At 50.3% G+C, this 143,154-nt stretch overlaps 2 protein-coding genes across 2 annotated transcripts; both read left to right on the top strand.

The window, feature by feature from the left end:
* The first annotated feature begins 60,766 nt into the window (after positions 1-60,766).
* Positions 60,767-114,733, top strand: Fam20c (FAM20C golgi associated secretory pathway kinase). The gene is made up of 10 exons (XM_087903358.1): positions 60,767-61,851; positions 63,489-63,667; positions 72,829-72,907; positions 99,095-99,187; positions 101,777-101,892; positions 110,726-110,906; positions 111,756-111,865; positions 112,000-112,081; positions 112,613-112,672; positions 113,810-114,733. Exons 1-10 carry the CDS (start codon positions 61,259-61,261, stop codon positions 114,057-114,059), a joined length of 1,743 nt encoding a protein of 580 aa, XP_087759484.1. The 5' UTR covers positions 60,767-61,258; the 3' UTR covers positions 114,060-114,733.
* An 11,868-nt stretch (positions 114,734-126,601) lies between these two features.
* Foxl3 (forkhead box L3) lies at positions 126,602-129,885 on the top strand. The gene is made up of 3 exons (XM_048436713.3): positions 126,602-126,708; positions 127,342-127,510; positions 127,726-129,885. The coding sequence occupies exons 1-3, from the start codon at positions 126,602-126,604 to the stop codon at positions 128,101-128,103; spliced, it is 654 nt and encodes a 217-aa protein (XP_048292670.1). The 3' UTR covers positions 128,104-129,885.
* Positions 129,886-143,154: the final 13,269 nt, after the last annotated feature.

Raw genomic sequence — 143,154 nt, 5'->3', positions numbered from 1 at the left:
CAGGATGGTCATAGTCTTCCAGAAATGGTTCATATTGCTATGTGGGTGCTCAAACTCTGTTTAATGGTCTCTGGTTCCATGTAGATGAGCCACCCTGGCTTGTGAATGCCCTGTGGACCCTGTAGAAACCGATATGACAATCCACAGATCCTGTCTGGTCCTCTTCCTCTGTGGATGGTCCCCAGCGCCACACTGACAGCCCAGTATTCTACAGAGATTTGTTTTTCCTTTTTGGCATGTGGATGTATTCCCATATATGTGGATACACATAAACACGTGTGTGCATGCACATGGAAGCACATATCTGATGTTCAGGGTCTCTCAAGTGAATCCAGCGCTTGTTGATGTGTCCAGCTAGCCAGCTTGCTCCAAGGATCCTCTGCATCTGCCTCCCAGCACTGAAATTACTGTGAGACTCCACGCCATATGCGTGGCTGTAGATCTGAGAATCTGAACTCAGGTCCTCACACTGGTGCAGCAAGTGCCTTAGCCACCAAACCATCTTCCCAGCCCCCTGCAGAGATTTATCACACTGCTTCTTTGATGCCCTGTTCACCCTGGAGATGCTCACTCTTACCGCAGTCCACACAGATTGTGGCTACCCCACCTCCTGGGGGATGCTCCACACTGCTATGTGGTGGCCTGCTCAGGCCACTCAGCTCCGACACCCAGCTCTGTGACTCTCCCCACTCCTATTCAGATGGCCACCTTTCTCAGCCCCATACAACAGGGTTAGCTCTGAATTTCTAGGAAGAAAACACAAGAGGACAGCAGAGGTGGAACATTACGACACCCTCCATGAATGCCTAAAGGCTGACACATGTCCCACCACCACCCAAAGCATTAGAAAATGCCTCGCCATCTCTGCCACCCTCCCTCCTTAAAGGGGTCTTAAGGGCTGGGAATGTGGTTCTGTGGGCAGAGTGCTTGCCTAACATACATGAACCCCAGGGGGATTCCATTCCCAGCACATAAACCAGGTGTGGTGGTGCGTGTCTAGAACGCTAGCTCTCTGGAGGTGGAGCACAGAGAGTCAGAAGGGCAGGTAAACTACAGTTTGTTCAAGGCCAGCCTGGAATACACGAGACTGTCCTGAAAAACAAAATTCTTAAAGCTGTACTTTCTTGTTTATATTTGCTTTAGTCAACAACATACTGAACATTTTCTTTGTTTTAATGACATTTTTTTTTTTTGCTTTTTGTGCATTTTGCCCACTTCTCTGTAGAAATGAAAAACATTATTTCCAAGGAACTCTTACAGAGATGAGGATGCACTGTTGCGTTTTTTATAACTATGCCTCTCCTTTGTTTTTTTGTAACATGACGGGGCCGACTTGTTGGGGTTTCCGTCCTGCCCAGTACCCCACAGTTGGCAAGCCCAAAGAAAAATCACACACAGGACTTCATAAGGTTATAAACTGATTGGCCCATTAGGTCAGGCTTCTTGTTAACTCTTCTAACTTATGTTACCCCATTATCCTTATCTACATTAGCCACATGGCTCCGTACCTTTCTCAGCTGGGAAAGTTACATGCTGCCTCTTCAGTGGCAGGAGTGGCGGAAAGAGCTTCCTGTTTTCCCAGAATACTCCCAGTCTCTGCTCCACCCCTACTTCCTGTCTAGCTTTCCCGCCTATACTGCCTGCCTGGCCAATCAGCGTTTTATTAAAATATGATTGACAGAATACAGACAATTCTCCCGCATCATTTCCCTCTTTTTTTTTTAAACAAAGGAAAATACCCATAGTCCATTTGTTGGGAATGTGGGTGTAGTATTTCAGGCTACTTCCTGCTGGTTGGAGGCGCTGATGATCTTATGGGGACCTAAAGAAAATTTAGAGTTATAATCAAGTCCTGACTGGAGTATTCTGTGAGTCTTGATCATCTCAGGCAGCAGTCTTGAAATCTGTTCTGGATGTAGAACTCAGACATCCAGGTCATCTGTTCCTATCGGAGATTTCTCAGGTGGTCTTCCTTTATTGAACCTGATTTTTCTTAACTCAGAATGAATCCACAGCCTCTCATTTTCCGTGGAAACAAAAGCAAAATCTCTTCCCCAAAGTAACATACCTTTTGACTTCAGTTTTGAAGCCAAGGTATTTTCAAAATACCTATCTTGGGTTAGTTCAGCAGTATTTATAAACAACAGTCCTTTAGCAGCTGTTGCTCCTTCCTCAGCATTCAAACAATTCAAAGAGAGCATAATAGTATACAGTATCAAGATTCTCTGTACATTTTCCATCTTTATTTTAACCTCTATTTCTTTTATTGTTACTTTTACTTTTTGAGACAGGTTCTCTGTATATCTTTGTCCTGGAATAACTCTGTAGACCAGGCTGTCCTTGAACTCACAGAGATTCCTCTGTCTCTGCCTCCCCAGTGCTGGGCTCAAAGGTGTATGCTACCACACCTTGAACTCACGGAGATCTTTCTGCCTCCCAGGCATTGGGATTAAAGGCGTGTGCTACCACACCTTGAAGTCACAGAGGTCAATCTCTACCTCTGTCCCTTGAAGTCACAGAGGTCAATATGCCTCTGCCTCCCAGGCATTGGGATTAAAGGTGTGTACCACCACACCCTATATCTCCCTTTCTTTCTTTTTTATTTTTAATGACTTTAACCTTTTAGCCTGCATATATTTTTAACACACTGTAAACCATTTAGAGGTTTTCTTCGTCTTTGAATCTCTCTTTACTGTATATCTCTCTTTTTCTGATCACATGAGTCTTTAAGGAGAGGACTAAAACTGTGGCTTTTATGGCTGGAATTAGCCCATTCCCTAACTTTCCAGCCTCATGGCTGAGGTACCGACTGCAGCCATTTTTATTGCCACAACTCTATGGCGTTTCAAGGTCCTTGCCAGCAAGCAAGCTGCAACATTCTGCTCACAGACCACACTCAGTCGGACTGCCTGCCTGAAAGAGTCAGAGTTTGCCCTGGCAGGACAGCCCAGAAAATCGACTTTTTAAAACAGCACAGCTTTTTTCCTGTTATGGCTGAAAACTGAAAAGCATGCGTTCAGCTTTTCATCAACACCATTTAAGTGTTTCGTGGCAGGACGTTTTAAAAGAGGTACAAGGTTTTGCAGCTAAAGCTGAGTCAGGAAGCCTTTCTTAGATGAGAGCCTTGCTTGCCTCTAGCAAGCAAAGTAGACCCGAGAAATTGCTGCTACCAAGAAAACATGCTTTACTCTATACTTTCCCAAGCTTTCTGTGGATACAGTTATCCACGTGGGCGCCATATGTAACATGAGGGGCCAGCTTGTTGGGGTTTCTGTCCTGCCTGGCACCCCACAGCCAGCAATTCCCAAGGAAAAATCACACACAGGACTCCATAAGGTTATAAACTGATTGGCCCATTAGGTCAGGCTTCTTGTTAACTCTTATAACTTATGTTACCCCATTATCCTTATCTACATTAGCCACATGGCTCCATACCTTTCTCAGCTGGGAAAGTTACATGTTGCCTCTTCAGTGATCTGCGCAGGAGTGGCGGAAAGAGCTTCCTGTTTTCCCAGAATACTCCCAGTCTCTGCTCCACCCCTACTTCCTGTCTGGCTTTCCTGCCTATACTGCCTGCCTGGCCAATCAGCGTTTTATTAAAATATGATTGACAGAATACAGACAATTCTCCCGCATCATTTTTTAAATCTTAACTTACAATGTTAATATCAGCTCAAATCTGGTTTATCTTAGCATAATAAAATTATCAACTCAAATCTATTTTACTCTGTTTTCAACTCCCATATTTTTCTAAAAAGTCAATGGAGAACGTTGTCCTGTTTTATTTTCTAACCTTGCTGGGTGGGTGTGTGTGCATGTGTGCGTGTGTGTGTGTGTGTGCATGCATTTGTGTGTGTGTGTGTGTGCGTGTGTGGTTATGCTTGTGTATGTGCAGATGTGCTTCTCTGTGTGTGCACATGTGGAGGCCAGAAAACAACTCCAGATGTCTTTCTCATCACTTGCCACCTTTGTATTTTCTTTTGAGCCAGGGTTTCCCTTTGAACCTAGAGCCTGCTGTTTCAGCCAGAATATGTGGTCAATGAGTTCCCAGGATCCACCTGTCTTCACCCCAACCCACCCAACACTGGGGTTACAGGCACGTGCTGCCACATCTGACTTTATGTGTGTCCAAAGGATATGAACTTAGAAAGTGCTTCACCTCCTAAGTCATCTCCCTACCCTATCTTTCTCTTTGGGGGGGGGGGGGGGGCTTGATTTTATATTTGGAGACAGGGTTCATGTAGACCAGCTTGACCTCAAACTAATAGGTAGCCAAGGGTGGCTTCGAACTCCTGATCCTCCTGCTTCCACCTCTAGAGTGCCAGGGCAGGGAGTGGGGTTGGAGCGGGGGACAGACACAGGTGTGCACATGCTGTTACTTTCCAATCAAAACGACCTAGGATTCATCATGAGGGAAAGTGATTTCTGCAGTGTCTTGAGCCACTAATGGAATCAATCTCCATTAATTGACGTCAATACTCTCATAAATTAGAGGAGCCCATGAGACTATTGTGGCCTGTGCTTTTTCACTAATGTCACTGATGACTCTCACAGTGGCATCTCGTCACGTGGCGGCCTCGTGCCGCGGTCTCTGAGAAGAAACAGCTCTCCATGCCGTTCCCCAAAACAGCTTGTGGCTCTGTGTGGTCCATTGCAATGCAGCTATGAACCTTTAAACCCTGGCAGAGCTCACCCACTTCCTGCTGGGTCTCCACCTAGTCTAGGGCTCTCATTCTTCCCTCGGGAGGGTGTGGCTGTCTCCAAACAAAGGCTCAGCTTTTCCTGAGAGGCTCATTCCTGGGCCGTTGCTAGAAGCAGACCTGCATTTTCTCATCCTCAATGGCATGGGCACTGAAGGACACACAGAAAAACCCCACCCAGTGTTAGCCAAGAAGGTAACAGCTCCGTCAAGCAGAGGCAATAGCTGCTTAGTCTCCTGGGCTGTGTTGTCAGGAGGCCACATACCCAAGGCCCTAGCAGCTTTCAGCGCAGAGCAAGCTTGAACTGGGTAGATTCCCTGCAGTCGCAGGCACCTTCCCATCCTGGTAGGGTTGTGACCATGTGGCCTTGATGAAGACAGGCAGGGCCACTTCCAACCACAGCCACCTCTCTCCTTCTGTCCCTCTATATCCAAGAAGTCCTGGGAATCTGGACAAGCAAGGGTACAAGACTGGACTGGCCCGGGAGAGACACACCCAGACAGTGTCCCCAGGTGACCTGGTGCCTCTGCCGAGCAGGCAGGAAGTGTTGTTGCCCGGCCACCCAGCCACCCACGGCTATGGCCATCTGCTCAACTCCCTGGAAACACCCCTGTGGTCTCTGGGATTACTCAGCAGCTCCCCACTTCCTGTGTGGTGGGCTGGTTTGTGTCTCTTTTTGCTTTGTTTATTTGCTTTTTAAGTGTGTTTCTAAATTTCAAGTGCAGTGGAAAGGAATAGGAGGAAGAAAAGTGAGCATTACCGGCCAGTAAAGTGACCGTCCACCAAGGCTAGGGCTTCCTGTGGTGAGATTAACCCCAACTGTGAAACACACATCAGGAGGCAACTTAATCCCATTCTAGTGGTTAGAGATGGGGCCTTGGGAATTGAGTAAGGTTTAATGCTTGGGAGGAGACTCAGGCAGGAAGCCTCCTGGATTTAGAGGAACAGAAGGCATACACATGCAGGCACATCCACATGCACACTGTTTTGCACCACTTGACCACGGGCACCACTTGGGGACTCCATAATGACACCACAACATGCCACTCTCAATCTTGGAACAAAGCCAGGACCAAAATAAAACTATTTATTTACCGATTCATTCATCCATTTCTTTCTGAGACAGGGTCTCTTGTAAGCCAGGTGATCTCAAACCCAATCTATATGGAAGAACAGCCTCGAACTGCTGGTCTTCTAGTTTCTGCTTTCCGAATGTTGGGATTAACCACCACACCTAATTTACCTGATGCTGTGGATAGGAGCCAGGGTTGTGTACATTAGGCAAGCACTCAGCCAACAGAGCTGATACAGCCCAATACATCTGTTTTCATTTAAAACCTATTCAACCTGTGGGCATCAGAAATGGTACTCCTTCCTCAGCTGGGAACTTGCAGGGAGCCTAAAGAACAACTGAGCTGCCAACAGTGTCTCTGTGACCCATAACTTAGACCAGAAGCTGGCATTGACAACCTTACATCCTCTGAAAGCCATGCCTGTTCTCCACAGCAGGGTTGGATGCCATTCTGGGTCTGTCATGAACTGTCACCCCTCCCTCACCTCTGGGGATGAGAATGGCCCAGCTGTCCTTTGCCTCTGTTTTCTCCTTAATGGCCACAAAAGGACCCTGGCAAGACATTCCTCCTAGCCAGGGCAACAGGGTCCCAGGGCATTGCTGGACCCCAGGGATGTAGCTCCTTTTCTAGAGTGATCTCAACTAACTCTATTAATTCAATCTAGAAACTTCTTCACAAACATGCCCAGAGGTTTATCTTCTAGGTGATTCTAGATTCTGTCAAACTGGCATTCAATAATGTATTGGTCAAGGTTCTCTAGAGGGACAGAATGTGTGTGCATGTGTGTGTGTGTGTGTGTGTGTGTGTGTGTGTGTGTGTGTGTGTGTGAAGGAGGTTTATTAGAGTGGCTTACAGGCTGTGGTCCAGCTAGTCCAACAATGGCTCTCTACCAAGGGAAAGTTTAAGACTCCTGTAGTTGCTCAGCCCACAAGGCTGAATGCCTTGGCTGGTCTTTAGTATACTCTAGACTCCTGAAGAAGTAGGTTTTAACAGCAGCAAAGGAATGAATTTGCCAGCAAAAGTGAGGACAGAAGTCAAAGAGCAAAACCCTCCTTCTTTTGTGTCCTTTATTTTATATAGGCTGCCAGCAAAGACGTGTGGTCCAGATTTAAGGTGGATCTTCCCACCTCAAAAGATCCAGATTCGCTGGACCATGGTGGTGCATGTCTTTAATCCTAGCACTGGGAAAGGCAGAGGCAACGGATCTCTGTGAGTTCAAGGTCAGCCTGATCTACAGAGTAAGTTCCAAGACCCCCAAGGTTACATAGAGAAACCCTGTCTTGAAAAACAAACAATCAAAAAGATTCAGATTAAAGGTAGGTCTTCCTGCTTCAAATGATTTAATTAAGAAAAATTCCTCACAGATGTACCCAGCCACTTGGGTTTCAATTAATTCCAGGTATAGTCAGATTACAAACCAAGAGTAGGTATTGCAAGCAGCGGGCATCCTCTTCTCTGTGCAAAGGGGAAAATGTGGGTTGTCTTCGGTCCAGCAGCCACCTGCAATGGTCTGATGGCATCCAAGAAGCCGGGAGTCTTGACTACGCTGTAGAAAACAATTCTGGGACAGGTCGGCATGAAGCAGGTTGGGGTTTGTTAAGATTTTAATGCAGACTCAGCAAGGAAATAAACAGAAGAAAAGGATCTCCGTGAAGGGCTAAGACACACCCAAGAAAGTAACACTGATGTGTCCCTACAAAAATGTGGACAAGATTTCTGAGACTTTACAAAGAAAGTAAAAATTTTCTTTGAGAAAATATCTCAAAGAGCTGAAAAAGAAATTAAATAACATCAGATGGGGGGTTCCTGGTAGACTGGACAGGACTATACCTGGCAAGCTAAAACCCTAGGTAGCAAAGGGAAGCATTCATGGTTTTTTAGGGGTGTGTGTGTAGTCTGGAGATCAACTTTGTGTGTCATTCCTTGGTGAGTCATTTGCCTTGTTTCTTTTTAAGATTAGGAACGTCAAATATTGTTTTTAAAATAGTATTTCTTTTTGTATAATCAGAAAGTCAGTCAGATATTTTTTAAGATGACCATTCCTATTTATTTTTGGTGATTTGTATGCTCATTAGGAAAACAAATTTTTTTCAATGGTAAGTCAATATTTAAATTAAATCGTTACTATTTAAATTAAATCATTATATAGCATCAAAAAAATGACTCCTAATGATATACTGTTGTACTTATAGATCAGTACCTTTCCAGTCATCATCAGAGAAGCTTCCTCTGGCAGCAGATGGAAACAGATGCGGAGATTCACAGCCAGACATTATGTGGAGAGAGAGACAAAAGTCTAGGTTGCCTCTCAGCAAAGCCCAACAAGCCACTGCCTCTACTACCCACAGTTGCTGGACTGCAAGCCTGCAACACCATGCTTCACTTTTTAGCATGGGGTCTGAAGTCTGAACTCAGGTCCTCAGCACTTGGCCGATTGAGTCACATACATGCCCGCCACTCCTACCAAACCCAAGATCTTTTTATTAAAAGTAAAAACTTTTAGTCTTTGGTTTGGTTTTTCTGTACAACCCTGGCTGTCCCGGAACTCGCTCTGTAGATCAGGCTTGCCCTGAACTCAGAGATCCACCTACCTCATGCTGGACTTAAAGGCATGACCTACCACTCCTGGCTAGATTTCAGTCTTGTTCATGAAACTCCCAGAAAACTGCAGGGTCACACCCAGGGAAGGAGTATGGAGATACTCAAAGGTTGCATATAGTCAGGCCTCACGTACTGTTCACTGCTGTCTTAACATTTTTATTTGCAAATAGCTCTAACTGAAAGGAATCCTGTCTCTGTGTAGGCAACCTGCACAGCATATGGTGACTGCGCCCTGGGCTTGTGACTCCTAGCTGCTGAGAAACGTCTACTAGCCTCTTCCCTCTTCCTAGCCCTGCCCTATGAATTTTAGTTCTCTGCCTTTATTTTTCTTCAGCCTCACTGCCATTACAGAACATGTGAGCCCCGCTCAAACCCAACAGGCACTTCTACTGCTAAAGGGTCGCTAGGTTCTGACTTCCCCACACCTACCAACTTGACCAACACCGGGTCAGCGCAGAACTGCCAAGGCTTGCCACCCCTGAAATGAGGAAAACCAGGCTAAACCAAATGCCATGTGGGAAAACATAAAAGTGGCAACCCCTGAACAGCCAATGAAGTCAGTCTTCCATCTGGGCTGGCAGAGAAGCTTGTGCCTACTTCCGGCTTTTCCTAAGCCTGGGGAGACCCTCAGTTTCCATCCCCAATCACTCCTTCACATTTCTGTTATTTCCCCCGTATTTGTCTCACTGTACCGGAAATGCTACCATGGGTTCTTTTTATCATTTCTTGGGCTGCTTCCCTCAAAGACATGCATCTCTAGAAGGTGTTGGCAATCTGTGCTGTCCTTCCCACCCAAGGAAGCCGAACTGGCATGCCTATCCAGGGGAGCATGTGCCTCAGCATCCACCTGATGGTGTATGTGTTCACCCCACAATCACCCCAAAGAAGTTCATTCCCTTTTTCACAAAGGTTCAGTGGGAACCAGCAGGGGTAAGGATCATGGCTCAGTTGACACTAGCCCATGCTCAGTGCTCACTGCATGAGTGAAATCTTGATACCACAGGTGTAAGAGTTGGTGTGAGGCCTCATCCCTCTTCCTGAAACTAAACTTCGTTTTCTGTATTTGTCATCCCCTAAACCCACAGAAAGATTAAAAGATGACTTTGCCTAGACAGTCCCTAAGACATGGGTTTTACTGATTAAAGCATATTCACCTGTGTAACCTGGTGTTCGATGGGGGCAGGCTACTCAGCAAATCCAAATAAAACCAGAACATAGCTCAAAGGGAACACACTTCAAAGAGAATAAGGATTTAACTTGGAGCCAAATATGAGTGACTATGACCCAGAAATATGGGCTCAAGTTGCCCTAAATATCATGTTCCACCATGGAAACCGTTTCGTGAAAATTTTATAAGCATAGAACAGAAAGTCATAAATCAAGGCACTTTCAAATATATTGCTAGGAACATCAGACAGGCAGATCACAACAAAGCAGGGAAGGCTCTGCTGTAGGTCTCTGATGCTATCTGATGGTCTCCTAGCTTTGGGCTTGGCAGAAGCTAGTTAAGACGAGATATATATATATATATATATATATATATATATATATATATATATATATCCTGAATAGTTTCACCAACATTCACAGAAATACTGATCAGACACAGAAACAGGCAATGAACAGCTTCCCAGAACCCTAAAACTGTGGAGCATTAGAGTGTGGCAGACCCAGACCTAGCTATGGTTGGGGTGTGTGGAGGGGTGTCTTTTTAATCCCTTTGAAAGTCACTCAGCTGCCACCTCTGACTTAACATTCATGGCTATCAAAACTCTTTATATCTGGGCATGGTGGCACATGCCATTAATCTCAGCACTCAGGAGGCAGGGGCAGACAGATCTCTGAGAGTTTGAGGCCAGCCTGGTCTCTAGAACTAGTTCCAGGATAGCTAGAGCTACCCAGAGAAATTCTGTCTCAAAAAAATAAACAATACCAAAACAAAGACAACAACAACAGACCACTTTTACAACCTTAGCAGACCACTAGCTTCTACCAATCCAGAAGTCAAGAATGTCATCAGACAGCAGAAACCTACAGCAGAGATTTCCTACCTTGCTGTGACCTGCCTACCCGTGGTCTCTCCCAGAGTGCGTGATAAATGCCTTGCTTTATGACTCTTTGTTCTGCATCTAGTAGAATTCACACAAATACTGGCACAGTGGAATGAGTGTCTCCGATCAACCTGAACCCAAACCTGTGTTCCTTGGGCCACAATCATATACTAGGCTAGGTGATAATCTATCTATTATTTTCTTTGAGATGAGGGCTGGGTTTCCCATCGACATTCCTGGTTATAATCTCACCACAACTCTAAAAGGGGCATAGAAGCCTCAAGACAGCTGGAACGTACAAGCGTAAGCTCTGAGCTGAAGCACCCTCATCCCTTGGTGTTTAATTGCAAAAGCCATCACATACACAGGAAGACAGGGTTCTACACTGCATGCTCAAATAACTCCAAGGGAGGGCTGTAGAGCTACCAATGTGTTCCAGTCTGTAAAATCACTCACCCCAGGGAGGAATCTAATCCGGAGGGAAAGACAACACACTGACTGGACCCTGGGCTGCCACCCAGGAAATTAAAAGGCATTTAATCCAACACCTATTGAGACAGATAAAACCACCTGACGCTCCCCCAAGGGTATTTGTCTAAGAGCAGCATTAAATACTGTTAAAGCACTGTTAATTTACACTTGGCCTTTGCCAGTAGCTACCCTTTTAATGTTTATTTTGCCTTTAAATAAGACTGTCCCCCATGCCCCCCCCATGACTTAACTCCCTAATAAAGAGGTGTCAGCCTTTCTCTAGTGCTCCATTTGCCTGCAGCTGACAGGACTGTCCCCAGACCAGATTGACAGCTGTGAACACTTCACAGTCACCTCCAGATGCCTTTGATTGACCCCAAGGATGTGCAGGGATTGGTGGCAACACCCTGGCCTCATGCCCCCCCCCACTACTCTGGCTCTTCAGAACTTTCTAGAACCATTCACCTGGGCTGCAGTGTTAGGCCTGACAATGTTGTCTCTCCAGTGACCTTCCCTTACCTAGATTTTTGTTGTTGTTGTTGTTGTTGTTGTTTATTTTTTAGACAAGAGCTCATATAGCTCATGAGGGAATTGAATTCTTGATCCCCTTGCCTCCACTGCCCAAATGCTGACTCCGGCTCTCTTGATTACATGTGATCTTTATCATTATGAGTGCAGTGGGCTGAGCTGCTAACGTTAAGAAGCGGACAGCAGAACAAGAAGAGCTGGAGTCCGGGGGCGGGGGCGGGGGCTGGTCAGAACTGTAGGTGTAGCGGTAGCGGACACTGGACACTGCGAGCCGAGCGCCCAGCGTAGGAAATCTCAGGTAATTGCTGCCAAGGCTGCAGCAGCAAGTGGTTAAAGCCCAGAGCAGCGAACCCGCCACCTTTCTGGAGGTCGGGGCAATAGGCAACAGAACTTGTGGTCCACGGCCCTGCAGAAGGATGACCCGGTGAGCAGACAACACAAAGGCACTCGGAGGTCGCCCCTAGCCAGGCTGGCAGATCTGCCCCCTCCCTGCCCCCTGTGCGCCTGCGCAACGCCACCACCGCGCTGGGCCTGGCGCACGTGGGCGAGTGCCACCACCAACAGCCAGCAAATAGGAAAATAAATAAAACACCCTTCAGTTCGCTGAACCCGGGTTTGGGCCAGCCTCCCTCCCAGTGGCCGCTTGGCTTCCAGATTCTCCGGATGTCCCCACGTGGGTCGTGTGCTGTGCTCTGCGCCTGCGCCGGAGCCCCAGGGCTCCTTTGATCCGCTGGTGCATTGTACCTGTCCCAGCCAGCTTTTCCCTCCCCAACATCGCGGGAGCGCAAAGGCCTCTGACCAGGTGTTCCTGGTCCGGGATGCGAGTGGGGACACGGCCCAATCCCACTTGAAGGGCTTGTGGCTTGTTCCGAGCATACGGTTTTGCTCCGTTAAGATGGAAGTCATTCTCAAGCCTAGTTTCTCCTGGAGTCTGGTGTTCCTCAGACTGAATGGACCAAAGGATGGGCACAGCGCTGTGACCTATTTGTTTGTGGGAGTAGTCTGCATAACGAAAGTGTCTCTAATGTCTGGAGGGATAGGACTGCCCTGCGGTGGGCAGATGTCTGTTGATTAGGGTATCCTTAGTGTCTGATGGTGACCCGGGTGACCCGCTGTGCCCAGGATGGGGCTGAAGCCCTGAACAATTGTCAGTTTTCATTAGAACTGGCCAAGAAGGGTTCCTGCAAAATCTCTGGGCTGAGCAGGCCAAGATCATAGGAACTAGAGAACTCCCTGCCTTCATGGACACATGGCTGAAGGAGAGTGTCACTCCTGCCCTGGGCAGGACAAAAGCCTGAGTGGGCTGTTAGAACCCATTTGCCCTAGGCCCCTTCTGGCCCCACTCCCTCCCATTTACAAGAGCTAGCAGGGTTAGACCAAATAGGTTACAACTGGCCCACAAGGGCTGTTGGGAAGGACAACATAGTTTGTTTTTCAATTTTATTATCTGCTTTACCTAGCTCTCATCTTAAAGTGGAATAGATGGCCAATGAGTAAAGGCACTTACTTGCCTCACAAGCCTGGAAACCTGACTTCAGTCCTCAGAGCTCCCAAAATTAAGCCAAAGGAGAGAACTGAGTCCTGAAAGTTGTCCTCTGACCTCCACTCCCAGGCCATGGCCGGTGCGCATGAATACACAATAATCACACACAAACACGTTAATAATTTGTTTAATGGAATAGATGGTGTGTCCATGGCCGTATAGGTTCTGATTCAGCAAGGTGGCCATACACTAAATTTGATCGGCTGGTTAGTGGTGTTCTGGGCTTTCTGACAGTGTTGCAATACAGTTCCCACTGTGTTGCAGAGAGGGTGAAGTCACACTTGTGTGCCTCTGACGTCCTAACTGGCCTGCTGGCTATCTAAAACCCAGTAGGTCTGAGTCACTCACTGGTCCTGTGTAGGAGGCCTCCGGTCACAAGTGCAGCTTCCTCAGTTTTTGCCCCAGGAACCCCTCACGAGGTTCTAGGGAGCTGGCAAATGCTCATAGGTCAGAGAGAGTAAAGATGAGGCAACCTCAATGTGGCCTTCTCCATAAACCATCATGAGAGTGTTCACCCTGCGTCTAGGGGCCTCCACCCCAAACTCCTTCAGACCTGCTCTTGCTAAATCATGCAACATTTTCCTCCCTAGCTGGAAGACCTGCTCGGAGGTGAAATTACTTTTAATCCATCTACTTCGTTTGTTACTTTGCTTTTATCTTATTTGTCCACTTATGTATTGAGATAGGGGTGTCTTAATTACTTTTCTGTTGTAACGATAATCAATGTGATATATAAGTGAAAGCATTTAATTGGGGCCTTGCTTGCAGTTGCAGAGGATTAGATTCCATGGCCATCGTGGTGGGGAGCATAGCAGCAGGCAGGCATGACGTTGCAGCAGCAGCTGAGAGCTTACATCTGATCCACGGCTCGAGGCAGAGAGAGAACTAAGTGAGGATGATGCGGGATTTTTGAAAACTCACAGGCCCATCCCAGTGACATGCCTCCTCCACAAAGGTCATACTTCTCAACCTTTCCCAAACAGTTCCAAAAATTGGGGACCAAATACTAAAATATATGAGCCTATGGAGTCCAACTCTCATTTAAGCCAACACACAAGGTCTCACTATGTAGCTCTGACTGCCTGGATCTCACTAGGTAGACCAGGCTAACCTGGAGCTCACAAAGATGGATTGGCCGGCCTCTTGCCTCCCAAGTGTTGAGATCTGAGGTATACGCCACCTTTCTTTGATTGTTTCTTTGTTTCCAATCTATTCTTGATTGATTTCTGGGAGTACCCTCTAAAAGACGTAAGAAAATTACCATACCTGATGCAGGTCACAGAGTCCTGTGGCTGTGATCCACTATGACATAGAGGGTAAAATAAGGCATCTTTTAGGGGAAATTTCACTGGGAAACATTTTCTGTTTTATCTGTCGTCTCTGGTTTATTCTTTAAACCACTATTTCCAGCACTGGCTGAAAGCATTGGGATAAATGCATTTTAATAGAGAAAGGCTGTTCTGCAGCGTTCACCGTGGGAGGTAAATGAGAAGGGTAGAGAAACACAGCTACCAAGACAAAACAGGGCCATCATCACAAGACAGAGGCCACCAGATAGGGCAGACAGGGTCACCGTGACAAGACAGCCACCGGGGCAGATGGCCGCCGAGACAAGACAGCAATCACTAGAGCAGACAACATCACGACAAGATGACAGCCATCAAGGCAGAAGGGGCCAATCAGACAGAGCAGGGATTCCGGGGCCACAGTCACAGACAGAGGTGAGCAGACATCGCCACAAGCCAATACCAATGCTCCACCGAGATGAGAACCCGCTGTCCTCTGATGTTGGATGGGTGTGGGGCTGCTTTTCTTGGTAATGTTGGCGAGGTACCCTGAAAACTGCTTCTCCCATCCATTCTTGAATGTCTGGTGGTCCCTGCTCTCGCGACACCCCCTTCCCTCCCAAACCGTATCAAATGAGTACCTTTGTTTTGTACACTGCAGGCAATCTCAATGTTATATGTCCAGTGGCTGTAACTAAATGCCCCTTGTTCAACACTGATAGGAAGGGGGTACCACAGGCTTGCCACCTGCTGGGTCCAGTGTCTTACCAGTAACTGATCCTGTAACCCTCCTGGCATGTATAAAGACCGTCTAAGGCAGTGGTTCTCAACCTGTGGGTTTCGACCCCTTTGGAGGTCACGTATCAGATATCCTGCACATCAGATATTTACATAATGATTCATAACAATGGCAAAATTGAAGTTATGAGGTAGCGACGAAAATAACTTTATGGTTGGGGGTCACCACAACATAAAGAACTGTATTAAAGGATCACAGCGTTGGGAAGGTTGAGAACCCCTGCTCTAAAGAGACCCTTGTTCCTCTCTGTTGTGTGGCACTCTCCTCCAAGATAAAATCTTCCATCTTGGAGGGATGCTCACTAGGACACTGGATGTTCACAGGAAAAGTGGAATAGCAGTGTGTTCTAAGGGGAGACAAAGCATCCCATCCTCCGGGGAAACTCCTGAAGACAGGAAGCAAACGATTCTGAATAGCTTCGGGAAGTCCTTGAAACTGACCGGATTCACTAGGCCCCTCCCTCTCCAAACTGTATGCAAGCTGTAAAGACTTTTGTGAGCTCGTCACTCCCGGGCATGGCAAGCTGCAGCGTAGACTCCCAGACAGGCTGCTCTGCCTGGAAAAGGCTCGGACCTACTGAGCCCCTGGGAAAGGACACCCTCCAACCTGTGGGGCTGCCTGCAGGTTGTGCAGTGTGCTCCAAAGTATCCACCTTTATAAATTGTCTGTCACCTGTGGGTTTTGGTGATGCAGCCATCTTTGAGTCGTAGCCGCTCCGCTAAGTAACCCTTCACCTGTATCTTATAAATAACCGCAATAAAACTTGCGGTTCTTCCAACTGGCCTTTGGTGGCATTCGAACACTGGTCTGTTCTTAGTTCCCAAATGTGAGTAGACACTTGTTCCTGCCTCCCCAGGAGTAGTGTCACCCAAAACCCTCTCTTTGGTTATCAAGTCACCGAAACAATGGACCTCAAAAGTTGGAATTTCCCAGCCGGGTGGTGGTGGCACGTGCCTTTAATCCCAGCACTCGGGAGGCAGAAGCAGGCGGATCTCTGTGAGTTCAAGGTCTACAAGAGCTAGTTGCAGGACAGGCTCCAAAGCTACAGAGAAACCCTGTCTCCAAAAACCAAAAAAATAAAAAAATTTTTAAAAAAATCTAATAAGTTGGAATTTCCCAGGAACCTCATCCTAAGAGAAGGATGAAGGGACCAGAATTTGGCACAAGACACCCCAAGACCGAGTTCTCAGCACAAGGAGATTTATTTGTCCCAGAGGAGCAGAGGACAGGGAATAAGAGACAAAGACAGGAGACTGAGTACAAGGGAGAAGGGGAAGGGAACAAGGGAGAGGGGGAAGGGGTGTTTGTCCTGGAGGGACAAAGGACTGCCTCTGGAGAGAGGGGACAGACATGGTCCATAGGTAAATGGCAGTTTATAAAGGAAAAAGGGGAAAGTGTTAGAATGCGGTGTTTAATTTTAATTGGGTATATTAATTAGGGCAGCTGAAAGGGGGCTTTTGATTGCTGGACTTCAATATGTTGATAGCTGGACCTTGGTAGTCATCTCAGGAGGAAAAAGCGGCCCTTGAATGAATGAATAGCCCTTGGTGGGCAGTTTTAGGAATGCCATCCAACAGCTTTCAGCAAGACAGAGGGAACAGGGGACTATCTGAGGCTAAGAAAGTGTGGTCTGTGAGGCCAGACCAGGATGTAGATTCTAAGGAAACAGCTGGCCTGGCCCTGGAGTTGCTGGAGCAGTCTGTAGTTGATTTGAAATCTGTTGAGACAGATAGACTAGGGACAGAGGTAAAGTTAAGGAGTTTAGGAAAAAAAAATTATCTTGGACGTACATTTGAAATTGTTAGGTTCAAGGTCCTGGTAGTTGGGAAGAGGAATTCCAAGACCAGGGGAAGCGGGGAGATCCCAGGGAGAGGGAAGCGAGCCCACCCTTAACAATAGGGGATAGGCAGAAAAACTTAGGTTATCGGTTAGCCGGAGTACTTATCTGGAGTCTGTTTGAGAGTTCTTGAGAGGAGCCAGGAAAATTCAGATTGGCTGTATAGGGCTGATTGGGGGAGCATCTGGTATCTGAAAGCAGGGTCTGGTTGTGTTGGGGAAAGCATAATTTAAGAGACTTGTGTTATATCATCATAGTCTTTCCTGGGTGTTCGGGTGGGTTCTGAAAGTGGAAATAGTTCAAAGGATGAGTCTGAAGCCTGGTGTCAGAGAGGAAGAGCTTGTCTCCAGGGAACGGAATTCACACAGTTCTGACAGCTTGTCAGACCCCCCCTGTAAGGGAGACCGGAGCGGAGACGAGGATTGGTGAGACAAGACACCTCGACAAGACTGCTTGACTCTAGGTGCCTCTTGTCCTCTATTTAAATCTAACCCCCCTGTCAGAATCTAGAAGATGAACTTGGGAGCCGTGGGCTCTGTTTATTCCTTTCCCCCAGGGTAACCACATTGAGTAAACTCCTTCTTTTGCGCTTTCACTATGACTTATGTAGTTGGTCTACGGAGGACGGTGGCAGAGGCTGGCTGTTAGGACAGCCTAGGCTCTGACACAAACGGCTCTGGCAACAGTTCCAACAGGAGCACATGCTTTGCAGATGTTGGCAGATGTCACGGATCAAGCTGTGGCTTAGTGCTGTGTGGACTGGCTAGACTTATGTCAGCAATAGAGAAAATGTCAATGTTAAGTGAATCAGAACTGAAGCCTTCACACTGTGGGTAGCATCACCAATGCGTAGAGGAGGCAGCCCATTCGCAAACAATCCCCAGGGACTAAGGAAAAGACTCAGTGGGCAAAGTGATTGGCATGTGATCGTGAGGACCTGAGTTCAATCCCCAGCGCCCATGTAAAACTGATGCTGGTGGACATGTGTCTGTAATCCCAGCATTCCTATAGTGACACGGAAGATAGAGACAGGAGGATTCCTTGAAGCTGATGGACCAGCGAGCCTGGCGTTCTCAGTGGAGAGCAGAAGAGAGAGCCTGTGTCAAACAAGGTGGAAGGCGAGGGCTGACCCCCAGAGTTGGTCTCTGACCTCCACATATGTGGCAGGGCAAATACAAATTTCTCTAAAGACTGATTACATCTTTAATTATGTATATGTGTGTTTGAATGTTCACGCATTAGTACACATGCTCTGGGGGTTGCATTCTCCCCGACATGGGTGCTGGAAATCAAACCCTGCATATTTGAAAGATCAACAAGTGTTCTAAACTGCTGAGCCAACCATCCAGACCCTGGATATTTTTAAATTATATATAATAATAATATAATAATAAAATAAATGAATAAGGCCTAGAAGTGGTGGTGCATGCTTTTAATCCCAGCACTTGATAGGTAGAGGCAGGTAGATCTCTGTGAGTTCAAGTCCATCCTGGTCTACAAAGTGAGTTCTGGGACAGCCAGGACTGTACACAGAGAAACCCTGTCTCAAAAAACCAAAATTAATTAATTAACTAATAAATTGATTAATAATGTCTAATTAAGGAATTACTGGACAGCGAGAAACCTGTCTGATATCCCCAATTGTTTTGTCTCCATCTTACCTGTTTACTCAAATCAAAATGTCTCCCATCACATGTGTGTGGACCTCCTTCGTAAAGACCAGATATAGCCAGGGTTCCCTGCAGACTCAGCCTCAAACCCAAGAGCCAGCACAAGAGTTTTGTGAGGGCCACTGGACAGACAGCCATTATAGTATAGTCTCTTGAATCATTGATAGACTGTATACTTTGGGTGCTTGTTTTTTTGACACGGGGTTTCATCTAGCCTGGGCTGGCCTCAGATTTGCTATGTAATAGAGGATACCTGAACTTCTGCCTCTGCTTCCCAAGGGTTGAGATTACAAGCATGTCTTTTTGGCAGTGCTTGGGTCTCATGGCTGCTAGGTGAATACACTACCCCATTGAGTCATATTACTAGCTCTGCTTACTCTATGTCGTGAAAGTTTCTAGTCCACATATTCATATTCGTATTCATGTGTGTGTACCTCTCTGTCCCCAAGCTTGGCTATTAAGTGTTCTACCATTGCCCCACATTAAATCTTCATTCTCTATTCTGTCAATTCTCGCGGTTTTTGTATCTGTAAGTTATGAGCCGTTCTAGCATTATTTGCTCATTTGGTTGGCAGGATGGTTAATTAGACTAGATTTAGTAACAAGCAGGAGAAACCTCTGGGCCAGTCTGTGAGGGTGTTCACAGAGAGATTTAACAGACACAGGGAGACCTACACTGAGTGTGGGCAGCACCATTCCCTAGGCTGGGTCCTGGACTGCATAACAAGGAGAAAGTGAGCTGAGCACCAGCATCCATCTCTCTGCTTCCTGACTGTGGACAGCTTCTGTCATCATGCCTTCCCCACCATGATGGCCTGTGTGACCCAGAATAAGCCCTTCTTCCTTGACAGTGCTTTGGTCAAACATTCTGTCGCAGCAATGAGGAAAGTACTGAATAACTCTTGGTTTCTTAAGTCTGTTTAATGATGCGTCTGGAAAGATGTGACTTGGAAAGTTTTAGTGATGATATTTAGCTCTTTAAAATCATAGTGAGGTGCAACGATAACTATGAAGTTAAAAGCATTTGTTATTCTTCCAGAGAACCTGGGTTCAGTTCCCAGCACCCACAGGGTGACTCACAACCATCTGTAAATATAGTTCCAGGAGATCCAACACCCTCTTCTGGCACCAGGCATACAGGTGTTGCACAGACATACATGCATTATACAAATACAAATGTATTTTACAGACATACATGCAGACAAAATATACATACAATGATATAAATAATTTTTTAAAAGTATTTTAAGTTAGGACATGGTGACACTTGATTTTAATCCTTGCACTTGAGAGGTTTAGGCAGGCAGATCTCTATGAGTTCAAAGTCAATCTAGTCCAGGCTAGTTAATGACACATAGTGAGATTCTGTCTCAAAACAAAATAAAAACAAAACAGAAAACGTTCTTTAAAATTGTGATAAGGTCTGATGATGTGACTCACTTGGTAGAGTTTACCTAGCACACACACAGTCCAAGGTTTCACCACCAGTGCTGCCTCAACCAGGCTTAGTAGCAAGGTCATCTACAAAACAATCAGAAGTTCAAGGTCATCTCCAGCTACACAGTGAATTCAAGGTCAGCTGGAACTGCCTGAGACCCTGTCTCAAAGCAAAACAAAAAAGAGGACCCCATAGTATATGCTTTTACAACAAATGTGTCTGTGGGTTTTCCTGAGCTCTGAGACCCACAGAAGATGCCTCTGTGCAGGGCTTTTGGCCATTTGTAAGCAGATAGTAGGTTGCTGGGCTCTTGGCCTTGGCAGGTGACAGCCATGGCTTAGCCTGAACCTGGATTGAGCTCTCCCTTGTGGTGAACAAATGGGCAGAACATTTGTTCCTCGGGACTGCAGCTGTAACTGCCCGCTCTAGATCTCAGTGTATATAACTGAAGCCAGTTCTCACAGGTTAGGTGAGCAGGCTTAAAGCCAGATGCTTCATTGGGACCAGGATCCAGTGTAAATTGTTTAGTACTGGCAATCACCTTCATATTACCCAGCAAAACTGGGTCACAATCTGCTTTTGTTACTGTTCTGTTCCTGAGAGAAGATACCACAACCAAAACAACTTATAAAAGAAAGCATTTAATTAGAGGCTAGCTTAAAGTTTCAGAGGGTTACTTCATTATCATCATGGCAGGGAGCATGGCAACAGGCAAGCATGGTCCTGGAGAAGTAACTGAAAGCTCACATCTGTTCTGTAAGTTGCAGAAAGTAAGACTGGGTCTATCCTGGGCATTTGAAACCTCAAAGTCTTCCACCAGTGTCTCCTCCTCCGACAAGACCACACCCCCTATCCCTTTCCAAATAGTTCCACCAAGTGGGGACTAAGCATTTCAACATACGAGTCAATGGGGACCATTCTCATCCAAACCACCATAGTTTCCTTATTGCTGTGACAACATCATGACAAAAGCAAACTTTAAAAAGGACATATTTGTTCAGGCTGACAGTGCAAGAGTACAGTTCATCACAGTGCAAAGCCATGGTGCCAAGAGTGTGAGGCACTGGTCACACCAAATCCAGTCAGGAAGCAGAGAAAGATAGATGCTTGTGCCCACCTCACTTCCTTCTTATGGTTCCATCTCAGGCCCCAGCCTGTGGGATGACCCCACCTATGATTAAAGTGAGTCTCTCAGCTCAGTTCATCTCCTATAGAAACTCCTCATGGACCTGGCCAGGAGCTGATCTTTATGTGATTCTGTAACCTATTGAAGGTCAATATTAACTGTGATAGTTTGAAGGTAATTGGTCCCCATAAGGAGTGGCATTGTGTGAAGGTGTGGCCTTGTTAAAGGAAGTGTGTGACTGCAGGGGTGGGCTTTGAGGTCTCTTATGCTCAAGTTACGCTCAGTGTCACAGTCTACTTCCTGTCGCTTTCTGATCAAGACGTAGCCCCACCGTGTCTGCCTGAACACTGCCATGATGATAATGGATTGAACCTCTGAACTGGAAGCCACCACCTCAATTAAATGTTTTCCTTTATAAGAGTTGCTGTGTTCTTGGTGTCTCTTCATAGCAATAGCAATCCTAAGATATCAACTGCTGTGAGATAACTCTTCTGCATGCTGTATTCACATGTTCACATATTCATATGTTGCTCTTGTTGGTTGATAATAAAAGCTGCTTTGGCCTATAGCAAGGCAGAATATAGCTAGGTGGGAAAGTCATCCTAAATACAAGGAGAAAGAAGGACGGAGTTGAGGGAGATGCTAGAGGAACAAGATATATTAGAGCACAGGTAAAACTACGAGACATATGGCAAATAGAAATGGGTTAATTTAAAAGTAAGAGCTAGTTAGTAATAAGCCTGAGCCATTCAGCCAAGCATTTTGCAATTAATATTAAGCCTCTGAGTGATTATTTAAAGGCAGCTGTGGGAGGGACAGGAGAGAGAAACCTCTGATTACAATTAACCATCAAACATGCCCATACCAGAGGGTTGTCAACAGACATGGAGTAAGGAGGTGCTGCTGTGGATAACCTTCACAGACCTAGCCAGATGGCAGCTGCCCTGGGGCTCTTTAGGGCAAAAATTTCTTAAACTATGGGACATAACCCCACTAGAAGGAACAACTCAGTGTGGGGTTTTGAAAAAATGGCAATAGTAAAATAGTTCTGAACATAGAACAATCAAAAAGTACTTTCAAATCTGGACTGGAGAAATGACATAGTGGTTAAGAGCACTTGCTGATCTTGCAGAGTACCCAAGTTCAGTTCTCAGCACCTACATGTTAGATCACAAATATCTGTATCTGTAGCACCAATTCCAGGGAATCTAACCCCTTATTTAGATCTCCATATGCATTACATATGTGTGCTGCATATACATGTATACAGGCAAATACTCATACATAGAACGTAAAATTAATAAAACTGATGTCAGCATGGCAGTGCATGCCTTTAATTCCAGCAATCAGGAGGCAGAGTCAGGAGGATCTCTGTGAGTTTAAGGCCAGCCTGGTCTATATAGTAAGTTCCAAGGCAACCAGGGCTACATAGAGAGAACCTATCTCAAAAGAAAAAGAAGGAAGAAAGAAAGGAAGAAAGGAGGGATTTTTTAAAATAAATTAGTCAGGAAGAATTAAACACATTATGAGGGTTTAGAGATATCTAAAATGGATTGAGTGATAGCCTAGCTATGCACAAAGCCCCATCTGAGCATGGAGGCACATGTCTGTAATCTCAGTTCTGGGAGGTAGAGGCAAGAGGTTCAGAAGTTCAAGGTCATTCTTGGCTACATAGCAAGTTTAAGGCCAGCCCAGGCTTTATGTCACCTGTTTGGAAAAAAAGAATCACATGTGCTAGGAATTCAACATGTTTCTGGCAATGTTTACCCATGTTGCATCATGAGGCTTCACTGCCCTGGCACTGATAGACAACATGCATTGTGCACGCTCTTACACATACAGTACATGTTCTCACACATACAGTGCATGCTCTCACACATACAGTGCATGCTCTCACACACACAATGCATGCAACAAATGCTGCCTCAAACATCTTGGCTAGATTTCAGACTATTGTATGTTATGAATTGTAATGTTTTATTTTACTGTACATGCACAGAGTTTTCTACTCTTACAGAAATATATCAATTAAATTACACAAAATGAAGACTTTTTTATTTTCTTATCATCATTCCTTATCATGTAAGTATTACTATAAGCAGCATATTTTTTAATTGGATTGGATTTAACAAACAGGCATATCTGTTTTATTGGTATATAAATTTGGTTTTGTGTTTAGTAAATTGTAAGTTTATATATATACGAATTATTTTAAAGTCAATTTTTTATTATTTTATATCAGTAAATGTTTGATTTATGCACTTGTTTTATATACATATATACCTTTCTATCAAGGGTGTTGTCTACCTGTTTATTCTGTATTTTGAAACACTCCACCCTATAGCAATGGTTCTCAACTTGTGGGTCACAACCCCTTTGGGGAATCACACATCAGATATTGACATTACAATTCATAATAGTAGCATAATTTCCGTCATGAAGTAGCAACAAAATACCTTTATGATTGGGGTACAGTGTCATCATCTGTAAGGACTGTATTAAAGAGTCACAGCATTACTGTGAAGATTGAAAACTGCTGTCCTAGAGAGATGCTCATTAAGACCCAGGAAGCATCAACTCACAAGTTTCAGGAAGTTCCTGACACTTACTAGATGTGCAAGGTCCTCCTTGAAGTTTGTAAGCAATAAAGACTGCTGAGATGACTACTCGCCTGCTGAGTAGCTGCAAGAGCTGAGATAGCTGCCTTTGAGTGGTCCCTGACCCTGTCAGCATCCTCTCATTCACACTCCTGCCAGTAACCCAGCAAATTCATTGCTTCCCCAAGCTGGGCTTTAGAGGTCTTGTTACTTTGGACTGTCATTGGTTCCCTGTCTAAGGAGAATGGATGTATGCTCACATATCCCCCGGAGCACACAACATAGGGTTACATCTGGGGAGATGGAACAGTGTGGACAATGTTTGTTTGTATAAACAGGTGGGTCTGAACTACACAAAATCTGGGCATTCATAGTACAAATGTCTGTATTCCCAGCATTCCTACGGGAGGGCGGGAGGCAGAGAGAACCAAGAGAATCCCTGAAAGCCTGCAGACTAGCCATAGCCTGGATTTATGAGACAGAACATAAAAAATATATCTTGTCTCAAACAAGGTGATCTCCACACATGCACCAGGCATGTGTGCAATCACACTCACACAAAGTGTGAACACGTGCATGGATACATTGCATGCCTACACCTGAGTGTGTGTGCATGCATGCATGTGCACAAACACACACACACACACACACACACACACACACACACACACACACACACACGCGCGTGCGCTTTTCAGGTAAAAGGGGTCTCAAGTAGGAACAGTTAAAGAAGCTTTGTGTGGGCGTCACAGAGCCATCTGCCTGCCTCATTCTTTCTGTGGAAGAGGCAGTCTGGAAGGGCCAGAAAGAAACCAAAGGCAGGCCTGGAATCCTGACCTGGCACAGCCCACCATGGCTTCTGGACATGGACACCATTGGGTGCTGCCCGTGTTCTTATCTGGTTGATTTCTCTGAGAATGATGAAGTAAGAATGTTTTTTCCCCTTTAGGCTAATGGAGTTGGAAACACAAAAGAATTGAATCAAGCCATTGACTATGGGAATCCCAGTCCTTAAACTGATCCCCAAGCGTGGAAGGAAGGTTGCATGGGTAGTGGATGTGTGGGTCCTGAGAGCTGCCCCTGAGTGTGCCAGTGGGCAGGGACACTTTCAGATGCTCGGGCATAGCATCCTGGAGTTTGCGGGTCACTGTGCACCCTGGAGCTGGGGTGCGGTAGGGATGCTGGCAAGGGAGGGAAGGTGCTTTTCTGAGGAGAAACTGCACTGTCATACTGCACCTCGCCAGTGTCATTTGGTGGCCCTGTTATAGCTTCAGCTGCATAAACAAGCCCACAATAGCAAGGGCTAAAAGAAACAGTGTTTTGTCTCAGGCACAGGAAGCGCAGAGGGTGGTGTCACTGCTGGTGTGACACTCTCCAGGGCTCTTTCCATATCACCCCCTTGCTCATGGCTTCCACCTTCTCCTCTGAAGCAGCTGGTGGAGCTCTAGCTCCTGCACCTAACCTTTGGTGGCTCAGAAGAAGTTTCCAGAAACAGACTTGGAGAGATTCTAAATAATTCGTTTCATTTTTCTGTAGGCAGAGCTTTTGGCCCTGTCAGGTAGACCTGTCACCTCAAGAACTCTGGAGACTGATGAAGGAGGATTGAAAAGGAAAGGCCTACTGAGCTATAGAAAGTTCAAAACCAGCTTGGGCAATTTAGTGAGACTTTTTCACCAAATGAAAAGGTAAAAAGAGGACTGGAGTGTGATCAGTGGTAGAGCCCCTGCCTAGAATCCCCCAGTGAGGGGCTGGGGTGTGGCTCAGTGGTAGAGCCCCTGCCTAGAATCCCCCAGTGAGGGGCTGGGGTGTGGCTCAGTGGTAGAGCCCCTGCCTAGAATCCCCCAGTGAGGGGCTGGGGTGTGGCTCAGTGGGAGAGCCCCTGCCTAGAATCCCCCAGTGAGGGGTTGAGGTGTGGCTCAGTGGGAGAGCCCCTGCCTAGAATCCCCCAATGAGGGGCTGGGGTGTGGCTCAGTGGGAGAGCCCCTGCCTAGAATCTCCCAGTGAGGGGCTGGGGTGTGGCTCAGTAGCAGGGCTCTTACCTAGAATTTCCAATTGAGGAGTTGAGGATTTGGCTCCCTATAGGAGACCACGGCCAGATGTAGCTATGACCAGTGCCAAGGGCTCTACTCCTCTGCCTCCCTCTGCCAAACTCACGAATGTAGTATTTTAGATAGGATGATACCTGTGGGGTCATCTCCAGCCTTTGTAGAAACTTCACATGCATTTTACTCTGGGCAGATACTACCAGGGCATGCCCCATGGAGGGGGGGTGTGTGCCATGATCAGGGCATCTCCCCATCACTGTGAAGTTGGCAACAGGATGATAACCAGTTGCAGGAACATGTTATTCCTGTCATAATTCCAACAGGTGGATTATGCCCAAACGGACACTACCTCTGAAACCTGCAAGCCAAACTCCAAATCTTGTAGTCTCATACCAAATGTCAAAGGGTGTAGATGACTCTGCCCCTCCAGCTTTGTTGCCTACAAAATACATCTCTTTCTTGAGCTGGTTCCACTTTCTGTATTCAAATCTCCTTAACAAATAAGCCCCAGCTCTGGTGTCTCTAACACCTTCGTTTCTCTAACACAATTTAGGCTTCATTTTCATAGCTTCGCATAATGGTTTCCCAGCGTTTCTTGCCTTCAAGACTAACACAGAGGGACTGCCCTGCCACATATTGCCTGGCCCATTTACTCACAGATTCTTCATGACTGTAAAACCAGCATTACGTGGACAACACTGCCAAGTTTGGCTTGGGATAGATTCTGGTCTCCTTGAATGACATTAGCAATAGGTTTTATTTGGTGGCTGCTTCAGGGGAGCGGAAGACTTCTTGTGCCTTTTCCCTTTACTCCTTAGAAGCTTGGCTGGAGGGTCTTACTCTGAAGCCCCCCCCCCTTTATTCTGATGCAGATTCGGCCTCTCCTTAATGACACTAATTTCCTTAACAATGACAGCTTTTCCTTAGCCTTAGCTGCAACTTAATTTATTTTATTTTTAATCACTGGTGTGCTTCAGAGTGTGGGTATCCTTAGGGGCTACAGGCATCAGATAGCCTGGAACTGGACTTTCATGTGACTGTAAGCAGTCTGGTGTGGATGCTGGGAATCAAACTGGTGTCCTCTGGAAAAGCAGTATGAACACTTAGCAATTGAGCTGCCTCTGCAATCTGGCTATAACATTTAGCTTGGCAGTGTCCTCCTTTTCTTCTCCAAACTGCACATTTTGTGTTTCTTTCATCTCCACTTGCTCCTTCCCACTGTAGACCTGTGTAAGGGTGATAATTAATAACCATACAACAGAATCAATATAGGGCTGTCTTGGGGTCTCCCCCACCGAAAATTACATTCCATTAATTTTAAATTCAACCTCGAGCAAATTCTTAAGAATTTAAATTTAATTTCTGCCTCGGGGCAGAAAGCAGTCACACTTTTTGCCAACATACTACAGAACTGTCCCCAGCCCAGTTGCTAATATTGTTCCTCTATGAAACCTCATGAGCCTGGGCTCCAAAGTCCACCTAGCTTTCAGCACGGCTGTCCTCCAAGCTCCTAACCCTATGACCACTAAACTATGCTTACTGTGTTCAAGTGCTTTTCTGGTCCAAAGTCTTGAAGTCTTTCACAATACTCAAAACAAAACAAAACAGAGCAAAAGAAACACATGGTCAGGTCTGTCACAGCAATATCCCACTTCTGGTACTCACTTCTATATTGTGATATGGTCATGAGACTGTGGATAGTTTGAATCAGATGTCCCCCATAAGTCTCTGGCTTTTGGATATTTGGTCCCCAGTTGGCTGTTTGGGAAGGATTAGGAGGTGTGGCCTTGCTAGGGGAGGTGTGGCCTGGCTAGGGGAGGTGTGGCCTGGCTAGGGGAGGTGTGGCCTGGCTAGGGGAGGTGTGTCACTGGGGCAGAGACTCGTGGTTTCAAGTGAACTTTCTCTGATACGACCTCTCAGCTGTTGTTCCAGCCCGCTGTCTGCTACCTCGACTCCCCCATCACAGACTCTTATCTCTGGGACCATAGCCCTGGATAAGCTTTCTTCTATAAGCTGCCTCTGTCACAGTGTTTTATCACAGCAATAAAAGTGTAACAAGATATCACCCTCTGCAACTTCGGCAGAAAAGCATCAGATTGACTTGATGATAGATCCGGGGTCACCACAACACTTGGGCTTTAGAAAACACTTCTTCAGATCATGCCTAGGCTTTCTGTTTTGTTTTATATACATATATATGTATATATATATAGTGTGTGTGGAGGAGGGTGTATTCCCTATGTGTATATCTGTGTACTCATGTGTATAACTGGTACTCATGAAGATCAGAAGAGGGCATCAGATCCCTTGGAACTGGAGTTATAGATGGCTGTGAGCTACCATGGAGGGGCTGGGAACAAACCCGGGTCCTCTGGAAGATCAGCCAGTGCTCTTAACCTCTGAACCATCTCTGCAGCTCCAGTTTCTGTTTGGAGCTTTTCTTTCTTTCTCTTTCTTCTCTCTCTCCTTCCTTCCTTCTTTCCTCCCTTCTTCCTTCCTTCCTTCCTTTCTTTTTCTTCCTTCCTAACAGCTATCATGTATCCAAGACTCAGCATAAAATTCACTATGTAACCAAGGATGACCTTGAGCACCCAGTTCCCTATCTCCACCTCCAAGGTGATGGAATTACAGACATGTGCTGCCATGCCTGGTTTATATGATGCTGATGATCAAACCCCGGATGTGTACTTGTGGAAGCCAGATGACAACCCCTGGTGTCATTCATTCCTTGGGCATTCATTGCCTACCTTATTTTTTGAAACAGAGTCAGCCAGTCAGTAAACCTGGAGATCACCAATTTAGACTCAACCAGCTGGCCCGTGAGCCCCATGAGTCTCCATCCCCCCAGCACTGAGATTAGACACAGGTACCATCATGCCTTGATCTTTACGTGGAATCAGATCCTGGTACTTGCAAAACAAGTACTTTACGCACTGAGCTGTCTCCCCAGCCCCTTCCTTGTAATTCTGACATGGGCAGTGGTACATAGACCCTCGAATGATGTCTGCAATGGTTGTATGAAGTCGGGATCGGCATCAAGCAAAAGATGCAGTGGAGGTGGCTAGGTGCCATAGCTGGGAAGCATATGCCTGAGCTGGGGACTGAGAATGCTGCCTGGTGGGCCAGGACAAGTTAACCTTCTCCAGCTGGTCCTGTGTTGCATGTGATTCGTGAAGTCTTGGGAATCAAACAACGGCGGGGGAGCGGGGTCGACGGCCTGTAGAACTAACTCGCCCCCAGTCACGCAGTTTACCACCGCAGAGGGTACAGGCAGACATCCATGGCTGCTGGGCTGGCTAGCTACCTGTCACTCTGTAGCAGTGATTCTTCATGTTGGCAAAAGACCCTAGTCAGAGGGTGTCCTCCTCAGTTTCTAATTGGAAGAAAGAACTGCAGCTTACCATCTGGGCTGGCAGGCCATCCAAGGATACAATGGGACTCCCCAAGTCCAGGGTCCGAGAGAGCAATGGGGTCCATTATCGTGGAGGAATGTGTCAGCATAGGGCTGAGACACAATGAGGGAAGGCCTGAAGCCTCAGCACAGGCAGCTACCACTGCATTGCCATTCTGATGTTCAATTTCACTTACTCTGGGGTTCTACCTTATTTTAAACAAACAAACAAACAAAAAACTTTCTAAGGACTAAAATCAAGGGAATCTTTCCAGAGGGGAATGAACTGAGCTCGCCCGACCTAGGGAAGGCACTGAGAGGCACTGAACCAATGAAGCTGAGACCCTTAGGTCAGTTTTGCTGTCCCAGAGGGACACGGCCTCCGCCCCCTCCCCTCTCCGAGGAGTTTGCGGGGAGGTGGTGCCTCAGGCGGCTTCGGGTGTAGCCGATCTGCACAGTGTGGGCTCAGCCCTGCTTTTAATAGCACCACTCATTTCCAGGAGGAGGAAATGGGAGCACTTAGGCTGTGCGGAGAGAATTCCATTAATGTTCGCTCTGACCTTACTAACTCCAGTGTCATTAGCGATGTATACATTTTCAAAATCCCCTTAATGCCAAAAAGCAGTAATAGGTATCTGTTATGCTGGTTAATGAGCCGTAAAATGAACCAGCCCTGATTTGTTCTCCCCCCCTCTGCCCCCACCCGCTGTCAGCCCCCTGGTTAAGTAATGGCCAGGATGGGAGGAAGGCCGAGCTTCTCCCCAGACTCCAGCTAAGACATCAGGATTCTCTAATCACACTTGATTAGAAGATAAAAATATTTACACACACCTCATTCTCCATTATCTCAGCTTTTTTTTTTCTAAGTAATTAGTTTCTCCTACCTCTTTCTGGGAGGATGTTCACACCATTGATCTCGGTTGTTGTAATTAAGAGTGGCCTGGGTCAGAGGTTGAACGGAGTACAGGCTTCTCACCCTCAGGGCACCTCGGCTGCTTCTGCGTGGGCTCTAAACATGGCCTCCATCTGCTCTCACCTGCATCCAGCACAACCACTCTACTTATCCAGGTCCCAGACCACTGCCTGTCGAATGTTAGCAAGACTAGCTTGTCAAATTCGAAAATGGGGCACGATGTGGAGCATCTGTCTACTACTCAGGAAGCAGCAGTGTGAGGATGAGAAGTTCAAGGCCACCCTCAGCCACACAGCGAGTTCCGTAAGAAACCCTCCCTCCTGAGCAATCTTATTTTGAGACCCCCCACACCCCCACATCCGTTACACACGCACATTCTGTTGGTTGATCTTGAACTGATGTGGACGTGAATACACCTTTCTAAAATTTATGGTCAGCACTATTTCTTCAGAATCTAGGTCATTTTGGGAGACTACCCTTGTGAAGAATTACATCATGTTCTAATAATTTCTATAAGTCATCATCTACCTTTATACCCTCAAACACTGAAAACATAATTCTTTCCCACAGGAATATATTCAGCAACATCTTTAGGGATATAAGTTTCGTGTGTGTGTGTGTGTGTGTGTGTGTGTGTGTGTGTGTGTGTGTGGCCAGAAATCAAACTTGTGTTTTGTTCTTCCGACTTTTCAAGATTGTTCACCTTGGTTTTTGGGGTACTATTTCTCATTTGTGTGGGGCTTGCCAGTTCAGCTCAGCTATCTCCATGTCTCACCCCGACCCCGACTCCTTGCAGAGGGATTGAAAGCCTGCACCACCAGAGTCAGCTTTTTGTGTAGGCTGTGAGGATTGAATTCAGGCTCTCAGACTCTCAAAGAAAGCACTTCACCATCTGAGCCAGCTCCCAACCCAGGGCTGGGAGCTTCTCTGCCATTATGTCTCTGTGTGTTTCTCTGTCGTACAGCCTCTTCCCCTTGAGGGTGACAATAAACAGCTTCTGGGCATCCTAGCAGTTTCGATGCCTCAGGCACCTGCATAGGGTGGCTCTTTGTTGCTTTCCTCAGAAGCCCGTGGTATGATGGAGCCAGGGGAAAGAGGAGCACAGGGATGGATTCTGGACAGGATGCCTGAGCTATTCCTTCATCTTGTGGTCTCCCTTTGTTATCTGTCCCCTCACCCCCGAGATGACTCTGCCTTGATTTCCACCACCATAGACTGCTTTTTCCTGACGTAGTCTTTCTTATGGATGGAGCTGGTGGGAGCCTGGTTTTGTGTGTGTGTGAGTGTGTGTGTGTGTGTGTGTGTGTGTGAGAGAGAGAGAGAGAGAGACGCACGCTCGCGCGTGCGCGTGCTTGCGAGCATGTGTACGTGTATCTGTGTATATATGCAGGTTCACGTGTGTGTGTGTGTGTGTGTGTGTGTGTGTGTGTGTGTGTATGGTGTATTTGTAGAGTATGACCTTGAGTGTCTCTCCTCAGGTTCCATCTATCTTTTCCTTCCTTCCTTCCTTCCTTCCTTCCTTCCTTCTTTCTAAGTAGGAACACTCAGTAGCCTATAACTCACCAAGTAGGCTAAGTTGGCTGGCCAGTGAGTACCAGGAATTCACTGGTTTTGCTTCTCCAGCACTGGGATTACAAGCACACAACACCAAGTCCAGCTTTTTTAAAAATGTGATTTCTGAGGCTCCAACTCGGGTTTATGGGTTTGCACCATCAACTGAGCTACCTCCTAAGACCTTTTGTTTTTTGAGTCAGGGTCTCATATATTTTAGGCTAGACACTAAATTGCTACTTAGTCAAGGATGACCTTGAACTTCTCTGATCCTCCTACCTCTACCTCCCAAATGCTGGGATTATAGAGAGGCTACCATGCCTGGTTTATGAAGAACTAGGAACCCAATATTCTGCCAACTGGGATGTATGCCATTAGCCCCTGATAGGGGTGGTCTCAGTACCAGTTGCCACAGCAGCCTTGGGAGAAAGTAGTGGAGACAGGCTCTGGCAGGGGCCCTAGTGGCCCATCCTGGGCCCCTCTGCCACACTAGCCCCATCATGGGGATCAGGGGTACAACACAGGCAGTCAGAAATTTAGGAAGTTAGAAAAAAATATTCACCCACAGGAGTAGGTCATAGGCAAGCAGGACAACATCCAGGTCAACATCCATCTTAGGAGGGGTGCACAGAAGACAAGGGGTCCACCACCACCAATGCTGCAAGCAGCCCTTCTCTAAGGGCCCCAGGAGATAACAGAGTAATAGGCCAATGGTTAAGAAAACTTTCCTCCAGTTATGTTGGGCCGACCCTTCCTCCCAGGGTGAGAGACAGAGGATGAGCAGAGCAGATGGTACCAGAGTAGCTGTGTGAGGCTTAGGAGATGGATGTAAGAGGCTCAGGCCCTGCTGTGCACACAGGGCCCGGCCATGTGGTCATGGCTCTGCACCTGGGCACAAAGGGCCCACTCAGTGACCCTACACCATAGGTCCACAGGCTCAAGGCTAGATCTCAACCACCCCTCAGGCATAAGGGCCCACCCCTGAGCAGAAAGATCTTGGCTAGAGCCTCCTGAGGCATTTGGAGAAGCGTAGTGTTCTGGTTCTTGCTGCAAGAAGGTTACAGCTAATACCTACCTGCCTACTGGGGCATGGCCTCGTGGACTATTAACTGGATGCAGAAGCGCGTCTGGCCCCTTCCTTCCTCTCTCCAGCCCCCTGGGCCCTGTTTGGGCTGTTCGGTTTGCTTTGGATCTGATCTTCATCCATCGTTCAAGCAGAACATCCTGACTTTGTAAGTCTACCCCTTAATAAACACCGATCTGTTTTCTTAGTTCTGAGCTAGTGTGAGATTCCTATTTTGTTAAGCGTCTGATCATTCTGTCTTCATTTGGCACCCAGCATGGGGTTCTCTGACAGTGACTAGCACACTTGCAACACACACAAGTTTCCAAGCAAGCTTATGCAGGCACACGTCACAAGTGTTCCGCTCATGCAAATGTATGTGTGCCTGCATACATGTCTGTGCCTGAAGCAAAAGTGTGCCCAACAGACCCTTCAAGTGCCTCCTACATTCCTATCTGCCTTCCAGAAGATGTGGTAATTTCCTTGTGACAGAACCCTGACTGGTACCCAGTTTGGGGTAGGTGACGATGCACATCCAGAGGTTACCCAGAGGATATGCCACCAACACTGGGCAATTGCAGAACATAGACAGTGGCACCTTGTTCTTCTATCTCCTTTCTCTTGCCAGGCTCTCAGGACCCCACTGTCAATCACATTCTACAGCCAGGACTCATCCCTAGAGCCTTTACTCTGCATGACAGAATGGCCAGAGGTTCTACATTCTACCTCATGTGGTTGGCATATCTTCTGGGCAGCCTCAGGGGATGCATCCTCACCTACCCCACAACTGGGTACCAGTCAGGGTCCCATCACAAGGAAATTACCACATACTCTGGAAGGCTGATATGGAATGTAGAAGGCATTTGGAGGAGCGTCTGTTGGGCACACTTTTGTTCCAGGCATACACATGTGTGCAGGCAAACATGCATTTGCATGCGCTGGGCAGGGGCTTAACCCCTCAAATAGCCTTAAACACCCACTGCCCTCTCTGGCCTCAGTTTATCCACTTGCCATCTTTGGCCATGGATCAGAGTGACACTCATGGCCAGTTTTAGCTCAGTGGGAGGAGGACTCTGGCATTTGCTGAAGTCCTGGCCGCGTTTTCCCTGCATCCCGCGGTTTCCTGACAAAAGGGAACACGTTAGCTCTCCAAATGGTCTCACCTCTTGCTATTTTTGCAGAAGGCCTGAACGCAATTGTTAAAAATAGAAATAACGAGGGAAAGCAAGGCTTCTAACCTTGAGTCACAGGCCAGGACAGCTCCCAGCATCCTCTCTGGGCTGGATGATAAATGATCATCGTGCCGCATTTGTCCTTAGCTAATTTATCCTTGGCCTGGAGAGAAAGTTTCTGACTTTTTCTTTTCTTTATAAAGGAAAGCTGGAGAGGTGTTTGTGGCAGAACAGCTTTGCCTGGTTTGCCCTGTGCATCATGCCCTGGCAGGCAGCTATGTGCAGTCCAGTCTGGGTGCTTTGTAACCTAGCATGGCAGCTAGCTGGAAGCCAGCATAATGCACCGGTCTAGGGTGCAAGCCCCATGCAGTCCCATTCTAAGCTAACCACACCCCACCGAGGGGTGAGAAGACCCCTGGGAGACCAGGTACCTGGGACACTGGTCAACTCTGATAGTCCTACGTGCCTCAGGGTGGGGCTGAGTGAAGGTGTACAGGACCCCAGCTTTCTGGGAGCAGGAACTGCAATTCAGGATAGGGATGGAAGATGTGTCTGCATTGGGAAAGACCAGGTCTCCCAGATACCTCCTGCTCAGAGTTCAAGGGCAATGCACCTCCTTTTACTACCTTCACACCCACCATAGCCTGTGCTCCAACAGGAGTCTCAGTCCCTAGAGAGAGGACAGGCACCATCTATGGCCCCTGGGGCTGAGCTGAAACACCACCTTTGGTCCTAAAGTATACTCTCCAAGGATTTTGACTTTGACCTCTGCAAACACCAGGGCTCAGCCTAGACTCATAACCATGCCTCTGCCTTTAGGCGTGGTACACATAGAAGACTTTCCTCAACCCCAATTCTTAGGAAACACGTGAAAGGGTTTTGTCACAAGTGAGGCTGAGGACGGGAGCAGCACAGGACACTAACTCAGCTCAGTCTACAGTGGGGCAACTGCAAAGTCAGTCATGGAAGTGCCCAGAGACAAGACTTCTATATGTTAAATGTCTTATATATGGTACCCTCGCAGGCTCTGGATAGTCCCTGAGGCTGCCAGAGACACTACCAAACCTCCTTTTTAGCCTCTATGCACATTGATTCTTCTGGCTGTTGGGTATGAGTGGCTCCACATGTGTATATACAAGTACACATGCATGACTGTCTACACAGATGCATGTAAATGTATGTGCAGGGTTGTACACATATTTGGCTATGCACACACATGAGTGTTCATAGGTCACTTCTGTATGTATGCACGTATATTGAGTGTATTCCTTTGAACATACGTTCAGGTGTGTGTGTGTGTGTGTGTGTGTGTGTGTGTGTGTGTGTGTGTATACCTGATCAGACATCCCTCTCTATGGCTCCGGGAATGCATTCTTGCCTACCCCACAGCCCCTGAGCACCATTCAAAATTTCATCACAAGGGAGTGACCATCTTCTCTGTGGGAAGCAGATGGGATTACAGAAGACACTTGGAAGGGTCTCTCTTGGGCACATGCTTGCTCTAGGTAGGCATGCATTCACAGGTGGAACATGTGCGTGTTGCAGTGTGCTACCAAAAGCCTCTCCCTGAGATCCAAAATATCTACTTTCTCTTCACTAAATTCCCTGAAGGAGAAGTCTCTGAGCTACTCCTGAAAAGTCAGGGGGTCTAGACTGAGATGTCATTTTGTCATGAGATTGGTGCCTACCAAGACCTCTCAGGCCAGTCCTTGATGGTACATTCAACCATCATCGTGGAGAGGGGCGTGACCTCGTTGTGAAAGTTTGCAGCAATGAGAACAGGCTATGTGGGATTCTCAGAACTTTTCATGAAGCAGGGACACGAACTAAGGATGGACTGTGTGCTCAGACACCCAGGCCTGCACAGCTGTTCACAGTGCTCAAAATGCTTATATATTTTCTAAACAATTGATTAAAGTCCGCTTATTAAAATAGAGACATAGGCGTCTGTGATGGTGACTTTGGTTTCTGGCTGGCTCAGTACTGATGGAAGGCTTCTGCTTAGCCCCAGAAGGATTGTGCGAGTCACCAAATGGCTGTGATTCTCACCTAGAACAGGTCCTTCACCCCTGGGCAGTTTATCTTGTGGTGGTTCCCAGGGTGTTGGTCAGCATGACAACTGGCCCTTCTGCCTTCACGTTTTCTCCTTTGTCTCTCTGATCAAGCCAGTCAGCTTCACCTTAAGGTTGGTGAATGCAGTTCCAGTTTGGTGAACTGCCTCCCCAGGCTCCCGGGCATCTTTCCGGTATCTTTAGAAGCTGTGGCTGTGGCAGGAGGGAACAGCGGTGAGCCAGGACAGGCATGGAGGAAACAGTGCTCCTTCACACCCACAACGACATCTCAGAAAGCCGAGGTGCCTTTAAGGCAGCAGCAGGTAGAGCTGAAGAGATGACTCAGTCTCTAAAGTGCTTGCCCTGTTGGTTGAGGACCTGAGTTCGATCCCCAGCACCCACATACAAAACCAGGCAAGGAATGTTCACCTGGAATCTGAGCAAAGGGTGGATGTAGACAGAAAGATCCCTGGAGCTCCCTGACCAACCTGGGCTAATTCACAGGCCCCAGGTCCTAGAGAAACAAGGTAAAACTGTTGACTTGAGGGATAATACCAGAGGCTAATCCCTGGTCTCTATATGCATTGCACACATTGTACATACGCCCACTTCCATAAACATGTGCTCACATGCACACATACATGCAAGGTTGTTTCTCACTGTCCATGATGTCTGTTTAGGGAATCCTTCCCAGGGAAGAGTTAAAAAAAGCATTCAGCTCCCCCTTATAAACTCTCAAGGACAAACCAAGCCACAGTTTCACTAAAATTCACGCTAGGGAACTAGTGAGGTCATCGGGTTTACAGAGCATGGGTAAGGGGTTACTGGCTGGAGAGTCGATAATCCTCCAAAGCAGCTGCACTGCAAAGTCTTCACCCTGTGTCACCTTTCTAGTTCCATGGCAAAACACGATGACCAAAGGCCACTTAGAAACGAAAGCTTTTAATTTGGGGCTCACAGTTCCAGAGGGATAAGAGTTTGTGACCACTGTGGCAGGGAGTGCGAGAGCAGGCAGGCAGGCATGGTGCTAAAGGAGCAGCTGGGAGCTTACGTGTTGAGACAACAAGGGGGGGGGAGAGAGTTAACTGGGAATGGCAGCATGGGTTTTTGAAACCCCATTAACTGGAGACTAAGCAATCAAATCTATGAGCTTATACAGGTCATTTTCATTCAAACCACCACACTTCAAAGAACGGCTTTCCCGTAGCCACATAATGCAGCGCCCTTTTCAAATAACCTCCCTAGCTTATATACTGGAGGGCTGAACTACAGATAAAGGCCCAGGGACTCTTCCCATGTCCTTCTCCTATGAGGGAATGTCGACAGTCGACAGGCCAGACTGTATTAAACTCCAGAAGCAGAGACAGCTGAGCTGATGAAGATGGCGGCTGTTTTGCTCAGAGGACCCCATTCTACAACAGGTCCTCACTGTAAATCATGTCCAGTAAGGAGGGAAAGCCAGGTCACTAACTCTAGGAAAGATGGTTCAGGCAAAGCCCGGCATGACGCTCCCTGTACCAGGAGCTTTCCAGAATCCCAGGAAGCCACTCGTGCTGATGTTCAGGTGCTCTGGTCACTGCAGGCTCTAAGCTTGTGTTCCCAGGGGTGCACAAGCCCTGCTTTAAAACCAGTACCCGTTCAGCAGGGAGGCAGATGAGTGAGGTGGCCAGGCTACATGATACCTAGGGGCAGACGGCTGCCATCGTCACCCCAGTACTGACCCACGCAGTGTGTAAGCCAGAGCTGCAGTGTGTAAGCCAGAGCTGTACTGAGTCCCCCTTCCAGCTTTATGTAAGCCCTCTGAGCGAAAGGACAACTACTGAGAGACCTCATAAAAAGTCAGCTCGTCGCCACTGGCCAGGGGATAGAAAGAAACAGGAGGAGACTGTGGCCCTTGAGGATCTGTGGTCTGAGGTCTGTCGGCTGCAGATGCTCTGCAAGCTGATGTAGCCAACCCCCTCCACCAGTGCCCAGGACCCCGTGGGCACCTCCACCAGTGGGCAGACCCCACCACACGCCCTGAGTGACATTTCCAGCCTCCTGGGAACTCCACCCCCAGTGAAGACTCAACAACAGGAAGTGGCAGTGGGGTGGTTCCCTGTGGTCCTATTTGAATGGGACAAGAGGTCATTTCCCCAAACCACCCTTGTGGCTGGGCTGTGGGGATAGGAAGCAGTGTTGGCTGCTCGGCCTAGCTCCCGTGGACCAAAGGAGGGGCAGAGATGGGAGACAAGTGTGGATCCACAGTGGAAACCTTTACACAGAGGCTAGGGAGTCAGTCGGCCTGGGGGACAGAAGCAAAGGAAAAGTCGAGGTCCTCATTAACACCTCCCTGGCAGCCTTTGGTGGCAAAGCCAGCCAGGGCCTGAGGTCCCCTGGGGCCTCTCTCCTGTCCTCCAGTAGGTGTGCCCCTGTGCCTTATGAAGGTGGTAGCCCCTGCCCCTGTAAATCCTGAACATTCTGCCTTGCACTTTAGAGACAGTGTTCATTCCTGGGATGGGAAGCTAAGATTGGCCTGAGGGGAACTGGGTGTTGTGAGAATGTTTCCTAGGGAGATGCAAATGAGCATCTTCTTACCCTAGACAGGGTACCAATGGCAGACCAGCATGGGAGTCTACCAAAGTCCAACATGGTAAGCAATGAGTTTATTGGGCTTACTTTTTGAGCATGCGTGAGATGCTGCCCACAGGAGTGTGGGTGACCCCAAAGCAGCCATGTCACTGGAAAAAATCTCACCTCAGTATGGATTATGACGTCTGCATAGATGCATAAATGGAGTTCCTCCTTTTGCTAATCTTTCACCCTCTAAATACTCTAACACTCCCAAGACCACATATAGCTGGGGCAGAATTGCACTGAGCTGGGAAGTGGCTGCAGAAGGATGTAGCTGGAGTTGTAGGTGAGGTGTGAAGACCCCTCCTACCACCTCCCTCAGTGATGGAAGGCCAACAAGCCCGATCTTGAGAGTCTCTTGTACTTCCATCTGCTCTCATGGAGATGGCAGTGGCTGCTATGTTCAGCAAGAGGTGACGGTGGCTGTCATACATTCACTAGTGCTGGAACTGAAGCTGCTGCTTGGGGACAGAAGCCTCCAAGTCCCTTGGTCTTGATAAATGTCCCATGAGCACAAAGAAACACCTGGGCTGCAGATAGCAAGTGCAGGATGGTAGCTCCTCTTCTTTAAGGTCATGTCATTAATATGATCTCTGGAGTCCGGGTGCATCCACATAGGAATAGTGGGTAGGTGAGGAGAACCTTTCTCCAGGCTGGAAGTTCAGGGCCCTGAGTCTCCAAGTACAGGCAGAGCCAGAGACTTGGCAGCTCTGCGGTGGTTAATTTTGTTCACAAACATGATTGGATCCGAAATCAAGAGATACACCTTTGAGTGGGCTTGTGAGAGTATTTCCCAGAAGCATTAACTGAGCGGGGAAGACCATTCTGCAGAGAGGGCAGCACCCTCCACCAGTGGCCTAGATATAAAGAAGCAGCATTGTTTTTGACCTGCCCACTTTTGCTCTTGCTGGTGAGAACATCTACTGTGCTGCGGCTGCCACCATCCTTTGCTAACACCTGAAGAGACTGGATGTGTTCAAGGCAGCACAGCCATAGATCTCCACTGACATCAGAAACCAACTTCTTTGGGCTTCCAATGCGGACTGAAGGCCTGCTGCTCCCTGGGAATCTGTCCGGCTTTCGACATCAGATCAGGAGAACTACTAAAGCATCTAGACTCTTGAACTAAGCAGCTATGCAGACAGCCACGGTTGGCTACCCAGCCTGTATCACAAAAGCCATCTAGGAAGTCCCCAGTCTATTGTTCTTTTCCTCCGGAGAACCCTGAAGAATGCACAGCTCCAAACCCTGAGAACCTCGGGCTTACACCTCTAGGTGCTCCAGCTGGAAGTTCATTGCTCTGGGCTTTAATCACCAGCCACCCTGGCGCTAGGCAGCTTTTGTCATCCTCAGCTTCTAGCAGCAAAGTGAACAGCAGCCATAGGCAAGAGAAAGGGCAGCATACGTGGGTGTCACGGCTCCCAAAACAGCCTCAGGAGCTGGGACCCTCAGCCTTTGGCCCTGAAGACCCGATATCTCCCTGACATTCTCCCAGCCACTGTGGGTCTGCAGTTTCTCGTCTCTGGCTGTCCAGAGTCATCCATCTTTTCTCAGCCTCGGCTCCCTGCCCTCTCTCACTCTCTGTTCCCACCACCACTCATGGTGCTGCTGCCTTTGCTCTTTCAAGCCCCTTGGCCTCTCTCGCGCGGCTTCCACCGTTGTCTCTCCTCCATGCTATCAGCTCAGGCCACGCCACTAGTGATAAAAATTGAAAGCCCATCAGAAAAGACCACCGACCTAATGTTACAATACTACAGGGGAGTCCAGGAGGGTGTCTCGTGGTTGACTTGAAAAGTGAGCCCACCGCCTGCTTATAGAGCCAGAAAAAAAGGGGTGTGGCTACTTGCACCAATCACAGTCCTACATGCAAATGAAGTGTTATGTTTGCCCTAAGCACAGCCTTTGACAGGACACCAGGGGACATGCCCCTCCTCCGCCGTGGATGAAAATGGCTGCCTGGGGACCAGGGAGGCTTGTAAAAACAAAAGGCTGGGTGTAAGCTGTTTGAACAGCATCATCTGGAGCTGGAGCTGTGCTTCAGCAGCAAGCAGCTGTGGTTGCACTGCAGCTTCACCAAGGTGCCTGTGAAGGGGTCAATCAGCTCGAAGGCAGCTGGGCACTGGGGATGGATTAAACACCTTTCAAACGGGAATCAAGTTGCCTTTGGCCTAATATTTTAGCTTACTTAAGGGAAAATAATAAGAATAATAATTAACGTGCTTACAATAGAGACTTGTCATTAACATTAACAGTATGGAGGCTGCTTTAACCCCTGTGGGGAATGGCTCATTTGATGTGTCTCAGCAAGGCCTGGGCAGCTGGGAAGTGGACCGGATAGGACATAAACAAGGGGCTCCATAAACTGCCTGGATGCCCCAGGAGTGACCTAGGAGTTTTCTTTCTTATCAGAGCTTCCTCTAGGAAGCCCCTTTGGGTTTCCTCACCTGAGAAGAGCTCAGGATTTATTTTTTTGCTTGTTTGTTTTTTGCTTTTTGTTTGTTGTCTGTCAGTTGACATAGGATCTCATGCAGCCCAGGCTACCTCAAACCTACTAAGTTGCTGAGGGTGACCTTGAATGTCTGATCCTCCTTCCTGTAGCTTCTGAGTGTTGAGATCAAAGGCTTGAGCCACCACAGCCGGTTGAGAAAGGAACCTAAAGGCCTTGTGAGTGCCAAGGAGTCCCTCTACCAACTAAGCTACACCTCCAGCCCCTGGACCCCTTGCTTATCTCTATATAGGGAAAGAGGGCAGGACAGGGCTTCTCAGGAAGGTCACTTTCTCTTCTATCTACCACTGGATTGCAGTCTTGGGGATGGGATGAGAGTGGTATGTTCTCTCTACTTTTTCTTCATTTCTAGAGGGGGATGTCTTGAGGCAGGGGCTTGCTAAGTAGCCCAGGTCGACCTTGAACTCTCAATCTTCCGACCTCAGCTCCAAGTGCTAGAATCAGGTGTGTAGCACCATACCTGACACCTGCAGCTCTTCACACCATCCCCATGGTATGATCCCATGGCAAATGGACCATGGAGCACACGCCCTTGGCCAAGAGAGGCAGGCAGTAAGAGGCGCAGCTGCTTGAGGCTGAGCCAAGGGCCCCGGGTGGTAGGACAGTGCGGTGTCCGGGGTCATCAGGACAGCTCCACTTCCTCCACATTCACTGATTTCAGAAAATAGCTTTTGCCTTCAGATCCAGCTGGCTCCACAGGCATCTAAAATAAACCCCGGCCACAGTCCACATTCTTGCTTTGTTCTCAAGTAGAAACACTTCTAAGGTTGAGGGGTTTACTCTGGCTCCAGGCTCTGTTACACAGCTTGGTTCCTCCATCTCCAGAGTCCCCGTGGCCGAAGGACAACACTGAGAGCCAGTGTTAGGACCATGGGAGGGGTGGAGGCTATGTAAACCGCATGTTTTGGGGTCAGTTCACTGGGGTTCGGGAGCGAGTACCCCTACCAGTAATATTTGGTCCTTGGCTGTCTGGCTGAGACAGCTCAGCCAACCCAAGCCCTTTCCAGATTTGGCGAAGGGAAGCATTTCAGATCTTTGCTGTACCCAGGACAAACAGCAGCTTTATTATGGGATGCTGAGCTCCTTGTTGCTGCGGGGTCAGACATAGGCCAGAGGGTTGGAATCTGAGGATGTGGGATCGTTTGGAAAGTGTGTGTCACCTGGCAACACTTCGGGCACCCAAGTCACTCCTGTCCTCAGGTTCCTGTTTCTCATTATGCAGTATTTACAGTCTAGACTATGACCTCTCTGGATGCTATTTAAATCTTTGCACCTGCAGTTTGATGTGCCAGGCCATGGGGGTGTGGGTGTTTGTGGGTAAGGATGGCCCAGCAGTGAGGACAGAAGTTGAGCCTAGTGGTCTGGTAGAGTAGGCTGGGAGGGGTCCCTTGAGGTTCTGACACTGGAGCACTATTGGCCTGGTGGAGCCTGGGCTGCCCCTACTGGGTCTTGGTCCCTGAAAGTGGTCCTCATACCGCTATCTCTGCTTGACCCATTTGTACTCAGGTTCTGATTCCTTTACAAAGAGTACTGCTATTGGCCGGCTGGTCCCAAGCTCATCCTTGGGTCCAAGACATGGCAGGAATGCAGCAGCCTATAGGGAGTTAGAGTCTGGGGTGGACACTTGTGCCCCTGCCTGTGGCTACCAGACTCTTGAAACAATGGGCCCAAGAAATTAGCATTTCCCCAGGAGTCTCACCCTGGGCAAAACAGTGAGGTTGAAGACCTAGTGGCAACCATGGGGTGGGGGTGGGGGGTGGCATCTTATCTCTAGGAAAGAGATTTCACACGGTTCAGAAAACTAATCAGACCCCCTTAGAGGTGAGCCTAGAGCTAGACAGTGGTGACCAGGACTGTTTATCTACACATACTTTTGCTCGAGAGGGGCTATCACTGGACCCGTGTGTTCCTCTTCCCAATATGGCCACATTGAATTAATTTCCTCTGTCTGTGTTTTGCTATTAACTGTGTCCTTAATTGCCCTATTGGGGACTTGTGGCCAAGCCTGATTTGTTAGAGAGCTTGAGGTGACTCTAGTAACTATGATAACAGACAACTTCACTAGTCTCCTGTACCAAGATTTCTCTTTTGGCCCATCAACCAGCTCCCAAATTATGACATAGAGATTTCTGATTAGTGATGGATGCTCGGCCTGGCTTAGGCTCATTTCTGGCTAACACTTTTAACTTAAATTAACATGTTTCTCTTTATCTACCATTTGCCTCGGAACTTTTTACTTTTCTTTCCTTCTGTATATCTTGCTTTTGCTGCTCCTCCTGTCTGGCTGACTGGTGGCTGCCTGGTTTCTGGCCCCAGACACATCCCTCTCTTTCCCCCTCATTTTCTTCCCTTGTTCCCTTCTCTATTTTCTCTTATTCCTTTCCAGAGCCTATATTTCTCCTCCTAGTTATTCTCCCTACCTGGCAGCCTCACCTATCCCTCTTCTGCCTAGCTATTGGCCGTTCAGTGTTTTTTAGACCAATCAGGTGCCTTAGGCAGGCAAGGTGCAACCAATGCAACACATCTTTACATAATTAAACACACACATCCTTACATCATTAAACAAATGCAGCATAAACAAAAGTAACACACCTTTACATAAAATAACATTCTGCAGCATAAACAAATGTAATACATCTTTAAATAGTTAAAGTAATTTCCACAACCAGCCTCCTTCTTAGGGGTCTCTCAGTTGGAACACCATTCTCAACCTGTGGAGGACGATCCTGGCTGTCTCCTCAGCAACCCCACCAAGCCCAGTAAACTGCTGGAAGAAAACATGCTCATCCCCAGCTCCCCGGGGTTTCTTGGGTCCAGAGAGAGCGGGTTGTTGCCCTCTGTGCTGCAACTGCTCGTTTTACTGGGCCCAGGAGACTACAGTGCATCCTACTGCAGAGGTACAACCATTCTCCATCCCCACAGCTTCCTGAAGTAGCAGAGCAGCTGGGCTACAAGCAGCCAGAGCCTTTGTTTGGAAAAGGACCTGATGTGAGTCACAGGCCTGAGCAAATCTGTAAGAAAACACTTTGCAGCTCATGGGAGCCCCACTTAGGGGCAATTGGACATCCAAGGCACGCATTACTCTGTGGAATAGGATACACCCAGCCAGCATCTGTAGCAGAACTTCAAGAATGGGCATGTGGGGTCCTAGAACATTTTAGGAAGTGGCTTCATAAGTGCACACAGCCAGAGGGGTTGGGGATGAAGCCCAGCTGCCTGACTGCTCGCCTAGCATGCCATTCTGGCACCACATAAATGCAACACAATTGCACACGCCTGTAATACCAGCATTTGGGATGTGAAGGAAAGAGGACGGAGTTCAAGGTCACCCTTGGCTAGACAGTTTAATGCTAGCCTGGACAACAAAGGACCAGGCTTTAAACACAAACAAAACAAACTCCAGCTGTGGTGGCCCCATCCCTGGGCAGGTGGTCCTGGGTGCTATAAGAAAACAGGTTGAGTAAGCCATAGAGAGCAAGCCAGGAGGCAGCGTTCCTATATGGCCTCTTCTACAGTCCTACCTTCAGGTTCCTGCTTGAGTTCCTGCCATTACTTCTCCCCTTGATGAACTATAAACTATAAGCTGAAATAAACCCTTTGCTCCTCACGTTTCAAGGTCATGATGTTTTATCAAAGCAATAGAAACCTAACTAAGGCACTCCAGTACTCGGAAGTCTCGGGTGGGAGGATGGCCACAAGTTTGAAGCCAGCTAGCTACAGAGTAAAACCCTGCCTCAAAAACAAAACAAAAACAAAACAAAAAAACAAACAAGCAAAAACCAGGCGTGGGATGACTCCATTGGTAAAATGCTCTCTGCACAACTATCCTTGTGAGTTTGGTCCCCAGCACCCACTTAAAGGCAGGCATGAAAGCATGCAACTTAATTCTAGGACTGGGAGGTGGAGACAGGGGGATCCCTGGTATTTGCTGACCAGTCAGTCTAGTCTAATCAGTGAGTTTCAGGTTCAGTGATAGGACCTCCCAAAAATTATAAGGTAGAGAGTAATAAAGGATGATATTTGATATTGACTTCTGGCCTTCAGCAGACACACACACATGCACACACACACACACATGCACAAGCACACACACACACACACATGCATGTGCATGAGTGCATCTATGTTAATAAAGTAATTAAAAAACCCAAAACACTGAGGTGTACTTTCCTCCTGCAAGGAGCCAAGCTCGAGAGCTTCCTGAAACAGTCCTCAGGCCATTCGGGGGTAAGATGGTTTCATTTAGTCTTAAGAGAAATAAAAACGGCACAGAGTCTCACGTAGCCCAGGCTGGCCTCAAAACTCTGACCCTTCTCTCCATATTCCCAGTTCTGGGGTTATAAGCATAAAAACTACCGTGTGATTTATACAGTGCTAAGGATGGAACCTGGGACGTCCTGCAAGCTAGGTAAACATTTACCAACTGAGCTACAGCACTAGAGAAAAATGGACGTTTAAATTTGGGGGGTGGGGTTGGCTAGGCCTCTTATGTAGAAACTTGAACACTGTCAGATGGATCCCTGCTGCAGAGCCAGGGCAGAAGGGGGATAGAACGGAGTACCCCCACCACTACCACCAGCCTCCCTGTTCACTCAAGCCTGAAGAAGGTTCTTTTGTTCTGCAAGCCCTGCCCTGACCCTATTCAATGATCCTGGGTGGAACCACCTCATCTTCCTCCTCCTTCTTCTCTGTCTTTACATGGGAAGTTTCCACACAGGAAGCCATGTCTTCTTCAGAGTTAAAAATCCAAATATAAACCTATGCCCAAAGACCCTCTGCCCCGCTGCCCTCCCCCACCTGACATGATTCTGTCCATCCCTTGCTCCTTCCTGGTATACTCTACGAGACATGGCTTGGCAGCAGCAGTCTCCTGGTCATATGGACCTTGGATGGTCATATGGATCCTCTGTCCTGTCCCTTCCACCCAGTGCCAAGTTGCATAGCAGCTGCTGTGGACGCCTGGAATCCCAGATCCCTGCAGTGGGCTGTCATCCCTCACATCCATCCCCTGTCACCAGATGGGGGTCCCCAGAACAGGGCCACATAGCACCAGCACAACAGCCAGTGCCTAGCGATCATAGGCAAAGACTCTTCAAAGGGAGCGGGAATGCCACGCAGCAAGGCTGGATCAGTTAAAGACAGACAAAGCCTCCTCCTAGTGGAACCCTCTTGGTCCCCAGCCCCTCCGAGTCCTGCTCCAGTGTCTTGTCTCTGTGTTGTGACTCTCTTTCCCAGTGTGCCTCTGGGCAGAGTCCTCCAGAACACACCAGACTGGGACACAGCTCCTGTACTAGTTACCTCCACGGCGGTGACGAACACCCGAGAAAGGCAACTTTGGGAAGGGTTTACCGGGGCTCACAATCAGTCAATGTAGAGGGCGTGGCTGCAGGAGGCGGCTGGTCCTGCGGCATCCGCGGTCGGGAAGCAGAGAGAGATGGATGCTGGTGCTCTCTCGTTTTTATTCAGTCCAGTGCCCCTGCTCATGGAACAGTGCCACCGACATCCAGGGCAGGCCATCCACCTCAATTTACCCAGCCTAGAAACTTCCTCTGTGACCTACCCAGAGATTGTTTCCATAGTGATTCTAAATTCCCACCAAAATGACAATCGAGACCAACTCTCCCTATTTCCCTCCTGAGTTTCAGGGTGCCGCTCGACTCTGGGTGTTCTGTCCTTGTTCGATTTACTTCTCTGATGCTGTAAAAAAGCACTGGTCAGAAAGTAACGAGGTAGGGGAAAGGTTTACTTCAGCTTAGGGGTCACAGTCCATCACTGAGGGAAATCAGGACAGGAACACGACACAGACCTGAAAATGAGACCCTGGAGAAACCTTGCTTACTGGCTTGTTTCACTGCCCTCCTGATATAACCCAGGATCTTCTGCCCAGGGATGGCAACACCCAAAATGTACCAGGTTCTCTCCCATCAGTCAGCAATCCACAAAATGCCTCACAAGCCATATGAAGAAGGCAGTTCCTCATCCAAGGTTCCCTCTTCCCAGACATACCTAGGTTTGTGTCAAAATGACAAAAATTAACCAGTGTGTCTTCCTCCCTAAGCATCCAACACATCTAAGGAGCAATCTCTGAGGAGATTCAGCCTGCAGCCTCTAACAAAGCAAGCTGTCTGCCTGGGTCCTGGCATAATGTGAGGACCCAGATGCCCTGCTGCATGACCACGTGCCCCCCACAAATCTCAGCCAGTCCCCCAGAGTACATAGATCCACCCACCTGGATATCATCATTGGAGCTGTAGGTAGAAAATGATGCCCTTGGGGAGGGGACCAGAGAGACACTCAGAGCTGGAGGAAGGAACTGCATTTCCTGGTGAGAACCCAAGCAACCCTCCATCCCTGTGGCAACGGCAGAAGCTCTGGATATTTCAGATCATCTACATGACAGCAAGGGTATTTTCTAAAGAGCACCTGACATTCCACAATCTTGGGGTCCCCCAGGTTTACTGATGAAATTAAATCACCCATAGTGCTTCAGTGGGAGGAAGCCATTGACCTTGAAAAGAGTGTGGATGATTCAGATCATCTCAGAGGACAGCAGCCTAGAGCCGCACCACCTAGAGGCACAAGGAGAGAGGTTCCCATGTGTGCAGCTTAAAGGAAGCTTTAGGGGCTCTCAGGAGTCCTGGGCTCTGTGAGGTATGGACCCCAAGATTCAGTGATGGAGTCAAGAGTGAGTCACATGTCCCTGGTCCTTCTGAGCATGTGATCTGTCATACTTTCTTTTTTTAAAATTTAAGATTTACTTATGTCATTTGTCTGAGTGTTTTGCCTGCATGTATGTATGTACACCACACGTGTGTTTGATGCCCATAGAGGTCAGACTACAGGGTGGGCTTCCATAGAACTGGAGTTATGGATGGTTGTGAACTACCTTGTAGGTGTTGGAAACCAGATCTATGATCTCTGCAAAAGCAATAAGCACACTTAACTGATGACTCATCTCTCCAGCCTGCTCTTATTTATTTACTTATTTGCTTATTTGAGAAATGGTCTCACGTTTCCCAGGATGGCTCCAATTCATTACACACCTGAGGATGACCTTGAACTTCTGATCCCAACCCCATCTCCACGTCTTCCTCCATTCACCCATCTGCTTGGCTTAAGCAATGCTTGGGATGGGACCCAGGGTTTTGTGCAAGCTAGGCACATGCTCTACCAACAGAAGCCCAGCCCCAGCTTCCCACACCATATTTCCTTGAGCCTATGGCACAGAGGAGCAACAAGGAGCTGCCAGCTTTCAGTGGTTTAGCTGAAAACCAGTTTAAAAGTCAGTTTAAGCTGTTTGAGCCAAGCAAATTGAACCTGCTTTCCTAATTCTGTTGGGATATCTGCAAAGCTGTACCAGGCAGATCTGAGCAGCTGTCATCCTGAACCCAGAGGAGGACTGTTCAACCTGCATCCTGCCAGACTGAGGCAACAGAAGGGACCGTGAACTTTACTGCTCCATGCGGCCTGGGTGGTTGACCTTTGTCAAGGAGAGTAAGGCCTGAACAAGGAAGTCATACAGGTGCCTTAAAGCCAAAGAGATGAGGCAAGAAAGCCAGCTCCGAGACACAGTCTAGACTGGCCTTCGCCAGGGCTGAGAAAGCCTAAGGCACAGTGACAAGGTTGTGACTGTGACTCACTCAGCCAGTGGGACAGCTGAAGCAAGTGCAGAGTCCCTTCTCTGGCTAGTGCAGCTCTGCCCATGGGCACCCACTCAGGTCCCACCTGCAGGGTGCCCCCAGCCCCATCCCCATGAACAATCATGCAAGGTGTGATAAACGCCATCTGTCACTCATAAAGTGCGATGTTGCCTTTCTACAAAGCCGTAAGCAGCCCTGGGGCTGAGCCAAGCAATGGCCTATAAAACCCTGGATAATGACCTCGAGCACACTTTCCAACATAAATGCTATTGCAGGCAGCTGTTTGCAGAATTTATCTGCGTGCAATAATTTCACACCCAGCACTGTTCCAGCGACAGTGCCTGGTCCCCTCTTTGGCACTAAAGCATCTGTGTCATGCTGATCAGTTGTGGGACTTGCTCTCTGAAGTTGAATACCAGAATTGTGCTCACCCAGGCCTCTGCTATCAGATACATTCAGGTGGCTAGACGCTGTGTCTGCCTCCTGATCCTCTAGGATCCTGGAAAGAAGAATTGTTTCAAGTTCATGATTACTTGTTTTCTCAGGGGTGGGTGGTTTTGGAAAAAGCTGGTTCTCCTAGTGGGATGTATGACCCTAACTTGGAGCCTTCTGGTCCTGTCCCCCTCACTGGAGGGGAATTTTCAGGGTTGGTAGGGGAGGAAAGCAGGAATGGGTGGCTGGAGACTGACTGTGGGGCGTGCAGCTGGACAACCTCTCCCCACACCTGGCATCACATTCACCCCATGAGGGGCGCTCCTAGTAAGTGTAGAGCCCCACTGTCTGCACACCAGATGCCTGTGCCAGCTCCAGGTCCGACGCCGAGGGCACCAGTGAGGTTCCCTGTGATTTACTCGCCCACTTGAATTTTACATTTGCTTCTAAATATTCAATCTCATTTGTCTGATATTTGCATTTTCCTGCTCTAATCATCGAACTTTCAGATTGCATTCATGCATAAAATAATATGCAGCGAATGTCTTTTAATTTTACCGAATGCCTCCTTCTGGGGTGATGCTGGTGCCTGGGGCAGGGAAGGAATGACATTGTGAGCAACTTGAGATAAAGTGTCCTACAAGTCTGAATCCACTTTGCTTTCCCAGGCCAGGAGAGATTGTAAAATGATTGAATCTACCTGTTAAGGAAGCCAGCAACCTACCTGATATCTTGCGTCCTTGGGTCTCCATCTACACACTCTGACCCCCTGTGCTGTGGGGCTACAACTTCTGGAAGATTCAGCAACAGTCCCCTTCCAATACTCTTCACACATCTCTCTATTTGGTTTTGGAGCTGCCTCCTAGCATGATTACAGGCTGCTGATGTCGCCTGGGAATTCGGGTTCCCTTTGGGGTTCTTAGTCTCTTTAATGAAATAATTTAGAATCAGGAATCTCCAGGACAACTTTAGTGGAGTTTGCGAGAAAAAACAGGGAAGCAAAATGCAAACCCTGCAGTTTGCTAAGAGGAGAAACAAGGGTGAGAGCCTTTTTAAGTCAGGCACTAAGGTCAGAGTCAGCCACGAGAAAGGCCAGGCCGTCGGGGAAAGCTTGCTTAGGCTTTTAGCCAATGTCTGAAGAAAAAAAAAGAGAGAGAGAGAAAGAGAAGAAAAAATATACTTAATGTCTGGCTGATTGAGTCCAGAAGGCACATGATTCCAGGCTCTTAAATCCCAGGACAAAGGATAATACCAGAGGCTCGGGGTTAGAAATAGAGAAAAAACACTTCATAAGAAAGGGGAAGTGCTCCCTAAAGTAGAGCTAGTGAGCGGAGGGGAAATCCTCAAAAGCCATAGGCTGTGAGACACACGATCCTTGATAGGTTATGTTAGCGGTGTCTGCCTGTTACTGACCACAGTGGGTTCGTCTCACAGAGGCTTTGTTCATTCACGAAGCCCAGGCGATGAAGGCCTTCTAGTCTTCCTTTGCAAACTGGCCTGGAGCATGCTCTCTGTGTGGGAAGCCCAAATGCAGAAGGGCTTCCAGTCTTTCTCTGAAAACTGGCTACAATCTGCAGTCCCTACTCCCTGCCACACCAGACCCACAGTGAGGCTGAAACAGCCCCAGAAGCCTCAGCAGCCGGGCAAAGAGTCAGTAAGAACCGCTGAACCAACCCGAGGGTGTCCACCTGTTCTTCAGAGGTGCCATTGTTCTGATCCAGGCTGAGGACACATTCATCCTCTGCTGGGTCTCTCCACCCTCGAGGCTTACCCCTCATGCAGCTCCCCTCCCCTCCTGTACTTCCAGCTTAGTGTTTGCTGGCTGGGAAGTCTCGGGGCAGAAGCAGCACATAGAATAACCTAAGGCCAGAAACTGGCGCTTGGCTGATGTTGGCAAATGTGCCTTTGAGGGAGTGGAGCAGTCTGTGGGCTCCACTCCATGAGAAGCAGATTGCAGTTCCCAGGAACGCACCGGGCACACCTGGTCCCTCAGAGCTGGGGGGTTCACGTTGTGGTGGACAGTGACCCAACAGCCTTGGGGCGTGAGAGCACAAGCCCCGCTGTCCCATGGGAAACTGGGTACAGGGAAGCCCGATGGAGCCTACCATGAATGCTGCAATCTCACCAGTGGAGGTTTTCTAAAGAGACACATCTGTCCATCGCTTTGGTTATCTGACTATTGAAACAATGGCTACCAAGGTACTGGAATTTCCCCCCAGGAGTTACATACTGGGAGAAGGAAAAGGCTGAAGCCAGGGTCAGACAGTGGGAAATCTGTCTCCTAGAAGGAGATTTCATGCCATTCTAACAAGTTACCAGATTACCTTGCAGGGGGACTGGAGCAGAGACAATGATGATGGACAGGACCCCACCTTGGCCAGCCCTCTTTGGCCATGTATACCTCTTTGCCTCTATTTAAAACTGACCACCATCCTAGGATCCCAATGATGGACTTGGGGCATCACTGGATCTCTTGGTTCATCTTGAATGTGACCACTTTGAAGAAATCTCCTCAGCTCTAACATATTGACTCTAGGAACAGGGTGAGGGGTGTGTACGGTTGTGATCTTGGGGTATCCATCTTCAGCCCTGATCTAGGTCCCAGTGTGGGACCAGGCAGAGGACCCTGAGTTTCCCCGTGAACAGCCAGGTAACAGTCGTGCCTCAGTCTACACCATGGCATGGAAGGACTTTCTTTCCTAGGATGAAATGCCGAAACCAAGAGATCCTAGGCCCCTACACTCAATATCACTTACGGGAGACAAAATTTGTCCCCCAGGTGCCATGTTCCTCAGCTAGCCAGAGCCTTGCCCAACCTTCCCTGATACCAGAATCTGAAGGATTTTATTCATCTTCATTCCCTTCCTCCCTCACCTGCACCTCCCGCATGTGAGTGAGAAGAGCAAAGCCTATCCCAGAAGGAAGCAGAGCCTAAAAAACAAGTGGTGTCCTGTGTGTGGGCTGACCCAGGCAAGACCTTCCCGGCAAAGCTGGGTTTCAGGGCTATGGCCCTCCTCCTGCCAGGGTCTGCCCACCTTCCCATCTTTCATGGTAATTTGAGGCCACGGAGCTCATCTGCCTTGCTCTGCCTCGCTCCATTCAGCTCTGGCCAGAGTGTCTCAGAAGCACGGAGGTTCTAGCAAGACAAGGGAAGGGCCCTTAGAGGTCAGAGTGAAGCCTGTTGTGTGGGCCTCACAGGAGGCAGAGCTAAGGCACCAGAGTTGCTGTGGTCACTGGCCTCCCCACCTGCCAGCCGAGGCAGTTTTAATAAGAAATAAGAAAGGGGCTGAGTCAGTTAAGTACTGACTTTGCAAGCATGAAGACTTGGGGTCAACACCCGGATGTTTTTTAAATGTGGTGTGATAAGACATGCTCCCAGGGCTACGGCTGAGAAGGCAGAAACAGGCAGATGTCTGGGGCAACCTTGTCTTACAAAGTGATGGTACCTGAGGTTGACCTCTGGCCTTGACATGCACACATGTCATGTACACATCCCCTGCTCTCTTGTACCTGCATGCATGTGTGCATATGCAAAGCACACACACACACACACACACACACACACATACACACACAGAGAGAGAGACCACACAGTGGAGGGGGGAGGGGGCGGCGCGGGGGCGCATAGTAGTTAAGTAGAAACCAACCAGTCTCCTGGTTTCTGACCGCTCAGTCCTTGCACCCTCTGCCTCAGCACACAACACACATCCTAGAATCTGAGCCCCCCTTTCCCCTTCCATCAAGGCTAAACCAAGAACCTGTAATCTCACATACGACCAGACATTACCCGGTACTCACTAACAAAGGTCATGTATTTCTAGAATCCTGAGAACTCTTGACTCTGCTCTTCCGAAGGGACTGGAGCAATGTAACATGGGAGCCAGAGTACCCACCCTGCCCACCAACAGACACCAACCTCCAGAACCCGGGTAGCTGCTGCAGCTCATTGAAAGCAAGCAGACCATCATCAAGTCGGTCCCCAAGGAGCCGATCTGTGTCCTCTGTAGGGTGGACAGTGGGGTCAGGGGGCTCGCAGCCTCTCTCCAACTCCCACCCTTGCAGGCACAACATAGATAAACATGAGCCACCACATGGGTACATGTGAATGTGTAAATGAAGACACAGATCACATAAACGTTTCAAGGACTGGTGAAGCCTGATAAGGGACAAAGAGGGTGGGTAGGGTGGAAGAGAAGACCCTTTTGGTAAAATGTGGTATTTCTATGAAGACGTGTGTAAAAGCGAGGGAGCTTGCAGCTGTTGTGTGCAGAAAACCTGCTTCAGGCAGAACAACAGCCATGCAAAGGTTCTGGGGTAGGAACCTGTCTGTCCAGTAAGTAGGAAAGACAGATAGTTTGGAAAGGTAGGGTGTTCCAGGAGTCACGACCAAGGACCTCACTCCAAGAAGGAAGCGAAGTGCAGAGCTCAGAGTAGAGCATCTGCCTGGGCAATTCATCTCGGTGAGATTATCAGCTGTGTGGGTGCAGGGGTGATGGTCCTGGGGTCCTGGTTGGGACCAGATGGGAACCCGGGAGGCTGATTCAGTGACTGCTGTCACTGACCGAGAGAGAGGCTGCACACACTGGAGTTGGTACAGAGCGCTGGCTTGTTGTGGAAATTGAGTTCACAGGGCTTTCATCAAGCATGGCTTTGTGCCTTGGTAATCGTAGGCTAAGTAAATGGTGGACGAGGAGAGCATGGGAGCTGCAGTGCTGGGGAGACTCGGCCGTGGATGTGTGGAGGCTCTTTCAGTGTTGAGCACTGATCAGAGTGACCAAGCGTGACACAAATTTGGGAGGACCGCGGGAGTAACCACAGCCAGCTCATCCAGGGCAGGAACAAAGATGGAAGCCTGCCAAGAAACCTAAAAAGCAAAAGTAGTCTTGGGGGCTGGACATAGTGACCCGCACCTGCCATCCCAGTACTCTGGAGGCTGAAGCAGCAGGGTGCTTGCAAGTTCCAAGCCAGTCTGGAGGACATAAAAAGATCTTGTCTCAAAACAGATTTTTAAAAAATGGTTAAGGGTGTAGCTCAGTGATGCTGTGTTTGCTTAGGGGGCATGAGGCACCAGGTCCCACTCAGGAGAGAGAGCAGAAGGTACAGTCAAGGTCACTGTCAGAGGTGGTCCCGGGAAATGCCCCAGGAAAGTTCCGAGGAATGAAGGCATGCGTGACATGTGTTCCCATGGCCCTTCCCCAAGAAGCAAGCACCCCGCAGATGCCTTAGCCACAGTAAGGTGACCCTGCTGTTCCGATTTGCTGAAGCTCAACGGTGGTGAGCATTGGGTGCAAGCAAGAGTTCTTCAGGCTTTATTGAGTATCAGGTGTTCTGTTCACTCTGGGAAGCAGATGAGCCATCCATCTGGGCTGGGCACAGAATCCTGGCGTGGTGGCTCCCTGTTCCCACTACTCTGCTCTTTTTATTTGACCAGAGCTAGCTTCCAATTCACTATGTATCCAAGAATGACTTTGAACTCTTAATTCTCCCAATTCCGCCTCTGGGTGCTGGGATTACAGGTGTGTACTACCATGCCTGAGTGGCCTTCACTTAAAATTAATTACATTTAAAAAGAAAAGTGTGTGCACACACATAAACTCTCACAATGCAGCATGTATGGAGGTTAAAGGACAAGTCGAAAAAGCTGACTCTTTCCCTTTACCACACGGGTCCCAGGCTTGGCAGCAAGTGCCCTTACTCACAGAGCCATTTTGCCAACCCCTGGGCATTCACTTTTTTTATGTGTTGGTCGTGAGCCTAACCTTTACCAGCTGAGTTATTTCTCCAACCCTGGCCTTCACTTTTCTAACCAACCCCACCACTATTTCTTTTCATTTGAGTTCATGTCCATCTGTTCTGCGTAAATCCATCCCTTCTTTGGAGGCAGATTTTACTGCTCTTTTTCTACTTTCTTGGGCTGAAAGATCAATCCATCCATTTTGAGTCATTATCACTTCTAATAAACAAAACCCCCCTCTGGCTTTCCTCCGAGTCCCTCTGCAGCGGCTTCTTACAGATTTTAATAGGCTTTGCTCCTGTCTGTGTGCATTTTTAAATAGTCTCTAATTTCTCTTTCAGATTCTTTTATCGCCTAGAAATTGTGTTTTTATTTGTGATACCAATTTCCAGGTGGAAATATTTCTAAAGGTTAGCGTCCACGCTATTACAGTGCCTTAGGGTTCTGAGAGTCACACGACCCTGCTAGACATGTATGTACACCTGTGCAGCACATCCTAGCATGCACATACACGTGTCCACCTGCCCAAGACTTATTCAGCATGCATGTGTACACTGAAGATGCTCCTGGCAGGTGCATATATGCCAAGAGCATCTTTAGTGCACACATGTGTACACATAATGTTCACATACCTTCCAAATGCATACCTGCACAGCTCAATGAATGCATGGAACTTTATCAGCCCTTTGGAATTCCTTAACATTTTTATTATAATCCAAAGATGGTCAGTTTTTATAACTACTTCCTGTATGATCGGGGGGAGTAAACCCTGTATTCAAAGCATACAAAATGTATAAAATGTATAAAGTTGAGCTTTTTAGTTGTTATATTTGTGTGGTTTCAGGTTGTTTTTTGATGATGTTTTCTTGAGCAAAGTTTTCCTTGATATCTTAGTGGCTCAGGCTGTACTGGAACCTCTTCTTGCCTCAGCCTCCCCAGTGCTCCCACTGGCCTTGCATACCCATCCTAAGAGCTGTCAGTCATGCCCGAATCCTCCCCCACTAGCCCCTCAGACTCAGCCCAGAGGATGCAGATCCCACTGAGGTCTTTTCTCCCCCTGAGAACTTTGACTTGATTTTCAAGGTAAATCCAATACCAGGGCCTGGTTTCCCAATAGCTGCGAGATTTGTGAGTAAGACAAACAAGCCTCAAGGAGAGAGACACCAGAGTCCTGTGAGTGCAGGACTGTGTGACCCAATGCCCCCCTCTCTACTGCCAGCTGAGCAGTTCCAAGCCCTCCCAAGGGGGGCGTCCAGGGGGCAGAACAGCTCTCCGATTATGCTTCTCCTCATCTCCAGGAAGGGGCCCTGTCCTGGATCTATCCAGACTGCCCTCTATCTGTCTGGTAGGAATGTTTGGCATCCCACAACTGCAATCAGTGAGCCTGGAAGAACCTGGGGTCCCTCTGCACACGGACAGTGGCATCCTACTGGCCAACGCACCTAGGTGGGCCAGCTCCAGCCCACTGTACACTGAAACTTCCTAGCCCAAGACTCTTCCCTTTGCTATGGTGCCATCCATGCTTGGATAAGCACTGCCTGGATGTTTTTCAACCATGTTCCATCATTCTAAGCTACCATGCACACTCAGCTTCTTTCTTTATCACACGGAGGTGGCTGCTCACTGGACCTGTGCTTCTGTGCCACCTACAAGCAGCCTTGCTACTAAGACCGGTCATAGGCTCCCCAGACAGGCCAGCCAAGGTATTTCAGGGCACACAACATCTCTGATTTCAGGAGTCTCAAGAGCAATGAAGAACTGGGAGCAGAAGTGGAGAGACCGCATCTCAGCCTGCTGTCCTCAGCTGTCCCTAGTGATAGAGCTCCGCTCTAATTTTGTATATAGTCCATCTCTACCCATAGGACCCTGCCCCCAGCTCACTGGAATCCCCAAAGTGCCTGCTGTCCCTTCACGATTCTTCTGGAGATCCTCACTGGCCCTGAGCCCCACCCCTGTGCCCAGCAGCCTTCCTGAGCCCCACCCCTGTGCCCAGCCACCTTCCTGAGTGCGAAGGCAGGTACTGACTCAGGCAACCCAGGTCTTCACGGGCAGATCTGCTTGAGATAAGCTGGTGGAGCGATGGGTGACGGTGAGAGGTGCTCATTAACGTGTATTCAGAGAACTCCATGAACTCCCGAGTCAAGGGCAGACCCCAAGTTCCCTCAACCTCCCAGCAACAGAAAGGATATGCTACCAGCATCCCAGACTCGACCCCACTTCTCTGCTCTCTCTCACATGTCAAAGTCAGAATAAGGCGGCAGATATGTCTATGAGACAGAGGATAAGACCCCCATATGACTGTAGGAGGTCCAGGATATGCCCCCATATGAGTGTAGGACCAGGGTGTGGACCCATGAGTGCAAGGGACAGGGATATATCTTCATATGACTGCAAGGAATCAAGATGTCCCTATGTGTACAGGGGTATGTATGTACATGCGGATATGCCTCTATATGACTGCATGAGGTCAGAATATGCCTTAATCATCCCTCTTCAGCATATCGGTTATTTTGAGCTGTTTTGATACACGATGGGCTCCTGGGAAGCTCTGGAAACAAGAGGAGTCTCTTTCTGTGGGAGGAATTTTCTGTGGACTAAAAACTCTCTCTCTCTCTGCACCTGGAAGAGACCAGATGTTTTTAGATCCCCTCAGTGAATGCAGGTTCAGCTTTGTGTGCTGCCCTGCCTGACCTTCCCACGCCCTTGGTCTTGTGTGGGGTATAACAATACTCCCTTCTTCAGGCTCTGTTCCCCTCTATTCCATCTTTCTGCTGTTCATAATGGCCTGGACTCCTTGACTTTTGGGAGATGCTTTGGAACCCTAGGATTTCTTACTTGGAGTTGTTCTAACTGCATTCCCTACAGGGCCCTGTCCCTCCTGGCCCCAGCCCTGTTCTAAGATCTCTAGTTTTCTCTACTGGGTTGGTTCCTGGAACCAAGCCTGCCTAGAGCAAGCGGAAATGCCCAATCCATCCCGGGCTCCAGGCCCATCTGTGCCTCCAGGGGTGGCAACTCAATCCCAGGGCTCTGGTAGCCTCCCTCTGGTCACCCTATAACTCTTTCCCCTTTTCAGAACCATCTCCATCTCTACCCTGCTGTGTAGCCAAGCCACTAACACAACAGCTAGGCACAAGACTCCATTCTAGTCCTGTCCCTATCTTCCCACGGCCTACCTCACTTAAGACATTGTTTGGCAGTCACTGTGGGCCTCCCAAGTGGCCACCTTAGCCCCCAACACTGTCACTGCCTCAATTTCCCTCTTCCCCTCACTCACACCCCTCACCCAGCTCCAGCTCTGTGAGTCTCCTTGTTCTGGTGTGCCCCAGGGCCTTTGCACTGGAATCCTTGCATGTGTACCATGTGCAGACTGCTAAGAGGGGCATTCTTCTTGTACAATTTTGTATTAAGTGTGCTGTCCCAGGGGCTTCCCTGGCCACCCTAATAAAGTAACCGTCTCCTTATAGCTATGCCCCCCCTCTGCTGCGCCTGTACACTCTTGACATGTTTCACAATGGCTTACTAGAGCTTCAGCTTGGAAGCACAAATGCTCAAGAGCCATCTCCTGGGTTCTGACAGGGACTATAAACCATCATCAGGGTCCTCCTTGGGCAGCCTCACCTAGCTGGGTGGGGTATCTGCCCAGACAGTCATAAGGTAGAGGCCTAATGAGGCTCAGTTTCCTTTAGTGTGTGTGTATGTGTGTGTGTGTGTGTGTGTGTGTGTGTACGTGCGACGCACACATTTCTAGGTGTATTTCCACAGCAGTGTTTGTGTGTCACCTGTGTTTGTATGCCTCTGTCTGTGTATGTCTATGTATGTGCACCTGTGTGTCTGTGTCACTGTTTTTCTTTGTGTCTCCCCATATGTGCCACCTGTGTATGTGTATGTGTACACCTGTGTCTGAGTCAGTATGTCTATGTGCATCTGTGTGTGTATCTTTGTCACTGTTTTTCCTTGTGTTTCCTCACGTGTCATCTGTGTGTGTGTGCGCGTGTGTGTTAAATTACTGTTCAATTTGGAGTAGCTGGGGCACACAGTGTGTCACGCCTTCCTCTGCGGGAAGGTTGTGTCTTCAGAGACCTTTTCTGCATGAGTCACCTTGGCCTTCCTGGGGCCTCTGGGTGGAGCCCTGAGAGTTCCAGCTCTGTCTCTCCTGAGATCTCCAAGAGAGCATGCATCCTGGGAGAGGAAGGGCAGAGAGTAGCTAAAGAGAAGCCTGTTAGCAGACAGCAACAGGTGTTGCTGCAAAAGAAAAAAAAAAACAGCAGGCAGGCCCATGGCACACACTGGCCACTACACCCTGTCTCCCTACGGTAGGAGCCAGAGAGCCAGGAATTCCCCAAGGGAGCTATAGTGAATGGAGTGGAGTGTCCCGGGTACCAGGAAACAACAAGGAGCCCCAGGCAAGCTCACATACTGCTTCTGCCCTGAGGATATTCATCTAATCCCAGAGGTCCTAGGCCCTAGGTACTTCCTTCCTACTCCCACCTCAGGACCACCATCTCCTGGACCGTTCTGGAATCGGTCTACACACCAACTCATGGTCTGCGTGAGTGGGAGGAAGGATGAATGCAGTGTCTCAGTTTCCTCGGTGTAATGCTTCCTGGGGGTGCACTTCTCTTTAGGCCCCACCCACTGCACTCTTGGGTTTCCCCGACACGGTCCAACACAGGCATCAGCTCCTGTTACAGCTGTATGGAACGCCACCCCTCTCTCCCTTCCTAGCGGCCTAGGAGGCACCTTTGCTAACCAGCTAACTATCTGCGACCCTCCTCTTCCCTAACAAGCAGCTAGTGGCCATCTACTGGATGTCGGCTATCATAGACTCATCGTTGAATCTTCAGAAATAACATATGCTGCACGCTCCATTCACAGAGAACTCAGGCTCGCTGAGAGCATTAGAGGGCCTGGGAGCACAGCCAGGAGAGCATGACAAAGAGGGGCTCCTTAGCGCACAGGCTCCGCCCCTCGGTCTCCTACGCCGGCAGCTGGGTTGGGCTGCTGTGGAAACATGCAGGTGCTTTAAGCCCGGAGGTCTGCTCAGCCTGTGGATCTGTGTGTGACCCTCTCTCCCTTACCTTCCCAGAATTTTAGGCGGAAATTCCCATGGATTCCTATTTCCTACTGAGGTTGGGGACCCAGAAGCCGGGTGGCCACAGATGAGGCCACGTGGTAGAAGCAGATCTCCCTTAAGTGTGCACCCCGATTTAGCATCCCAGAGGGCAAGCAGTGAGACGCGCCCCGCCCACCGCCCGCGCATCCGAGTCACTCAGCCAAGCCAGGCGCGGCGCTGCCAGGGTTAAGGCGCAGGCGTGTCCCCTGGGGTGGGGTGGGCCCGGCAGCCTTGCCGCGATTCTGGCGTCCCCTCGGATTGGGGCCCGACGCACTCCCCCGCCGTTTTCTCCGCCGCGTGGCAACGTTGCCGCTTCGTCCTCCACTTAGCGGGCTGCGGGGACCGAGGTGCCAGGACACCGCCCGGAGGGGAGCTCATCCGGCCGCGCAGACGCCCCGCGGGCTCCGGGGAGGGACTTGGCCTGCTTTCTGGCCTCCACTCGCCGGGGAGGAGCCGCGCGGCTGCAGCTGGCGGCGCGCGGAGCTTCAGGGACGCAGGCGACCAGGCCGAGAGCCGCGCGCGCGGAGCCGGAGCCCGCGCTGCCTGCGGGTTCACGGCCGGGCCTCTCGGGCTCCCGGCTCAGTGCGGAGGAGGCGCGGCGACACCGCGGGGCGCGGCCGAGGGGAGGAGAGAGCGGAGCGCGGGCGAGCGCCGGGACGGCCGGGCCTCGCGGGGCCGCTGCTCCGCCAATCTGCGGGCGCTGACGCGGGGGGCGGCTCCACGGCGCTCGGATATCAGCTGGCCTGGCGCGGGGCGCCTGGAGCTCCGCCGTGCGGGCGCTGCGCTCCGGGTCGGCCCGCTGCACCTGCCAGATCGCAGCTTCGCCCCGCGCGCCCCCTCGCGCTCCCCTTCTCGTCCCAGTCTTTCCAGCCCGGCCTTCTAGCCGCAACCTGACAACGCGGAGAAGTAGCCTTGTCACCCGCCCAACACCCGGAGTGGCCCAGCGGGAGCTTTGCACTCTGGATCGGACCCGCCGCGCCCGGCCAGGATGAACAGCCGCGCCTTTTGCCTGCACGCCCAATGAGTGTGGTAGCCGTCCCGGAGACCCTCGTCCGCTGTTGTGTTCCCTGTCACTACTGCCACCAGGTCCACCGACAAAGGCCACTGGCTGCCCCCCAAGATGGCCTGGAGAGCTGGTGCTTTGGTGGCGGGTGTCCTCCACGACGTCCGAGTCTGGAGACAGCCCCTGAGCTGGTAGCTACTCGTGCGCTGAATGGACCTTGACCCGCGAGTCGTTGCCGGCTTGGTGCCAAGCTGAGGGGTGCCGGTGTAGCGCGCGTCCGGAACCCCCTGAGCACGCTGGCCTGCGCGGCCATGAAGATGATCCTGGTGCGCAGGTTTCGCGTGCTCATCCTGGTGGTGTTCCTACTGGCTTGCGCTTTGCACATTGCTGTTGACCTGCTACCCAAGCTGGACCGGCGCGCTGCGCGATCCACGGGGGAGCCCGGCTGCTCCTGCGCTCAGCCGGCGGCAGAGGCAGCTGGCCCAGGATGGGCCCAGGCGAGGAGTCGCCCGGGGGAGTCCGCCGGTGGCGATGCAGGCTGGCCCAACAAGCACACACTGCGCATCCTGCAAGACTTCAGCTCAGATCCAGCCTCCAACCTAACCTCCCACTCCTTGGAGAAGCTGCCTCCTGCAGCAGAGCCGGTTGATCACGCCCCACGGGGCCAGGAGCCGGGCTCCCCGCCACTCCGTGACCGTGCACACCGCCCGCTGCTAAGAGACCCTGGGCCTCGGCCGCGGGTGCCGCCCCCTGACCCCAGCGGGGACGGATCGCTCTTAGCCAAGTTGTTTGAGCACCCACTCTACCAGGGTGCTGTGCCTCCTCTGACAGAGGACGACGTCCTGTTTAATGTGAACAGCGACATCAGGTTTAACCCCAAGGCAGCGGCAGAAAATCCAGACTGGTGAGCAAAGAATGAGAGGCTGGGGTGGGACTGTTACGGCGGACCCTTCCCGGAATAAAGACACCCCCTAGAATGCTATTTCACAGGCCAAGCATTTTGTGTACCGTTAGGAACCCTTAGAGGAGGCTGGGTAGGGACGCCTGGTGGGCGGGGCAGATGCGCCTCTTGCTCTGGGCCCTGCCTTTGTCTTCACAATGATTTCCTAAGGAGAAGGGCTGATGGGGTTTAGGAGGCCCCCAGTACCCTGGTGTGGGAAGCTGGCAGCCCACCAGGAGCCAGGGGAGCCCAGTGCTCCACCTACAAGGAAGCATGCTGGCCAGCCCTGGCGATGGCTGAGGAAGCAGATGAATGAATATGTTGGGAGAGTCAGCCAGGGAGAGCGGGAGCCGCCTTCCCCTGGGAGGGGTTGGGCTGCTGGCTCTGAGATCGCTGGGTGAGCTGTTCGGGGTGGACCCCTCCAGAAAGCCTAAATGTACCTAATAAGTCTTTTAAGTCCGGTCACTGGGGACAAAAGCAGCTGAGAAGTGATGTTGGCAGTGTGGAGACCTCCTGGCAAAGATGTGAACCGGGCCACTCTGACTGGCGGCGGGGAGGAAGACGAGCCATCCTGGAGCTATCTTCCAAGCTGCCCAGCTTTGTGTCCACCCCCTCCCCCACAGCTGCACAGATCCAAATAAGCCAGGCAGAGTGAAATATTAACCACCAGCTGGCTAGAGCAAATAACCTGCAAAGGTTCCCGGGCCGCCTGTTCAAAACAGCCTTAGAAATCCTTTCTCACCCTGGAATGTGACCAGGCCCTGTGCCTTGGGCCTGCACATGGGAGCTGTTTGGTGGCTTCTGGGCTGTGCTGGCCAGAAACTATCCAGCAGAGGCAGCTGAGAGAGTGGTCAGGGTGTGTCTTCTTGGAGGACCCCAGCCTCTCCTTTTGCTTCTAGTGCAGGACAGACTGGGAGTTGAAGGATTCTCACCTGTCAATCAAGCAGAGCTAAAGCGGCCCCTCTTCCCCTCCAGCCTAGCAAACTCCCAGAGGGTCTGCTCTTCCTCCAGACAAACCCATGGCCAGAGAAGGCAGGCAGCAGATCTTCTTCTGAACCCGGGCTGGAGTGACAGATTCCGTAGTCCAGCACCCCCCACTTATGGCTGCACTCGTTAAAATCAAATTTAGCCCCTTGCATCATCCTGCCCCTGGCCTTTGGAACAAAGGCAGCAAGCTGGGGAGGTTTCTGGCTGGCTGGGTGTGCCTACGACTTTCAGGCTGTCTGGTCCCAAGAAAAGCTGACAGTCCCTTCCCATACACTCCCAGCTGACATCATTCTTATGGGGGCACTTTTGGTGACCCCAGGACAGAGGCGTTGGGATAGCGCTGACACTCTGGGTCTAGGCTAGTGATAGTTAGGGTTGTCTGTGGCGTCTCTAGAGGGTAAATAGGAATTACAGGCCTCCAGGTGTGTTATTAGGCAGTGGAACCGCAGCCGGCGAGGAAAGTGCAGACACGGCAGTGTGCAGGCAGCTTTTAGTGAACCTGTACTTTGAGCCCAGAGTCGCAAGCCCTGACCCTCAGGACCAGCTCCCCAGCATTCCTCGGCCTCTTGCCTCTCTGTTGACACTTGACTGTAGTCTGTCTTTGTTCCGTGTAGGCCACAGGAAGGTGCTGAAGGAGCAGAATTCTTGCCTACTGGCGAAGCAGCCGTGGACCTCTATCCTAACTGGCTCAAATTCCACATCGGCATCAACCGGTATGAGCTGTACTCCAGGCAGAACCCGGCCATCGACGCCTTGTTGCAGGACCTCGGCTCTCAGAAGATCACCAGTGTCGGTAGGTAGCCACCTGCTTACCCTTGGCGCAAGTGCACCTTGGTGTGGGCACACCAGGGCTGTGCGGAGCTGGCTTCCTAGGCAGGTTACTGGCAAAGGAGCTGCTCTTTTGGGGTTGTCTAGGTAGTCACCTTGATGATCCAGGAGCCAGATGGATGCTTCGAGGTTCATTGCTGGCAAGTGAGGGTCATCACTTTGACCCCTGATAGGGTTATATGCAGACATATAGGCCCTCCCTCCCCTGTAAAAGAATACCCTGGTGACCCACAGTGGCTGCAGCACCTCCTGCCAGCACCTATGCGTGGGCCACCTTTGTTCCTCCTGCAGGGGCAGCTAGATTGCATGGCTCAGCTAGGGTGGATGTTCTGCACCTGCTCCCTTCAAAACTCAGTAGGGGTTCAGGGATCTCACCAGGTCAGGGAGAGGCAACGCTGGAGCCTGGGTATCCTAGATGGAGCGGTTTTAAAGGAACATCTCCAGGTTTTTGTGAAATCCAGTTTTCAGTTGCAGGAAATATTGGGGGCAGCATATTGGGGGCAGTTTCTGAGCAGGTTTTTGACTGCTTTCAGGTTGTGAGTGGTTGATAGTCCCTGTGGCTTGAGAGGTGGCATAGGACAGGCTGAGGGCTGGGGCTGTGCAGGGGTGGCCCTGGTGTGCCCAGCTGCACGTGTTTGGGTAGCCTGCCATGTGTCTTGAAAGCAGATCTGCTAACAGGCTCCCTCCGGTTATGGGCTTTGGGCCAATTGCTGACATGGAGCAGTTAGAAGCTGCCTGCCTGCAGCAACCACCTCTTTAGAGGTGTCTGGGGCTCTGCTGGTCAGCGTGCTGGGCTCTTGCCTGGTCAAAAAAGCCAGGACCAACCGTTTCCCCAGGGTTTGGTCAATTCACTTAGTAAAAAGGATTAAGCTAATGGTCTTCCACCCTCCCTTCTTCCACCAGAGAGATCCGAGTGTGCCCCCACCTGACCCTGCCATGCCCCATGTGGAATCCAGAGGCTTCGGGATGTGTGAGGAATAGTCTTTGTTGGCACAGGGACTTTGTTTTAAAAGAGCCACAATCCATGCCCTTTTCTCTTTGGAGTATAATATAACTGTTAAAGAAATACCCAAGCTGGGCATGAAAGGGAAACTTGTCATCTAGCTATGCAGGAGGCTGAGACAGGAAAATTGAAAGTCCAAGGTCAGCCTGGGTAACTTAACAAGACTCTTTCTTAAAACAGAAACAAAAAAGAGGCCTGGGAATGTAGCTTAGTAATAGAATTCACAGTGAGGGGCTGGGGCCGTGGCTCAGGTGTAGAGCACCTGCCTAGAATGCCCCAGTGAGGGGCTGGGGTGTGGCTCAGTGGTAGAGCACTTGTCTAGAATCTCCCAGTGAGGAGCTGGGGTGTTGCTCAGTGGTAGAGCACATGCCTAGAATCCCCCAGTGAGGGGCTGGAGTGTGGCTCAGTGGTAGAGCACATGCCTAGAACTCTCCAATGAGGGTCTGGGGGCGTGGCTCAGTGGTAGAGCCCCTGCCTAGACTCACCCAATGAGGGGTTGGGGTGTACCTCAGTGGGAGAGCAATTTCCTAGCACGTGGAAAGACCTAGTGGTGAGACCAGCTTCCAGAAGTACTGCTGCCTCTGTGAACCGTTCAGCTGAGGAGTAAGGAACGTGTACTACAGTGACCTTGAAGAGGGTGACTTTCTTAGGCACCTGCAGGAGGAAGCCTAGGATGCTTGAGTGCTATGATCCCCACAGCCAGCCAGCTGTTGTGGGGGCTTCAGTTGTCATTCCCTATCCTCACTGATACCTGTTCTATGCAAAGGGGAGGGGATCTATCCCAGGATCTCAGATCAGGACAGACTGGGGTTCCAGGGCCTCACCAGAAACTGTGCTCACCCCAAGGAACTTTATCTTCATGTACTTAACTTTGAGACGACCCCCCCACCACTTTGGTCTGATTTACTTGGGAAGGATGATGGTGCTAGGACCCTGACTTCACAGTAGGATGAACAGCTCTGTTGCTGATGAGGAGGCAGCCTAGACTTGACCTGTGCCTTGGTCTGGTGGGGCGTCCTGGAGTCAGCCAATATCCTTCTTGGTCACGGGATGCTTGAGTGGATGCTACACTGATGTGCTAAACACAATGACTGGCGTGGTTTTCATCCATTCCCAACCTGGACATGCTGGGTCCTTCATTCTGCAGGTACCCAGCAGCTATCAGAAGGTAATCAGTAGAAATGGCCATCACCTAGGCAGACAAAAGACACTGCCTCTCCCCCCTCCCAGAGTGCTGAGGGATCCCAGCTGTACCAATCACTAGCTACAAAATGTGATCCAACCTGAATGCATCTGGAGGTTGATCATGAGTTTGAGATCATTGTAAAAGCTGCCCTTTTCTCCCAAGGTGAGGTCATGCCTGCTTCGCGGCTGGGAGTGTTGGTTGTGAGGTTCTGACCCCCTAGTATTGGGGATCACTGCTAGCAGGGTATACGTCACTGGAATGCTTCCTTTCCGGGTCCACCAGTTCTGCTGCCCAGAAGGTTCAAAGATGTGACACCTGCCCCACAAATAGAGAAGGCTTCGGGGTGTAAATAGGAGTCAGGGGCAAGAGCAGAACTGGACTGCCCCTGCCTGGTGGATCTCCGTGTGGCAACCATGTTTCAAGACACACAGGCCTAGGGACCTGGAGTCAAAACATGTGCCTGTATCTTCTCAGGGCTGCGGAGTTTACACCTGCAGAAGTGGACCAGACAGCTTGCTCCATAGGGAGCAGCCTGAAATGACTGGCCATGCCACAGCACAATGCCCTGCATGGGGATTGCACACTGTCCTGGAGGCTGCCTGTTGGAGGCAACTCCCTGCCACCCTGGCTAACCTGACTCATCCTGAGCTGCCGCAAAGGTTGTCGTGGGTGTAAAAGTCCAGCCAAAGTTTTGAGCACACATCTGGCTCCTTGACACATAGTCTCTCCTGGGCATTCATCGTAGCGTAGCCACTGGGTAGGTGACAAGCTGGGTGCCTATAGACAGGATTTGCTTCTGCCCAGGGCCTGGTGCTACCATGACCTGGAGTCAAGTGAAACCTTCAAAAGCCAGTCCTGCCTTCCAACTTCCTTCCACAACTAGGGAAACTGAGGCTACAGAGAAGGAAGATTTGCTGATGGGTAGTATTCCCTTGATTCTGATGCAAGCTTCCCTGGGGCCGACCAGGGATGACTTTATTTTTTATATTTTTAATTTTGTGTGTGTCTAGGTGAGGATGTATGGGTAGCTGTGTTGTGTTTATTAGTGTCTGTGCACGTGTGCATAGGTGTGTGCGCGTGTCTGCAGCTGTTTATGTGCCCATGGTGTGAAGGTCTGAAGCTGGCGTTCGTGCTTCAATTCTTTTTTCATTTTTAACTTGTTGAGTCGGGGTCACTCACTGAATCTGGAGCATTCCGGCTCCCACTAGCCTAGCTAGCCAGCTTGCTCGGAGATTCCCTGTCTGCCTCATTAGGGCTGGGATTGCAGGCGGCCCACCACATCTGTACGGCTTTCACTTGGGTTCTGGGGTTCCAAACTCTGGTCTGTATGCTTGCACAGCTAGCACATTATCCACCGAGCCATCTCCCCAACCCCAGAAGTGATGGCTTTAATCTTCGGGTTTTTCATCTTACTATGAAATATGGAGCCGGGAAATAACTCTTGGGATGGAAACTGGTGCGGCGGGGGTGGGGGTGGGGGGTGTTCCACGCCCTCTTGGAACGGTTCCATCAAGTCTTGCCTGTTTAGAACCTCTTGCTCCTTTTTTTGTGAGGCTCTGTGTGGCCCACAGTGCAGCTAGCCAAGGCCAATAGAGATTTATTTATAGCCAGGCTCCAGGCTGCCTGGTAACGGGCCACTGCTACCTTTAAAGACACTACACACATCCACCTCTGCTCAGCAGGAAGTGGCCCGCCATGCCTTTGGCTGGGACCGGTGGTAATCAAATCCCTACCATGTACAATCATGGATGCAAACGCTCTACACTTGAAATTACTCGGGGGAGAAGTTCTCCCTGGAAGCAGAGGGTGAGGCAGCCTCTGGCCTGAGCAGAGATCTCTTAAGGTGGCTCCATCTAGGTCAGATCAAGGCCCGTGGTATGGAGAACAAGGCAGAACAAAAGAAAATGACTCCACAGGACTGAAGTCCTTGTCACTAATTGATCTGCCGGAGGGAAAGAATGGATGGAGATGGAATCGGGGAGAAATGGCCTTGAGCTTCAAGGAACAAAGGGCCCATGACTGGGGTGCCCCGGAAATACAGCCTATGAAGGGGGGAGGGTGCGGGGACTTCTCATTCCTGTCTGATGAGACAGAGCTAGTATAGTTCTCGAGAGGCAGTACCGGCCACAGCAGGGTTACATGTCCCTGCCTCTGACTCAGGGCATGCATGTAGGGTGGGGGAAGAGGGTGACTGCGGTCACAGACCTCAGCGGTAGAGGGACCCCCTGAAATAACAAGGATCCCAAGATCAAGTGCACCAAGTAAATGGCTGTTGCCTGCTCAGTGCCAAGGTCAGGAGCCAAGGGTAGTCTCCAGTGCGGATTTGGGTTGCCCCATCCCACCCCACCCCTGCCTGTTTTCTCCTTGTGCAGCCAGGAAGCTGCAGGGATTGAGCCCAGCTCCCACTCACCGCCTTGGCTTTCTGCAAGCCAAGCTCCATCGGTATATGTCTGGGCTTTCTTGTGACTGCCACTCTCAAAATAAAAGTGAGCTGCCTGAGAGGCGGCATGACATAGTAACACCAGGCTGCAGGCCACTAGGGCAGAAGGTGCCCCACGTGTGCCTGGTCTGAGCCAGGGACGGCCCCAAAGCCGGAAAGCCTCTCAATGGGCCAGAAGCTTGGAGACCTGGCTGCAGCCACCGTCAACGCCTGCTCGCTCAGCTTGTCCAGCCCCTCGTGTCAGGGTGGGTGGCTGCAAGGCCAGGGTCAGCGAATCTGCCTCTGGCCGCCACATAAAGGTGCCCCATGCCCATTTCCTCATGTCGAAGATTGGCAGGTGGAAGGGGACTGTGGGTGCCCGGCATCTGAGCAGTTCAGTGACATGTGAGACAAGCCAGGAAAGGCTGAGCGACATTTTCTCTGAATGTGAGTCTTCCCTAGGGAGGCCTTCACTTACAATGCAAACACCTGCCTCCATTAATCTTCTAGAACAGTCCCTTAAAAGGCAGCAAGGGGTGTGTGGGTGTGAAAATAATCAAGCTACTGCCTGACTGACCCCAAACAGAATCACCGGTCCCCTCGCCTGGATGAGACGACCAAGGTCAAGCCCAGCAGTGGTGATGGTCCCCAAGGGCCACCAGTCAGTATCTCAGGTGTGGCCCACTGGTCTTTGTTGGTGGCTTTTAAGATAGAATCTTCTGTATCCCAGGGTGACCTCAAACTTGCTGGGAAGTACAGGATGGCCTTGAACTCCCAATCCTCCTGCCTTTGCCTCCCCAGTGCTCAGGATAGAACCTGGGACAGGCTAGGCAAGTGCCTTACCAACTAACCTACACCCTTTGCCTCTAATAGGTCTTTAAAAGCATCAAATTAGTTTATATAAAGTGTGGTCTCCATCCACTGGAAACCACAGCACGGCATGTTAAGAGGTGCCCGGCGGCTCTCAAGCCTCAAGCTTGGGCCTCAGCTTCCCACAGAGTCACCTCTCTGCTCCAGTCAGAAGGAGGAGCTTTCCTCTAGACATGACTTCCCATCTATCTCTATGAGGAAGATCCATGCTGTGTACTAGCCCTGCCAGCTGTTGACTCCGCCACCCTGACCACCCATTTCTGACGTATTTCCTTAGCCCAGTGGGGACAGCCTAGTACAGACGCTGGTGGGTGTTCGCGTCCACCTAGACAGACGCCCGGAGCCTTTGCTGTAACGCAAAGCAGTCTGTGTCAGATGTGTGGGGTCTGGGCTCTGAGCAGAGAATACCCCCAGCCAGCTTCAGACAGCTTGCAGGGCTAAGGGTGGGCTGAGTCAGGACAGAGCCTTACAGTTTGTACCTCAGTCACCTCAGAGTTCTGTGTTCTAGAGCTCCTGGTTCTAGCCTCCTTGGGAGGAACTGGCCATGTACGGCGTCAGGGCAACAGGGAGGCAGATGGGGACCCCCCCCCCCGAGAAAAAGACTGACTAGACTGGGAGGTAGCCCAGTGGGCAGCGTGCTTGACTAGCATGCCCAAAGACCTGGGCTGTACCCAGCACTGCATAGACAGCATTGAGGATGCAGAGGCGAGAGGGTCACGAGTTCAAGGTCATCCTCAGCTAGATAGCCAGTTTTCAGTTATGTGAGAGCCTATTCAAAGCAAGAAAAGCAGGTGGCGGGGGAGGAGCGGGGACAGACCAAGCTGACCAGATTAACACAATATTTTGCTATCTGAAAGCCCGGATTACAAACTTTAAAAAGAGCCTGGCCCAGGAAGGAACCATTAAACCCAGGAGTCTCTGTGATTAAGCGAAAATGGGTCGTATACCGAGACTTGATGGTGCCACCAACTTTTTAATCACTTCCTTCTTTTCCGCTTTACCAGAAACGCGGTGGATGTTCCTTGTGCAAATTTAGAAAGCACAGATAAGGAAAAACAGAAAATTAAAATCCCCTGCCAGGCTCCCAAGGGAGAGGTGCAGGCTCGCTGCTGGTCTGTGTATCAGGGCTGAAAAACCCATGTGTCCCTGTCTTCAGGGGGAAAATGAGCTTCCTAGAGCATGAATGTTTCATAAGCTGCTCGCTCAATAGTCAAACCGTAAGCACTTTGCTGTGTCACTCAGAAGGAAGGCAGGGTGGTAGTCACACCTGCCCTCACTGCTGTGGTTGCATCCCGAGTTTGAAAGGAGCATGGCGTGTGTGGTGGCCCAAGGAGGACACGATCTCGTGCCAGCCACTCTGCTCTGGTGGAGCCCAAACTCAATATAAGTCTCTAGTGAAGCCCGTCATACACAGCCAACAGCCAGGGCCCTACTAATACCAGCCGGGGGACTGTCCCCACTGTACAGGTGAGTCCAGGTCACTGCTGTTCTTTGAGCCTGATTTCTCTCCACAGCCTTGTGAAGGAGTATCATGTGACTTTCCCTGAGGGATGTGCTTATATCAACTAGGAGGAGGGGCCCTCGTGATTCTTGCAAGTTTCAGGAACTTCCTAAGCCTTTTAAGTTTCTTTTACTTCCTAAATCTTTTTTTAAAGATTTATTTATTTATTATATACACAGTGTTATGCCTGCATGACAGAAGAGGGCACCAGATCTCATTATAGGTGGTCGTGAGCCACTATGTGTTTGCTGGGAATTGAACTCATGGCCTCTGTAAGAGCGGCCAGTGCTCTTAACCTCTGAGCCATCTCTCCAGCCCTGCTTCCTAAATCTTAATGAGCCTCCCACCAGAAGTAATATTTTTATTTGTTTAAGTTTTTTGACACAGGGCCCCACTAGCCTTTGCTGTCCTGGAACTCACTGTGTAAACCAGACTGGCTTCAAACTCAGAGAGATCCACCTACCTCTGCCTCAGCCTCCCAAGTGCTGGAATTTAAAGCACGTGCAACCACACCCAGTCAAGAGGAAATGTTTTAATTTGAAGGAAATATCTGCACAATGATAAGTAAGCATCTATGGCCCATTTTATAGAAGGGAAAAACTGAGGCTGGAAAAGTAAATATTTCTTCTAGGATGCTCAGCCTGGGGAAGCTAAGCAGACTTTAGTGTCTAGATCAGAGTGGACCACCATGATCTTTCTTCCACTGAACTTTTTTTTTTTGAGGCAAGGTCTTACTATGTAACTCTGCGTAGGCTTGAATTCACTATGCAGACCAGGCTGGCCTGGAACTCATAGAGATCTACCTGTCTCTGACTCTGAAGTACTCAGATTAAAGATGTGTGCCACTATGCCCAACTCCACCAAACCTTCAAACTTACTGTTCTGGGGCGCGCGCGCACACACACACACACACACACAGCCTCCCCTGACCCTGGTACCAACAGCCACATCCTGGGACCCAAATGGCAAGAGCATTGCCATGACTGTCAGCCCCACTTGTTTTCAGATTCTAGAGACTCCTCTGCAACCTTTCTGTCCTTTGCCTTCCTCACCACAACCCCCCAGGACCTATGTCTGCTCTCTCCCCCAGGAGTGGTTCTCACAATGACCTCAGGCTGCAGCCTGCATTGCCTCCTACACCAAGGAGTCTAACGCTATTTCGCCCTTTGTAACTTCCTATCTACCCGCGTGTCCAGTGTAGGCTCTGACTCTGTTACGTCTGTGACGTTATCACTTGCTCTGAGCCTGCCAAGGGTACGGAATGCCTCTGTATACATCAGGCGAGCTCCCATGTAGACGGGCTTGGCTACATTGTGCAGTCTGGTGCCTTCATGTCCTTGTGCCTTGAACAACCTTGGGGCCTTTGTCACAGCTGACTTGGGACAGAAAAGCCCGCGTGGCTTTCCTTTCCTCTCTTTCATCAACAAAAGGGAAAGCCAAGGTTGGGGGGGGGGCGGGGGAGAAAGGTCGTCTTGGGAATCCAAGATGTGGTGAGGTGCCATACCAATGTGTCTTCTGGAACCTTCTGAAGCTGTCATATCCTTCCATGTCCTAATGATGTAGGAGCTTCTAACCTATAGGTATTTGGGGATCTTCTCAGAGTGATCACTCAGACCTTCACTAAATTCTGGTAGCTTGCCTGTACCTAGGCAAGCAGTGGTGTGTGTGTGTGTGTGTGTGTGTGTGTGTGTGTGTGTGTGTGTGTAGATGCAGGTGGGTATTGAGGGTATGTAAGTAAGGGGATGCTTATGTAGGAGTAGGGGTGTGGGGTATTTGTGGGGTATGGAGGTCATCGTGGGAGCATAGGGTGTGTGTAGATGCAAGCATGTGTTTGTGTAAAGGTATGCATATGTGTGGCTGCACTCCTGGAGTGGCAGGCAAGTGCACCTGCCCATCCCCTGGGCCCTTGGTGGGCTCACACTGGAGTTTGCTTAGACCCGACTGCTGTATCAGAAGGGGCTCCAGCTAGCTGGGGTGCATCATTGCTGCAAACCCTAACTTCTCAGACGCAATGGGAGGCCCTCGCCACATGAAGAAGAGCCAGCTGGCTAGGGGCTAGAGCCTTTGTCTGATTCTGCTGCCTGGGGGCAATTGGGGGCCTAAGGCAGCCACTGAGCCACCTGTTTGTTCTTCTTTCCCTCCTGCAGCCATGAAGTCAGGGGGCACACAGCTGAAGCTCATCATGACCTTCCAGAACTACGGGCAGGCGCTATTCAAACCCATGAAGTAAGTGCCTGACACTAGGGTGGGCATGAGGCCGGGCTGCCATGTGCATGCGTAAGGCCAGGCTGGGGAAGCAACATTTATCTGGAGTGAAATGCAGTGACGGCTAAGTGAGTTGTCTGAACCCTCCTGGTCCCTCTCCAGTCTGATCATTACACACCTGGGGACGGTTGTCCATCTTGTTCTGGGAGGGTGAATGTTGTTCCACAAGGGGCTGGAAGTGTGGGCATGTAATGGACCCCTGGAGGGGAGACTGCATTTTTCTAACAGGCTGAGAGACTGGAGGGCCAGAGTTGCCATCTAGAGCTGTGAAGGTGGTATGGTCTTATTTCTCGGCCTGCTCCCCAGTCCAGGTGATCAGTGGGGAGCCTATGCATCCTAAAACTCCATCCTGAGTTTGATCTGTAGCGCACATGTAAAAAGCCAGGCATGGTATTGCACGCCTGTAGTTCCAGTGCTGTGGCAGAGACAGGAGGATGCCTGGCACTCACTGGCCAGTCAGTCTAACTGAATTGGTGAGCTTCAGGTTAAGTGATAGACCCTACCTCAAAATACAAGGTGGAGAGCATGCATGTGCACATATGCAACTTCATCCTAACACAAAGTAGTGCTAGAGTGGGCTCGCTACCCCACAGAATGTCACAGAAAAGGTAGAAATCTCATCACCAGTACCAGTGAGGGAGCATTATGCATCATGTGACCACCCAGGACTCTCAGGAGTTACTAAAGCATGTATCTCATTGTCACAGACCCTGCTTGGCCCAAGAGTTTGCATTTTGCCGCAGCCAGGCTATTATGTTGCTCTTTAAAGCATGGTTTGCAGTCGCAAAAGCTAAGGAGAATGTGCAAGTCCTGGGAGTGAGGCTGCCGGGTGCAGGTCCCCAGGGATGGCCCAGCTGTGTTGACTGACCAGGTCTCCTCTTTCTGCCCTGATTTTTCTGCAAATCCAGCTTTCCTTCCTGTTTAACCCTCAAATTTAAAATAAATGCTAAGTACTTCGGAAGCAGGGAAGGCGCTTTGCTCTTCCTGTTTGTCCTGTGTCCCCAGGAAGACCAGCATGAGATCAGGGAAGAAAAGTGGGCCTCCCTGGCTTCCCAAGGAGAACAGTGAGCCTGTTTATATGCAGGTCTTCAGGAGTCCAGACCTGAGCACCACCTACTCCCACAGGCAAAGGAAAACCTGGTCCTAGGGTTTAAGCCAGGAAGCAGTGAGCCCTCTGTCGCTGCCTGTGAGGTGGCATGGTCAGGGGTGCCGCATGACCGCATGACTGAGCGCAGCGTTTCTTCCCCTCTTCATGCAAGCAAGTGGTGTCCTGCAAGCATCTGTCCTATGCAGGGAGTGATGTCAGCTTGGCATGAGAAGAGTCGTGGGCTGGATGCCACCACTCGGAAGTAGTGTATGCAGTCAAGCATTGGGTGTCTCTGCCCTGTAGGAACAAGCACAGGGTCTCCAGATAGCCCGTAGCCTGTGTGGTCATCCCAGGATGTCCTAGAGGACCAGATGCCAAGGAGAAGGACGTGGCTTCCTGTGGCTTCTTAAGGGGGCTTTAGTGGGGACAGAATTTCACTGTATCCCAGACTGGTCTCCAAGTCAGCAATGCTCCTGCCTCAGGGTGCTGATGTTACAGATGTGTACCTCCACATGTCGTGTGAAGGAGACTTGCTCCCTCCCCAATCTCTCCCTCTCTCCTTCCTCCCTCCTCCCCTCTTCCCGTTCTTGCTCTCTTTCTTCGGGTAAATAGTTTTATGGCCTCAGATGTGCTCTATAGCCGAGGATAATCCTGAACTTCTGATCCTCCTTCTCCACATCCATAGCTCTGGGATTGCAGGCATGTGCCACCACACCCCGTATATGCAGTGCTGAGGATGGAAGGAACCCAGGGCGTTGTGCACGCTAAGCGAGCGCTCTACCGACCGAGCCACATTCTCGCGCCATTTTAAGGCCTCTGGTTTTCACAAGGATAGTGCCATGAGAACCTGCCTGTATAAGACCAGGGCCAAGCCGGGTGACAAATGGATCAGGACAGCCTGCTGCTGGCCAAGATCTGGGGACAATAAATGAAAATGACATCTCCTTTTCAGCCAAGTTCTGCGGGCATGGGCTCCGTGAGGCAGGTGTGTGCTTCCCGTCTGAGAAGTGTGTCTTCAAGCCTGGCAGAAATCTACAGACAAGTCCAGAGCTGTCCAGAGAGGCTCCCCATGGCCCAGAGTTTCGGGACAGCAAACCCTGGGGATCCAGATGGCCTCCTCAGTGGAGATGGGGGTGGTTCTGGATTCTGGCTTGTGTCCTGACTCGGCGAGTAGCTGGAGGGGAAGGTATGTCCAGCTGTGGACAGCTGCAACCACAACTGTTCCCCGGAGCTTGAGTAGCCTCTGTCCCATGAAGAGGGAGGGGAATGGGTCTCTGCACTCAGGGTTTTGGTGTTTGGTTTCATCCCCACAGTAGAGTCTAAAGACAGGCTGTTTATAACTACATACAAACAAGGAACCTGGGGTGCTGAGGGGTGGCGTGGGTCCAGAGCCCTATAAGGAGCCCCCAACCTGGTGGACACCATCATATCTTTGAGTGGTCACCTAAGGAGCTGGGTGGAAGTCCCTTGGGAATCCTACCTCTCCAGTTTATCCAAGGCCTTGGAGAGAGGGCTTTCAGGGCTATGATTGGAGCAGAAAAAAAAAAAATAGTGTGTGGCCTGGATAGGGTGGGAGGTACCAGTCAGGTCAGGGTGTTGCTGGGGAAACAGGTTAAGGAAACCAAGGCTCAGAAAGGGAAGGATATGTCTAAGACTAACCAAAGACAGAACCTGAGGCCAGCCTGAATTTTTCTTTTCAAAATGGGCAGGGGGGTGGGGGTTGTGGGTGGGGTTCCGATGCCGGCAGGTGGCATAGTTTGTTGTAAACTTCCCACACTATCTGTCTGGGTCATTTTACTGTTCCTGCATGGACCAGGTCCAGAAATTTCTGGGCACCTGAGACTCATTGACTCCAGTTATCTTGCCAGAAACTGATAACCCTAATGACCTTGGGCAGGGCCCAGGACCTGACACGACTGCCCGTTTTGTCCTTGCTCCTCTGAGACTATGGAATGATGTAGTTATGGTTCTTGACAATGGCCTTAAAAGGTCAAAACCCATGATAGGGAATGGGGAGAGAGCTCAGTCAGTAAGGTGCTCACTGCACAAGTAAGAGGATCTAAGTCGTATCTCTAGAAGCCACGTAAGAAAGTCAGGTGGTGCATGCCTGTCATCCAGCACTGGGGAAGTAGAGACAGGAGGATCTCCAGGACTCGCTGTCAGGCAGTGTTCGGAGAACGTGTGTTAGTAGACACTAAAAGACACACGCCCCTCAGGCATGGCGGCTCACGGCTGTGATCCCAGAACTTTGAAAGCTGAAGCCGGAGGATTGACATGAGTTTCGAGGCTAGTCTGGGATGTAGAGTGAGTCTCTGTTGGAAGAGGGGGAGAAAAGGTAAGGGGAGAGAAGGAAGGAAGAAGGGAGGGACCTGGAGGAGGAGGAGGAGGAGGAGGAGGAGGAGGAGGAGGAGGAGGAGGGAGCGAGGGAGGAGAACACACAACAGGCCCTGCAGCCCTTGAGCTCTTGAGGAGAGGGTGGGGCTGACTTGCTTTTAAAGCAGCGGTTCTCAGCCTTCCTAATACTCCAACCCTTTAATACAGTTCCTCATGTGGTGGTGACCCCAGCCAGAAAATTATTTTCATTGCTGATTTATAACTGTAATCTTGCTAATGTTATAGATCATAATGTAAATATCTGTGTTCTCTGATAGTCGTAGGCAACCCCTTGTGAAAGGGTCATTCGACTCCTTCCCCCCACCTGAGGCACCATGGCCCACAGTTTGAGAACTCTTGCTTTAAAGTATTTAAGGGTTTTTTTTATTATTATTTGTATTAGTTAGAAAGTGGCTTTCCTGACACCAGAGGCACACCATCTTCCAAAACCACTCACTCAAGTGACTGACCAGCACCATGAGCTTTCTAAGTTCTAAGAGGAAACTGCCCCTCCCCACCCCTGCCCCAGCACCCGACAACCACTAATCTCCTGTCTCGCTGTGTGAATTTGCTTATTCTGGGTTTTCACAGGCCTAAGATCGTGTGGTGCGTGGCACTTTCTGTCCGGCCTACAGTGATGATGTCCTTTCTAAGTTCATCCATGCTGGAGCGTGTGATAATGCTTCCCTTTTTATCGATGAGTGATAGTCCATTGTGTGGATGAATCGCGCCCTATTTACCCATCCATCTGCTGAGGAGCGTGGATTGTTCTCATGGTCTGTAATGAAAAGTGCTGCTTTGAACCTTTAGATGCATGGACATATTTTAGGGGTTCCTGCGGGGGATACATGTGTGTTGTGAGAACAGTTTCCCTGGAGAGAGGCAAATAGTATAGACCGTGACTTTTCCATAGAGTCACAGATGGATCACTCCTCTTCAGGTAACCTCCCCCATCCTATAGACAGTGGTTCTCAACCTGTGGGTCATGGCCCCTTTGGGGGTCACACATCACATATCCTGCACATCAGATAATTTACACTGTGACTCATAACAGCAGCCACATTACAGTTACAAAGTAGCAATGAAAATAATTCTATGGTTGGGGGAATCTCCACAACATAAAGAACTGTATTAAAGGGTCACAGCATTAGGAAGGTTCAGAACCACTGCACCTCACAGGCCCCAACTGTTGCATGCAATTAGGGCAGAATTCATAAAATGCATAGGAGGAGCATTTGGAATCTCAGCTGAGGTCCCATGACCTTCCAAACCCACTCCTTCTCCAAGGGAATATCAGTAGGTCTGCTCATAACGGGCTCTTGCAGCAGACAGTGCTGATCCGGTGGAAAATATTATTCGTTTGCTCAGAGAACCCCATTTTATAATAAGCATAGTGCATGTGCATTGGACAGAGGACAACCTTGGGTGTGGTCTTCAGAAACACCATCAGCCTCCTTTGAGACAGGGTCTCTTGCTGACCTAGAACTTACTAGGAGTACCGGCCAGAAAACCCAAGAGATCTGTCTGCCTCCACCTTCCAAGCACTGGAATTACCATCATAGGCCACCAAACCTGACATTTTCCCACGGGTTCTGGGCGCCAGACTCAATTCTTTATGCTTGCAGAGCAATTGCTTTACCACCTTGGCCATGTTTTGTGTCTCTTAGGCACAAGCCTTGGAGGGCTGCTGGAGCTCTTAACGTTCTCATTTGTTTCCATGGTAGCTGTGCCGTTTTATCCCACCTGCACAGCCCAGGGGGTCTGCTTCCCCAGTCTTTGCCAGCACCTCTTGTCATCTGTCTTTGATGGTAACTGTCCTCCTGAGTGTGAGGTGGGATTTCACAGTGGCTTTGACATGCATTCCCCGGATGGCCAAGGACACCAGAGTCTTCTCACGAGCTTGTTGATCATCTGTTTGTCTTCTTTGGAGCTGCACCAGGGCAGCGCTCCTGCCATTCTTTAGGCTGGTTATTTGTCTCTGCTATTAAAGGGTTAAATGACTCTTATCACATAGATGGTAGTGTATAGGCTGTGAGGTTTTAGGGTGTCCATTTTATTCATTTTTGTTATTTGTGCTTTTGGTGAATTATTTAAACTTGAATATATATATATATATATATATATATATTGTGTGTGTGTGTGTGTGTGTGAGAGAGAGAGAGAGAGAGAGAGAGAGAGAGAGAGAGAGAGAGAGAGAGAGAAACCATGAGGCCTCACTGAGACTCAGTTTATCATCTGGTCACAAAGCCTAGGGTATGCCTACTCCCAATGCTGCCCCAGAAGCAGCTTACAGGAGCAGAGCTCAGCAGGGTGGGGTCAACTGCAGGCCTCAACAATACAAATATCAAGTTGTTTCTGGGAAAAAAAACCTCCCAGGCATGCCCGAGGCTGCCTCTGATGCAACAGAACCGTCTCATGGCAGAAATACTCATCTAGCAGCGGCTGGTACTTCCAGAGCTCCTGGGTTGGGCCTGGCACAGACATGATTCAAGGTCCAAGCTTGTGGGAAAGCCACAGGGCTGCGACCTCTGGACGTGGGTCACTGGGATGCTGAGTAGGGGATGAGGTAATGCGTGTGTGTCTGGCCCTTCACGGCAGCTACGGTTGCTGCTTATGCAGCCATTCATAGAATACATGGGAGAGAAAGCACCTGTGGGGCAGGCAGATGGACCGGCAGGCTTCCCTCAGGAGGGTAGGGAGGGTCAGGGCTGGAAGGAAAAGACTGCCTTGCAAGAACACTCAGCTGGAAGCAGCCATCCGGGAGGCCATGGTGAGTGTGAAGGTCAAGTAAAGGTCAGATAGGTTCAGGCCACAGGAGGAGTTGTGTGCACAGTCCAAGAGGTTGGCTGGCACCGTCAGGATCAGGTGCCTACAAGGTTTCAGCTGCTCTGTCTGAAGCCCAGGCTTTGGTGCAGGAGGAACTAGACACAGCTGTCCCCAGTGAGCTTCAGCTCCTTCCCCTCCGGCTGCTTACCGAGTGCTCGGGGCTGCATGCTGATAGGGTGCCATGCCGGAAGACATGGGCCACATATTCCTGCAGGGTCCGGTGGGAAAGTCCAGGGTCCAAGCATAGACTGAGCAGAGTGAGGCTGGGCAGCAGCCTGCTCTGAGGACATCTATGGCATGGACATTGGCCCGTGGCTCAGATCAGTATTTGGGGTGTCGGAGTGCACAGTTCCTGCCTCAGTACGGAATGGGTGTGCTGGGGAGACAGGAAGGAGGCTGTGGGGAGAGAGTGGATGAGGAAGAGGGTACCCACAGAGGCTGGGCAGTGTGATGGAGGAGGAGGCCTAGGAAACTGTCCTAGTCAGTTCTTTGTTGCGGGGATGAAACACTAACAGAAAGCAACTAAGATAGTAGAGGGTTTAACCTGGAGTCAGGAACTAAATGCAGACACCATGGTGGAACACTGCTCGTTGGCTTCACACCTTGGCTTGCTCAGCTTGCCTTTTTATACAGTCCAGGACCACCTGGCCAACGGTGACACCACCCACAGTGACCTGTACCCTCTCGCATCAATTATTAATGCTTCATAGACAATCCCAAAGGCTGATCTGGTAGAGGCGATTGCTCAGTTAAGATTCCTCTGCCAAAGTGACTCGAGTTTATGTTGAGTTGGCCAAGACTTGCCAGTACAAGCCCCTCCCTGGGCACAGTGGTGGGACATGGGAGCAATCGAAGAAGAGAAAGCTTCTGGCCTTGTGGCTGATGACATTTGGGGACCCACTTGGGACATCCAGGTAGAGGCATGTAGCACCTGGAGCACAGAGAAACACCAAGGTTAAGTCCTAGCCACAAAACTTAGCGTGTGGCCCACCCCTCCAGACTGATCCCTTTGCTTGCACAGCTGGAGCATAAGGTCCAGGACCCCTCCTCCCAAAAGACTCATCTTTAGGGGGGAGGCTGCTCCACAAGGCAGGGGGACAGTGATTCCATCCTACATGTCAACCTGGGCTTGGCCCATTTGATTCCTGGCTGCATTTGCTTTTATTTCCCAAGGGACCGGAAAGAACACAGCACATTGCTGAGGAGCTCTCAGGAAGCATCCACCTTGAGTGAGCCAGGGGTGGCTTGTGGAGGCTGATCTGAGCCTGGGAAGCACCTCAGTCTCTGGCCAGTGTGACAGCACAGCCTATGGACTACCTGGTTCCCAACTAGCAAACTGAGTACTTGTAGATCACTTGAAAGCCTATAGTTGGTGTGTGATGGTGTAGCTGGGTGGTTTTGTACCTCTAGGCAACTGTGTGATTGGATGAGCTGTGCCTGTGTGTGATGATTCTGTGCCTGGGTGGTTGTGTGACTAGGCGAGGTTCTGTGACTGGGTGGTTTGTATGGCTGTGGCAGCTGGGTGGCTGTGGCTAGCTAGGCTGCTGTGTATCTATGTCACCTCTCTAGCATACAACACATTCTTTGACCTCCCCAGATATCGCATGTGTGTTATTTGTGATGGGCTCTTCTTAATTAATAGTGGAAGAACAAAGCTTTAACAAGCCTTGGGTAGGTGGAAGTAAACAAGGAATAGGCCACAGACCAGGGTATGAGGCTTAGGTGCCAGGCCCTTGGGGCACTACTGCTTGTAGGAAAGGCTGCCTGAACCTGGATCCAGACATTGTCTGGTAAAGGGGCATAACAACTCCAGCCCACGCTGGCCTGGGACCTACTCTGTATCTCAGGTTGGCCTTGAACTTGCAGTGATCCTCCTGCATCAGTCTCCTGAGTGTTAAAGTTGTAGGTATATGTGACCATGTCCAGTCCCTCTGGGGCTTTTTCCGGTGTTGTACAGTATACTGGTGACCTCAGTGGTCTACACTGGGCCCAGCAGTGTGTCCCTTTGACTCTATAATGTGACTCGCTGTCTCAGTGAGATCACAGCGGGAATCTCATACCCCAGACTGAGACTATGTAGTCCTTGTGGCAGACTGAAGATTGAGGGTGGCATCCCATGCTTTCTATATGGATCATGTCCTTGACCTGGCTCAGCCCCAGCCTAGTTGGAAAGTGGGAGGCGGCAGCTGACAGTCTGGAGACCTACAGCTTAGGCTGGTCCAACCTAAACCCAGATGGGCGAAAGGCATGACTTGCTCAGAAACCTCTGAGGTCCTTAAGGGGCCCAGCTGAGACTTAGAGTGAGAGTCTCATCCTAACAGGCCAGGCACAGAGTTCCTGCCTTTAGACACCTTCGCGGGAGGTGGATGTGGCACTAGGGGCTTTTTTTCTCTGTGTGTTTCTTTTCCTGGTGACAGGAAGCCTGGTCACCAGTAAGGAGGAGTTGGGGAGGAGCTCACAGAAGGAGGATAAGGAAGGGCGGAATGGAGATGTTGTCCTTGTCACAGATGCATGATGCTAATGCTTGGGTTTGGCCCAAAGCGCGGTGTATAAGCAAAGGGAGGAAATTAGCACACCAGAGACTGGGCTGGAGAGGTGACTCCACAGTTAAGAGAATTGATTGCTCTTGTCCAGGCCTCAGCACCCACATGGCAGATCACAACCATCTGTGACTCCGGTCCCCTCTTCTGACCTCCTTGGGCATCAGGCATAGACATGGTGCACTTAAATACATGCAAGCCAAACATTCATACATGTAAAATAATAACGTAGATCTGGGGAAAAGAGGAGTAGCTGAGACAGGAGAAATGTCTCAGGCAGAGAACTCTGCCTTGGGAAATTCACTCTGAGAAGGGCAGGACCCTGTGATCAAGGTTGTTCAGTGCTAGGAAGGACAGAGGATACTAGGAGGGAGGGAAGGAAGTTTCAGACACTGAGCCACCCAGGCAGGAGGCCTTAGTGTGATCCTAGGCTGAGGAGGGGACCACAAAGAAGTTCTCCAGTCTGGAAGGAGTGTAGCATGTTTCTGGGGTGATCAGGGAATCTCAGTGTTTTCCTGGGGTGATCAGAGAACCTCAGTGTGTTCCTGGGGTGAGCAGGGGACCTCAGTGTGTTCCTGGGGTGTGCAGAGCACCTCAGCATGGTCCTGGGGTGAGCAGGGGACCTCAGTGTGCTCCTAGAGTAAACAGGGGACCTCAACATGCTCCTGGGGTAGGCCGGGGACCTCAGTGAGTGCTGTCTGACAGACTAAGCAGAACTTCATACAGGGATGACCATGGCAAGACTCAGGGACACTCATGTTTGCAGCCCAGCAAGCAGAGTTAGAGATTTTCTAAGGATCTTCTGGCCTACTAGTGAACAAGGCATGCTTTCGTTGCTCTGTGCCTCGACCAGGCCCCAAAAACAAACAGATTGCCCAATCCTGGTCACTGGTGTGGAGCCAGCAGAGGCCTAGGCCTGACCAGAAGTAGACAAGGACTCTTTTGTATCTCCCGTCCGCTCATACTGGCCTCCCAGCCTGTGCCCGTCCTTGAACGTACTGTGGCCTGGCCTTCTGGCTTTCTGAGGCTTCCATGTGCGTCTCAGTGGGGATTTCAGGTCAGAACTTTAGACCTTCACTCTTTCATCCAGGGGCCTCCTGGACCCCTTCATATCATCTGGACTGCTCTGTGACTCGCCACGCTGACCTCAAGAAATTTGTCTGAAAGGTGCCCTTCCTAAAGCTGAATACAGAGTCCACGGGGAAGGCCCATTTCATGTTCCATATGGCCACATCCCTCACCTGACGTGCACAGTGGGCTTTCCCTCTGAGTGTCTGCTGAGGCACCATGAGGAAGACACACTTTGCTGCCCTGTGAGACAGTCCACACCAAAGAGTGAAGGGGCGCTGCAGAGGAAGTAGATTCTTCTGTGAGTGGAGCACACCAGGCAGAGGAACATAGAGCGTGGTACTGGAGGGCCTAGGGACTGGCAGGGCGACCCCGCCACCAGCTCTGCACACCGTATATGCAAAGCCTCTCATGAGCAGGCAGGTTCTGAGGAGAGCACCTCAAAATAGGACTGGAGATAGAGGTTGGCCACAGACAGAATGTGTGACTGCACAGGAGGCTTTAACGGTGCCTGAATGGCATCGGGTGGGAACATGGGCTAGGACACTCTTCTCTGACACTGCTGGGGCCACACTAGCCAGCAAGAGCAGGGGATGGCATCAGAGGCAAAGCTGCAGACACAGGGCCAAGAGCTGGGACCAGGTGGGCAGTTCTGTGACCCTGCAGGAGGAATTAGATACCGGAGACCCTGAAGTAGCAAGGATATAAGCATCGAGAACAGTGGGTGGCTTAGGAATGGGACAGTCCTAGAGGCCACTCAAAGACTTGAGAGCCAGAGGGATATACACCAGTCTGCATTTGTGCTATGATATGATCTGCTGGTGAGAGAGTCCCTCAACTGAACACGGGCAGTTGGTGGGGCGGGGGGCGGGGTTGTCATGAAAAGATCCCATGAGTGATGGGGCAGGCCCCACCAGGGCACTGACGTGAGGATGGAGGGAACCAGGGTTCACAGTAGCCCAGCACCTCTGGACGTCTTCGCCTCTGATTCCTCAAGCTTCTCACTGAGGCTTGTGGTCTGATTTCCCAGGCATTGCTGCAGAGAGCAGGTGGCTGGTGGGAAAAATCTTGCACCCCCACGGGCTTGGGTGGTGGAAAAGAGGTTACCACTGGGGTTTGCTGAGGGCTTGGAGATCTAAGGTCTGAGCAAGGCAGAGGGGAGAGGCCCAGTGGAGCTAACTGAGACATGAGGATACCTGTGTGAGGGTACACAGCATATGTGGATCATGCATGCATGGGTTTTTACATGCTGGATGAGAGTGCACAGCTGTGATATAGACATATGTGTGCTTCTGTATATGAGTATGTATTCCATGCATGTTCAAGTGTTCACATATTTCATGCCCATGTTCTTGTATGAGTAAATTTGCACATGTGTGGATATGTATTATATGTGTTTCTTATATGGGTATGCTATATACATATGTTATGTATATATACTCATGTGCATATTGCATGTATATGCTTCTCTGTGTGGGTATGTGTTGTATGTGCTCATGTTTACTATATGTGTGTGCTTGTGTGGGGGGTGTTTATTTTGTATTCTTCTGTGTGTGGTTGTATATTGCATTTTTCCTATCTGATACATGTGTGTTTGTGCATGTTGCATGTGCATTCTTGTATGTGAACATGTGCACATTTATCTGGGTTAGAGTCGAAGTGGTAACTACAGAGTGACAGCTGGGACCTGGGCTTGTGAGGCAGATGCTGGGGGGGGGGCGGGGGGTGGACTTGTCCTTGCAGTGACTTTGCAGAGGGAGCTGTTGGAGCACTCTCTCTGGAGCACTCCGTGTGACCTTCCTGCCTTGTATAGTGTCACACTGTCTCAGGTGTAGACAACTGGGTCATTTCCAGATCTGGGGATTATGTTTGCAGTCATAAGAACATGATCTGTATTAATTTGAAAAACTAGCGAGCAGTAGCCCTGACAGAGCCAGCCTAGAGATAGATCCAGGAAGCAATGATCTGGGACACAGCAGGGGTGCAGGGGCCTCAGAGGCCTGTGCGCGGCCCCCAACAGGGAACCTGTCCTCAGCTAAGCCTGAGCTCAGCTCCTAGCCAGCCTGCCTCTCACAGCTGCTAGCTGCTGAGGTCTATTGTCAACAGAACAAGCAAAGCTAATGAGGTCCAGGCATCTGCCGATAGATGATCTTTGTGAAAGGCAGGGGTGGAGCTGGCCAATCAGAGTGCCATGTGGGACCACTGGAAAAGAGTCTCCCTGGCCATCCCGGCTTTATTCAGCCAGAACAAAACCTTGTGACCTTTCTCCTGTCTAAGGGTCCCCACGTCCAACTGTGCAGGGCACAGCTACCACCTCTATCCCCCATGAGCCTCTGGAAAAGACTAGCCAGGAACTAACTAACCCATGCTGACTTCAGTTCAGTGAAGAGGTCTCAGCCAGTCTCACAAGAGCCACCATGTCCCCATGCATTCACAGACAAGGACCCTGAGCACAGGAAGGAAATGCTCTCTGACGATGTGTCTGCAGAGCTGGGACTCACCGTAGCCTTCTCTCCACAGTCTATCTGGTCGGCACAGGTCTTCCAGCTGTTCCTATCACTCTTTCTCCTTTTCCTTTTATGAGACAAGTCTCATGTCAGACTGCCTTCAAACTCACTATGTAGCTGAGGGTGGCCCTGAACCTGTGATCTCCTGACTTGACGTTTTAAGGCGGTATGTGCCATCACTTTTCTGGGCTTTTGTGTTTGTTTGTTTGTTTGTTTGTTTAGCTGGTTGGTTGGTTGGTTTGACTTGGCTTGGTTTTAATACTAGGGACTGAACCCAGGGCCTTGTGTGTGACAGGCAAGTACCCTACTGACTGAGCCACATCTCCAGCCATGTCCCCATCTTAGTGCCTGAGATAAGGTCCTCTGGCTTCTAAGGCCCCACTAACTCCCTCCCCCAGCACCCAAAGGTTCCCAGATGGCCAGAACGGTGTTGCCTGAGGCTGACCTCAGCAGTTAGCTGACTCCTGTTCTCACTCAACAGCTGGCAGGCCATTTACTTCATGCCATAAAAAAAAAAGGAATTATTAACAAATTGCATAGCAATGCTAGGAAACAGGCAGGGACAAGAATGAATTACAAAACACAGGGAAGCCAGCTCAGGGCAAAGCCACAGGCTGCACCTGCTGGGCCCTTATGCCCTTGGTGACCTCCTAGGGACCAGGGCACCATTCATGCTGGGACTTCTCTCCAGAGCCTCCAGTGAAAGTGTCTCCTCGTCCCCCCCCCCACACACACACATTTTTGAAAAACCCAGCAAGTCACTTCCTCCAAAGTTGTTCCTAACTGCCTCCCAGAAAGTGTCATCGGTCTCTTTTCCGTGGCTATGACGGTCACTAGGGAGCCCACAGTGTCGAGGTGGGGGCAGAAGATTAAAAGGAGGGTAGGAAATACCGTCTTCATTTTCCTCGTTCCGTTCCAGGGGAAGAAAATGAAAGTCGGGGGGGGGGGTGGTTTCCGTGCCAAAGCAGTCTGATTAGATCTGCTTGTTTGGGGGCTTCTGTTTTGCTGTGTTGTGTTTAACAGCCCCCAAAGGAAATTCTAGATTTAAGGCCTTCCTTAAGCCAGAGAACGGTCTGAGATGTGAGCTCCTGGCTCTGGGCTCGGCTTGTTTCCCATATTGATATTTTCTAAGCATTGAGGGCTCCTTGGAGGGAAAACAAGATGATAGCAGCAACTTGTGCTAAATATTTAATCCCCAGCTTCATCGTTACTGGCATCTCGCTTTTTCTTTTTTTTTTACATCACCTTTAAATAAATCAACGGAGGTACACAGAAGAGGGGTCTGTGTTCCAGGAGCCGGGAGAGCACCATTTCATTCTGCTTTGCTCCCCTCCGAGCTGAGTTGCAGACAGCTTCAAAATTATGAGTGAGAGACCTCTTACCTCAGACAAGTCTGCGCTATGCCATTTTATTTTATTCTATTTATTTGGGGTATGCAAGCGCATGTGTGTGCATATTCACAAAGGTGTGTGCAGGTCCCCATACACACGCATGTGCACACATACAGAGGCCAGAGGTAGGTGTAGATCTCCACCTCATATATTGAGGCCGTTGAACCCAGAGTTTGAAGATTTGGTTAGTGTAGAATGGCAGCTTATAGCTGGGGTTCCCTACCTCAGTCTCCTGAGGTTGGGATCACAGTGGGTCACCATGCCCTCTTGGTATTCACATGCATGCTGGAGATTTGAATTTGGGTCCTTACACTTGCACAGTAAGCCTGTCCCCAACCCTTATTCTGTTGTTTTGAGAGAATGTTCATGTGTATGCACACGCTTGTGCATGAGCGCTCATGTATGTAGAGTCCAGAGGTCAATTCTCTATCACTGTCCACATTATTTTTGGAGATGGGGGTCTCTCACCGAATCTGGATCTCGCCATCCCACTAGGCTGGTAGTCAGCGAGCCCCAAGCATCCTTCTGTCTTCACCTCCCCAGTGCTAGGATTACAGGTGCGTGTGACTGTACTGTATTTTTTTTATTTGGATGCTGGGGATTTGAACTCAGGTCCTTGGACTTGTGCAGCAACACTTTACCTGTTGAGTTATCTCTCCAGCTCGCCCCTGTGTTTTTCCCATCTGTCTGCCCCTTGATGGTCATCTTTGCATGGCTTCAGATTTTTCCAGGTCACAAACCTTTGAGTCATTATTGATTTTCATTGACTTGACCATAGCAAGAAGGCTCTGCTCCAGCCCTTCCTCAACCATCAAAGAGGCCAGCAGTTTTTACCCCCTACGCCCCACTGTGAAGAGCTGGCTGTACAAGGAATTTGAAGGGTCTTGATTATCTGAATACCAGTCTTTCCCCCGTTTGGTTGTGAAGCTCTGGCTGGACAAGCAGACTATCAGAGCAAGTGGAGAAGCAGAATCACCAGACAACAGAGGAGTGGGAGGGAGACCTTCTGCCCTTTGTGTTCCTTGTGAACCCCAAAACAAGGAAGGTTCCCAAGCAAACAAGTCAATCACCCAGGCCTAGTGGCACAGGCCTGTCATCTGAACTACTTGGGGGGCTTAGATAGGAGAATTGTAAGTTCAAGGCCAGCCTGGGTAATTTTGTGAGACCTGACCTTAAATTTTTAAAGTAAAAAGAAGACTAAGGGAGAGTTCAGTGGTAGAGCACCTGCCTAGAATCCCCTAGTGAGGGGCTGGGGTGTGGTTCAGTGGTAGAGCCCCTGCTTAGTATCCCCCAGTGAGGGGCTGGGGTGTGGCTCAGTGGTAGAGCACCTGCCTAGAATCCCCCAGTGAGGGGTTGGGGTGTGACTCAGTGGTAGAGGACCTGACTAGAATCCCCCAGTGAGGGGCTGGGGTGTGGCTCAGTGGTAGAGCACCTGCCTAGAATCTCCCAGTGAGGGGCTGGGGTGTGGCTCAGTGATAGAGCACCTGCCTAGAATCCCCCAGTGAGGGGCTGGAATGTGGCTCAGTGGTAGAGCACCTGCCTAGAATCCCCCAGTGAGGGGCTGGGGTGTGGCTCAGTGGTAGAGCACCTGACTAGAATCCCCCAGTGAGGGGCTGGGGTGTGGCTCAGTGGTAGAGCCCCTGCTTAGTATCCCCCAGTGAGGGGCTGAGGTGTGGCTCAGTGGTAGAGCACCTGCCTAGAATCCCCCAGTGAGGGGCTGGGGTGTGGCTCAGTGGTAGAGCCCCTGCCTAGAATCCCCCAGTGAAGAACTGGGGTGTGTTCTAGTGGTAGAGCATCTGCCAAGCATGTATGAAGCCCTGGGTGTAATCCCTAGCCCCATAATAGAACAGTCAACACAAAGAAACAGGACAGGGGTGTCATGGTACCTCTGGGTCTCTGGGCTCTGGAGAACAGATTCTCCATAGAGACCAAGGGATTATCCAGTTTGCAGAGTCATTGGGAACCTGCACTGTGACAGTTTTGAGCACTATAAGCTCAGGTCCCACTGCTGATTTAGAAACCCCTAAACTGTTTAGGAGACTGGCTCAAGACAGTCCTGATTCAGTGGGGCATGGAGTCTGGCCTAAGTACAAACCTGTAGGCGAAGGCAGGCAATAGGTGTCATCTGAGGGCTGCTGTCCTTACAGAGCTGTGGTGTAATGTTACCCCAGGTAGAAGCAAAGACACCATCTGGCCATTGCTTGAGCAGCTTCTTTGGGTTGTCAGCCTTTCTGTCCCCCACTTATCCATTTTTCTCTGCAGTGGTAGCCTCATAAACAGCCACTACTCAGCATTAGAACAGTTGACGTGTGCTGGCATGTGATGGCCTCCATGTGTTAAAGCCGACCATGCTGGCCAAGCCCCTATTTGAAGGTACCACACCTGGGAAAGCTCACCTCCCTCGGCCTTGGAGCTTCACTAGAGATTGAGAGGTCTTAGGATACTCAAGTCATCTGGACAAGAAGCAATGCAGGCACATAGACAGGCTTCCCATGACCTTCAAGGATCCTCCAGAGGCAGCCAGCAGCAATTATCCTACCAAAGAGACCCTCCTCCCCACCTCCAGCACACAGGGAATTGGCTCATTTCAAAGGTGGAGCACACAGAGTCACATCTCCCCTCACTGTGAGGGCTTTGCTTTCTGGGGACACTTGGTACATGTTCCTGCCAGTGTACAAATAGCTGTGACACATCGCTGCCACCACCCACCCACCCAGTCCTCTGGGGCTCCCTGCTGTTGGCTCTCACCCACAGCCAGTAGAAAGACCAGGAAAGAGTGGGACCGCAGACGTGGTTCACTCCAGCTTAGACATGGCCCATAGGTGAGGAGAGAGAGAGGGGGAGAGGGAGAGAGAGAGAGAGAGAGAGAGAGAGAGAGAGAGAGAGAGAGAGGAATGTGTAAACACAGTGCCCGAGGCTCTAAACAAGACCGGTAGACAATGGCACCCACGGGTTTGAAATAGGAAAGGCCATATTTAGCATGAAGCATCTCTGAACACTCCAGGACTGAAGGTCACACTGATCTTCTGCCAGGGAGAAGCCCCCTCACCTTCCAGAACATTCACTTGCAGAAAGCCTGGTATTAAATAGCTTAATATATCTCCCTAATGACAAGGGGGCTGTTTTCTGCTGTGTGAGTGACGGGAAGATTACTGGAGGCAGAAGGGCTGGTTTCTGCCTCCACGCCTTCATTTGGTGAGTCAGGGACCCACTGTGCACTTAGCAGGAAAGGGGGAGTCTTGTCTTTCTTGAGGTTTTGTGTCCTTGACATCAGACATGGGATAGGGAATGCCCCAAGACATCAGCTCCTAATCGCCAGCCAGAACCTATAAATGCCCTCTTATCTTTTTATTCGTGTGTGTGTGTGTGTGTGTGTGTGTGTGTGTGTGTGTGTGTGTAGACCCCAGGAGCCATCCTCATCTTTTGAAATAGAATTTCTTCACTGACCTGGGACTAGCCAATTAACCTAAGAGTTATTTTCAAATGGGTTGTGTGGAAATTGAACTCAGGTCCCTGTACCCTAAAGGTAAGCACTTTCTCTACTAATGCATCCAGCCAGCCAGCCACAGCCCCACACCCTTATTCTGCAGTAGAGACATGAAGAGGTGCATTAAGTAGGGATTTTATAGCACTCCTCTTAGAATTACCTATTTTTGTGCATGGGAGCTGACAGGGAAGATGAGGTGCTGGATCACAGAAGAGAAACCCCGTGAAGACAGAGGCAGGGATGGAGTGATGAAGCCTTGAGCCGAGGGATGTCTGACACCTCTGGAGGGAGCTGCCTTGCCCAGCCTTGATCCTGAACTTGATCCTCCATCACCCAGACAGGCTAAGGTCCTTTTAGTTTAAGTCAACAGCAAGTACCCTCCACAACCTTCCTAATAATGCAACTCTCGTGTTGTGGTGACCCCCAACCATAAAATTATTTTCGTGGCTGCTTCATAACTGCAATTTTCCTACTACTATGAATTGTAATGTAATTATCTGTGTTTTCCGATGGTCGAAGGTAACCCCTGTGAAAGGGTCATCGACCCCCAAGGGGTTGCAACCCACAGGTTGAGGACCACTGATGTAGATGGTCAGGTTCACATGGATGGCTCGGGTGGATGGAGGTCAGTGACTGTGCAGACAGCCTCTCTTAGGCTTTCCAGCCTCCCAGTTGGTGTCCTCTGGCACCTTCACCGAGATCCAGATGTCTGAGTTCCATCTTCTGGCATCTTCTGTGAGTTCCATCCATGGAATGGGCTTCTGACAACACTGCTCACAGACCTGTGAAGAGCAAATGAGGCAGCACACTTGGTGCCCTGAGGACAGAGCCCAACACCTAGAAGGTTCTCTATGGGTATTCACGGCTCTCACCAGCAAGCTGATTGCCACGCATATTGTGAGTGACTGAAGAGGTTCGTAGAAGCTTGCTGGCACTATAGCCAGGCGGGAGCAGGCTGGTCCCAGCTGGTTCTCTGACTACTAGCCAGGCATCAGTGCTGCCTCCGTTGGCCCCAGAAAGGGTGTGGGCAGTCAGCCCCAGGCCCAGATCTGAGCTGTAACCCGTCCAACTTTGTGGCTCAGTGCCAGGACTTGGGGTGTCAGCCCGTTCTGCTACAAAATTTGGCTTCACATCTTCGGAGCCTGGGGCAGGTTATTTCCTAACTCTGCCTTGATTTGCTTAGCTGTACCACGAGGAAAATGATGCCAAGTTCCCAAGTAGTGTTTGCTGTGTTCCTCCTCCCCTGAGAGGAGCTGTGTGCTCAGATCCTGGGAGATTCCGATGTGGACATCATAGTGGGATTGTTAGTCAGCGCTTGACTGTGTTTTCATTAGAGCTCAGAGAAGCTGTTCTAAAGGAGTCTTAGGTGTTTTCAGCCCCAGGGTCAAGGGAAAAAGGATGTGGAATGTTGTAGGCACCTTGGTGCCTGCCTTTCTCGTGGCCTTTGGGGACCAGTTGGAGCTGTGTGGTGCTGCTTAAACATCCCTGTAGAATGTTCAAGGCCTGTTCAAGCACTTGGCTTGGGATTTCCTGGGTTCCCTCTCTCCTTGCCCAAGGTGATTATAGTGCAGAGTACCCTGCTTGAAGCCACCACCACAAAGCCTGGCTCATGACCCTCCTCTCCAGCCCTATCTGGTGGTTTCAAAAGCCAGCTCTGCAACTTCCTGCAGCTGATGGCCTCAGGATGAAGGCCAGGTGTAGCCATCTGGAACTGATTTTGACCTTAGAGGCCAAGATGGGGGCCGTCCCCATGACTAACAGATCCTTGTTAGGGGAAGTGTGCCCACTGGCCACCTAGTCCTTGGGTCTCCCTAGGTCTTGGCTACAGGTGGGGCTGGCTCTAGTGTGCTGAGGGGAGGGGCTGTCCCGATGCCCCGTGTCTCCTCCAGCACTTCGCTGGTACCCTTCCCCACACAGTGTTACCTTGTGTGCACTTGAGTGAGTGACCTACATAGACCAAAAGGCAAGTCTTCAAGTCTTCCACAGGCCCTTCCTACTCTGACCTGTCGGTCCAGAGCCTCTAGGAGGACATAGAGGGGACAGGACAGCCCAGCTCCCTTACCACTGTGAGGCTGTGGCACCCGACCATGCTGCCAGGGCACAGAGACCATGGACTTTGTTTTGAAGCCCCCTCAGGCACGCTGCCGGTGCCCGCTGCAGTCCACTGGGAAAGCATTTCATGGGCCACTTATATCTCACAGGTTCCGGGAAGGTTGAAATGAGGACAGTGTCACAAGACCTCAGCACAAGCTGCGAACATCCATGCTCATAAGCACAGTTCCCCAACTCCAGCTCTTTCTATAAAGGGAGGGTGTGACACTTTGCTATACTGTCATCCACAGTCCTGGGGACACATGTGTGGGTTGTGATGACCACACACAAAGTCCCTCCCCAGGTGATTCCAAGTAGAGAATTCTTTTATTTCATATACACATCAGGTAACTCTTTGAGGGGAGTAGATTTTACTTACTCTGTAGCCCCACCTGACCTGAACTCTCGCTTTGCAGGCCAGGAACTTAGGGCCACTCTTTCCCTCTGCCTCCTGAGTACCGGGTTACAGGGTGTACCACCATATATGGCTGGCTACTAATTTATTCACACTTTTTCCTGTGAACTTAAAATCTTGCTTATTCCCCCCCTGCTCCCACCCTCAGAAAGCACAGTCAGCCTGCCCATGCTAAGCCTGTCGGGCGAGCATATTTCCCACTTGCTGAGATGGCTATGTTGCTCCAGCTGGTGGCAGCTTGCCCAGTCACAGTGAGGCCATCTGGCTGGGTCTAACCTACAGGGAGCTATGGGTGGCCAACCTGGGTCCTGGGTTAGCAGCTTACTCAGAGACCCCTCCTGTTCCAGTAAACACACATCCGCATAGCCCTATCCCTCCCCGGGCAGTTCCTTGTTCTGGGTACCTAGCCAACGGAGTGTGTGATACCATCTTCCCCTCCTGGAAGGGAAGGCCGACCCTTGCACCTGCCCGCCATACCTGAGTGCTCTTGGGACTGGTGCAACTGGGTTCACCAAATGTGTTCTCTGCTCGGGGGAACAGTGGGTCTAGTACTTTTCCAAAGCACCACCCTGAAGTTGGCCAGAGGCAGATCTTCTGTCTCTGCTGAGCAAAGGCAGCCAGGGTCTGCCAGTCAGAGGTGAGAGTGGCCAGGGGTGCTGGGCAGTAGGCCTCTGAAGGGGCACGAGGGGCATCCAGGTCTCGTAGCAACACTGACTGTAGTGGCTCCAGAGATGTCTCTGCACGTCACTGTTCAGTGGCCTGGGCTTTGTCCCTGGCAGCATTTGGCTCTGAAACCTGGCAGCCCACTGGGAATTCTGCTAGGTGCCAGGCAGATGGTGGTGTTCTGTGCACTTTTCAAGGACCCAAGGAAGGTCCTCTGTTGCCACCCTGATCTTGGTGCAGACCCGACACAGTAGCCCCAGAGGGATCCACCTTGTCAGCATCTTCCCAAAGGCCCAGCTCCTCTCATTCTTGCCTCTTCTGAGCCTACATCTCCTAGGAAACTGTCCTACTGACCTCCAGAGCCTGAGGTAATTCTGTTCTGAGGCACAGACCGGTCACTGCTTTGAAGGTCACAGCCTCAGAAGGGTGGGAAGCAGTTACCAGGAACAGCATGATGTGGAAGAGGCCAGAGCCTACACGGCATCTGTGGTGGGTTCCAGAAGCCTCTGGAGGTTCCAGGCTAGAGCTAGCCTTGGATATCAGAGAGGAGTAGAGTCTAGAGGCTTCTAGGGCCAAGTATAACCTCATCATAACAGATCCCGGTGTACATGGCCTTGCTTCCCACAGGCCAGGGTCTGTTTGCTATGTTTCAGGTCAGCAGAGCACATGGTGGCTGGCATAAGTTACCATGACGACATGATTGAATTGGGTTATTTGTTTGTTTGTTTTGTTTGTTTCGAGACAGGGTCGTCTTAAGTTGCCTAGGCTGATTTTGAACTCACTCTGCAGAAAATAAGCTTTGAACGTGTGACTCCCTCCTCCCCGCCCCCCTGCCTCAGCTTCCCCAGTTCTGGCATAATAGACATGGGCCACTCCAAATAGGAATAACAGGACCGCCACCAGCCTCAAGAACAACACTGCAGAACCGAGGCAGAGTCTCTATGTCTGAGGGACCTGTTGTGGGGGCAACTGGAGTCAACCTGTTGTGTGGCAGCCCCAGAGTTGTCTCTTGGAGAATGCGGAGGGCAAGAGGACAGGTTCTGTGTCCTGGCCCACTTTGGTCCCCTCATGTGCATGCTTATCAAGCCCTTCATGTAACTTACATGAAGTATCTAAAATCTTGGGTCTTCTTCTGGCTGGTGAGGTGGCTCCAAAATGCCAGTGAACCAGTGGCCCCTAGACTCTGGTAGAGTTGGGGATGGCAGTGTCTCCAACCCTGAATACAGCCCTGCTCCCATAGAACCCTGTCCACCAGGAGTTTATGGTAGACTCTGCTATTGGGAGATTACGAGCATCCTTGGGAGAGCTGGGTACAGGCAAGTCAGTATTATGAGTGATAAGGGGGCCAGCGTACAGGAGCCGGAGCCTCTGTGGGATGCCCTTGGCAGTGGCCCTGACTTTGGTTGCTTGAAATCATAGAAACTTGCTAAAATGCAGCTTCCTGGGCCCAGCACTAGGACCCTGGCCCAGCAGGTCAGAAGAGGTGTATGGGGCCCCTCTTTTGCAACAGACTCCTCCACATACATACTCAAGGGCAGTCTGGCTGCTGGTAGCCTCCAAACGGGGCTTTAAGAGAAACTGATTCCTAAGGGTGGAAGCCATCGATAGCCATAATCACGTCACCAGAGTGCTCTGAGAGATCCAGAGTGACCAGCAGCCCACATGGACCCCGGACTTGGCTCTCCAGGGAGTGCACTGAGAGCCAGGGGATGGCTGGTGGCCTGGGGAAAGGAACCTGGCTTGGGTCACTTGGGGGACATCTGAGGACTTTTCCTCCCTTTACCTCACCTCTACCTGTAGACCACTCTGGGCTCTTCTTGTACTCTCTGTTATTGTACAGAAAGGGAAACTGAGGCCTGAGGGGCGAACACCATTCCTGCCCCTCCTCAGGGGCAAGGTTCCACAGGGCAGCATTTTGGGTCCCTCTGGGAAGGAAGAGAGAACAGAATGCCAGGAGTCCCAGGTCAGAACGGACGGAGGGTACCCGAGAGGCATTTAGAACAAGAGAGGTACTCCTCTGCGTGGAACACACTTGTGGTCATTTCTGTGAACCCTTGGGTTATTCCAGAAAAGAAGGTACCCAGGAGCCAGGGACACCTGCGGATTGTGAAGTATATGGACGGTTGGTGGCTGAGGGTCTGGGACATCAGCCAGCTTCCGGGGAGGGGAGAAGGTGAGTTTCTGAACCCGGGGATGCAGAACCAGGAATCAGGTTGTGCCAGAGGCCCTTCCAGGAAGCCACAGGGCTCTAAGCCACTTGGACCTGAGAAATGTCACCTCCTCAAAGGAGCAAGCGGGGGGTGGGGGGAGGGGGAGCGGGGAGAGGCTTAGATTGCGGACAGGAAGGCTGGTCCGCTGCCTGGTGGTCCCCAGTCAGTGAGTGGAGGTGACTGCGTGGACAGGAAGGCTGGTCTGCTGCCTGGTGGTCCCCAGTCAGTGAGTGGAGGTGACCACAGGCTGATGATTGGCTGCCCTCTTGTTCTTTGTCCTCATGCAGCAGTTCCGAGGCAAGGCTCTGGCTGCACTCAGGGTCCTGAGGAGGGAACACCGTCATCCCTGTGCTTCTCCCGGAGCCTGGCTAACAATGCCCTCCAGTGTCACCCTGCCAAGTGCTCAGGGGGGGAGCCCCCACTCTGCTTCTGCCCCCTCGGGATAGAACACACAGAGGAGACAGCCAAGTCAAGCTTCCCAGAAGGGAAAAAGGGCACAGCACAGGCAAAGGCCAGCTGTGGGGGTCTTGGCTGTCCTCCTGGGACACTCAGGAGGTGACAGGGAAGAGAGCTTATGTCAGCAGAAGTGGCCATACAGGTTTGGTGGTTTTCTTTCCTCTTTTTAAACTTAAGTCAGGAACTCAAGTAGCCCAGGATGACCTTGAACTTCTGTTCCTCCAGCTTCTACTTCCCAAGTACTAGGTTATAGGTGTGCACCATTGTGCCTGGTTTATGTGGCACTAGAACAGAACCCAGGACAAACACTCTCCTAACTGAGACACGTCCTCGGCCCCATTAAAATAGGCTGTATTTTAACGACAGGATCCATGCACTCCAGGAGGGAAGTTGCTGATGTGTCCGTGTCCCGTCCCCCATTGTTGATATCCCCACTTCTTTGAGGTTCTTCAGATGGGTGCGGGTAATCAGGCTGCCTTTTCAAGGCTCCCCTTCACAGCCTGACCTGGAAAGCAAGTCCCCCAACAGCCTGCACTGCCTGCTGGGTATCTGTGCATCACACACATGTGCACAGTGTTGATACACACGGAGCTCCTGTGTGTGTAGGTGACAACATGCACGTGCCGGCATATGCATGCCTGTCATGGGTGGTCAGAAGTTAACCATTGCAGCCCTGCACGGACCCTCAGCAGCCACGGCCTGACTCAGCCCTTCCTGGTCCCACTGCAACTCCATGAGACCTGTCCTCAGTGGTCTCTGAGACCCACGTCAAGTGTCCAGTGGATATCCATTCTGCAAGTTTATCAGTTCACCAACACCCTCCCATCTAGGGGCCCTGGGGACATAGCTCAGTCACTAAAGGGCTTGCTGTCCAAGCAGGGGGGCCTTGCTTGGTTCCCCACACCAATGTAAAATGCAGGACATATGGATGCCAATGCAGGGCATCCAGTGCGCATTTGTAACCTCAGCATAGGGAGGCTGAGACAGTCGGATTCCTGGGACTTTTGGCCTAACTTGAGGCCAATGAGAGAGAGATCTGGTTTTAAAAAAAAGAAGAAGAAAAAAAGAAAGAGAGAAACAGAGAAAGAAAGGAAGAAAGCCAAACAGATGGACAGCTCCTAAGAAGCAACACCCAGGATTGTCCATTTTTTATGTGCACACATGTGTGAAGCCACTGCTATTTTCAGACATCAACCTGCAAGGTGTGTGTCCATAGTGTCACACTGCCCCCACACACACCTACACACCCACTCAGCTTCACACATTGACTTCTGTAAGGTTGAGAAAGGGATGCGATTATTGATCAAGTCTTGATCAGGGAACTATCAGAAGTCGTTGGTCCCTGCCTGCTACCTGAAGCCCACCCTAGGCTGCAGCAAGCCTTGTACACACCTTGTATATAAATCTCATCCCTCACCAGTGTGTAGGACGGTGGCCTCACTTGACAGTGGAGCTGAGGACTCAAAGGGCCCAGCAACTTCAACTCTGTGTCTATAAAGAAGGGTCTAGACTGGAAGGTGTGTTTGGCTCCATTGCGGGAGCATCCAAACCTAGACTGTTCAGCGGTGCCCACAAAACAGGCCCTCATTTGCACACCTGGAAAAGAAAATACCATAGCTGTTGAAAGATCTCTCCTGGGAGGTGAGCCTTCAGGCTGTGTTTCCACCTGTCTGACCCGGGGTGGATGTGGGGGTGGGGGGAAGGATTACTTCAGACAGGACACTGGGCATTGACAGGCTAACGATTCCACATCGTTAAGGTCAAATTGCATCAGTGGGAAGACCTTTGGTTCTTGTGGAATGCCACTAACCTTTCAAAGCCACCTGGCTTCGTGTCTTTGGCTGGCAAGGAGACAGGGAGGGTCAAGTGCCAACCCTCTGAGGATTGGTGTTGGTGCCCAGAGAGGATGACTAAGTCAGTGACGTGTGTGTGTGAGTGCATGCGCATGTGTGTGTGCATACACACACATACACAGAGCACACCCAGCATGGGGCTAAGGCCCAAACTGACTGACCAGTGACATGCCTTTGGGTCCAGGGTGGGTACATGGGAGTCCCTGGCCAGCACCAGCTGACCTTTAGACTTCCTGACTTAGGAAGGGCCCTATGGGGATCTAAGGGTTCTCCTGTTCATCCAGCAAACTCCCCACTCATCTCAGCTGGTCTCCCACAGTTCTGAGAGCTCAGAATTACCCCAAGAGTCAAGACCTCATGCCCTTTTATACCAGAAGTAACTTGGGTTGAGAGACTTGCTCCAAAGGGCTCTTAAGATGCTACAGAGAGCTTTTTATGTGTCTGTGGCTATGAGCGACTCCAGACCATCTACCTGAGAGCTACACACAGCCAATACACCTTTTCAAACATTTCGGATACTCTGACCACGGATAAAGGCCTGAGTGTGGTCCACATTCAACCTCACTTTCTTCATGATCAGATTCTAACCTCCCCAGTGTGCCTGGCCTAACACTCACACAGATCCGCCTGCCTCTGCCTCCTGGGTGCTGGGATTAAAAGCACAGGCCACCACAACTGACCCAACTTGGTTTTTATCCCTCACTGGCTAGTAATTCACCAAGTAGCTAGACTGGCTAGCCAGTGAACCCCAGGGATCCTCCTGTCTGCCTCCCCAGAACCGGTTTTCTAAATGCGGGGCCTGATGATCAAACTCAGGTCCTCATGAATCCAAAGCCTGTGCTTTAGTCATTGAGCCATCTCCCCACTGCCTATAATTTATTTCTTAAAGAAACATATGCTTATTTATCCGGGGAGAAGGGTGAGCTGTATATATGCCACAGCACATGTGGAGGTCAGAGGACAAATTTTAGGCATTGGTTTCCTCCTGTCTTGTGGGTCCTGGGGGTTGAGTTCAGATCTTCAGCGTTGGCAGCAAGTACCTTTGTCCATCCCACTGGCCCTTTTACTTACCCCTTGCTGATGAGCCTCTGACAGCTGGTTCACATCTGCACCCACACCTCAGCTTGTCCCCTCCATCCAGAGCGCCTCTCTGTGACAGACTCTTTATCTCTGTTCTCCAGGCAGACGAGAGAGCAGGAGACGCCACCTGACTTTTTTTATTTCTCTGACTACGAGCGGCACAATGCGGAGATCGCTGCTTTCCACCTTGACAGGTGAGTGTTGTTGTTTGGGGGAGGGGGGGTTGGGGTTTTTTTTGGTTGTTGTTGTTGTTGTTGTTGTTTTTGTTTTACTCTTTGGGTGTCTGCCATCCAGCTCCAAAATAAACACACGAAGACTTTTTTTGTTTGTGACTACCCAGCCTTAGCTTGGCTTGTTTCCAGCCAGCTTGTCTTAAATTATCCTTTCTGCCTTTTGCCTCTGGGCTTTAACCTTTCTCTAGTCTATATTCCTTTCTTTCCTTCTTACTCCATGGCTGACCTCTGGCATCTCCTCTCCTTCTCCTTTCCTCTCTCTTTCCTCTTCTGTTTGTTCTCTCTGCCTGGCAGCCCGCCTGTTTTTCTCTCCTGCCTAGTTACTGGCCATTCAGCTGATTAAAAGCTATTTTAGACAGGCAAAGTAACACAGCTTTACAAATATTACATAAAAGAATGCAACACATCTTTGCATCATTAAACAAATGTTCCACAACATAAACAAATGTAACATTTTTTTTTATTTTGTTTTTTGAGACAGAATTTTTCTGTAGCTTTGGAGCCTGTCCTGGAACTAGCTCTGTAGACCAGGCTGGCCTCAAACTCCCAGAGAGCTGCCTGTCTCTGCCTCCCAAGTGCTGGGATTAAAGGCATGCACCACCTCCACCCAATGTAACACTTCTTAAACTAATATTCCACAGCAGGTGAGTCCCCTCCCTTCATACTGCCAAGAGCCATTCAGATCCAGGTTCATCTGTGTACCCAAGCTTGCCACCTATGGAGAGGCCTGGCCTTAGGGATCCATACAGCCACCATCATTATCCCCACAACGGCTCCATGCTAAACCATCACAGGCCCATCAGAGTGTGGGAGGCATGGGGGTACGCACAGGTGTGTGCATGCTTGCACTGGAGGACCTCGGGTATCATTCGGTTAGACTCATTCGCTGGCCTGGATCACCCCACGTAGGCTAGGCCAGTGGCTGGCCAGCTATTGAGCCCCAAGAATTTATCTGTCTCTGTCCCTCAGTGCTGCGATTACCAGCATGTGCCACCATCCTTGATTGCTAGATAAGGAACTCAGGCTACACTGTCTCCCCAGCCTCACGTACTAATCCTGCACACCAGAAAGTGAGGCTCCAGGAGAGCCAGCCACTCGTACCCTTAACCAGAACCAGCCTGCCCTTGTGGCATTTATGATCCTGCTGGACCCCAAGCCCCCTGCACCCAGCAAGGAGCAGCAAGAGCAGATGGCAGATACATTGGGAATAAAGGGGAAAGGAATGAGGGCAGAGAGAAGTTCTGGGCATTGTGGATTTTAACAGATCAGGAAGGCACCTTGGAGGAAGTGGTGTTTCAGTGACAACAGGTGGAAGGCTTCCCTGTCCCTTAAGGGACAGCCCTGACCCAGCAGAATCTGGTTCACTATAGACTCCAGGTGGCCCTGCATGTGCCCTGAGGAGCTCTTCATGAGCCTGACCCTGGGGTCGTCTCTGAGGGGGTACAGAGGTACCCTTATTCAGGCAATAGCAGAGGGATAAGACTCTGCATTCAGTCCTCGAGACCCTCCAGACTGCACCACAGCCATGGCTAGACATAGGCCTTAGCTCAATGACATGGGGCTGGCTAGACTGCAGAGTCCAGGTGCTGTCTCAGACCCTTAAGCCAGAATCTCCTTTCTCACTGGGTCCTGGGAGACTGGTGTAAATCACAGACGTTACCTGGGAACTAGAAATCCCCAGACATTTAAGTGTTCTGAACCCATAACTCTACACCATGAGGTTACTCAAATTACCAGCCTATAAACCAGCCATGGGGCTGGAGAGATGACTCTGTCAGTAAAGCACTTGCACATGGGGTCTATCCTCAGAACCATTTGGAAAGAGGGCATGGCGGTAACACTCTTGCAGTTCTAGGACTGGGGAGGTAGAGATAGGAGGATAGCCTATCTGGATCTTGATAATCAGTCAGTTTAACTCAATCCGTGAGTTCCAGGCTGCTGAGTGACCTTGTCTCAAAAACAAGGTTGACAGCTCCTGAGACCTGAATTCAAGGTGACCTTAGGTGCTGCACCCACATGTCTGAACCCACATACATGTGTACCCACACATGAAGACAGAACCATGAAGCTTGAGGTGACATGATGCTGGCTGCAGCTGTCCTGTGAAGCCCTGGGGCCCCTCATCACGGGAATACAGGCTGTCCTTCCCCTTCTGTCCACCCGTCCACGGAGGACAACTCATCTCTACATCCTGTGTCAGCAGGAAAAAGCTAGCTAGCATCGGGCATCTCCATTTAATTAAGCAAGCGGCAATGTATGCAGAAAGAGCCCCATTAAGAGTGGGTAATTTAATTTAATTTCCTTTTAAATTTAGCCCTGGAATGAGGGCACATTGTAGTTATCAGGCTGGGCCAGAGTCAATGAATGAGACATAGAGGCTTCAATCCCTCCGGAGTGCACATCTTCTTGGCATGATGGTTCTGGGCTGTGCCGAGCCCAAGGGCCTCGTGCGGCAGATGACGGGAGAGGGAGGGTAGAGCATCTGGCCTCTATGGACAGTGAGAATCAGCCCCGGGAGTAAAGATTCCTTTCCCCACCTTCTCTCATCAGGATCCTGGACTTCCGGAGAGTCCCTCCTGTGGCTGGCAGGATGATCAACATGACCAAGGAGATCCGGGATGTCACACGGGACAAGAAGCTGTGGAGAACCTTCTTTGTGTCTCCAGGTAACCTTGCTGAGGACAGGGTGGAGTGGAGGACTAACATGGCTTAGGTCATGTGCTGGCCTTGGTCAACTCTAAGAAGATTAGGGATTAGATTACTCTTCCTGTTGCTCAGATAAAATGTCCAGACAAAAGTGCCCTAAGGAAGGAAGGATTTAGTGACTCACAGTTCCTGGGTCCAGTCCATCATGACAGGGAAGGTGTGGTGTCAGGAGTGTGAGGCAGCTGGTCACATGGCATCCACAGTCAGGAAGCAGAGAGAGATGGATGCTGGTGCTCAGCTTACTTTCTCCATTTTATTCAGTTCGGGATCCCAGCCCAAGGATTAGTGTGCACACTGAGAATGTGTCTTTTCACCTCGTTTAACCTAATCTAGAAACCTTCTTATAGGCATGTGTGTCTCCTAGGCAATTCTAGAACCAGTCACATTGACGATCAATATTAACCATCACAGAGACCATAGGATTCATCTGTGTAGCAGCTATGTCCACTTAGGGTGGCCGTACAGCCTCCAGTGGGTGACATGTATGTGTACCAATCTGCAAACATGTGTCTCTTAGTGACACCTTCCTGTGCCCATACAGAGGAGTTTCCATTGTGGTCCAACTGTACATCTAAGTTGATTGATTGATTGATTGGGTTCTTTGTTGTTGCTGCTGCTGTTAGGGTTTGATTTGGGTTTGGGGAGACAGGCTGACCTGGAACTCATGTATACCAGGTTGGCCCCAAACTCTCCATTTTCCTGCCTCAGCATCCTAAGTGCTCAGATTATAGATGTGGGCCACCACACCTGGCTGTTTCTCCTTGAACTCATGGTCCTCCAACCTCAGCCACCAAAATGCATGACGACAGGTCTGTGCCGCCATGGCTGACCCGCTGTACATTTTTAAAACTCCAGTCTCTCTTGAAAGCCTCTGGTAGCCTGATCACCAGAGCCCTGTTCTCCCAAACCTCTCTAGATCAGAAACAGCCAGAGGGACTGTCACCTGGAGATGTGTCAAGCAGCCTTTCTCTGCAGATGTAACAGCTGGCCACAGATCTCTGGTGCACTGGAGGTCACCACTGGACACCCTGCTTGCCAGGGAGATGTGTGTGGCTGGGGTGTTCACACTGATGAGACTCCAGACTTCACACTGTGAATCCCACATATGCACAGAAACCAAGTCATGTTGTGCTTATCTCTACATGGATGTTCTAACGCTGCTCTCTGGGTTTCCCTGTGTCTAGCTGCTTATTTCAGGTCTCCCTGATGCCCCCTTGGTCTCTGCAATGCCCCTTCCACGTATTGTGTTATTATTTGTTGTTGTTGTTTTTTTTTCCTTTGGGGGTATAGAGTGGCATGTGTGTGTTTATATGTGTATAGTGTGTGAGGGATGTATAGTGTGTGTGTAGCATGTATGGTATTAGTATGTAGTGTGTGTGGTATTTATGTGTGTGGTGTATTATGCTGTGTGTGTCATGTGTGTATGTATTGGTATGTGTGTGTTTATGTGTGTATATATGTATGGGGTGTGTGTATAGTGTGTGTGGTGTATGTGTGTATAGAGTGTATGTATAGTGTGTGTATGATATGTGTGTGTGGTGTATGTGTATGGGGTGTACATCTAGTGTGTGTATGGTATGTGTGTGGTGTGTGTGTGATGTATGTGTATGGGGTGTACTGTAGTGTGTGTGGTGTTTATGATGTGTGTGTGTGTGCGTGTGTGGTGTATATGATGTGTGTGCACATGTATGTGTGTGCATATTTACACGTGTGAACGTGTGTGTGTGTGTGTGGTCGAGTTGACCTCAAAGGAATGACCTCATTACACTACTCAGTCTGTCTCCACTCTTACTGAGTCAGGGTTTCTTTCTGGACCAAAATCTCACCAATTCCTATCATTCTAGCTCGCTAGTTGTCTTTGCCTCCTGAGTGATAATGCTACAAGTGACCTTCATCCCAATCCAGCATTTTCTAGGGCTCAGGACTCCAGGCCTCATGTTTGGTAGTAAACATCTTGTTCACTGAGCCATATCCTCAGGCCCTGTTGTGTTACTGAGATGGGGTCTCATGTGGCCCATGCTATCTCTAGGTAGCAAAGGATGACTTGAATCTGGATCATCCTGCCTTCACCTCCCAAGTGCTGGCATGCCAGGTGTGTGAGGCAACACTTGTTATTTGTTTGTTTGCTTGTTTGTTCTATGTGGTTCCGGGAATGGAAACTGGGGCTTCATTCATGCTAGCCAAGCCCTCTGCCAACTGAGCTACATCCCAGCCTGTTCTTTACTATATATATATTCTGTATGATACATTCTGAAGGGCCCAGAGGTCCCATAGCCATCCTGCAAAGCATAATGAAGTGAGGTGGGGGGTGGGCGTGCAGAGCAGCTGCCCGCACTCTCCTGATAGTGCAGGCAGGAATTCCACCGTGCCTCACACCCCTGCAGTTCCCGCAGATCATCCAATTAAGGCCTTCATTAGCTTTATCTGCAGCCTTGGAGTCGCACAAAAGCCGACCTAAAAGCTCTGGCTTGTCGTCTCTGCAGATCAGCTCTTGCGGTTCTCTTCCGAGCTACGTTCATAAATGTGTCAGAATCGAGGCCGTGAACCCACGCCTCGCTGAAGCTCCACTTCCCCCAACTACCACCTCAGATCCCATTGATAAGAGGAAATAGGGAAGCTGGCTAAGAATGCTTACTGCATAAGCATGAGGGTATGAGTTCACATGTCCCCCCACAGCACCCACATAAAGGCGGGGCATGGACCCTCACCTGCCTGTAACCTCAGTACTGTGGGAAATGGAGGCAGGAAGATCACTGGGATTCCAGTTACAGTGAGAAACACCCAATGTCCATCTGTGGCCTACACACACACACACAGGAAGGGAGGGAGGGAGGCAGAGGGGAGGGAGGGAGACTTCCTTGAATAAGTGGAGACACACATTCATCTACCTTGGTCCCTGGTCCCTGGGACTCTCTATCAAGAGCTGGACAATGCTAGGTAGAGCATCTCTGGGGTTAGCTGTGTGAAAGTAAACCACTCACAGTTGCTTGGGCCCACGAGACAGCCTGCGGTGTAGATAGGAACTTTCCTGAAAGGGCTGACACCCACCTCAGACTGGGACTGCTGTGTTTCTGCTGAGATTCCCACCTTGACCGCTGCCTGCCTCAGCTGAAGGGACTTGCCCTGGTGACCACTCACTTCTGCGGCCCCAGGTCTTAGCATTTTGCCTTCCACTGCCCACAGGGACTGACCACCACACCCCCAGCTGTGCACACCTTTCAGGCACCTGGGCTGAGCTGAAGCCTGACTTGTGTCTGAAGACCTCATGGCTTCTTGTCCTTTGCTGCCTTGTTTAATTCAGCTTGTGTGTGCACTCGTTCACAGTCGTGTGCACTCATTTTTATGTGTATGTGTGTACTCATTCATGTTCGCGTGCACTCATTCATATAGGTGTGTGCACTCATGTTTGTATGTACTCATGTGTGTGTGTACTCATTCATGTTTGTGTGCACTCATTCATATAGGTGTGTGCACACATGTTTGTATGTACTCATTTATGTGTGTATGTGTACTCATTTGTTTGTGTGCACTCATTCATATAGGTGTGTGTGTTCATTATGTTTGTGTGCACTCATTTATATAGGTGTGTGCCCTCATGTTTGTATGTACTCATTAGTGTGTGTGTATTCATTCATGTTGTGTGCACTCATTCATATAGGTGTGTGTGCTCATTCATGTTTGTATATACTCATTTATGTGTGTATACTGATTCATGCTTGTATGTACTCATTTGTGGGTATGCTCATTCATGTTTGTATGTACTTGTTCATATAGGTACCCTACCTCAGGTTTTAGGTCCACCTTGTTTTTTGAATCAGGGTCTCTCACTGGGACCTGGGGCTCACCGATTACATTAGGCTGGCTGGCCAGTGAGCCCCAGGGATCCTCTTGTCCCCACTACCCCAGCACTGTGATGACAAGTGCATGCCACACATTCAGCTTTTTAAATGTGGCTTCTGGGGATGGACTCAGGTCCCCATGCTTGTGTGCCAAGACCTTTACTGACTGAGTCGTCTCCCCGGGCCTGACTGCAGCTTTACATGTGCTTTTCACCCTGTTCTTGGAGGTGGCACTGTTTAGCAGTGGTTGACCTGCAGCCTTTCAAGCCCCAGCACTCTGCTTTTTCTGCTCAGGCCTCTATCCTGAGCTCTCAAGGGAGGACAGGAAATAAAGATAATCCTGGGCAGGTCAGGCAGGGGTCTAAATGCCAGTCACTCAGTCGCTTCTGAGAACACGCCCTTCTGAGGCCAGGCAGGCTGGGCAACGTCACTCACCTGGGCCACCCACGCGGCAGAGCTGCTGGCTCGGCATCCGGGCTGGTGGCAGGGGTCGCCCCCCCCCCCCCCGCTGCAGCTGTGAGCCCAGGTGACACAGCCCCAGAGCTCGCGGACAGCATGTGGATAGTAGGGCATGGGACGTCCACAGCTGGGGACACAGAGGGACTGAACTCTACCTCCTGACAACTGGTGCCCATATCTCTGCCCAGGTCGGGAGGGTCCAGGTAGTTCCCGGTACATCTGTTAGCTTCTCCTGCTTCCCCAGATAGGTCTGTGATGGAGGTGTCACCTTTTGTGTATACGTATGCTTGTCTGTAGGTATGTAAGTGCATGTGGGAGGTGTTTGCATGTGTGTGCTTATGCATCTGTGTGCAGAAGCCAACCTTGGTTACCATTCCTCAGAGACCTTTAACCTTGTTTTGAATCCAGGGTCTGTCTCTCCTGGACCTGGAGCTCACTGAGTAAGCCCAGGGAGCCTTCTGTCTCTATTACCCAGTGCTGGAGCAGTACACACCTACCACACCCAGGTTTCTTTCTTTCTTTCTTTCTTTCTTTCTTTCTCTCTTTCTTTCTTTCTTTCTTTTTTCTTTTTTTCAATGTGGGTTCTGAGAATCTCGCTCAGGTCCTCATTCAGCAAGCACTTTCCAGCTGAGCTCTTCCTGGGGCCCTGTTTGCTTTTAATAAACAAAAGACTGAACTAAATACTCATCTGAGCAGACTGGATGCATCTTTGTTGGTGTGGAGCTCCCTCCCGTCCTCAGCAGGGGACCTTAGCTGATGGCCCTGCTTGCAGCTTCCCACACTGGGTCTATTGGTGAGCCCCAGCTGTCACATGTCTCCTCCCTATATCCCCCTGCAGGTGCTGCTCCCATCAGCTGGCCCACAGCTCCCGGTTTGCAACTCATAGGGAGGCTTGCCAATCAGTTGCAAGTTGTTGGTTGCCCCCCCCCCCCCCGCCGCATGAACCCCAAGAATCTTTCCTGGCTATGTCAGGGGCCGCCAAGGTGGTTCATCCGGCCTGAATGCTTCACTCTTGACATTCTGCAGAGCTGGGTGTCACCGGCCACTCTAAAACACCGCCACCTCCACCTAGCTGTCCCTGCCAGACCGCATTCTGCCCCATCAGCCAGATTTCTTCTGAGAACGTTCCAGATGTCTGGTTTCCGCTGAAGCACAGGCAGGGTCTTGGAGGCAGCTTTGATCTTCCTTTAGAAAAGCCAGGTCTGTTTGGGTTTGCTGTTTCTGCTTTGCTTGCGCTTCTAGATCCTTCCGCTGCCAAAATTGCCATTGCTGCTGCTGAGAGCTAAGTACAGCGGGGAAGTCTTTGATCACTGCAGACAGACACCCTTATACTTTGGAGCAGCTCTGCTCTGGGTCAGTCAGGAGGCGCGTGCCCCTCCCTTCCAGGTGGGGCAGGCCTGCGAAAGCTCCATCCTGGGTGTGGGGTAGCTCCTGGGGGTTCAGAGAGGGCAGAGTTGAGGGCCCCAGCACCACACAGCTGAGAGGCACAGCTGGGCCTCTGAAGCCCCCAGCTCTAAGGAACACATTTCTTTGCTGTCCCCGTTTCTCCTGACATGTCTCACACACCCTGGCTATCTGTGCCTACGCCGTTGGTTTCTGCAAGTCATCCGTGCCTCTGTGACACCAGGTTGTAGGGAGCAGAAGCAGGCTTCCTTTCTTCTTTCAACACGATAGGCTCTGAGCCCAGCTTAGGTAGGGCCGGCGGGCTAACAGAGGCATCCAATTTCATGGTTCTGGCCAACAAGAGACGGGATAGAACTTTCTCTCCTGGAGACGGTTCTTTTGCCTGCCTTCCACTGCTTCTCTGCCCTAGGCTGGGGTGGGGGGTGGCTCAGTTGCGGGCAGCTGGCTGAACTGCATCAGCACCTGGAGCTGCAGTAGGCTAGCCTCCTTTTGATCCTTTCCACCTTAATTACTCAGCACTGACTAGGGAGGGGTGATGAGGCCAAGAAGGGAAGGGGAGAGGAAAGGCAGTGAGCCAGGCCAGCCAGGACTTGTGTGCCCACGGGTGTGTCAGGAATCATAGATAACACATACTCCCTCCTACCCCTGCCCCTTCCAGACCTGGTCCTGGCAATTCTCCAGCCTCCATCCCGACTGATGGCTGTATGGCCTAGGTGGCTTTGCAGAGTCAGTTTTATGGGTTGTCCTCCCACCCCCGCACGCATACATGCACGTGTATGTGTGTCTTAGTTCGGTTCTTATTGCTGTGAAGAAACACCATGACTACAGCATTTCTTATAGAGAAAACATTTAATTAGGGTGACTCACAGTTTCAGAGGTTCAGTCCATTATGATCATGAAGGGGAGCACGGCAGCGTGCAGGCAGACGTGGTGCTGGAGCTGGGAGTGCTTGTAGGTCCTTGCAGGTAACAGGAAGTTCACTGACTGGCACACAGAGGGAAGCTTGAGAAAAAGACCTCAAAGCCCACCCCCATAGTGACACACTTCTTACAGAAGGTGTGCCCTCCAGTCTCCAGGTCTGGATTAAAGGCACGTGCCATACAGTCCCCTCCAACAAAGCCACACTTCCTCCAGCAAGACCACGCCTCCTAATAGTGCCACTCCCTCTGAACTTATGGGGCCACAGACATTCAGACTCCCACAGTGTGTGCTCCGGAAGTTGACATCAGGCGTCTTCCTCGATGTCTATCTACCCATGTCTCTCATGGAACCTGGAGATCCCCGATGGGGCTGGACGGTGTGCCGAGTAAGTTCCAGGGATCTCCCTGTCCAAACATCCCCAGCACTGGGGTTCCAAACATCCACAGTCGTCAGGGAGGTGGCTGAGTTGGTCGACTGCTTACCTGGCACTGATGAAGCCCTGAGTTCCGTTCCCTGTGCCACAGAAACAAGGTGTAGTGATGCATACTGGCAGCCCAGCACTTAGGAACCGGAAGCAGGAGGAGTGGACGTTCAAGGTCAGAGGCTGGGGAGAGAGCTCAGCCTAAAGCACTTGCCTTGCAAGCCCAAGTACCCTAGCTCAACCCCCAGACTCCATGCTTAAAATAAATACTACTTAAATGAATAAAGGAATGAGTAAATAGATATAAATAAAAGCTAACTGTGGGGTTACACTTGCAATACCAGTCCTAAGGATGTGGAGACAGGGGGCTTCCCCGGTACTTGCTGGCCAGTCAGGCTAGCCTGCTTGGCAGTCAGCCTAGACTGCTTGGCAAGTATCAGGGGAGGGAGAGACCCCATCGCCCAAACAAGGTGGACAGTGTTCTGAGAAATGGCACCTGAAGTCGTCCTCTGGGCTGCACACGTGTATATACTTACATGCGTGTGCGCACACATACAAGTCCAGGTTCATCTGCTCCATCGTAAATTCGAGGGCAGCCTTGGCTACATGAAGCCCTGTCTCAAAAGCAGAAAAGGAAAGCCAACTGTTTCCTTTCTCCAGTGTTGGCCGGCGGTGTCTGGGCGTCTTCTTCCCTGTGTGAGCCACACAGGCTTGAGAATGGAAATGTTTCCATATGCCTCGCATGCTGGGAACCCCAGCTGGAGCAGCTGGGTCAGAGCCGATCGCATGTGAACCCCTCTGACAGCCACTAGGCTGTCTTCCAAGCGTCTTCATCATTTGATGACCCTGCTGGGATCCCAGGGCTCTTTACCTCCTTCACACATGTCACCATATGGCCCTTTGGTCACAACCGTCCAAGAGGGTGTGAGCTGGCTCTCACAGTGGGTTTGGTGTGAGTCTCCCAGACAAAGGAGCTAACTGGATGTCTTCCCATGAGCTTTATGACTGTGTGTGCGCATGCGTGTGTATGTGTGCATGTGTGTATGCGTGTGTATGCATGTGTGTGTGCATGCGTGTGTATGTGTGTGTGCGCGCGTGTGTGTGTGTGCATGTTCATCTGCATGTGGAGACAGAGGTCAGCTTTAGGAGCCTTCGTCGGTCACCATCAAGCTCCTTCTTTTTATTTTCCTTCACCTTTACCTGGAACTCACCAAGTAGGCCAGGTTGGCTGGCAGAGAGCCACGGGGTCCTCTGGTTTGGCCTCCCCAGCTCTGGGATCATGAGCATGCTCTATCGTCCCCGGGTTTTTACATGGGTGCTAGGGCTGGAACTCAGGTCCTCCTAGTTGTGGCAGCCTTTGCCATTGATTTCTGCCTGTCCGTACTTCATTTGTCTTTCTTTGGAACCTGATCTGCTCGTGTCTTGCCCGAGTAAGGGGTTCCTTTCATGGTAAGTGTTCTTTGCAGGTAAATACTAGACTCCCTCGGGTGTCTGATTGGCATTTTCTCTACTCTCAGGAGCCTGAGTGGACCTGAGGGGATTGGCGTGTGAGCAGCAAGTAGCTCTGGCAAGGGTCTGACTTTGATTCCCTGTGGCTGCTCTGAGGGTGTTCCGGGGTATGGGATCCAGGGGTGATGGCGGCCACTGTGTGACAAGTCCTGGCTGTGAGGACAAAGATGCCTCTGGGGCAGCACTGTGGGCGCTTCTAGGAGTGGTGGCCACTGACTGACTGGATCTCCTCTTCTTCAGCCAATAACATCTGCTTCTATGGGGAATGTTCCTACTACTGTTCCACGGAGCATGCCCTGTGCGGGAGACCCGACCAGATCGAAGGCTCCCTGGCGGCCTTTCTGCCTGACCTGTCGCTGGCCAAGAGGAAGACGTGGCGGAACCCCTGGCGCCGTTCCTACCACAAGCGAAAGAAGGCCGAGTGAGTCAGGCACCCCCGGGGACTTAATGGGCCGGCTTCTGCCCACTGCACAGCCAAGGACACAGGGCCTGGAGGGGAGAGTCGGTAGCTCAGGGTCAACAGGGGCCGCAAGGGTAGTGCGAAGGCAGCTCCGCTTGTGCCGCTGTGAAAGTAGCAGCCATGTATCTTGGTTACTCGTTGCTGACAGTGATGGTTTGGGCCCCCAGTTTGAGGGAGCAGTCCGTCATCATGAGGGAGGCATGGTGGCAGAAGCCTGAGGTAGCTGGTCACCGTCAGGAAGCAGAGAGAGATGAGGATGTGGATGCTGAGCTCGCTTTCTCTGTTTTATTCAGCCTAGGACCCCAGCCTAGGGAATGGTGACGCCCACACACACTCAGAGCGGGTCTTTGCTTCAGTTAAAACTCCCTGGAAACACCCTCACAGACACACCCAGAGGTACACGTGTTTCCATGGGGATGCTAAATGCAGTCAAATTGATCCTATCAACCACACAGAGCTAGGAGAGGTGCTGACCTGCCACTGGGGTCTCTCAGAACACAATCTCCCCCACCCCACCCCACCCTCTGCCTGCCAGGTACTAATAAAAAGCATGGCATCAGCTGACAGTGCCTTCAGCCCTGGTCCCAGCTAGGGCAGGAAGGATGACTTCATCATCTCCCAGACCCCTGCTCAAGATGTGTCCCTGCAAACACTCCATCCCCACTGTGAACCCTCCTTACGAAGTGTGAACCTACTGACCCAGGCTCTGCCGAGCCGGAAGGTGCCAAGCATCTGGCCCGGACCTCCCTCTTCACTCAGAGGAGAGACCCTCAACCTTGGTCTCATTATACCCCCCCTCTCCCACCACAGATGGGAAGTGGACCCCGATTACTGTGAGGAGGTGAAGCAGACGCCACCCTACGACAGCGGCCACCGAATCCTGGACATCATGGACATGACTGTCTTTGATTTCCTCATGGGTACGTCCTGCAGGGCGCTCTGGCTGCCAGGAACGCCTAGACACCTTTGACTGGTGTTTAGGGTCACCACCTGGTGACCCACAGCTCAGGAGGGGCAGAGGCCTCTGAGCAGTTGTACGTGCTTCTCCCTGCAGGAAACATGGACCGACATCACTATGAGACCTTTGAGAAGTTCGGGAATGAGACCTTCATCATACATTTGGACAACGGGCGCGGGTGGGTCTTCTGCGCCCTTGAAGACCCTGGGAAGCCAGCCATCCCTCATCCATGGGAAACCAGCCTAGCCTGAGAATCATCTCTGGGGCAGGGGAATCGCCTGAGAGGCTGGGTCTAGGACACATCAGGGTGTGCATTGGCAAGGAAAACTCCCACGGGGTGCCAGATTTATGGTAGTGGCCATATGAGTGCTTCCTATCACACCTTCCTGTTACCCTGGGGAAACTGAGGCCAGAGAGTCTGTGACTTGACAAGAAGGGCCAATAAAGCAGTCAAGTCTGCCTGGGATAGGTCATTACCCTCTGCTTAACAAGGTAGACTACAAACCCCAATTATAAAAAACAAAGCAAAAACAATATTGCCAATGTTGGACTTGGCCAGGGTCAGGATTGACATTGATGATCTTCACGACGTTGCCATGGTACTATGGCAAAATGGTCCTGAAATGTGGGACCCTGCAGGCTTGGGCCCCTGTGTCATGCCTGGCTTTCCAGCTCCTAGGGCTCTGATCACGCTACCCTCTTCCCACAGGTTTGGGAAATACTCACACGATGAGCTCTCCATTCTAGCTCCTCTTCATCAGTGCTGCAGGTAGGAACCCCTGCCTGGCTGGACCTCTTCCTCCTGCTCAGCTGCCACCATCACTACCTGAGAGGCAGGGGACAGAGCCTGCCCCACCCATTGTAGCACCAGTGGGCAGGCATCCACAGACCAAGCCCATCCCACCTCACTGCCCTTGACTCCTGCTGACCCCTCTCCCCTAAGCCTCACCTGGGTACCTCCCACCTAGAAGGGTTCTTGAAAGTGCAGACAAAGGGTCCTTCTGCCCTGCTCATTGCTGCTAAATTCACCCTGCCCACTTTGCACAGCCTCTCAAACACACACACACACACACACACACACACACACACACACACACACACACCGGTGACTGGACATAGGCTCCCAGAACAGATTACTTATATCCCTCGGAAGATACAGACTGTACCCAGTCAGGGTCACTGTCTAGTTGAGGAGGGACAGTCTCCCTGGTGAGCAGTTAGCTCAGTCTTGGGTCTGTCTTCAGGATTTGGGGTGCCTGTCCTGTCACCTTCCCCTCTGCACAGGACTGTATCAATGTCTAGAACAGCAGTTCTCAACCAGTGGGTCATGACCCCTTTGGGTGTCAAACTACCTTTTCACGGAGGTCACATATCAGCTATCCTGCATATCAGATATTTACGTTACAATTTGTAACAGTAGCAAGATTCTGTTATGAAATAGCAATGAAAATAATTGTATTTTGGGGGGGTCACCACAACGTGAGAAATTGTATTAAAGGGTCACAGCATCAGGGAGGTTGAGAACCACTGATCTAGAACGACCCATTTCCATATAACTTAGACCCATGAGGTCTGGGGTCTCAGGCCTCCTTGTCTGTCTGTCTGTCTCCCTCTATTCACCTCTCTGGCTCTGTCCATGTCTCTCTACCTCAGTTACCCATGCCCCAACTTTTCTATGTCTTTATCTCTGTCTCTGAGCTCTATGTCTTTCTCTCTACATGTCTCTGTCTCTCTACATGTCTCTGTCTTTTGTCTTCATGTCTCTATCTGTGTGTCTATCTATGTCCCTGTCTCTCTCTGTGTGTCTCTGTCTCTGTCTCTCTCTATCTATCTATCTCCAGATGCCACCCCGCGAGAGCCCTCACCCTACTTCCTTCACAGTGGTGACACCCCACTCTCCCTGCAGGATCCGGAGATCCACCTACCTGAGGCTGCAGCTGCTGGCTAAGGAGGAGCACAAACTGAGCCTGCTGATGGCCGAGTCCCTGCAGCGTGACAAGGTGGCTCCTGTGCTTTACCAGCTGCACCTGGAGGCCCTGGACCGGCGGCTGCGCATAGTGCTGCAGGCCGTGCGAGACTGCGTGGAGAAGGACGGGTTGAGCAGTGTGGTGGAGGACGACCTAGCCACTGAGCACAGAGCCGCTACCGAGAGGTAGTGACCCGCACTGCCCGTGAAGAAGGAGCACAGAGCCTAGCCACCTGTGAATTCAGTGAATTCAGATGGGACGGGTCATCCCCTTCGGCTGACCTGCGGCAAGGGAGCATGGGGTCTCCCTCATGGCTCTGATAGGGATGTGTGGGCCTCTGGATCCAGCAGAGACCAGACAAAGCACTCTGGACATGCAGCAGAGGAACCTTGACTCACTATTTTGTACTTAACAAAAGGCTCACACTCCCGGCGATGGAGATCCACCCAGCAGATCAGAGATCGCCTCTGGACCATTTTGAGGGCCTTCAGTGACGCGATCACACTCTGGCCCTCAATGACAATCCACTTTCTGCTCTCCCTTCCCGGGGCCTCCTCCCTCAGAGGCTGCAGAGTTCTAGGGAGGGGAGACTTGGATGGACATCATGGCCTGTGTGTGGGCAGATGAGTGCCCAAGAATGGGGTTTTGGACACAAATGACCAGCTATCCACTTGTCCGCTGCTGCACAGTAGCCAGGCCTTACTCGTTGGCGGTGGACACTGCCTGCCTCGGTCGAGCTCTGAACAGTGGGTGCCAAGGCACTAAGCAGGGCCCATGGCCCCAGGGCAGCAGGCTAACCTTGGGACATTTTTGTGGAGTAGTTTGCAGTGAGGTGACAGTGCAATAAAGGTACAGCAAGTGTGTGCCGTGGCTCGATGGGGTGGGGCCTCACTCCTTGGTTCAGCTGCCCTCCTAGACAGCCCAACAGCATGGCCAAGCTCTGCTCTTATGGTGTCTGTGTGACCCGGGTCTTCAGCCTAATAGGTCTATGAAGGGAGCTACCTGCCCACCCCCCAGTACATATGCAGGCTAGGAAAGGCCTATGCTCCAAAGGGATGGGGAGAAGGAGGTGACATGAAGTCAGCTATTTCCTGCCTCACTCCTGCAAAGCTTGGGGCTCTGAGCCACAGGAGGTCCCCCAAAGGTAGCATCCACGCAGCCCTACATAGGGTCATGATACAACTGAGCAGGAGTCAGAAAGACTTGTCCAGGGACCCAGTGAGAGCTGCAAGCTATTACAGTGTTGGCACCAGGGCTCAGATACGGTTTCTATTGCTATGAAGAGACACTATGACCACAGCAACTCTTACAAAGAAAAAACATTTCATTGAGGTCGTTTACATTTTCAGAGGTTCAGTCCACTCTCATCATAGTGGGACATGGCAGCATGCAGGCAGACATAGTGCTGGAGAAGGAGCTGGAAGTTTTATATCTTGATCTGCAGGCAACAGGAAGTGAACTGAGACACTGGGTGTGGCTTGAGCATATAGGAGGCCTCCAATCCCGCCTCCACAATGACACCCTTCTCCGCCAAAGCCACACCCATTCCAATTAAGTCATACCTCTAATAGTGCCACTCCCTTCGGGGGTTCTTTTCTTTCAAACCACCACAGACTCCCCTCCTCTGATGGAAGGGTCTGTCTCCTTCCAGTAAGCTGCTGCTGTGCTGGGCAGGGACTGGACCTCCTGCAGGAAGCAGAGTCCAGGAGAGGACAGTGGCGAGGACCCTCTATGGACCTGTGCACTCCGGAGTCCACAAGAATGTCAAAAAACATGCCCTGCCCCTATTCCAGGCATTCCCAGCTGTCATCTTGTGGCCTGTTCACAAGTTACTCCCCCAGTGTGTGTGTGTGTGTGTGTGTGTGTGTGTGTGTGTGTGTGTGTGTGTGTGATAGAGAGAGAGAGAGAGAGAGAGAGAGAGAGAGAGAGAGAGAGAGAGAGAGAAAGGGGAGGGACTTCAATAGTAATTCACAGTGGCACTAGAACCCAACAGTTAAAGCCCTGATGTTCTCATATGTAATAGTACAAGGCCAGCTAATTGTGTAAATACATATCTGCGTCTGTGTAGTTCGGGGTGTGTGTGTGTGTGTGTGTGTGTGTGTGTGTGTGTGTATAAGTACATGCGCAGGGGTGGGGTGGGGCAGAGGTTGATGTCACCTTTCTTCCTCTACCACCTTCTATCTTATTTTTCAGGACAGGTTCTCTCGCTGAACCTGGAGTTCACTCATGTGGTTACACTGCCTGGCCTGTGAGTCCCGGGGATACCCTTGCACAGTGTGCCAACTCCAATGCAGACTTATAATAGGCAGGGTATAAGTGTTGTTCGTGACCACAGGGGTCACAGGGCATCTCATCACCATTACCTCAATTCTTCCATGACTCTCTACTATTAACAAGCGTTTGGGGCCCAGTGGGAGGCCAGACTGGAAAGCCTGTCTTTATCACTGGGTTACAGAAGTGACAGAGGTAAGGTGTGACCAAGTCACTAGACCTATGAGAATTGCAAGTGGACAGACATCTCATAAGGAACGAAGGTATCAGGCACATCCCTGATGTGCACAGGTTGATGTCCAGATCCTAGTGTGACTGGCGGCAGCATCTCAGTAAAGGGTAAGCAAAGGGTAAGCGAGTACATACATATGACCCTAATCCAGTGCCGCAGACCCTTATAAAATGAGGTCAAGTCAGATATGGCAACTCATGCTGGTCATCCCAGCACTTGGAATGCTGAGGCAGGAAGATGGCTGGGAGTTCCAGGCCAGCACAGGCTAGAGTGAGACCCCCATCTCAAAAATAAAACAGATCCAATGAGCTGACTCACTGAGTAAAGGTACTTGCCACCATGGCTGATGACCTGAGTCCAGTCCCCAAGACCTACATGGTGGAAGGAGAGAACAGAGAGTGATTTTGGTGCGAATGGTAGGACCAGATGTTGAGCAAAGACGGAGGGTGTCCAGAGCCTTGGTGCCCACTGAGAGTGCTATGCCTTCCCTCCCTGTGAGAGGGTTAAGAGGTCAGTGAGAGGGCATGAACTCAGTCTTCTGCCCACTAGCACCTGCCATACCCACTCCAGGATAGCATGGATACTCAGGCTGGTGCAAAACCCAGGCGGTGGCCTAGGGTCAAGCACAGATGTTCCGCAGCTTGGCAGCCCTTCTCCTGCTCTTCTCTGGCCTCTTCATTCGCTGGGTTTCATGGCGCCTCCCCTCAGCCTGCACCCACAGGAGGTAGGTTGGCCACACCTGCTTTTTTGTTCAGCCTCCTGGCCCATCATCCTCGGCCCCCACAGTCCCTCTTGTGGGTACAAAGAGCCTGAACTCCTGAAACTCACACCTGCCTTTTACCCCAATCCAAAGAACTGTGGGCCCACAGGAGGATGTGCTGGTGAGCTCCATGGCAGCCACAAAGGTCACAAGATGCTTAGGCCTCTGTACATTTGATCTCTTCTGTGGGACGCTATCTCCATGCAGCAGAAGGGCATGATGGCTGAGGAGTCCTGACCTACAGGTTCCATGTGGGTCTGGAAAGATGGCTCAGGTCATAACAGTCATGTCATGCAAGCATGAGGACCTGGGTTCACATCTTTAGCACCCATGTGAAAAGCTAGGTGCCGTGGCATATGTCTATACAGCAAACATTGGAAAGGGGTGAACAGGCAAATCCCGGAAGGTCACTGCCAAGACAGGCTAGCCAATCAGTGAGCTCAGTTAGTGAGCATCTTACAAATGAGGAAGGCACCTGATTCTGACATTGCCTCCATATGCGCACATGCACGTGCATGTGTGCACACACACAGCCTTGTAGTCATGCACATGTTCACACATGTAAGCCACATACACATGCACATATATCAAACACATGCTAAATAAAGAAGTAAGCACTTGTTAACTAAAGCCAGGAAAGTTGCAGTTTGTTAAAATGGTAAATAACTACTATGCCATGCCATGGTTCTCAACCCTATTTGGGGGTTGCATGACAGATATTTACATTATGATTCCTAGCAATAGCAAAATTACAGTTATGAAGTGACAACAAAAATAATTTTCAAGTCGGAGGGGTCACTGCAACACGAGGAGCAGTATTAAAGGGTGGCTGCATGAGGAAGGTTGAGCACCCCTGTTTTACATAAACGAAAGGCTTCTCCATCAGTTTGCAATGGCTCACATTCACCTGATGGTCATCTGGCTGCATTTCTGCATCTTCACTATTTCCACTGCCACGAGCTACTGCACAGGTCCATGCAACAACCCAAACATAGCTGTTTTGCAGTAGACTCCAGCAGTGGTTTCTCAGTGCCCCAAGGTCGGTCCCACCTAGGACAAAGGATCGCAACCTTGGAAGCTTGGAAAAACAGAAATGTGTTCTCTCACCTTTTAGAAATTATGAGTCTGAAACCAACAGATAGACAGGATTGACCACTTTGTCTGCTTTGGGACGTTTCTGGCTGTGGCCTCTCTGGTGTCCACTGTTAAGTGACTGTGTGTCCTGGGTGTCTCTCTGTTGCACTGGGTTCAAATTTCATTGTGCTTTTCTGTGAGGACCCAGCTCTTAAAGCCAGGACAGTGTCCTCAAAATCCACAGTTATCACAGCAAGGAGACCCTGTGTAATCCCAGCACTGAGGAGGCAGAGGGAAGGCTTTTCAGTCTGCCTCATTAGTGAGCGCCAGGCCAATGAGAGATAGGTGGATGGCATTCCTGAGGTTGGCACCAGGCCTCCTCCTGTGCATGCACACACATAATAAAACAAATCTTAAAAATATGTAATGGGGCTTTAGTGATGGCTCTGGCAAAGGACCTGGATTAGTTTCAGGCATGCACATGATGGCTCACAACCATCGCTAACTGTATTTCCAAAGGATTCAATGCCCTCTCATAGCCTCTAGGGGAACCAGGCATGCATATGGTGCACATATATACATGTAGGCAAAACACTCAGATACATTAAAAATAAAAATAAGTCAGGTGGTGGTGGCTCATGCCTTTAATCCAGCACTCAGGAGGCAGAGGCAGGCGGATCTCTATGAGTTTGAAGCCAGCCTGGTCAACAAGAGCTAGTTCCAGGACAGGCTCGAAAGTTACAGAGAAATCCTGTCTCAAAAACACATAGATAGATAGATAGATAGATAGATAGATAGATAGATAGATAGATAGATAGACAGACAGATAGATAGATAGAGAGATAAAATGATGTCCAGAGACTCAAGATGTGGCAAGGGTCCCAAAGAGCCAAGGGAAAGAAACTGTAGGCCAGTGTCCTTGAGTGTATGTGCATACACTTGCACTCTTGAGTGTATGTGTGTGCATGTGCACTCTTGAGTGTATGTGTGCATACATGTGCGCTCTTGAGTGTATGTGTGTGCATATGCACTTTCAGCGTCACTGTTTGTCTCCTGAAATCCTCCTCCATTCCCCTCCTTCCACATTCTATCTGTGGATAGAATTAGCCTCACTTCCAAGCAGTATAAAGTACCCAGGCAGAATGTAAACTATCCAATATGGAAGACAAAGAAGCTAAAATTGTATTAAAGATGTGCCCACACTATACTGGGTTTTTTCCGGCCTTTGGATATTAATCCACTGAAAGTCAGTGTGCTGGTACACTTTCTGGAAGTAAAAAGCATGGCTGACCCACAACTGTTTGAAAAGCTTGCAACAATGGCAGGCAAGAAATCATGTGCCACCATTAGTCCACTACTGCCTTCTAAACCCTTTTCTCACACCCTCACCAATTTTCACCTGAGTCAGTGGGTGAGAGAGACCGCAAGAACCCAGAGACAGTAGCTGCACGCTGTCAAATCTCCACGAATGTGAACGAAGCCTCGGGTACACCGTTCCTTTAAGTAAACTGAACTGCTAGGCTCTGGGGCAACCTGACAGCTCGGTTGACTGCTCCCACACCCATCCCAAGGCCTGGATGTACTGAGGAGAGGTCAGTCATCCAACAGTCAGCCAGATGGCCCTCAAGGACATCCAGCTGGCTTGAGCACCCAGCAGATACTTTGAGGAAGCTGCACAGCAACCACAGATGCTTGCTGCACAACTCTGGCTTCAGAAGACACTGTCCTAGCTGTGGCAGTTCTCAACCTGTGGGTCGCAGTCCCTTTGGGGTTGAACAGCCCTTTCACAAGGGTGGGATTTCAGATATGCTGCATGCCAGATATTTATATTATGATTCATAGCAGTAGGAAAATTGCAGTTTTGAAGTAGCAATGATATAAATTTATGATTGGTGGATCACCATAAAGAGGCAAAGAGGAAGGCCCCAAAAAATGCTAGCTAGACAGCATAAAGGAAGACTGTGGAACCTTGGGTATGACTGCCCAGGATAGGAACAACTTGAGAACCACCGTAAATGGGCTGCTTATGCACACTTAAGCATTGAGGGGACATAAATGAAAATGAATGAATGAGGGTCACCACAGCATGATGAGGAACTGTATTAAAAGGTTGCAGTATTAGGAAGGTTGAGAACCACTGCTCTGTTGTTGTTGATGATGATGATGATGGTGATGATGATGATGGTGGTGATGATGATGATGTTGGGGATGATGGGATGATGGTTCAGTGGTAGAGATGGAGGCAGCTGAAGAGTCCCAGAAGGGAAGCAATGCCAGGAAGCAGAGATCAATGAAAACAATGAGAGGGAACATAAATAAAGAGGGCAGAGAGGCCAAGGATGGAGGATTGGGCATAGCCAGAGACTACAAACTGTGAACCACAGTGGTTGAGAGAGAGCCAAGGATCTGTCAGGATCCAGAGGCCAAAGGTTTCAACCTAGGCCTTGAGAGCTGGACCCTGGCTGCTGTAGAGCTGAGGGTCCCAGCACATCAAGGCTGTGGCACTAGCACTACCATGACTAAGTCGTGAGGCTACTGCCTGCTGCTGCCATTCACTGCTTCTGGAAGCTGAGGATTGCAATAACTGCCAAGTGTCAGGGTCACTAGTGGTTAAGTCTCAGAGCAATAAGCCTCCAACTTGAGAACCTGGAGGCATAGTCGTGTGGCTTCTAAAGCCAGGAGCAATACGACCCTGGTTCTGGGGACTTGGAACTGTGAGCTCCTGGCTCTGCCTGTACAATCTCTAGGCCTTTGGTACTCAAGGGCCGAGGATAGGAGGCCTGGAAGACCTTGCAAGTACCCTCTGTTGTTCTGCTTTCTTACAGCCCAGCCTGGCTCAAACCCCCTGTATATTGATAGCTGAGGATGAACATTGAACTCCTGATCCTCCTCTTCCATCTCTGTAATGCTGGGGACACAGATGTGTATCCCCATCCCTGACTTATGCAGTGCTTGGGGTGAAAACCAAGGCTTCCCACTACATAATGAGTTCAAAGCCAGCCTGGGCTATACAGGATTTTACCTTCAAAACAAAACACACTAAACAAACAAAAGCAAGGCTGGAGATACTTCCCAGTAGTCATCTCCCTGGCAGAGGGCTTGAGTTCCGTTCCCAGCACTCACATCAGGTAGCTCACAACCACCTGCAGCTCTAACTACAGGGATTTTGAACACCTCTGGCACTGTATACTCAAGCACATATATGCACTTACATACACACATGCACATATATGCACTCACACACATACACATAAATAAAAATAAATCTTTTTTTAAAAAACCTTATTAAAAAATTCAAGGCCATCTTTGGCTATGTAGTGGATTCAAGGTCAACCTGGAATACATGAAACTCTCAAAAAAATATAAAATCAAACAAATGAAAAAAAGATTCACAGCCAATGTTATCTACATTTAGCAGAATGGACCAAGGGTCTCTTCTGTCCCTTGTTCTCATGATCATATGTGTGGGTGTTGTTTTAAAGACTGGTGATGTGATAGTATGGTTTCACATATGATCCAGGAACACATGGACCCAGAACTTGGGTCATGTCTTAGTCAGAGTTTCTATTGCTGTAAGAGGCACCATGACCATGGCAACTCTTATAAAGAAAAACATTTAATTGGCTTACAGTTCAGAGGTTTAGTCCATTGTTGTCATAACAGGAAATATGGTGAAACACAGGCAGTCATGATGCAGGAGAAGGAGCCAAGAGTTCCACATCTGGATCCACAGCACCGTGGGCCTGGCTTGAGCATTTGAAGCCTCAAAGCTGACCCCTAGTGACACATTTCCTCCAAGAAGTTCACACCTACTCCAACAAAGCCACACCTCCAATCCCTATCAAGTAGTACCACACCCTAATGACCACACATCCAAATATATGAGCCTATGGGGAATATTCCTAACCAAACCACCACAGGCTGTGAGTCACAAAACCTATGTTGGTCATGACTACGCAGGTTTGCATGGGGCCATGAGAAGATATATAGATGCCATGCTACCTGGGTTTGAGAACAGGGGCAGGATTTTTGCTCTCGGCAGGTGTAAGCACAGGGATTCAAGATGAAGTGCATGGTCCTATAATCACCCGGAAAGTCTGAAACACTACACAGTCGTCTTTGGCACCTCTGCCAGGGCATCACTGAGACAAATGCTGTCTTGTCCACAGAAGTGCTTCGTAATAAGGGTAAGCTCTTTCCTATGAATGGAACCATTCCCTGCTGGAGATTGAGATTCGGTAAATAAACAAATTCACAAGTTTCAGGCAGTTCCTCAAACTTGCAGGCTCATGAGGCCCCTCCCCAGGGTAACACAACAGCAATATTTGCTCCAGCAGGGTTAACCTGGGCTAGTCTCACAGGAAACTCCAAGGATGCAGCTTTTCTGAACCCATTTGAGCCACATGCTTGTAAGGAACCCCAATAAACTCATTGCTTCGCTCAGCTAGACCTGGACCCTGGACGGAATGTTTTATTTGATCTGTCCTCACCCTGTCTAGGGTGAGCCTGTTCACATCTCCCCAAGAAATGTCACATGACACTTGCAGAGATAAAAGAGCCTAAATAAGTGGATGGTTCTGGAATATCAAGGTGTGTGTGTGTATCACTCAGCTTCCCTTTGGCCTCTGGCAAGTGTAAACTCACAAACAGGGAAGGAAGATGTGAGCTTAGTTAAGACTCTCCCTGGGGATACCTGTATACCCAGGCAAGGCAGGAGACAGGACAGGTGCTGGTAGGGTGGTCAATCCAAGCCATCTAGTGACAGGAGGAGGATTCAGATGTGACCTTGTCTGTGAGGCCAGGCACTGGACTTCCCACAGGTATTGCTCTGCTCCTTCCTTCCCATGATGGCAGGGCCTTTGTCCTTCAAGTGTTCAGCCCCAGCTCAGGGCTCTCCTTTGACCCTCAATTCCCTTTACACCATGGCCTCTCAGCTCTGCCTTCCCATGTGCATAGAATCCGTACAACTTCCCACTGTCTCTGTTCATACAGCTCCCTACACCACAGACCCTCCAGGAGAACACAAGTCTGTGGAGGTAGTGGGAGGACTCACCCAGGCTGTTTCCACACTTTCAGTGCCACATAGGAACCCCTGGGTGGAGGAACCACAGTCCTGTGGTCCAAAAGCATAGGCAGAGAGAATCTCAAGTTTAAGCCCAGCCTGAGCTACGTTGTAAGACCCTATGTCAAGAAAGAAAGAAAGGAAGGAAGAAAGAAAGAAAGAAAGAAAGAAAGAAAGAAAGAAAGAATAAAGAAATGCAAAAAGGACCAGCAAATTGCTCAGAAAGTAAGATCCCTGGCTGTACAACCATGAGGATCTGAGTTTGGATCCCTGGAACCCATGCGAAAAACCAGGAATGGCTTAATATATGTGTGTAATCCCAGTACTGTGAAGGATGGGGACAGGAGGGTCACTGGGACTCGCTGGTGGCCAGTGTACCTCCACGTTCAGCAAGAGACCCTGTCTCAAGGGAAGGAAGGTAGAGAATGACAGATCATTATATCTGATATCCTCCTCTGTGGATATACACAACCTTCCTCTAGACACACACACACACACATTGACATCTATTAATCTTGCTTAATTTCCCATTTGAAGCAGGTGTTGAACTTTTTAAACATCTCCAATACCTATAAGCATTCTGTGTATGTGTGTTTGCCTGCATGAATGCCTGTGTAGCACATGTGTGCAGTACCCAGGGATGGCAGAAGAGGGCATCAGATCCCCTAGGGCTGGAGTTACAGGTAGCTGAGAGCTCCTATTTGGATACTGGGAACTGAACTCAGGTTCTCTGCAAGAGCAGCCAGTGCTCTTAGCCGCTGAGCCATCTCTCCAGCTCCTTTTAAGCCCCCCCCCCTTTTTTTTTTTGAGACAAGGTCTCATGTATCCCAGGCTGGCCTCCAACTCACTGTGTAAGTGAGGTGACCTTGAACTGTCTCCTGAATGCTAAGATTACCTGCATACACTCCCACACCGGATACTGGGGATGGAACTGAGGGCTTTGTGCCACTCTCCCAGCCCGTCACTTAAACATATTGGTTGGCATGAGACATAAGTGATATCTTCCATTTTGACCATCTTTCAGTGTGCCGCTCAGCAGTATTAATATAGTCACAGTGCTATGTCCCATTGTGCTGTAAAAACTGCACCATCACCATCTCCGGCCCAAGCGCACAATCTCTTTTCTAACTGCATTTGCCCGGTCCAGGCACCGCGAGTTAAGCTGGAACTTTTGTGGGTCACACTGGTTTCTCTCCACTGACATCCTCAGGGGTTCATCACACTATGACACAGGCCAGCTGCCACCCTTGTCGACAGCTTAGTATGTACAGCGCTCAACAGAAGATACTGAAGGAAATCTTGGCTTTGCATTCAGTGGCAAGGCTCCAGCAAAGCAGGGAAAAATAAGCCAATAGGGTTTTGTCAAAATCAAAACAGATTAGAGCCCTCAAGGGACACTGTGAAGCACGTGACAGCCACAGGGTGGGAGAGAACACGGGCAAGTTTCACGTCTGACGGAAGATCAGCACCTCCATCTGATGCCGTTCAGTTGTTGGCAAATCGCCCTGTGTGTGTCTCGCAGTCTGGGTCTGTAGGTTCATGTCATACAGAAGATTCCCCCTCTTCCTTCACTCCCTGCCACCCTTCCTGTCACCCCCGCAAACCTCTACGGCGGTATTGTATTACCATCTTATCCACCTGCTCCCCTCATAAAGCAAAGATGGCTGCCCAGCGCTATCCATCCCATCCGCCCTCCTCACAATGTATCCTTCTGCTCCTCCCTTTGGAAAGCAGCCTGATCTCTTCGCTGGGTTATGGGTGAGCCTTGCCATCACTGAAACAGAGTCCTAAGGCCTTGCTGCCTCTCCCTGGACTCTCGGATGTCCTGCAGGTCAGACTAGAAGGAGGGTAAACGTCTGAGATTGGCTTTTCTGCTCCATCGGGGGTTCAACCGGATTATTGCATACACCCAGAGTTCCCTCCATTTTTACTGCCTGTGTAGTACCTGTCTGCAGCATAGACGCCACATAGTTGACTTGACCACACACCTGCTAAGAGGTGTGTATCCAACCAGACGTTTCCAGTAAAGCTTCTCCAAGCATATGGGGCCGATCTCAGGTTTCTGTCTGACTTGTGTAAAGGTGTATTATGGATATATGGGTCCTATGGCAATCATGTGCTTATGTGGGGTTTTGTTTCCTCTCTTTATAGTGCAGGCTGACCTGAAGTACAAGGTCCTCCTGCCTTGGTCAGGATTATAGTCCTATGCCACCAATACTGACTACATGTTTAATATTTTTAATGGCCAGATTGTTTCACAGAGGGGCTATGCACTTTACTTCCCAAAATGCTTGAATCCTGTTCCCGAGTATGGTGGCTTGGACTGGGACAGTAGCCGTGCCACCGAGGCACTAAGAAACCTGACTTGCTGCACAGAAGCTTCTCCAAAGAGGACTTCATTCCTTACAATAAGAGAGGTAGCACTAGGCCCCATCAATGGAAGCAGCCCTGAAGGTGCTGCACTGAAGGGGAAATTTTTCCAAGGCTAGCCCTGGCCTCTTATCTCTCTGGGTTCACACACATGGCTCCTAGTCTGACTTCTGTGAATTATTAGCAAGAAGTCGCTGGAATGACAAGGGTCCCCCCAAAACATTCTACCTCACCATGGTTTCCGGTCTCTGACTCAGATGTCCCCTGCCTAGGCAGGCACTTTACCACTCCCAGGACCAGAGAGCCAGTCAAAGGCTCGGAAGAATCGCTGCGGTCCCAGGCTACCCAGAGCACCCATGGAAAGCTACTTCTAGGCAGGGATGGGCAGTGGGAGGAGAGCCCAGGATTTGGGGAGAAATCCTGGGCTTTAGAGTCATCATCTACCTGGTGCAATGGGGAAACAGGAAGCCAGGATGGGGCAGGGGCTCCCAGGTGCCTGGACCAGGCTCTGTGTCCTGGAGTTGGAAGCAGCCAGCCTATGTCCTATGGAAGAGGAGCAGATCAGCTCCCTAGGGCTGGCCTCCATCACCTCTAGCTGTGGGTGCAGCAATGAGGCCAGAGTCTGCGAATGGGGACTTCGTGGGCTGTGCAACAGGCACAGGGCTGGCCTCAGGGGAGAACAGAGAAGGGTCGTCCTGCCTGTGGGGCCAGATCACCCTCCAGGCCTTCCTTGCTGGCGGGTCAGAAGGTGGTGACGCCCCCCGCTGCGCTCCCCACTCTGTGGTGGCTGGGGACAACCCCCGCACTGGGATTGGACGCCAGAGAACCAGGCGGAGCGGGCGGGGACCCCAGAAGCCCAGGCTCCCCGCGTCCTGCATGCAGATGCTGTTGGCCCAGTAAAGGGAAAGTAGTGCCGGGCCCACGACGGCGGCGCCAGGGTGGACCAACACACGGTGACCACGATGTTTGACAGTTCGCAGTACCCCTATAACTGCTTCAATGACGACGCCGATGACTACCCTGCCGGCAGCTCCGACGAGGAAAAACGGCTCACAAGGCCAGCGTACAGGTGACCCCGGGGCAGGTGACAGGACCCACAGGAGCGGTAGAGGTCTGGGTCATCCGCACCTGACCCAGACTAGGGGAGGTGGGATTTCATCCTTATTCCCGTCTTTGAGGAAGAAGCGCACGTTCCAGTGCACTCTGGAGACAGTCAGTGGGGGGTCCACCAAGATCTGAGCAGGCTAGTGGGGTCTGGGCAGAAGTGGGAAACAGCGAGGAAATTATCAAACGACAGCTTCTTCTGCACCCCAACACTCCAGCTGGAATCCTGGGGGGGAGGGTGCTGAAAGGCCCCTGGCAGCTTTAAAGGGTCCTGCAGAGTCTAGAAGGTATTGGAGATTTCAGAGAGATTCAGGGGTTCCAGAGTCTCCGTGTTCAGAGGGTCTCGGGGGTTCAAGAGGGTCTTGGGGGGCTTCAGGAGGTCCGGGAAACTCCAAAGGATCTTAGAGGGCTTCAGAGATTCGGTAGAAGCTTCTGCCTGCCTGCTGAGCTCTGGCAGGTCCTTGGAGAGTGGGGGGTGTCCATCTAGTCTCAAGGGTTTCGGCCAGTCCCAGGGCAGGTCGGAGTTCACCAGCGCTTCTGCGGTTTCAGCGCGCCACCCCGCCTGATGCAGCCCCTCTGTCTGGCACCCCTGTCGCAGCTACATCGCGCTGATTGCCATGGCCATCCAGCAGAGCCCCGCAGGCCGCGTGACCCTGTCCGGCATCTACGACTTCATCATGCGCAAGTTCCCCTACTACCGCGCCAACCAGCGCGCCTGGCAGAACTCCATCCGCCACAACCTGTCGCTCAACAGCTGCTTCGTCAAGGTGAGCCCCTCCCCCTTCCCGCCGCTCGCACTGGACCCCCGAGTGTCCCCAGTCATCTTTGGTGACGGGGAAGGGGGAGGGGTGTCACCACCCACACAGAAGCAAGTTCCTTGTTAGCAGATCCCCGCGGGGGGGGGGGGGGCCCGCAATGCCCTTGCCAGAGGCGCGTGCTGCCCCAGGCTTGGGGACACTCGCTGAGCCCCACACTCCCGCAGGTGCCACGGACCGAGGGCCACGATAAGGGTAAAGGCAACTACTGGACGTTCGCGGGCGGCTGCGAGTCCCTCTTAGACCTTTTCGAGAATGGCAACTTCCGTCGGCGGCGCAGGCGACGCGGCCCCAAGCGCGAGGGGCCCCCGGGTCCCCTTGAGCCAGCAGCGCGCGGGTCAACGGGCTCTGATAGTGCGCGAGTTCCAGATCCGGAGGACCGGGTCAGCCCTGCCACACACAGAGACATCAAATTCAGCATTGACTACATCCTCTCTTCCCCGGACCCTTTCCCTGCTCTCAGAACGCCCTGTCACTCGCTGGAAGCCAGGTATCCGGCGGCGCTGGAGCCCCAGCAAATGAGCTTCCATTTTTGGGCAGCATGAGATGTCCCCTGGAGTTTTGCAGTCAGTTGAGGACTTGGGCCTGATCCTCCCCTGAAGGCAGGACTTGAACCAGGCATCTTGAATCAAGAACCCTGGACGCTGCCTCATCTACATACTTCTTCCCAGACTGCCCCGGGGTACTCAGCTCTCCATTTGGAGGAAAGATCTGGAGATCTCCTTATAAAAGGTATTTATAGTGATGTTGTGACTTTATAAAGAATAAAAACAGTTCTCTCCCAGGAAAACCTGGCTCGGATTTGGCCCCACTTCTGGATTTGCTGTGGACTCACTGAACCAACAGCCCCTACATCACTCTGTAAAATCACGCGAGGCTCCTGGGATCAGGTAGCATCTTGTCCTCAGTCGTGTGACAAGTGGCTTTGTAGACATCCCCATTCCAAAGTTAAAGTGTGCTTAGTAACTTATTCGTGAAGCTGGTTAAGGCCTTCCCTGCAGCTGAAAATAATGAGGTTTAGAACAGTGGAGACAGATGTTACTCTATCCTGTGGCTATTATTTACCCCCAGGCTTCCAATGATTGTCCAGCCATGAGGGACACAAGCAGAAATAGCCTGTGTTCGCAGCAGAAAGGTGCCCCCGGACCAGGCATGAAGGAAGGCACAGGCCTGTCATCCCAACACTTAGGAGGCTGAGGGAGAAGGACTCAGGGCCCACCTGGGCAAAATTAATGAGATCTTGCTTCAGAATAAAAAGAACTTTTAAAGATTGAAGTGGCATGTAATTTCTATACAGGGAAGAGAGGAAGAATGGAGGGGAGTGGAGGAGGAGGGGAACGTTCTCCTGATTCTTTTCAGCTCCTACCGGCTTCCTTGCATGCAGGATTCTAGCAGGGGACAGTACCACCAAACTACACAGTGGTGTGCTCGAGACAGGAGTGGAAGCGTACTCCATCTGAAATGTAAATGATTTTATTGCCTTTGAGACGGGCAGTTGAAGAAACACAATTAGGCACAATGAAACTATGCGCCCACTGTTCCCATTTTTTACCAATCCCCCTTTTTTTCCAGCATTAACAGTTTGCTGTGACTTAATTTGAATGTTAGCAATCTCATGTGTTCTATGACTATTTCCTTGAATGACAAAATTATTCCCCAACTAAGTGAGCTGTCTCGATTGAGAATGGCAATCCCCACTTTAGCTTAAAACTGAGCTGCAGGAGAAGAAAGGTGGGCAGAAGCAGGATGGAGTCACAGGAGAGGGTTCTTAGGCCTAGCTACTGATGGAGTAATCCCTTTGCTCCCATAGAGTCCTTACTGGCTAGGGAAAAGAGAAGGGGTTCCAGGCTCTGCAGCATACCTCCTAAAGGGAGTATTCTTACTCTCTGACTTCCAGCCCCTGCTGAGCACCAGCCTCTGCCTAGAAGTTGTTTCCCACCCCAGTCCAGCAAGAAGAGAGGGAGCCCTCCTCCAAAGCCCTAGCCAAAGGTGCAGCGCCCTGCCCCTTTGCAATACCACCTGAGAGTTTCCAGAACTCGGCTGATCCCACCCACACGTCTATCATGCTTGTGGGCTCTGCCATGTTATGGCCAGGCCTAACATGGCTCTCAGACCGGTGCCTGCTCCACGCAGGCTTCCTCCTCTGCCCTAGCTTGTCTATGCTGTCAGGGGTGTAAATGTGCCTGTGCCTGTGCGGGTGTGTGTGTGTGCGCACACGTGCACTGTGATCATGCTTCTGTCTGTGCCCTTGTTTTGTGTACCTGTCTATTGGGCCTGCTAAAAGCATTAACTCATGATGACGTGGAACACAGATGGTACACACATCAGAGTTGGTTCAGACAGTGTCCGAAGATACATCTTTTTTTTTTTCTGCTACCAACTGAATAAATAGAAGTTGCATTTCATCTTTTGGGTGCTTGTTTGCTTGCTTCTGAGAGTTTGTTCGAGTTAGCAAAGTCTAATTTGAAACCAAAAACCCCTTGCCCTGAGCAAGACTGAGAAGCTTAGGGAGACTCAATCCCTCTGCACACAGGTTCACTGCCAAATGCTGTCCGCAGCCACAGATGGGAGAGGTGAGGACGGTGCCAGGTGAGGCTGGTGCACCTTGAGGTTTGGCGGTCACTTTGCAGAGGCTATCAATCATGTTCTTAGAAGCAAAGGGACATTTCCAGTTTGCCAGGGCGTGATAGCCCGCGACGTCAGGAGTGAGTGGCATTTAATACCGATAACACAACAGGGGTGAGGGCTGGCCGTGACCTATTCAAATGTCGCTGCCACCACGCAGACTCACCCAATGTGATTATAATTAAATACTTTATGCCGCTCTTGCAAATCCGCAGATTGATCATCGATACGTACATTACCAGCGCATTACCCCGAGCAGATGTCTGCCACATGCGTGTCACGGATCAGTAGGTTTCCATTAACAAAGTTGGGAGGTGCTGCCAAGTGCAAGTTCGGAGAGGGGGGTAATATACATGAGTTACCTGGGTCCCAGCCTAAGTTCCTAGGCTGTACTACAAATCTCTGCAGCTCCAGAAGAAAGTGAAGGGAGCGCAGTCAGCTACAGAGGGCAGAAGACCTAATTCAGACTGTAGCCCTCCATGTGGGATCTGGCGGGAGGCCCAGTGACCTCCCGAGACGACAGTGAAGGAGAGCCAGTTCCCACAAGGCAGAATGTACCTTTGGGTTCCTTTCCCACCAGGTACAGCCAGCCTCCTAGGTTGTTGACAAGTCAATGTAGCAAATATTCCACGCTGGTATAGCCACCAGCATGCGCTACAGGAGAACGGGGCACTGCCAAAAGCTGAGACCCTAAGAAAAGGCAAGCTTATGGGAGCCCAGCCCTAACTGAAAAGGATTTGGGGCTTGCAGAGTAGATCCAATAGCAAATGTGGCTACAGGGAGGCATAGCAATATATCCCAGCTTGCCCCAGTTCAAACTGGCCCTTCTCTAACCTTGGGACTACACCTCCTGCATTTCCGCCAGAGCTGTCCCGCTTACACTCTGGCTTCCATCTTTCTACATCCATTCTTCTCTGCAATGCTGGTAGCTGGGATTGAGAAGGAGACTGGGGAAGGACTGAATCTTGGGATGAGGATTGAGTAGCTTCCCCATCGCTCTCTTGGACCCCTCACTTTCTGGAAGCCACTCCCTATTCCTCACATAGGTTGCCTGGCAGTATCCCTAGGGCACCTGAGGCAGACCGAGAGAAAAGGGTGTTTTCATCCGCCATCTGCCTGTGACTGTATCTCAACTTTTTGGAATGGTCTGCAGTAGCCTCCTGTTCTCAGGCTCCCCCCACCCCCGCCTCAGTTTCCTCACCAAAGACAGATTCTCTCCCACCTCCTAAGTTATAACACTACAAGGAACCCACCCCATCCCCCACCCCACCCCATCCCCACCAAGGGCAGGCCTGGGCTATAAGGTCCAGACTAGAACATGCTCATCTCAAAGCCAGGGTCCTGGGAGATCTCAAGCATTCTAGGCTTAGAACACAGTCTGGAGCCTGTTTTTCTCCAAAGTGTCAAAATGAAAATAGGTATCATGGGACGGTGGCAGTCCTGTGTCCCTCCCAATGTCAGGTCCATCTTTGTCTGACTCCAATCATGCTGGAAGGTTGCCCCACCCCATCTACCAGCCACTGACTCTACCAGTGGACGGCGTTCCAGATTCTGCTGAAGTCTACTAGTCTGCCCCATGCAGAGCGTTTACTAACTCGAATCTGAGAAATAAGCTCCTGTAGCTGGATATTCTGGCCTTTGAGCGGATGTTAGGGTACATTCCTAGGGCATCTGATCTGTGTCTCCCAGTTTGTGGGAGCCATCAAAGGTCTTCTGGGGAACAGAGAAGGCCGTGGCTGGACTGGAGAGAGGCGGAAGGTGTCCCTCCTTGTCAGGCTGAGGGTCTGTAAGAAAAGCTACTACAGAGCAAGGCCATCTGGTCAGCTGTGTGGCGACAGGGCCACCCTAGGGTAGGAATGCTGGACAGCCACTGCTTGCAGAACTGGGTACTACATCCAGCACACTAGCTGGGAGAAAGGGCAGTGAGGGAGGCATCAGCCATCTGCAGGAGCCTGGAAACCCAGCCACGTGATTGAGGGACAGGCAGACAGGTCTCCAAATCACAGCAGCAGCGTCCAGTGTGTGCCAAGCTTTCTCTCTGCCTGGCACTGCTCTGAGAGTCTCTGCTCAAGGATGCTTTAAACTGGAGTTAGAAATACTGACTACTGAGCTGGAGAGATGGCTCTCATGCACTGATTTTCTAGAGGACCCGAGTTCCCAGCACCTGCATTAAGTGGCTCACAACCACCTGTAACTCCAGTCCCAGGGAACCTGACACCTTCCTCTGCCCTCCACGAGCACCTGCACTTACACCCATATCCACACACAGATGAGCATGCATTTGCATAATCAAAGAGAAACATATGGCTGTGCTTGGTGGTGCACACCCTTTAATCCCAGCACTTGGGAGGCAGAGGTGGCTCTAAGGGAGGTCCAGGCCAGCCCGGTGTACATAGTGAGTCCCAGGCTGAACAGGGCTATAATAAAATCTTATCTCAAAAACAAAGCAAAAACCCATTGAGATGGCTCAGTGGGTAAAGGTGCTTGCTACCAAGTCTGACTACCTGCATTTCATCCCCAGAAACCACAGAGTGGAAGGAAAGCATCAGTTCCTAAATGTTGTCCCTTGACCTCTGTGCACTCTGTGACACATGTATACCCTCACGCGTCTACTCAGATACACATAAACACATAAAATAAGTGAATGCAATATTCTTTAAGTAGACTATCTACTAGCTGAAGTACTCCTCCAGGGATAGGGTGATCACTGTGACTCAGCTGCTGAGCTGCTGATGTTGGGGTGCGGTGGGGGTCCCTTCTAGTAGGATATCAGTGAAGGACTGTCTTCTAGTGGGACATCACCAGAGCCCACCCACCTCTCAGGAGGAGTTACATCAAAAAAGAGAAAGGAAGGAAAAAAGGAAAGGAAGGAGGGAGGGAGGGAGGGAGGGAGGGAAGGAAAGGAAAGGAAAGTGCTTGGCCTGTGATCTGTGATATGATTTTTTTATTGTTGTTGTTGTTGTTGTTCAAACTAACAATCTGTGAACAGTTACAAAATTACATTTTCATTTTCATTCTGCACAAAATGCCAGTCACATCCTGGGCAAAAAGTGCCTGGTCCTCACGCTCCACTGTGCAGAAGGGACAATCCCCAAACCAGTGCGGAGCACATGGGGCCCGACAGAAATTAACAGGATCTTGTATGCACCGGTACAATTACATTCAGGCCAGCTTTAGGCGACTTCAAACCCAGGTTCCAAATACGATGTGCGTTCACTGAACTGAAACACGGGGTATTAGATTTATAATAAACACAGAGAGAGGTCACATGGCGCTGCCATTTCTCAAGAGGAAAGGAAATTGAACGGGAATGTCAGGACTTTATTCAGCTGGGCCCTGTGCTCTGTGTTGAATCCAGGTGACCAAGAGGCATCACTGGCCAAGGGTAGCCCAGCTTGGGGCATCTGCCATGTCCTGGGTTCTGTCACTGGAACTCTCTGTGTAGTCCAGGCTGGCCTCTCATTTGAGGCAATGCTGTCTCAGCCTCCAGAGAGTTGACATCATAGCTAGGCTTACACTTACCTTTGAGACAGAAGTGGCTTTGAACTTGGGACCTTCCTGCCTTGGCCTCTCAAATACTGGCAGTACAGGTGTGTATACCACACCCAACTTCAGAGTCTTTCTGTGCCCCCCCCGTGCCCACCTGCCCTCAGAATGGAATCCAGAGCATCACACCTGCTAGGCAAGTATTGTGTCACTGAGCTGAGTTCCCAACTCCCAGGCTTTGTCTGTAAGTGTTGATGGGGCTGTATCCACCCTGATCCAAGGAGCAAGGGATGTACTACAGTGTTTTGGAGACCACTATACCATCATCTAGGGTTTCTTACCATTCCTGAGCTGGTGGGAGAGGCCCTACTAAAGACAACCCTACCTTTCGGGGCACATCAGCACCAGCGTCTCCCCTCTTCCAAATCTCTGGTTTAGAAGTTGATGAGAGTGGCAGGAAGGGACTGGGAAGCTTTGCTTCCATGACAGGAAATTGGGTAGGCAAGATAGCTCTTTCCTGTCCAGGGTGACCTCTGAACTTGGGAGGCAAGGGCAGCCACCGAGGCTCTGTACATGCCAGGAGATGGCTGAACCCTGAGTAGAAGGCACAGCTGGAAGAAGAGCTGGGCACTGGGTGTGGGGGGATCACTACAGGAACCTAAGAGTTCCAGCAAGAAGCCCAGAAGGCCTTCCTGGAAGGTTCATGACACAACAAAAGTCAGGCTGCAGACAGCAGCTGCCAGGGGCATACGGGGCTGAGAGCATTCTCAAGTGTGAAGGCCCCTTGTGTGGGGACCTTACCTAGCACCCTGAGTGACTGGTCTCCTCAGACAGGGGAAGCTGAGGCTTACAGCAGTCTGGCCTCCACGTGCCCGGCCTACCTGCATCCAAGTGGAAGAAAGAGATCTATGCTCTCTCCCATCCAGGCCAACACCTCCTCTTGTCCCCAGTCAGCAAGTGCTTTCTGGGCTCTGCTGCTCTCTCTATGCAACTCTCTGTATGCACCTGCATGCATCTGCATGCACAGCTGGAGTGCAAGGACAGGCCACATGCAGATTCATGTACCTGTGCACGGATGCAAGCACGCAGCTTCACACGCTTGGACACACCTGTGTGGACACACGTGTGCAGGCATGTATACCAGTGAACACAGAAGTGTACAGCTACACTCTGCCCTGCTGCAGGCTACAGGGGCCTGGGCTTAAGAGCCAAGGAGTGTTTATGAGGCCAAGCAGAGGAGGAAGGCATTACAACATGTGTGAGGAGAGGAGGCATGACAGCATACACCTATGTGCACACAGCAACAACGTGTACAACATACACCTGCACCCATGTGTATACACACACACACTATAGGCAACACATATGAGCACAGACTAGAGGCCCAGCATGTGACATTTGAAATATGTATGGCAGAGATAGGATGCTGGCCCTGCCTGCATGTTCAGATGGTGTCTGGTCCGGGGTAGGCTGCTGGCTCTCTCTGACCTGCTGCGGTCACGCCTCCTGCCCTCACACATGTAATCCCTTGTTGTAATGCCTTCCTCCTCGGCTTGGCCTCATAAACACCCCTGTGGCTCTTAAGTGCAGGGACACATCCTTCTCTGTCCAGGCCTCTGTGGCCTGGGGCAGCGCGGAGCTTCCAGCCCAGGCCAGGCAGTGAAGAGCAACTGTAGTAAGCAGGACATTTCATTGTCTCCAGAGGGATGGAGAGCTGCCCAGGGACTTGTAGATCCAGGCGAGGGATTTGCACAGTTCATGTCGGCTCCAGGATTCCTGCCACCATCCACCCAGGTCACATAGGACACAGGCTAACATCAGAGAAGGAGCCACCAGGAACAAATTGCCCCAGACTCTACATCCTTGCCATCCGGACTTCCTGGACCTAGTCTGTCCCAACGCAGGGTAGGTGCTGGAACGTGCTTCCCCTAGAAAGCCCTGGGCTCACAGATGTGGGTCAGTGTTTCCAGACACGAAGGCAGAACGCACCACATGTGCCCAGAGCTTCTGAGACGTCTGGAATGATTTCTCAGTTTTCTGTTTAGATAAACTGACTGGGACAGATGTTGGCCAAGGATCTCCAGGCTCCTGCTGTCCCCTGTCAGCTCACAGTCCAGAGGTGAAGGGACCCTTGAGGTAGGAATTGGTCGGAACCTAGGTCAGGAGAGCACCCCAAGGCTGTGTCAAGGCCCACAGCTGCTCCAGGCTAGACTAGGAGCCATGCTAGTCCTTATGATTGACCCGTCAGCTGCCTAGGGGAGGCCTGTTTTGCACCCCAGTTCCTTGCCCTTGACACCTCAGCATTCCACCAGACCTCAGCCCACCTAAATATGTCCTCCAACTTTGAAGCACATGGAATTTTCAGCTCTCACACTTGACTCTGAGGCAAAAGGAAGACAGGTCTATCCCCACACTGCTGCTAAGGAAACTGAAGTCTGTCAAGGGTAGAACAGTTGGCCAATCAATCATTGGGGAGGACACACCAACCTCCTAGCCCCTCTACCCACTCTGTAGGTGGAAGAAATGGTTTCAGTTATCTCTGGGTCGTGTCCTCCAGGCCCACATCTCTCCTGGCTGCTTTGCCCAGTAGACACCGGTTCAATGACCCCAGCAGACATTTTATTTTGGCACTTTTGTGCCTGGGCCCCAGGGCCTCTTCCCCTGAAACAGAGTGACGCGTGTGCTAGGGCCAGAGGGACAGTCCCATTCCTGGAGGACTCACTCCTGTCACCTGCTCTTCTGAATTAACTTCTAAGGAGGGTCTGCTTTGGCCACAACACTAAAGCCAGATGTCACATAGCTTTGCCAGCCTCTATGACAACCGTCCCAGGCCAATCCCACCCATCTCCATTCTTGACTGGCACATAACCACCCTGATTGATCTGTCATGTGTCCCCCCCTCACACACACATACACAGATTGGTTTAAAGGTGATCACATGACCTGATAGTCACATGACCCCAAAGCAGCAGACTAGATCTCCAGTCCTAGGGCTTCTACTGTAAGGATGGGGAAAGAGGCTTTTCTACTGGGTGGATTGGGGTCTGGGACTACACTGGAAAATCCTGTTAAAAAAAATAAACTGTTCCCCGAGTGCTGGGGTTAATTTAAGAGAGTGTGCCACCATATCCAACTATGTTTGTTTATTTTTACATAAAATCTTGAGGGGAATATTTGAAACTTCAAGATGCAGAAGTGACTTCAACATTGTTTAGAGTTGGCCCTATTTTGATTGTATAATCATCTGTGCCGAGGACGGCATGTCACACACATAAAGAGCACAAGGTGGTAGAAGTGTACTGAGGGCCATTTCAGAAATTGATGGAGATTCTGTCTTCACCCCAAGTCAAAATTCCTTGAATGTATTTGTTTTTAAATGGGATTCAAGAAAGCACCTCAAATGAGAGCTTTAAAAATGGCGTATGCTAATACGAACTAATCCAAAGTTATGCTAATTTGGTACTTGCGCCAGAGGAATGATGGAAGGAAAACATTAAAAGTCTCTTGTGGGGCCAGGCGGTGGTGCACATGGCTTTAATCCCAGCACTCTCAGAGGCAGAGGCAGGTGGGTCTCAGCCTGCCCAGGTTCCATTTCCTGCACCCATATGGTGGATGACAGTTATCCTTAACCCCAGTTCCAAGGGAACCAACAGACATATACATGATGCACATATGCGGGCAAACATTCATGCACATATAACAAAATAAAGACATCTAAAATTCAAAAAGAAGTCTAGCACTCACACCCATTCATTGCGTTGTATGCATGGTGGCAGGTGTAGTGCAAAGAGCATGCGCTGTGTGTTCAGAGCCAAAAGGCTGAAGCGAAGTCACTCCTTACAGCAGGGGTGAGCAGAGTCCGGCACTCTGAAGTTCCCACTGTGCTTGTTTCTGAGTTAACTGTGGGTCACTATACAGTGACTATTCCGAAATCTTCCTTGCCACCAAAGTTTATGGGACACCCTCCCCCATACTATTTACACAACTGCATAGGGCATCGCGACCCGCAGCTTTAAAATCGGGGGCATTATGCCAAAGTTTCAACGTTTGCCTGACGATGGTGAGGGCTTTGGCTAGAGAAAGGCCTCCAGTGGAGGACTGATGGCTCACCCTGTCATACCGAGGGTCCAGATCAAGGTGATGCCGGAAGTGAGGCCTCCAGGTCATGGAATCAGAATCCCCTGGAAATGGCACAGTGTGGACCCATCTTCGGGTGTCAGGGTATCCCTCTCAGGCTTCTCATACACAACTCAGTTTGGGGACCATGTTCCTGGCCTCTCCACTGCTAGGAATCGTTGTGACAGGGTGTGGAGACCCAGGTGCAAGCACCCACCCCGCACCAGAGGCTCAGGTATATGCAGTTGCATGTGACCACACCAGCAAGGCTGGAGGTGCACACAGTGAGGGTGGGTGTGGTATGCCCAGGTGAATGATGACGGGTGTGTGATCTGTGGCGCCCTGCTGTGGGGATGTACTACATGGTGGGGTTTGGGGGACCCCAACTCTGGCTTTGGAGTGCACAGTTGTGATCCTCTGCCCATTGGCTTTCCAGCTGATGGTACGCCCCTAAATAGAGACCGTTTCTTCAATCTTCTTCACCCCAAGACTTAAGTTGAAGGGGTCACAACCCCTTTGGGAGCCACGTATCAGATATCCTGTATATCAGATATTGACATTACAATTCATAACAGCAGCAAGATTACAGTTATGATGTACCAACAAAAATAATTTTTTGGTTGGGGGTCACCACAACATGAGGAACTGTATTAAAGGGTAACAGCTTTAGGAAGGGTGAGACCCTCTGGCTTAAAGAATATCAGAATCTATAGCCTGGGTACCTCCCAGGAGGCACTGCCCACGGTATTTGGCTTCACACTTCCCCTTGCTGGCCTGAGTCACCCTGTGAGTTCCTGTCCTTGAGGCTCCTCTCAGCAGGGGTGTTGTAGGGGAGCAAGGGAGGGCCTGGAGTTGCTATCCCGCTTGGCTGACAGCCATCAGCGCTGGGCGCTTGCTGTAAAGGTTAATACATAAATCACAGGGAAATGTCAGGCGGCTTTTAACACTGATTGAGATGTAATTTGGGGTGGGGGGCTGTGCGAGGGGCTCACCCACAGGGATCCAAAGTAGACTGCAGAAAGAAATCATCATTTGCTCCTTTATGGTCCATAATCACATCAGAATTGATGGTCCTCCTCTCTGGACTGAGCTGTCCTGTGCATGCCAGGGATGGATTTATGGGCAGGATGCTGGGTCTGGAATCAGTTGGTGCAGACAAGCACAGCATCTGGACCCCAGAGAACTTTCCAAGTGCCCAGAGGAGAACAACTGGTCCACAGGCATCCTCGAGGCTGGGCTCAGCTCACACGACAGGGCAGACCCAGGCCACGCGGGGCCTGGCCAAGATGAGACCTCAGATGCAGCCCCCTGCCTGGGTCACAGCAGGGACTCCGCATGAGGCCAGGATCTTTCTCCATATAGGCAGACAAGCTACTTCCATCTGAGAGTATGGCCCCCCAGCACCAGGATTTAGGAGGTCCCAAGCCTTTCCTTATGGAAAGTATAGAAAAGAACTTTTTGCATGGAACCTCATGAGACTGTGCATACAGTCATATACATATGTGCTCAACGTGTCATGAATGTGGGAGTCGGTGGGATGGCTCATCGGATAAAGCATTTGTCACACAAGCACAAGGACCTGAGTACAATCCCCAGAAACCCCCAAACCCAGGCATGGAGGTTCCTGTCTGTAATCTTAGCACTGGGGAAGTGGAGCTAAGAGAATCTTGGGGCCCACTGGCCAGCCAGTCTCGCCCAACTAAAGAGCTCCAGGTTCAGTGAGAAACTCAGAAAGTAAGGTGGAGGGACCAAAGAGATGGCTCAGTGGTTAAGAGCACTGGCTGCTCTTCCAGAGAACCTGGATTCATTCTCAGCACCCAAATGGCCACTCCCGGCAGTCTGTAACTCTAGCTCCAGGGAATCTGATGCCCTCTTCTGGCCTCCTCAGGTAATGCACACAGATGATGCACATCCAAACATGCAGGGGAAACAATCACATACCTAAAATGAAATTTAAAAATTAAAAAGAAAATAAAGCAAGTTGGAGAGCAACAGAGGAAGATGATTGATACTGACCTCTGGGCCACCACTTCCGTATGCATGTGTGCACACAGGACCGCAGCAATCCCACGGAGCATGCACGTAGCCAGTCAGTCATGACAGCGTACCACTAAGACATCCAACATCTCTGACTACTGAACATATAAATTAAGGATTGAAGAACTGCCACCATGTTTGACCAATTCTTTGTTTAAAATAATTCTGCACTGTTTAGCAGTTAGCAGGTAGAAGTGGCCACATCCACCTCCAGAGCTCTGACCACACCTGCTCATCCTGAGCTTCCCAAGGTCAGCCTTCCTTCTGGGTCCTCTGACACTTCCAGAGGACACTTCCCCTCCCCCAGTCTACCTCTAAGATTCCGCTCAAAGGCCACCTCCTCCAGGAAGCCACCCAAATTTAACTTCCATCCACCAGAGCTCTTCTTTGACAGGTTGTAACATGAGGGGGCCGGGCCTGCTTGTTTGTGTTTTTGTCCTGTCCAGCCCCCGCCAGCTGTTTAGCCCCAAAAGAAAATACCACAGAGGACTCCGTAAGTTATAAAGCTGATTGGCCTGTTAGGTCAGGCTTCTTACTGGCTAACTCTCACATCGTGATTAACCCATTTTTCTGATCTATATTAGCCATGTGGCTCAGTACCTTTTTCAGTGGGGCAGCTCACATCCTGCTGCTTCAGTGATCTGGGCAGGAGTGGGAGAAATCAACTTCCTCCTCCCCAGAATTCTCCTGCTCTCCTTGCATCATTTCCACTTCCTGTCTGGTTTTCCCACCTACACCTCCTGCCTGGCCAATCAGCGTTTATTTAAAACATGATTGACAGGATACAGACAATTCTCCCACACCACAGGTGCTCTCTGACACTCAGGATGAAGGGGTCTTACCAACCCTTCTCCCCAACCAGCTCTGGTGGGGCCAACCAGCTCTGCCCCACCTCCCATCACTATGGGAACCATTTGTCACCTTAAGCTTTAATCAGAGAAACTCCAAGAAACAATGGCTGTTGGACTGGTTGTCAAACGCCTTTATTCAAGAAGCCTGGGGCTCCTTGCAGAACTAAGCAAACAAAAGTATAGCTGTGCCCACCTGTCATCCCAGCACTCAGGAGGTAGAGCCACGAGCCAGGAGGATCCCAAGTTCAAGGTCATCCTCAGCTACAAAGTGAGTTCGAGGCCAGTCTCTAACACACACACACACACACACATGGGAGGGGCGGGGGAAGTTAAATGTTGCTTATATGAAGTATATATAATTATAAGGACATAAAAATGCTAAAATAAAAAGATAGGAACACACACCATGCAAAACACTAGAGCAACTGCATTATCTATTTGATACAGACTGTAATGCCACAGTTTTTTGTCAACTTGACACAAGTTAGAGTCATCTGGGAGGAGGCACTTCAGTTAAGGACTTGTTTCCATCAGGTTATCCTGTAGTCAGGACTGTGGGGTATTTTCTTGATTAATGATTGATGTGGGATGGCCCAGCCCACTGTGGGCCACCTTTGGGCAGGAGGTCCTCAGATGTGTAAGAAAGTAGTCTCAGCCTGGTGGTGGTGGCACGCACTTTTAATCCCAGCACTAGGAGGAAGAGGCAGAAGGATCTCTGAGTACAAGGCCAGCCTGGTCTACAGAGTAAGTTCCAGGACAACAACAAAGGCTACATAGAGAAACCCTGTCTCGAAAAAAAAAGAAGAAGAGGAGGAGGAGGAGGAGGAGGAGGAGGAGGAGGAGGAGGAGGAGGAGGAGGAGAAAGGAGAGGGAAGGGAAGGGAAAGGAAGGGAAGGGAAGGGGAGGGGAGGGAAGGAGAAAGGAAAGGAAAGGAAAGGAAAGGAAAGGAAAGGAAAGGAAAGGAAAGGAAAGGAAAGGAAAGGAAAGGAAAGGAAAGGAAAGGAAAAGCAGGTTGAACAAGCCATGGAGAGCAAGCCATCAGTTTCTGCCTCCAGGCTCCTGCCTTGAATTCCCCCCACCCCACCCCCAGACTTCCCTCAATAAGCATCTGTGATTGGGACATGTAAGACAAATAAACCCTTTCCTCCCGAAATTGCCTCTGCCTCCCAAGTGCTGGGATTAAAGGCATCCACCACCACCACCACCTGGCCACTTCTTTCCTTTTTAACAGGGGGTTCTGGGAGCTCAAACTTAGGTCTCCCAAGCCTGTGCACCAGTCATTTGCTCACTGTGTTGGCTGCTTTCATGTCAACTCAGCACAAGCTCGAGTCTCTTGAAGGGAGGGAACCTAAATTGAGAATATGCCTCCATCCGGCTGAGCCCAGGCTCTGGTGAGTGGGGCCACTCCTGGGCTGTGGTTCCTGGTTCTATAAGTCGACTGAATAAGACATAGGGGGCAAGCCAGTAAGCAGAACCCCTTCATGGCCTCTGCATCTGCTCCTGTCCCCAGGTTCCTACCCAATTTGAGTTTCTGCCTTGGCTTCCTGTAGCACAAATACTAAAAACCCAGAGACAGAAATTAGGGTTCAGTCCGAAAACCAGAAAAGCAAGTCAGCCAAGCCACTAGAGAAAGAAGTCTTACCTCTGCCAAGGCTGGGTATCTCAAACTAAACAGTCTAAGCCTCTCTCTCCTCTCATTTTATATTCCCTCTAGTGCTGGGGTTAAAAGTGTGACTCCCTAGTACTGGGCTTAAAGGTACCACCTAGATTTGCTTCTGCATTGATCTTGTGTAGCCCAGGGTGGCCTTGAATTCACAGAAATCCATCTGCCTCTGTCTCCCAAATCCTGGGATTAAAGGTGTGTGTCGCCATTACCTGACCTCTAGTGGCTTTTGCTTTGCCTCTGATCTTCAAGTAAGATTTGTTTGTTAAAATACAAATAATGTACCACTATAGCTTCCTTTAATGGACTGTGACTTGGAATAAACAAACCAAATACACCCATAAGTTGCTTTTGGTCATGGTATTTCTTCACAGTGATAGTAACTCTGTCTAAGACACCCACTGAGCCATCTGTCTTCTCCAGCATTAAGCTGAGGTTTTAATTGGCTTCTCAACTAATGAATGGGCAGAGGAGAGAGGGGATGGAACAGCACTCATAACTGTCATAAGACCTGGAGTATCAGGACCCAGAGCCAGGGTTTCTTTAAATTTATAGAGAACATTGTCATACTGACATATGTTGGATCATAGAAAGCCTCTAAATGCTTCCAAAGATTACTGTCAAGATCTATTCTCTAAATACAATAGAACTAATCTCAAAATGAGCAACTCCCATCTGACTGAAAATATGCACTTCATGACCAACCGTCCACCATCCACAGAGAAAATCAAAAGGAATCTTGTAAGTAGTTTTTCTAAAAGATATTGAAGACACAGTGCAGCAAAATGTGTGGTTACAGCCAAAGCTGTACCTAGAAG

Source organism: Myodes glareolus, chromosome 2 (assembly GCF_982192425.1).
Source record: "Myodes glareolus chromosome 2, mMyoGla1.1, whole genome shotgun sequence".
NCBI classification, from domain to species: Eukaryota; Metazoa; Chordata; class Mammalia; order Rodentia; family Cricetidae; genus Myodes; species Myodes glareolus.
This window is presented reverse-complemented; position numbering and strand designations above follow the sequence as displayed.

Excerpts from the sequence above, each read along its gene's own strand:
- Fam20c (XM_087903358.1), top strand. The coding sequence starts at position 61,259 with ATGAAGATGATCCTGGTGCGCAGGTTTCGCGTGCTCATCCTGGTGGTG. Across the intron at positions 72,908-99,094 it reads GCGCTATTCAAACCCATGAA|GCAGACGAGAGAGCAGGAGA; the intron begins GTAAGTGCCTGA and ends TCTGTTCTCCAG. Across the intron at positions 101,893-110,725 it reads AACCTTCTTTGTGTCTCCAG|CCAATAACATCTGCTTCTAT; the intron begins GTAACCTTGCTG and ends CCTCTTCTTCAG.
- Foxl3 (XM_048436713.3), top strand. The coding sequence starts at position 126,602 with ATGTTTGACAGTTCGCAGTACCCCTATAACTGCTTCAATGACGACGCC. Across the intron at positions 126,709-127,341 it reads CTCACAAGGCCAGCGTACAG|CTACATCGCGCTGATTGCCA; the intron begins GTGACCCCGGGG and ends CCCCTGTCGCAG. Across the intron at positions 127,511-127,725 it reads TCAACAGCTGCTTCGTCAAG|GTGCCACGGACCGAGGGCCA; the intron begins GTGAGCCCCTCC and ends ACACTCCCGCAG.